The sequence below is a fragment of the Tamandua tetradactyla genome, chromosome 2 (assembly GCF_023851605.1).
Source record: "Tamandua tetradactyla isolate mTamTet1 chromosome 2, mTamTet1.pri, whole genome shotgun sequence".
NCBI classification, from domain to species: Eukaryota; Metazoa; Chordata; class Mammalia; order Pilosa; family Myrmecophagidae; genus Tamandua; species Tamandua tetradactyla.
Genome location: NC_135328.1, coordinates 670,871 through 815,049, shown reverse-complemented (window position 1 = coordinate 815,049; position 144,179 = coordinate 670,871). Strand labels below are relative to the sequence as shown.

Here is a 144,179-nt window from a genome sequence, read left to right as displayed (position 1 = left end):
TCTTGCAGAGCTGGTCTCTTGGTCACAAATTCTCTCAGTGATTTTTCTGTCTGAAAATGTTTTAATCTCTCCCTCATTTTTGAAGAACAGTTTTGCTGGATATAGAATTCTTGGCAGTTTTTCTCTTTTAATAATTTAAATATATCATCCCACTGTCTTCTAGCCTCCTTGGTTTCCACTGAGAGATCTGCACATAGTCTTATTGGGCTTCCCTTGTATGTGATGGATTGCTTTTCTCTTGCTGCTTTCAAGATTCTCTCTTTCGGGCGGGCCGCGGTGGCTCAGCGGGCAAAGTGCTTGCCTGCTATGCCGGAGGACCTCGGTTCGATTCCCGGCCCCAGCCCATGTAACAAAAACGGAGAAACAGAATACAATAAAACAAGAAAATGTTTAAAAATGTTTCCCTTTCTTCCTTCTTTCCTTCCTTCTATCCTTCCTTCCTTCTCTCTGTCTTTCCTTTAAAATAAAAAAAAAATAAAAAAAAAAAAATAAAAAAAAAAGATTCTCTCTTTCTCTTTGACCTCTGACATTCTGATTAGTAAATCTCTTGGAGTACTTCTATTTGCATCTATTCTCTTTGGGGTATGCTGCACTTCTTGGATCTGTAATTTTAAGTCCTTCATAAGAGTTGGGAAATTTTCAGTGATAATTTCCTCCATTAGTTTTTCTCCTTCTTTTCCCTTCTCTTCTCCTTCTGGGACACCCACAACATGTATATTCGTGTGCTTCATATTGTCCTTCAATTCTCTGAGTCCCTGCTCATATTTTTCCATTTTTTTCCCTATAGTTTCTGTTTCTTGTCGGACTTCAGATGTTCTGTCCTCCAGTTTTGAAATCCTATGTTCTGTCTCTCGAAATCTACCCTTGTAGGTTTCCATTGTTTTTTTCATTTCCTCTATCGTGCCTTTCATTCCCATAAGTTCTGTGATTTGTTTTTTCAGACTTTCGATTTCTTCTTTTTGTTCATTCCTTGCCTTCTTTATATCCTCCCTCAGTTCATTGATTTGGTTTTTGATGAGGTTTCCATGTCTGTTCGTATATTCTGAATTAATTGTTTCAGCTCCTGTAGCTCATTTGAATTGTTTGTTTGTTCCTTTGACTGGGCCATATCTTCAATTTTCCTAGTGTGATTTGTTATTTTTTGCTGGCCTCTATGCATTTAATTACCTTAATTAGTTTATTCTAGAGATTGCTTTCACTTCTTTTACCTAGGGTTTTCTTGCTGGATGTATTTGTTGTCTATCTGTTCTTTGACATTCAGTTAAGCTTTATCTGGACCTCTAGCTAGGTTTTGTTTTACAGAGGAGAATTTTTCAGTTCTTGTTTTATTGTTTCTTGCCCTGTTTGTATGGTGCCTTCTGCCCCTCCTCCACACACACACTTAGGAGGGTCTACTTAGGTATATAGACCCCAGCCAGATTTTTCCAGACCAAACCGGCCTCCTCTCAGGAGGAAAGAGTCACCTGCGTTGGTTTTCCCTGCGGGTGAGACCCAGCAGGTTGAAAGACTTTCCTGTGAAGTCTCTGGGCTCTGGTTTTCTTATCCTGCCCAGTATATGGCGCTTGTCTGCCTGCAGGTCCCACCAGCATAAGATGATGTGGCACCTTTAACTTTGACTGGGGGTGTGGTGGAAACAGAGGCGAGGTTGTAGGCTGGTTTTAATGGCTTCAAATTTCCAAGCCCTGGTGTCTGAATTCCTTGAGAGAGGGATTCCACCTGAGTTGGGCTTCACCCCTCTCCTGGGGAAGGCACAGATTCCAGATTCAAATGAGCTTGTTTCTGCCTATGCCTGGGGCAGTTGCAGCCTGAGAAGCCCTGCTGCTGTATCCAAAGGCAGTCAAACCTTTGTAGAAACATAGCCACAAAAACCTGTTTCCATTTTTTTTTTTTTTCTTTTTCTGTCAGCCCTGACCCCTCGGTGCCAGGGCAAAAATGAGCGACCTCCATTGACCAGGTTCACCTGAGCTGTGGGCCTATTTTAAGTAATCAGAGTTTGTTAATTATTTCCACAATTGGCGTTTGGTTGGACTCAGCCCCTACTGTTGGTAAAATCCCTTTCCTTTCCCCTCAGGGAAGCCGCCTGTGGGGGAGGGGCACTGGCCGCCACGGCTTGGGGAACTCATGGTTCTGGGGGGGCTTGTAGCTGGTCCAGCTGGTCCAGACTGGGGTACGCTGTGTGTCCGGTCACTGACGTCGCACCAGGAACTGTTCTGTACTGTTTCTGGTTATTTAGTAGTTGTTCTGGAGGATGAAATAAAATGTGCCCTAGAAGTCATGACGCTATTTTTTAAGAGGAGTTTTGAGAATGTACTTACAGTGCTAGCTTATTTTATTGGTAAACTTGTATTAATTTAGGGAGAACATACCTAACAAAAATACAAATAAAAATTGTATTTGTAATTTGAAATTGATTTGAAAAGTCATCATAAAAACAGGAATAAGACTAGACTTTGTGCTGCTTTTTTTTTTTTTTCATGCATCAGGAATCAAACCCAGGTCTCCGGCATGGCAGGCAAGAATTCTGCCACTGAGCCACTGTTGCACTGCCCTGCTACTGCAACTTTTGCAGCTGAATTTGTTTTTAAAAAATTTCTTCTATTGGAGTTTAAAAAAATCTCTTTTTATAATATTCCAAAATTATGAGCTATCTCAAAAGCATATTGACTATTAACCTCTAAAAAATATGCTACAATTGTTTAATTAAACAAAAGTTATTTAATTTTTGTTAAGCAAAAATCTAGGAAAACTTTTCCATAGCTTTCTAGGACATTACTTTTACTTTTTGAAATTCAGCAATTAGGTCTTATTCAATTACTCTTATCCCAAGGTTATTTATAATTTAAGAATAGATTTGTTTACTACAGTTACCATTGCAAAGATAATATTAAGAACAAAAATAACTTTAGTTGGGGAATTCTTTCAAAATACACATGGCCTATTCCACAGCGTTTGTCCTGGGCCTACCACTGCTAATCTCCAGGCTCAGGAGAAAGAATTCTAAAGCAAGCCCCCACCTCGCCCATCTGTCTGCAGCGCACCCTTCCCTGCAGCTGCTTTAGCTGGTTCCTTCCTGTTCGGCCAAGCTTTAAAAGGCCCGGAGGACACGTGACAGAAGAAATGGGACCTTGTCTTTGAACTTGGTTTTAAAAGTTTTAAATGAGGGTGGTGGGATTTGAGAGTTTCTATGCCCTTCTTTTAATTGTTTCCAATTATTAGGTCTATTTCATTTAAAGCTGTGACCCAGACAATTGGAAAAGGTCTTTGCCTTTCTCTGAGGCAGCCATCTGGCAGCCTTCTGCTGCCTTGGGGAAATTCCAGGGGTGGTTTCTTTCTCATGTCCAGGTTTATTTAGAGTAATTACAGTCTAAGGCTTTGAGCCCTGCTCTCCAGAGGGCTTTTCTCTCTGGGACTCCAGAAACACCAAGTTACGATGGATGGAGAAGGTGGCAAAGAGAGTCTCAGGTATAGCACACAGGCCAGCGAACTGCATGCCTCAGGGGGCTCCTCCAGTCAGGCCCCCCAAATCAGCATCAGCTGCTACTCACTTAACCCTTGAATCTGTATGAGGCAAGGGGCTTATCCTCAATGCCCTGTGGGGGAGGGGAGCCATGGTCAAACGAGTGGGCTGAGGTTATGTCCTGTGGCCAGAGGAGAGGAGGACAGAACAGAGGGCAAAGTCCTTACCTGTAGGGGTGCAGTCCCTCTGCGACCAGAAAGCAGGATGCTGGAGAGCCTCCAGGAACTCTCAGAGAGGTTGAGCCCTCAACCGGGGGCTGTGAGGGTACTTGACTCAGTGGCGGGAAAGAATTCAAGGACTAGTCAGTGTATACAGCCCCCCCAAAAGGTTAATGCACAGTGAAAGTACACATTCGAAGGGAGTGGGCACGGGCCTCTCCAGGGGAGAAGAAGCACCACCAAGGGCAGTTCTTGCATTATGAGGACTCGAGGGTCCCCCTTTTGGTTATGCTAATGAGGACGGACAAGTTGCACCTTTCATTGGTTCTTTTTGGGCCAAAAGGAACTTCTTGTTATGGGTCATAAGGTCACTTACCCCCCCCCCCCCCCGTTCCCTATGTACTTGCCCGAGGGATGGGACCCTGGCCTGTTCTATACCATCTTCACCCACCTCGGGGCCACTGGCTTGTTGGGTTGCGGATGTGAAATCCCTGCCATTTGAAGTGTTTTTCCCTCTATCAGTAAACTGCCATTTATTTCTCACTGCTTTCAAGATTTTCCTTTATCTTATGGTTTTGGAAGTGTTATTATTATGTGTCTTGGCACAAATTCCTTTCAGTTTATCCTGTTTCTGTTAGCTCAGTTATTTAAGCTGTAGATTTGTTCTTTTAGCCAACTTTGGGAAAGCTTCAGGCACTATTTCTTTTTATAGTTTTCAGCCCACACTTTTCTGGGGCTCCACTGGTATTAATGGTAGGCCTCTTGATATTGCCGCATGCCCTGAGGGCCTGTTTATCCTTTGCCCAGCCATTCTCCATTTAGGTTTGTGCCTTTTCTATTTTTGTCTTTGAGTTCACTAATTCCTTCCACTTCATCTCCAGTCTACCAGTTGACCCATCACATGAGTTTTTATTTCAGTCATGTTTCTCAGTTCAATGACTTCTCTATGGTTCCTTTTAATATGCTCTCTCTCTCTACTGAGATTTTCAATTTTCATTTGTTTTAGGAGAATTCATAATTATCTAATGAAGCATTTTTTTTAACTTTTTTATTAATTAAAAAAAATTAACAAACAAAACATTAAGATATCATTCCATTCTACATATACAATCAGTAATTCTTAATATCATCACATAGTTGCATATTCATCATTTCTTAGAACGTTTGCATCGATTTAGAAAAAGAAATAAAAAGACAACAGAAAAAGAAATAAAACAATAATAGAGGAAAAAAGATTATACATACCATACCCCTTACCCCTCACTTTCATTTACCACTAGCATTTCAAATTAAATTTATTTTAACATTTGTTCCCCCTATTATTTATTTTTATTCCATATGTTCTACTCTTCTGTTGATATAGTAGCTAAAAGGAGCATAAGACACAAGGTTTTCACATTCACAGAGTCTCATTGTGAAAGCTATATCATTGTTCAATCATCATCAAGAAACATGGCTACTGGAACACAGCTCTACATTTTCAGGCAGTTCCCTCCAGCCTCTCCGCTACATCTTGAACAACAAGGTGATGTCTACTTAATACATAAGAATAACCTACAGGATAACCTCTCGACTCAGTTTGGAATCTCTCAGCCATTGACATTTAGTCTCATTTCACTCTCCCCTCTTTGGTCGAAAAGGTTCTCTCAATCCCTTGATGTTAATTCTCAGCTCATTCTAGGGTTTTTCTCAGTACCTTGATGTTGAGTCTCAGCTCATTCCAGGATCTCTGTCCCATGTTGCCAGGAAGGTCGACACCCCTGGGAGTCATGTCCCATGCAGAGAGGGGGAGGGTGGTGAGATTGCTCGTCATGTTGGCTGGAGAGAGAGGCCACATTGAGCAACAAAAGAAGCTCTCTTGGGGGTGACTCTTAGGCCTAAATTTTAAGTAGGCTTGACCTATCCTTTGTGGGGTTAAGTTTCAAATGAACAAACCCCAAGACTGGGGGCTCAGCCTATAGCTTTGGTTGTGCACACTGCTTGTGAGAATATCAAGAATTCAAGTTGGGGAAGTTGAATTTCTCCCCACTCTCACCATTCCTGGAAGGGGGCTTGCAAATACTTTTCCAGTCACTGATCAAATCACTCTGGGATTCATCGGGGCATCACTCTGGACAAACCAACAAAATCTCATGTCCTACCTGAGATTCCAAGTACTTATGACATTCAATCAAACTATCTACATGAGTTATATTAGTAACTGCTCTAGTCAAAATATAAATTTTGTAGCAAATAAACATTTTTTGCTCTAGTCTCACACATAAGGTGACATTTTAAAGTATTAATTATCATCTATTTTCAGCACCCTGCAATAATGTAATGAAGCATTTTTATAGTTATTGTTTTGAAAACCTTTTCATTGAATTCCAATGTCTTATTCATCCCATCACCTATTGTTTTTTTTTCTCAATCAGGTGGTGATTATCCTGGTTCTTGGTATGATGAGCATTTTAAAATTACATCCTGCGTATTTTAGAAAATATGCTGTGAGATTCTAGAGCCCATATAATACTCTTTGTTAGCAGTAGTCACTCTGCTGTGATGTAGCACACAGGTGTAGTGGCCATGTTCAAGAATGAGTTCAATTAAGGTCGTGAACGGAGTTCCCTAACATGTGCCTGCAAACGGGTTGTGTTAGGACAAGGAACAGCAAACAGTTCTTGGAACTCTTATCTCGATTTGAAACTTTTTCTTGTGATGCCAAATCAGTTAAACATTAAGATATTAAAAATAATAGCAAGGAACACACTGTTTTGTTCTTAGAGAAAACAGTAGCTAAGAACGCATGTTTAGCTTATATTTCACTAGCAATCACTTTCCCTTTGTTCTTTCATGCAATAAAAGTTATGCAGAGCAAGCTGCTGCTGCTGCTTGCCTTAATGAGCTTCAGCCCTCTGCTTCACACAGCATTCAGTCTGCCGTCTCTTTCTTTTCGTTTGAGCTCGATACAACACACAGGTCTGGGTGGGAGTGGATTTTTAGCTCCCTGGATTTTTAGCTTACCATCCTGGGAAGGTGGAGTGCTGACTCCTACTCCATCTCCATAGAAGGGTTGGAAGTTCAGCTCCATCTCTGGTTCTGCTGATGACTTCCCAGCAAGTGCACAGCACTGATTCCCTCCCTCTCATTGCCTCCAGAGAGTGTGTACACAGTTTCCCACTGGCACCCGCTGACACTGGGAAAGGGGGAAGTGGAGTCTGTCGAATTTTGACATCCACCACCTTGTTCGGTCTCATTGCTCTTAGATGGAGGATCAGCGCCCTTGTGGGTCCCACTGATACCATCTGTTTTAGTTTGCTAAAGCTGCCAGAATGCAATATACCAGAAATAGAATGACTTTTATAAAGGGGATTTATTAAGATACAAGTTTGCAGTTCAATGGCCACAAAAGTATCTGAACTAAGGCATCCAGAGAAAGATACCTTAACTCCAAAGAAAGGCCAGATGGCATCTGTGGCTAGAATCTGCTGGTCCTTTTTTAGCTTCTCTGGGGCAGACTCTGGATTTCTTCTCTTAGCTTTCCTTGGCTCTCTCCAGGTTCCAGCTTTTTAGTACTGTGAATCTGTGATGGTTTGGTTCTGGTGTCAACCTGGCCAAGTAATGATGCCCACTTGTCTGGTCCTGACCATTGCTGCAGGTATATTTTGTAGCTGGTTGAGAAACAGGAAGGCTGGTGTATTAAATCATCAGTCAGTTGAATGCAGCTGTGACTGATTGCATCTGTGATCAACGAAGGCATGTCTTCCACCAATGAGGTAATCCAATCAGTTGAAGACTTTTAATCAAGAAGAGAGAATTTTTTCACTGCTTCTTCAGCCAATGAACCTCACCTGTGGAGTTTATCCAGACCCTTCATTGGAGGCACCAGCTTCACAGCCTGCCCTGCAGATTTTGGACTGTTCTATTCCCACAGTTGTGTGAGACACTGTTCTAGTTTGCTAGCTGCCAGAATGCAATATATCAGGAATGGAATGGCTTTTTAAAAGGGGAATATAATAAGTTGCTAGTTTACAGTTCTAAGGCTGAGAAAATGTCCCAATAAAAACAAGTCTGTAGAAATGTCCAATCAAATGCATCCAGGGAAAGATACCTTCGTTCCTGGAAGGCCGATGAAGTTCAGGGTTTCTCTCTCAAGTAAGAAGGCACATGGTGAACACAGTTACAGTTTCTCTCTTAGCTGGAAAGGCACATGGTGAGCGCAGCATCATCTGCCAGCTTCCTCTCCTGGCTTCCTGTTTCGTGAAGCTCCCTGGGAGGTGTTTTCATTCATCATCTCCAAAGCGCTGGCTGATGGACTCTGCTTCGAGGTGCTGCAGCATTCTCTGCTCTCTCTGAATCTCCTTCATTCTCTAAAATGTTTCCTCTTTTATAGGACTTCAGAAACTAATCAAGACCCATTCAAATGGGTGGAGACATGTCTCTACCTAATCCAGTTTAACAACCACTCTTGATTAAATCATATCTCCAGGGAGATGATCTAATTACAGTTTCAAAGGTACAATACTGAATAGGGATTAGAAGAAATGGCTGCCTTTACAAAATGGGATTAGAATTAAAACATGGCTTTACTAGGTTACATATATCATTTCAAACCAGCACAGACACCTTTATAAATCTTATATTTACAGATATCTGTACAGGGTTCTGTTTCTCTAGAGAACCCTGACAAATACTGTTTGGCACCAAGAGTGTTTTTTGAGAAACAGAATCTTAAAAATGGGTTTTTACAATTGCTTTTCTACTTTGATTAGACGAAGAGGCACTAATGACTCTGACAGTCCATGGGGGTGAGTTGGCAAGAGACATACTCAAAATATCACCATTAGATTCTGCTAATTATATACTTATATGAGACAAGGCTCTAGGTGAGGATGTTTTTGACATCTTTATGGAGTTTTGTGGAAGTAAGGGGTGTCATGATGTTGGCTGGTTGTTGTTAGATACACTGGATAGAGTAACAAGGGAGAAGAGGAGCTGAAGGCTTCCAATATGAAACTTCAGCACCATACGAATGATGTAAAAGTTTCCATGTGTGCCCTTAAAGAAATCTTATTTCTTGTAGTCGCGGACTTGAGATCACCAAAAACGAAACACAAAGCCTTGTTGTGCGAGTAGCAGATTTACAACATAAACTAAAATCTCAAACTTTCAGGGTGTGCTTTGATTGGAAAAGAATCGATCCTGAAACCTGGGCTGGTAATATATGGCTTGATAATAATGGCGATGGGAGGTGGGATTGGTGCAATCTGCTGAGACTTTGCAAGATATATTTGTAATGGACAGCCCTGAGGAAACAGCTTCCCAGCCTCCAGTCTCTTTAGAAGAGTCTGCCATCCAACCGCCACATAACAAAATTAACCCTTCATTGACTGCAGACTCTGTAACCACCTCCCCTGGGGAAACAGCTGTCACTCCTCTCTCTGCAAAGAGTAATCCTGTTTCACCAGATGAAACTGCGGTGGAACACCCTGAGGAATTGGCTTGAAAGACACTTCTTCTTTTTTTTTTTTTTTAACATGGGCAGGCACCGGGAATCTAACCCAGGTCCTCGGGCATGGCAGGCAAGCATTCTTACCTGCTGAGCCACCGTGGCCTGCCCGAAAGACACTTCTATTTCTTTTCATGACCCACCCCAACCACCCCTCTTTTCTTCAAAACATATCACTAGACTAAAGTCCCAACAGGCCCCCAAAATTCAGGCAGAAAGTGAGACCTGTGATGAGGTATGCAATGCTCCAAACGAACTGCATGAGTTTTCCGGTCTATATAGACAGAAATCAGGGGAATATGTGTGGGAATGGATATTAAGGCGTGGGATAATGGTAGAAGGAATATAAAGTTAGATCAATCTGAATTTATTGATTTGGGCCCACTCACCAGAGATTCTGCATTCAATGTTTGTTTGGATGCTTGGCTGAAACATGCATCAAAAGGTGGCCAACAATAGTTGAGGTCAAAATGCCAGAATTGCCCTGGTATAATGTAGATGAGGGTGTGGTTTGGCCCAACTGCTAAACTATCGGGGACCCTCTACTCCTCAGCTTCTCACTGCTTGCTAGACGACACTGCCGCACGCAGAAAAGGGGCTCGAGCCGGGGGTCTGGGTCCAAGGGGTGTGCGCAGGAGACCTCGCTGCGGGTCTAAAGGACTGGAGGCCGAGTCAATTAAGGCATGAAGTGAGGTAGCTTTATTGTTGGTAGACGCTTATGCCAGGTCCACCAGTAGCTAAAGACCACGAGGCTCGGTGAGCCCTGGATTACATACAGTTTGAGGAGAGGCGGAGTTAGGGCGTGGCCTCCAGGGGAAGGTAGCCAATCACACAGGGAGGACGGATGAGTGACTGTGACCATAGAGATGCTGTTCCTGAGTGTACTTGTAGCAGTGAATGCTGGGCAGGTGGAGGAATAAGGAGAAGACCAATGGGGTTAAAGAGACAAGGCTGCATCATCACTAGTCGCCGGTGAGGCTTGTAATTCAGAGGTCTAGAAGAACCGGATGTGCCAAAATGGCGAGGGAGGGAGAGAAAGAGACTAAGCCACCAGGCCAAGAATAAAATTATGCCACATGAGGGGATCCAGAGGCTTAGAGAGATGGAAATTTATCATGGATAGACCTTCTCACACACCTAGGAATGTCCAGAGGACACATCTTTCACCAGAACCTTGAGAAATTAATTCATGAGATTAGCTCCATCATCCCTGAAGAGCTCTGCAGTTGCCCTTTTCTGTAGTTCAGATATTACTGTGGAACTGCTGTCACTGAGCTGGAATCCTTAAACACAGTGGGGATGATTGGATCCCAAGTTGGTAGAAGCCATGTGCAGCTGTTAATCACTATAGATAAGGTGGGCATGGCCACCATAATAGAAAGCAGACTCAGAGCAGCAGTCAAAATAATCTGACTCATGGGACTTTTGGTGTTGGCTAATAAATCATGGGGTACCTAGAAGTGAAATAGATGTGCAGTCTACTAAATTCTTGTTTGAGCTGTATAAGCAAAAGAGTTCTTGGTCAAGTGAACAGAAGTCTAACTTAAGTTACAAAAGCAGACTCATGGCCCCTTAATCAATTCCCAGACTTGAGACAGTTTATAGACCGAGAGCCCACATCCCCATTCAACTCTCCTATTTGGCCTGTGCAAAATATAGATGGGTCTTGGAGGATGATAGTGGATTATCATAAACTTAACCAGGTGGTAATTCCAATAGCAGATGCTTTCCAGATGTGATATCATTGCTTGAGCAAATCAGCACATTACCTGATACTTGGTATGCAGCTATCGATCTGACAAATGCTTTTTTTTCTACAACAGTTGTCATTAAGGACCACCAGAAACAGTTTGCTTTCAGCTGTCAAGGCCAGCAGTATACCTTCACTGTCCTGCCTCAGGGGTATGTCAACTCTCCAGCCCTATGTCACAATCTTGCCATCAGGGACCTTGATCGTTTCTCCCTCTCACAAGACATCACACTGGTCCATTATATTGACAATACCATGCTGATTGGACCTAGTGAGCAAGAAGTAGCAACTACTCTAGATTTATTGGTAAGGGATGTGTGTGTGTCAGTAAATGGGAGTAAATGGGAGTAAATCCAACAAAAATACAGGGGCCTTCCACCTTGGTGAAATTTCTAGGTGCTCAGTAGTATGGGGAATGTTGAGATATCACTTCTAAGGTGGAGGATAAGCTGTTGCATCTGGTCCCTCCTATGACCAGAAAAGAGGCACAATGCCTAGTTGCCCTCTGGATTTTGGAGACAACATATTCCTTATTTGGGTGTGCTACTCCAGCCCATTTACCAACTGATCAGAAAAGCTGCTAATTTTGTTGGGTACCAGAACAAGAGAAGACTTTGTGACATGTCCAGCCTTCTGTGCAAGCTGCTCTGCTACTTGGACCATATGATCCAGCAGATCCAATGGTGCTGAAAGTGTCAGTGGCAAATAGAGATGCTGTTTGGAGCCTTTGGCAGGCCCCTATGGGAGAATCACAATGCAGACCCTTAGGATTTTGGGATAAAGCCTCACCATCCACTGCAGATAGCTACTTTCCTTTTGAGAAGCAACTTTTAGCCTGCTACAGGGACTTAGTAGACACTGAAGACTTAACCATGGGCCACAAGTTACCATGAGACCTGAGTTGCCTATCATGAGCTGGGTGTTGTCTGACCCACATAAGCCATAAAGTTGGGCATGTGTGGCGATCCTCCATCATGATATGAAATGGTGTATTAGAGGTAGGGCTCGCTTAGGTCCTGAAGGCACAAGGTAGGTACATGAGGAAGTGGCCCAAATGCCTATGGCCCCACTCCTGCCACATTACCTTCTCTTCCCCAGACCAGACCTATGGCCTCTTACGAGTTCCTTGCCATCAGTTGACTAAGGAAGAGAAAACTCAGAACTGGTTTGCAAGTGGCTCTGCATGATATGCAGGGACCAGCTAAAAGTGGACAGCTGCAGCACTACAACCCCTTTCTGGGATGGCCCTGAAGGACTGGTAAGGGGGAATACTCCCAGTGAGCAGAAGTTTGAGCAGTGGTTGTTCATTTTGCTTGGAAGGAGACTTGACCAGAGGCTCATTTTGTATACTGATGCATGGGCTGTTGCTAATCATTTGGCTGTATGGTCAGGGACTTGGAAGGAGAATGATTGGAAAATTGGTGACAAAGAGGTCTGGGGAAGAGGTATGTGCATAGACCTTTCTGAGTGGGCTAAAAGCATGAACGTATTTGTGTCCCATGTGAATGTGCACCAGAGGGTGACTTCAGCAGAGGAAGGTTTAAATAATCAAATGATAGATGATCTATCCTGTGAGTACAAGTCATTCTCTTTCCTCAGCCACTCCTAAGTGGGCATGGTGGTAGGAAATGGCACATGTTCATGAAATCCTCCAGTCTTACCATGCTCCCCACCATCCAGAGGTAGCTGGGTTGATAGAAAGGTGGAATGCTCTTTGTAGACCCAATTACAGTGCCAGCTAGGTGACACCACCTTGCAGGGCTGGGGCAGTGTTCTCCAGGAGGCTGCATATACTCTGAATCAGCATCCATCCCATGGTGCTTTTCTCCCAAATCCATGAACCAAGGGGTGGTTCCTGGTTCACGGTTCCAGGAACCAAGGGGTGGAAATGGGAGTGGCAGCACTCAGTACAACCCCTCGTGATCCACTAGTAAAATTTTTGCTTCCTGTCCCTGAAACCTTAAGCTCTGCTGGTCTATGGGTCTTACTTCCAAAAGGGGGAGTGTTCCTACTAGGAGAAACAACAATGATTCCAGTAGACTGGAAGTCAAAACTACCACCTGGACACTTTGGGCTTCTCATGCCACTGAATCACAGGCACAAAAGGGGATTACTGTTCTGTCTGGGGTGATTGTTCCTGACTATCAAGAGGAAATAGGACTGCAACTACACAATGCAGGTAAAGAAGAGTTTTCCTCAAATAAAGGAGTTCCCTTAGGGCATCTCTTAGTGCTACCATCCCCTGTGATTAAAGTAAATGGAAAACTGCAACAACCCAATCCAGGCAGGACTACCAATGGCTCTGAAACTTCAGGAATGAAGGTTTGGGTTACCCCACCAGGCAAAGAACCACGGCCAGCTGAAGTGCTTGCTGAGGGTAAAGGGAACATGGAATGGGGAGTGGAAGAAGGCAGTGATAAATATGAACTACGACCACATGATCAGTTACAGAAATGAAGACTGTGATGGTATGAATATTTAATCCCTGTTTTGTTATGAGTATGTTTACATTTGTGCATAAGCAAATATCTTCTTTTCCTTTTATCATATGACATAAGTTATATTGTTCATGTTACAGAATTTAATTCATAGGATATGACATTTAAGAGTGAATGTTACTGTTCTAGTTTGTTAGCTGCTGGAATGCAATACACCAGAAATGGAATGGCTTTTTAAAAGGGGAATTTAATAAGGTGCTAGTTTACAGTTCTAAGGCCAAGAAAATGTCCCAATGAAAATAAGTCTATAGAAATGTCCAACCTAAGGCATCCAGGGAAAGATACCTAGGTTCAACAAGGTAGATGAAGTTCAGGGTTTCTCTCTCAAGAAGGCACATGGCGAATACAGTCAGAGTTTCTCTCTCATTGGGAAAGGCACATGGTGAACATGGTCAGGGTTCCTCTCTCATCTGGAAGGGCACATGGCGAACACAGCATCATTGCTAGCTTCTTCTCCTGGCTTCCTATTGCATGAAGCTCCCCAGGAGGCATTTTCCTTCTTCATCTCCAAAGGTTACTGGCTATTGGACTCTGCTTCTCATGGCTATGTCTTCTGCTCTGCTCTCTTGTATTTCCTAGTCTCCAAAATGTTCCCTCTTTTATTAGGACTCTAGTAAACCAATCAAGACCCACCCAAATAGGTGGAGACATGTCATCACCTAATCCAGTTTAACAACCACTCGACTAAATCACATCATCCAGGGAAATGATCTGATTATAGTTTCAAACATACAGTGTTGAATAGGGATTATTCTACCTTTATGAAATGGGATTTTGATTAAAACATGACTTTTCTAGGGTCCATACATCCTTTCAAACCAGCGGTTACCTAAGGACTTCCCCCTTATTCTGGAGAGATGCACCCTATTCCAATTGAATGCAGGACAGTTGAGTATTGTTAGGTGAAACATATACCTATTACTGTGTTCTATTTGGAAATTAAGATATGTATAGCTGCCAAGTTGACAAGGTGTGGACTGTGATGGCTAGCTTCTGGTGCCAACTTGGCCAAATGATTATGCTCAGCTGTCTGGCCCAGCAAGCACTGGACTGACCATTGCTGCAGGGATATTTTATGGTGGGTTGATTACATCATCAGTCAGTTGATTGCATCTGTGACTGATTACATCTGAGATCAACTAAAGCATGCCTCCCAAAATGAAATAATCCAATCACGTGAAGGCTTTTAAGGAAGAAGAGAGTCTCTTTCACTGCTTCTTCAGCCAGTAGGCCTCTCCTTTTGAGTTTGTTCAGACCCTTCATTGGAGCCGCCAGCTTCGGGCTCTTGCATTTTCATGGTTGTGTGTGACGTCTTTAAAAATCTCATATTGACAAATCTCTCCGGTTCGTTCTGTTTCTCTAGAGGACCCAGACTAACACAGTTGGGAAATTGTCTTCAATTATATTTTCTACTAACTTTCTCAGACCTTTACTCTTCTCTTCTTCTGGGACACCAATGATTCTTATACTTTTGTGCCTCTTGTTCATCATTTCCCTAAAATCTAGTTTCATTTTTTCCATTTTTCTTGCTGTTAGTTCTCTTGTGTGTTCTAGTTCAGGTGTTCTGCCTTATAGCTCACTTATTCTTCATTTTGCTCCTTTGAATCTGCTGTTGTGTGTCTCTAGTATATTTCTGATTTGTTCTACTGTAGCTTTCATCTCTGTTGGAGCTGCCAGTTTTCTATTTATTCTTTCAATAGAAAGAATATGTTCTCCTAGTGTCTTCCTGATATCCTTTATTTCTTTATAAATATTCTTGAGTTCTATATTGTGTGTCCCCATCGGAGTTTTGATTTTGTTGTTTGGCTGGGCCATTTCTGTTTGTTCTTCATGTGCTTTGTGGTTTTCTGTTGTATTCAGGGCATTTGATTATTTTAGTAAGGTTGTTTTACAAGTTGGCTTCCTTCACTCAACTAAAGTTTTGTATTTACTTGGTTTTGCATTGAAGGTTTCCCTTTGCATTTGGTTTGTCAGTAATTCCCCAGCAAATCAGGCCCGGATCTCATGTAGGGGTACAGTTCTGCCGAGGGTCTAGTCGAGGCTGGGGTGCATGGCTACTTCAGTGGCAGGACACCCACCCGGAGTGCAGAAGACCTGGCTCAATTCCAGGCCCATGCACTCCACCGAATAATAAAATCATATTAATGGTAATAATGTAATAAAATACAGTAAAATTATGGGAAAAAATCACAACTCAACAGTAGTAGGTCCCAAACTCAGTAGGAGACACCCCAGGATATATTATGAATGACAGAGTGGCGCCCACAGAAGTGATAGAAAATTATTTAAAAAAACACATAAAGAAGAAACATAAATATATAAAAATAAAAATAATACTGCTAATAAAAATATATATGGGAAATATGTTTAAAAAAGCAGAAAAAGGGAATAAAAAACCCTAGACAATAGGGAGTTAGCCAGCCTGCAGTACTGCTTCCCGGCAGCAGGTGGCACCCCCGAGCACCTCCTCCCTCAGGCCCGGTCCACAGTGGTGGTTGGGGAACCAGTGTGTGTGGTCAGGGTGCTGCTCCCGGTTTGTGGCTGCAGGGCGCTGGTCCTGGCACAGGATGGGGAGTGGACAGCTGCGCCCTTGGGGAGTAGCCCTCCCACAGCACCCGGCACCCAGCGAATCCACCACACGCTGCGCCCAGTGGCTGGCCCAGCTCCAGGCTCCGGGCAGGTGCCACCAGGCATGCAGCCACCCAGGGAGGTTCCCGGCCAGGGGCTCTGTGTGCTCTCGTCCGGCTGTTCTGGGGCAGGCTGGGGCGAGGGAGGCCAGTGCCGTGTGAGCCGCACTCCTGCGGGCTGCCCTCCCCCAGTGGGGGTCAGGCGAGCGGCCCACCCTGCCCTCCCCACCCCAGCCCCCCTGCTGCACTCCTTCCCGGGCATCACCTCCCCAACATCACCTCCCGCCGCATCACCTTCCCAACATCACCTCCCCCCACATCACCTCCCCAACATCACCTCCCCCCGCATCACCTCCCCAACATCACCTCCCACCACATCACCTCCCCCCGCATCACCTCCCCCCGCATCACCTCCCCAACATCACCTCCCCAACATCACCTCCCCCCGCCTCACCTCCCCAACATCACCTCCCCCCGCATCACCTCCCCAACATCACCTCCCACCACATCACCTCCCCCTGCATCACCTCCCCCCGCATCACCTCCCCAACATCACCTCCCCAACATCACCTCCCCCCACATCACCTCCCCAACATCACCTCCCCCCATTACCTCCCCCCACATCACCTCCCCAACATCACCTCCCCCCGCATCACCTCCCCAACATCACCTCCCCAACATCACCTCCCACCACATCACCTCCCCCTGCATCACCTCCCCAACATCACCTCCCACCACATCACCTCCCCCACATCACCTCCCCCCGCATCACCTCCCCAACATCACCTCCCCCCCGCATCACCTCCCCCCACATCACCTCCCCAACATCACCTCCCACCGCATCACCTTCCCAACATCACCTCCCCCCGCATCACCTCCCCAACATCACCTCCCCCTGCATCACCTCCCCAACATCACCTCCCCAACATCACCTCCCCCCGCATCACCTCCCCAACATCACCTCCCTCCGCATCACCTCCCCCTGCATCACCTCCCCAACATCACCTCCCACCACATCACCTCCCCCCGCATCACCTCCCACCACATCACCTCCCCAGCATCACCCCAGCGTTACTCAGCCCCTCCTCCTTGTCCTCTCTCACTATCCTCTAGCTCGGCCCATGAAGCAGGGGCGAACTCAGTCCAACCCACTCTGCCATCTTCCTGAAAGCCCCTCCCTCCCCTCCCTCAAACTTTCGAGCAAATATTTTTTAAAAGTTGGGGAAGAAGAGCAGGAAATGGCAGTTCTGGTTTTCCTGGTTGTATAGTATTAGAATGCATCCACATTTACCTTTCGATGTTAGCTAGGTAAACCCAACTCAGGGTTGACTGAATGCCAAAAGCCCCTCCAATGACCTGTTTTGACTGTAATAGTGCTAGATTCTAATAAATAAACCATAAGGAAGACACTGTAATAAAACTTTAAAAAGATAGCTAACTTCCTTTTTTCTAATAGAATATAGTGTTTGTGCACTTTATGGCTGTAAACTTATGGTTGTTTTCTCCAAATCTCGCCCTAACACACTTTTCTAGCTTAATCCAATCCTCACTTAAAATTTTTTTTTAAATCAGGAATTTGAAATTAGTAGGGAGAGATTTAATGATACATTTTCAGCAATATTTTGAAGAAAGAATGAGACATTTTTCAAAGCAGCTTTCTGTCCTGTTTCCCTCCTTAGCAGAATTTCTATCTTCAGCAATATAAATGAAGCTCCCAGTTTAGGAAGTTTTTAGTTATTCCAGTGTAGCACACTGTGTGCCATCATGTGTTTGAAAAGATACCAATTTACAATTTAGTTTAGCTAACATTTATCGAGGAAAGCAGATCTGACATCCTTCCTATTGTCTCCCTCTGGCTTTCTCCCAGAAGCTATTAGGGTAAGCACATCCAAGGTATTCTAAAGCTGCATTGTGAATTTCCCTGGATGCATATACTAAATGGCCTGAAAATGGAAATCAGTGCCTCCTTTGAACACTCCCTCAGTTTTGTGCTAATATCTATCTTCTTAAATTCAGAACTTTTTTTTATGACTCAGCCTGTATTAATTAGGGTTTTCTAGAGAAACAGAATCAACAGGGAACACTTGCAAATATAAAATTTATAAAGGTGTCTCACATGACCATGGAAACACAGAGTCCAAAATCTGCAGGGCAGGTTGTGAAGCCAACGATTCCAATGGAGAGTCTGGATGAACTCCACAGGAGAGGTTCACCAGCTGAAACAAGGAGAGCCTGTCTCTTCTGAATCCTCCTTAAAAGGGCTTCCAGTGATTAGATTATGCATCACTCATTGCAGAAGACACTCCCCTTAGCTGATTACAAATGGAATCAGCTGTGGATGCAGCTGACATGATCATGATTTAATTCCATGAAATGTCCTCATTGCAGCAGACAGACCAGCACTTGCCCAACCAGACACACGGGCACCACCACCTGGCCAGGTTGACACATGAACCTGACCATGACACAGCCCATGCCCACATTAAAGTGTATATACAAAGTACAAAAGTACCCCCAGATTCACGCTATTTTAAAGTAGTTACGGGTTATTCAATTATCTTTCAATAGGAGAAAATTGGGGCACAAATCCTAAAGCTGTTTTTTTAAAAGTGTGATTGCCTAAAACTGAAATCCAATGGCTGACATAAAATTTGTTCAACCACACTGTTTAAATAGTTGTCTCTGCTGGACAGAATTATAAACCTGGAACAGCAACCAGGGAGGATGCAGGTGAGTGGCCCAGGCACGTTGTCTTCTGGCCTGCATTTTACTGCAGCTGCCTACATGGCAATCACTTTGCCAGAACACAAAAATGAGCCTGTGGCTTAGCAACCTAAAATGTGAGAGTGCTCAGGATGGAAGGACAGTGCCACAGCACGGGTTCAGAACTGCAGTAGAGCCTGGAAAATGAAGTCAGGGTTTGAAAGAAGTCAAAGTCTTAAGGCTTCTAATGTAGCCTCTCTAATTTCAAGGCTCAGACGGCTTGAAATCTTTGTTTCTAGTCTTTTTGTGGCCCAAATCGTAAACAGATCCCACTACCAGCAGGACAGCGCTGTCATCTGTAGGGCGAGCCCTAGTTCAGAGCTTCCCTTCCCGCCCTTCTCTTCCAGGAGGTACAGGTGGTAGATAATGCATTTAAGTGGGTTCGTTGCTTTCATCGTTCTGTATAGATGACTCACTTAAGTGCGGGTAGTTTGGCTCCACCCTTTCTCATGCATGACTCAGGTGGGGGGTTTTGGCTCCAGATGGGTTGGCTGCTGCCATGTGTTTCCTATAAGTGGGTAGCCCCTGGGCAGGGTGTCTGTGGGGACAGGGGTCTTCATGCTTGATTGTCCTCATCCAAAAGCTTTTCTCTCTTCTCAAGTTTCTGTCCTAGCCTGCCTCAACTTCTCCCTCAGAGAGTTCTCACTCCTTAATATTAAGGTGTGGTGAGGAATGAGGGTCTTTCTTCTGTATCTGCTTCTGGCTTGTCAGGAGCTGTAGGCCCTGTCGAATGGGGCATAGAACTTTCTGGCTATCTTACTTAATTTGAGAGAGGAGGAGCCCAGAGGGGTGGTTGGGACAGCTGAAAATCTTCACATCAGCACAAGAAGTATTTTTAAGTTAAGGTATGTACATTTTTTGACATAATTCTATTTTGCACTTAGACAATAGTATCATTAAAGGTAACTTTTGTATGCACTAGGAAATGAAAAAATTCGTGTAACTCACTATTGTGCTAGTCACTTCATTGTGGTGGTATGGAACCAAATTCACAATATCTCTGAGGTATGCTTGTACTAATAAAAAATATTAGAACAACTCTCATAAATAGGATGATGAACTAAAGAAAAGCATGGACAGATATCTAAAGGAAAACAATGAATAAACAAAATGTGAATTTCAACAATGAGATAGTAATTATAAACAACCAAATGCAAATTTTGGAACTCAAAATACTTTAACTGAAGTGAAAAATTCAATAGATGAGTTCAGGATTGGATTGAAAGTAGCAGTAGAAAGGATCAATGAAAATCCTAAAAAAAAAGAAAAGAAATTGCCCAGATTGAGGAATAGAAAGAAAAAAATGATAAAAAAAAAAATAGAACCTGAAGAACCTATAGAAGACTATCAAGTATTCCAATAAACACATCCTAGTAGACCACCAGGGGAAAAAAGAAACAAAGGGTGTGTTAGTTTGAAACTGTTATAAACTCCAGGAAAGCTCTGTTATTTCCTGGACTTAATCCAATCTTGTGGGGCCATACCTATTGCTTGGGGGTGGAACCTCTTGATTAAGTAGTTTTCATGGAGGTATGACACACCTACTTGAAGGTGTGATCTTCTGATTAGGTGGAGATGTGACTCCACCCATTCAAAGTGAGTTTTGATTACTTTACTGGGATCCTTTAAAAGGGGAGACAACTTGGATAAACAGTTGCTTCAGAAGTAACATAAATGCAGACATTTGGAGCTGCTTGAAGTGCTGACAGAGCAGACACCTAGACATGGACATTTGGAGATGAAGAACCCAGCAGACATCACCATGTGACATCCCATGGGATGCTAAGTATACCAGAAGTCAGAAGGACCCACAGAGGCTGAGAGAGCCGTTTGAAACCAGAAGCCAGGAGAGGATGCAGATGCCAGCCATGTGCCTTCTCATGTGACAGACGTCAGCCTTTCTTGAGTCAACGTATTTTTCTCTGGATGCCTTAATTTGAACATTCTTTTTTGGCCTTAGGACTATAAACTTGTAATTTAATAAATACTCTTTATAAAAGCAAACCAATTTCTGGTATATTGCATTCTGGCAGCATTAACATACTAAAACAAAGGGCCAGAAAAATGTTTGAAGAAATAATAGCAGACAGCTTCCCAAATCTGATAAAATATATGAATATATAAATCCAAGATACTAGGCGGATGCCAAGCAGATGAACTGAAACAGATCTAAACTGGGAACACATTATGAGTCCAATGCCAAGGACAAATATGGAATCTTAAAAAGAGCAAGAGAGAAGCAACACATTGCATTTAAGGGATCCTTAATAAGATTAACATCTGATTTCTCAATTGAAACCATGGAAGCCAGAAGCAGTGGGAAGACACACTTAAAGTGCTGGAAAAAAAAAACAACCTGTTACTCTGGCAATAATATACCCAGGAATGGTGGCCTTCAAAAATGAGGTAGGAATTAAGACACTTCCAGACAATCAAAACTGAGAGAGTTCATTACCAATAGACCTGCTTTAGAGAAAATGCTAAATGCAGTCCCCCATTTTGAAAGAAAGGGCCATCAGACGGTATCTTGATGGTGGATGCAGGAATAAAGATCTCCATTGTAGGTAAAAACATGGGCAAATGTAAAAGCCAGTATTACTTGATTGATCATTTTTAATGCTGTATTTCACTTTTTATAGGCTGAAAATTCAAATGCATAAAAAACAAGCATAAATCTTTGTTCTTGGGTGCACAATGTATAAAGATGTAATATGTGGCAACAAAATGCAAGGGAAAGATGGAAGGATATCGGTACAGTGTATGGATAGGTTACTGCAGTCAAGTTGGAATAAACACAAACTAAACTGTAGATTTGTTATGGTAAGTGTAATCCCCATGATAACCACAAAGAAATATCTAAAGAACCCATACAAAAGGGAAGGATAAGTGATTCAAAATGACTCATTACAGAGGATCATCTAAAGAGGAAAGGAGAGACAAAAAGGTATAAGATATAAAAAAAACAATTAGCAAAGTGGCAGAAGTAAGTGTTGCTTTAACAGTAATTCCTTTTTTATAAATGGATTAAACTCTCCAATCAAAAAGCAAAGGTTGGCAGAATGGATAAAGAAATATGATCCAACTATGATGTTCATAAGAAATGCATCTTTGTTCCAAAGACACAAATAGTGAAATAATGGAAAAATATCTCATGTAAATAATAATCAAAAGTGAGGGGGGGGGGGCTGCAGTGCAATGGTGGCTCAGCAGGCAGTATTTGCACCTGCCATGCTGAAGACCTGGGTTCGATTCCTGGTGCCTGCCCAATTAAAAAAAAATGAGTGTGGGTGCTATATCAATATCAGACATAGACTTTAAAAGACTGTTTCAAGAGGCAAGGAAGGACATTAAATATAACAATAAAAGGGTTAATTCAATAAGATTTAATAACTATAAGCATATATGCACCTGCCATCAAAGCATTAAAATATATGAAGCAAACACTGACAGCACTGAAGGGAGAAAGAAATGGTTCTATAATAATAGTTGGAAATTTCAATACACCACTTTCCACACTAGATAGAATATCTAAACCAAAGATCAATAAGAAAATAGAGGATCTGAACACCACTGTGAACCAACCGTATCTAAACAAAATGTACAGAACACACCACCCACCAACAGGGGAATACACATTCTTTTCCAGTGTGCACAGATCAAACTATAAGATAGACCATATGCTAAGGCACAGGAAAAGTCTCAATAAATTAAAAATATTGGAATGACAAAAATTAACCTCTCTGAAACAATAGAATGAAGCTAGAGATCAATAACTGGAATATTTTCACAAATATGTGGAAATTACATCGCACACTTTTAAACAACGATTAGGTAAAAGAAGAAATTACAAGGGAAATTAGAAAATACTTAGAGGCAAATGACAATATATACCAAAACTTATAGGATGCAGTGCAGGCAGTGCAGAGAGGGAAACTTATAGCTGAGAATGCCTATTTTGAAAAAGAAGAAATGTCTCAAATTAATAGTCTAACTTTACATCTTAGGGAACCAGAAAAACAAGAGCAAAGTCAATCCAAAGTTAGCAGGACACAGGAAATAATTAAGATTAGAGCAGAGATAAATGAAGTAGAGACTAGGGAAACAATTGAGGGTAAACAAAACAAAGTTGGTTCTTTAGAAAAGAAAACAATAAAATTGATAAACTTTTAGTTAGACTGATAAACATAGAAAAATTCTAAAAAACTAAAACCAGAGAGGAATAAGGTGATGTCACTACTGACGTCAGAAATGAAAAGGATTATGAGACTTTTTGAAAAATTGTATGGCAACAAACCAGATATTCTAGAAAAATGGAAATTTTCCTAGAAGTATATCAATTACCAAAAAATGACTTGAGAAGATATAGAAAACATCAGCCAAACTATGATTAAGCTATGATCAAAACATTCCATAGAAGAAAAGTTCAGGACCAGATGGCTCTCCTTGTGAATTCTGCCAAATATTTAAAGAAAAATTAATGCCAATTCTTACCAAACTCTTTCAAATAGTTAAAGAGGAGGGAATACTTCATAATTCATTTTCTGAGGCCAATATTACTCTGATTCCAAATCCTGGTAAAGACATCACAAGAAAAGAATATTACAGACCAATTTCTCTTATGAATATTGATGCAAAAATCCTTAATACAATACTAGCAAACACTCCCAGAGTCTCTTTTGTTGCTCAGATGTAGTCCCTCTCTCTAAGCCAACTTAACAGGTGAACTCGTTGCCCTCCCCCGTATGTGGGACCTGACTTCCAGGGGTGTAAGTCTCCCTGGCAACATGGGACCTGACTCCTGGGGATGAGCTGGGACCCAACATCATGGGAGTGAGAAAGCCTTCCTGACAAAAAAGGGGTAGAGATGAGTGGGACAAAATGAAGTCTCCATGACTGAGAGATTTCAAAGTCAAAAGGTTGTCCTGGAGGTTATTCATACTCATTATATAAATATCCCTTTTAGTTTATGGTGTATTGGTATGGTTAGACAGAAGTACCTGAAACTGCTGAACTGTGTTCCAGTAACCTTGATTCTTGAAGACGACTGTATAACTAGTAGCTTTTACAATGTGACTGTGTGATTGTGAAAACCTTGTGTCTGATGCTTCTTTTACCCAGAGTACAGACAGATGAGTAAATAAAAATAAGGATAAAAACATAAGTAAAGGGGGAGATAAAAGGTAAAAATTGGGTAGAATGAAATACTGTGGGTCAATAAGAGGGAGGGATATATGGAATAGGATGCAAGAATTCTTTTTTTTCTTTGTATTTCTTTTTCTGGAGCAATGCAAATGTTCTAAAAATTATCATGGTGAAGAATACACAATTATGTGATGATATTGTGAGCCACTGATTGTATAATATGATTGGGCTTTATGTGTGTGGATATTTCTCAATAAAATGTATTTTTACATACTGGCAACTGAACCTAACAGCATATTGAAAAGATTATGCACCATGACCAAGTAGTATCCACCCTAATAATGCGGGATGGTTCAACACACAAAAGCCAATCAGTGGAAAATACTACAGAAATAAAATGAAGGGGGAAAACACACGATAATCTCAATAGATGCAGAAAAGGCCTTTGAAAAACTCCAGCACCCTTTCTTTTTTTAATTTTTTTTAATCTTTAAATTTTTTAAAAACACAACATACAAACATGAACATTCTTACCATATGATCATTCCATTCTTGGTATATAATCAATAACTCACAATATCATCACATCATTGTGTATTCATCACCATGAGCATTTCTTAGGATATTTGCATCAATTCAGAAATAGAAATAAAAAGAAAAGAAAAACTCATACATACCATGCCCTTACCCCACCCTCTCATTGATTGCTTGTATTTCCATCTACACAATATAGTTTAGCCTTTGTTTCCCCTATTTATTTTCTGTACCACTTATCATTCCCTTTCATTGATTACTAGCATTTCAATCTACTAAAATTATTTTAGCATTTGTTCCCCCTATTATTTATTTCTTTTTAATCCCTATGTTTTACTCATCTGTCCATATCGTAGATAAAAGAAGCATCAGATACAATCACACAGTCACATTGTAGAAGCTATATCACTATACAATCATCTTCAAGAAACATGGCTACTGGAACACAGCTCTACATTTTCAGGCACTTCCCTCTAGCCTCTCCAATATATCTTAACTAAAAAGGTGATATCTATATAATGTGTAAGAATAACCTCCAGGATATCTCAACTCTGTTTGAAATCTCTCAGCCATTGACACTTCATTTTGTCTCATTTCTCTCTTCCCCCTTTTGATCAAGAAGGTTTTCTCAATCCCTTGATGTTGAGTCCCAGCTCATTCTAGGATTTCTGTCCCACGTTGCCAGAAAGGTCCACACTCCTGGGAGTCATGTCCCATGTAGAGAGGGGGGAGGGCAGTGAGTTTACTTGTCATGTTGGCTGAGAGAGAGGTCACATCTGAGCAACAAAAGAGGTTCCTTGCGGGTGACTCTTAAGCCTAATTTTAAGTAGGCTTAGCATATCCTTTGTGGGGATAAGTTTCATATGAACAAACCCCAAGATTGGGGGCCCAGCCTATTGCTTTGGTTGTCCCCACTGCTTGTGAGAATATCAGGAATTCTCCACATGGGGAAGTTGAATTTTCCCCCTTTCTCATCATTCCCCCAAGAGGACTTTGCAAATACTTTTTTACTCATTGTTCAAATCACTCTGGGATTTACCGGGGCATCACTCTGGACAAACCTACAAAATCTCATGCCCTACTCAAGTTTCCATGGTGTTCCAAAGACTAAAGGTACTTATGGTGTTCAATTAAACTGTCCACATAAGTTTTATTAGGAAATAAACTAGTCAAATTATAAATTTTGTACCATATAAATATTTTTTTGCTTTAGTCTTACACATAAGTTAAAGTATTAAAATATGAATTACCATCTGTTTTCAACACACTGCAATATTGACATACCTTTGTTCTTCCTCATGCAAGAATTTTTTTTAATTTATACATTTAGTCACTATCATTGTACACCCTAGGCATGCCTAGATTATACCATCTCAGTCTCTATTGTCTATCTTTCCTTCTGATTTCATTTGTCCAGCACCCTTTCTTGATAAAAATTCTCAGAAAGTAGGAAGACAAGGGAATTTTCTCAACTTGGTAAAAGCCATTTATGAAAAACACACAGCTAATATGTTCAATGGGGAAAGCCTTCCCCTAATTTCAGGAGTTAGACAAAGGTGCCAACTTTTATCACTGCTATTCAATATTATACTGGAACTTCTTGTCAGAGCAATTAGGCAAGAATAAGAATTAAAATGTAACCAAATTGGAAAGGATGAAGTAAATTATCTCTATTTGCAGACAACTTGATTTTACATATAGATAGTCCAAAGGAATCCAGAAGAAAACTATTATGGCTAATAAGTGAATTTAGCAAAGCAGCAGGGTACAAGATGACTATGTATTAAACAATTGTTTTCCTAATGCTAGCCGTGAACAATCTGAAGAGGAAATTAATAATCATTCATAATAGCATCTAAAAAAGAAAATATCTAGGAATAAATTTAACTAAGGATACAGAAGCCTTTCTACTGAAAACTATAAATCAATGCTGAAAATAATTAAAGGAGTCATAAATAAGAGCCATGACATCCCATGCTCATGGTTTAGAAGAGCTATCAGTGTTAATATGTCACTATCACCTAGGGTAATATGTAAATTCAATGCAATCTCTATTAAATTCCATCAGTCATTTTTCAGAAATAATAAAACCAGTCATTAAATTTATATGGAACTGAAAGGGTCCCTGAATAGCCATAACAATCATGGAAAAGAACAGGGTTGGAGGACTGTCACTACCCAATTTCAAATTGGAATACAAAGGGACAGGAATTAAAAGAGTATGGTTCCCCACCACCACCCCACTATGTGGGACATGACATTCAGCGGTGAAAGTCTTCCTGGTGATGTGGAAAATGACTCCCAGGGATGAATCTGGCCCTGGAACTGTGGGATCAACAATGCCATCCTGACCAAAAGGGGGAAAAGAAGTGTTACTAATAAAGTATCAGTGGCAGAGAGCATTCAAATAGAGTCGAGAGGCTGCTCTGGAGGTCACTCTAATGCAAGCTTCAGTTAGACTGAATGGAATGGAATGGAACCATTCCAGCCAATCCTAAAGAACACCTAGGGCAATGTATAAGATTCCACAAGGATTCCATCTATTAGAGCAACTTTCCAGAAACCTACAACCTCCAGATGGGTCCCTGGACCATATAAGTCCTGATGCCTAGAGGGTCCAGCCTCTCCAGAACATCAACCAGTTCCACTCCTTACCCCATATTAGTGACAGACACTTCCAGCATGAAGAAGTTAGAATGACCATAGGCCAAATACCCCTAAAGAGAGGGATGGAAAGATCAAAGGTGATGGTGGACTTATACAGAGAAGACTGGTTTTAACAAATGAAAATGAATACCAAATCATTAAATTGATATCTCTTTTGGTCTCCAGTATTTTAGAGGAGCTAGAAGTAAAAATCTAAAATTGTGGAGTTGTAGCGCATGTCAAATTGAAATATATTCTACAATGAATTGTGGTGCTGTGCTTTGAAATTTATTGGGTTTTGTATATATGTTATTTTTCACAAAGAAAGAAAGGAAAAAAGTCCACTATCATGAAAAAAATATTTAAGCCTTCTAACCTCCTATATTCTGGAGTGGCTAGAAGGAAAAATCTGAGAGGATTGTATGGTAGCCCATGACAAACTCTGGGATCTGTCCTGTAACTACTTGTTGAAGAGTTCTTTGAAAACTATTGCTTTTTTATTTCTTTGCTTTGTGTATATGTTATACCATACAATAAAAAAGTTAAAAAAAAAAGAGCATGGTATGGGTACAAAGACAGATAAATTTATCAGTGGAGCAGAATTGAAAGGCAGAAATAGACCTGCACCTCTGTGCCCATTTGATTTCGATGAGGGCACTAAGTACTTGCAGTGAAAAGCACTAAGTGCACTTAGTGAAAGCACTAAGTACTTTCAATAAATGGGAAAACTGGATATTCACATGAAGAAGAAAGGAGTTATCCCTACTTTACAGCTATATTAAAAGATCAACTCAAATAGATTAAGCATCTAAATGTAAGAAATAAAATGATAAAATACTTATGATAATATAGGGACAAATCTTCATGACCTGGGATTCAGCAATCGATTCTTAAATACGACACCATAAGCATGAGCAACAAAAGAAACCATTGGTAAATTCGACTTTGTTAAAATTAAAAACTTCTTCTCCACCAGCGCTCCCACCGCCATCTAGCCCTCCTCTTCCTCTTTCTCCGCCGGCGGCGCTCCCGCCGCCATCCAGCCCTCCTCTTCCTCTTTCTCCGCTGGCGCTCCCACCGCCATTTAGCCCTCCTCTTCCCCCTTCTCCGCCAGCGCTCCCACCGCCATCCAGCCCTCCTCTTCCTCTTTCTCCGCTGGCACTCCTGCTGCCATCTAGCCCTCCTCTTCCCCCCTTCTCCGCCAGCACTCCCACCACCATCTAGCCCTCCTCTTCCTCTTTCTCCGCCGGCGCTCCCGACGCCATCAGCACTCCCGCCCCCATCCAGCCCTCCTCTTCCTCTTTCTCTGCCAGCGCTCCTGCCGCCATCTAGCCCTCCTCTTCCTCTTTCTCCGCTGGCGGCGCTCCTGCTGCCATCTAGCCCTCCTCCTCCTCTTTCTCTGCCAGTGGCACTCCCGCCACCATCTTGCCCTTCTCTTTCCCCTTCTGCTCCGGTGGCACTCCATTCGCCATCTTATCCTTCCCTTTCTCCTCCTACTCCAGTGGCTCTCCAACCACCACGGTGCCCTCTTCCGCCTTCACCGGCTCCTGCGCCACCGTCCTCGACAGCCTTGCCACCCTCACCTTTCCTCCTCCAGAACAGCTCCTAGGGGAGTAGAAACGATACAGAACAGCTCCCAGAGCCACGACAGAGATCAAAAAGACAGTGTAACCCATCCTGGAATGGCTGACTGTCTGGGAGAACCAGCTCTGGTGAGATCGCCAAGGGGCGTGGGCTTCCCTGGGCGGGGCGGCAAGCGGCTGGAGCCCCTCCCTTCCTGCTTCCCGGGCCAGCTGGCAGAATTGGGCAGGCAGTTCCCTCAAGCCGCGGCGGCTGGTGCCCACACCACGCGCGGCCCCCCGGACCAACTGAGAGAATTGGATCGGAAATCCCCAGGCCATGGAGAACGGTGACCAGGGGGGTCCCTTCCAAACACGTGACTCCCCGGTCCAGCTGGGAATGGTGCACTCTCCTGGGCCACGGCGGCTGGCACCCTCCCACCACGCTTGGTGCCCCAGGCTGACTAGGAAATTCAGACGGGCGCTCTCCCAGGCTGCGGCGGCCGGCGACCCTCCCCGCATTCGGACCCCCGGGCCGGCTGGCACTCTTCCAAGCCGCTTCGGCTGGTGAACCCCCCCCCATGGCGAGAGTTTTCCAAAGTTAAAGGACCCACAGCACCTTTTACTGCTGGGACCCGCAGACAAACATGTGCCACGAGCGCCACCTACTGGGCAGGATAAGAAAAACAGAACCCAGAGATTTCACAGAAAAATCTTTCAACCTGTTGGGTCCAACACCCAGGGAAATCTGACTAAATGCCCAGATGCCAGCAGAAGATAACAGATCACGCTCAGAAAATTGAAAATATGGCCCAGTCAAAGGAACAAACCAATAGTTCAAATGAGATACAGGAGCTGAGACAACTAATGCTGAATATACGAACAGAAATGGAAAACCTCTTCAAAAACCGAATCGATAAATTGAGGGAGGACATGAAGAAGACATGGGCTGAACAAAAAGAAGAAATAGAGAAACTGAAAAAACAAATCACAGAACTTATGGGAGTGAAGGACAAAGTAGAAAAGATGGAAAAAACAATGGATACCTACAATGGTAGATTTAAAGAGACAGAAGCTAGAATTAGTGAATTGGAGGATGGAACATCTGAATTCCAAAAAGAAACAGAAACTATAGGGAAAACAATGGGAAAATTTGAACAAGGGATCAGGGAACTGAATGACAATATGAAGTGCACAGATATACGTGTTGTGGGTGTTCCAGAGGGAGAAGAGAAGGGAAAAGGAGGAGGAAAACTAATGGAAGAAATTATCACTGAAAATTTCCCAACTCTTATGAAAGACCTAAAATTACAGATCCAAGAAGTGCAGTGCACCCCAAAGAGATTAGACCCAAATAGGCATTCTCCAAGACACTTATTAGTTAGAATGTCAGAGGTCAAAGAGAAAGAGAGGATCTTGAAAGCAGCAAGAGAAAAACAATCCATCACATACAAAGGAAACCCAATAAGACTATGTGTAGATTTCTCAGCAGAAACCATGGAAGCTAGAAGGCAGTGGGATGATATATTTAAATTACTAAAAGAGAAAAACTGCCAACCAAGACTTCTATATCCAGCAAAATTGTCCTTCAGAAATGAGGGAGAAATTAAAACATTCTCAGACAAAAAGTCACTGAGAGAATTTGTGACCAAGAGACCAGCTCTGCAAGAAATACTAAAGGGAGCACTAGAGTCAGAACCGAAAAGACAGAAGAGAGAGGTATGGAGAAGAGTGTAGAAAGAAGGAAGTCAGATATGATATATATAATACAAAAGACAAAATTTTAGAGGAAAATATTATCCAAACAGTAATAACACTAAAAGTTAATGGACTGAATTCCCCAATCAAAAGACATAGACTGGCAGAATGGATTAAAAAACAGGATCCTTCTATATGCTGTCTACAGGAAACACATCTTAGACCCAAAGATAAACACAGGTTGAAAGTGAAAGGTTGGGAAAAGATATTTCATGCAAATAACAACCAGAAAAGAGCAGGAGTGGCTATACTAATATCCAACAAATTAGACTTCAAATGTAAAACAGTTAAAAGAGACAAAGAAGGACACTATATACTAATAAAAGGAACAATTAAGCAAGAAGACATAACAATCATAAATATTTATGCACCGAACCAGAATGCCCCAAAATACATGAGGAATACACTGCAAACACTGAAAAGGGAAATAGACACATATACCATAATAGTTGGAGACTTCAATTCACCACTCTCATCAATGGACAGAACATCTAGACAGAGGATCAATAAAGAAATAGAGAATCTGAATATTACTATAAATGAGCTAGACTTAACAGACATTTATAGGACATTACATCCCACAACAGCAGGATACACCTTTTTCTCAAGTGCTCATGGATCATTCTCAAAGATAGACCATATGCTGGGTCACAAAGCAAGTCTTAACAAATTTAAAAAGATTGAAATCATACACAACACTTTCTCGGATCATAAAGGAATGAAGTTGGAAATCAATAATAGACGGAGTGCCAGAAAATTCACAAATACATTGAGGCTCAACAACACACTCTTAAACAACCAGTGGGTCAAAGAAGAAATTGCAAGAGAAATTAGTAAATACCTAGAGGCGAATGAAAATGAAAACACAACATATGAAAACTTATGGGATGCAGCAAAGGCAGTGCTAAGAGGGAAATTTATTGCCCTAAATGCCTTTATCAGAAAAGAAGAAAAGGCAAAAATGCAGGAATTAACTGTCCACTTGGAAGAACTGGAGAAAGAACAGCAAACTAACCCCAAAGCAAGCAAAAGGAAAGAAATAACAAAGATTAGAGCAGAAATAAATGAAATTGAAAAACATGAAAACAATAGAGAAAATCAATAAGACCGGAAGTTGGTTCTATGAGAAAATCAATAAGATTGATGGGCCCTTAGCAAGATTGACAAAAAGAAGAAGAGAGAGGATGCAAATAAATAAGATCAGAAATGGAAGAGGAGACATAACTACTGACCTCACAGAAATAAAGAAGGTAATAACAGGATGCTATGAACAACTTTACGCTAATAAATACAACAATTTAGATGAAATGGACGGGTTCCTGGAAAGACATGAACAACCAACTTTGACTCAAGAAGAAACAGATGACCTCAACAAACCAATCACAAGTAAAGAAATTGAATTAGTCATTCAAAAGCTTCCTAAAAAGAAAAGTCCAGGACCAGACGGCTTCACATGTGAATTCTATCAAACATTCCAGAAAGAATTAGTACCAACTCTCCTCAAACTCTTCAAAAAAATCGAAGTGGTGGGAAACTACCTAATTCATTCTATGAAGCCAACATCACCCTCATACCAAAACCAGGCAAAGATATTACAAAAAAAGAAAACTACAGACCAATCTCTCTAATGAATATAGATGCAAAAATCCTCAATAAAATTCTAGCAAATCGTATCCAACAACACATTAAAAGATTTATACATCATGACCAAGTAGGATTCATCCCAGGTATGCAAGGATGGTTCAACATAAGAAAATCAATTAATGTAATACACCATATCAACAAGTCAAAGCAGAAAAATCACATGATCATCTCAATTGATGCAGAGAAGGCATTTGACAAGATTCAACATCCTTTCCTGTTGAAAACACTTCAAAAGGTAGGAATACAAGGGAACTTCCTTAAAATGATAGAGGGAATATATGAAAAACCCACAGCTAATATCATCCTCAATGGGGAAAAATTGAAAACTTTCCCCCTAAGATCAGGAACAAGACAAGGATGTCCATTTTCACCACTATTATTCAACATTGTGTTGGAGGTTCTAGCCGGAGCAATTAGACAAGAAAAAGAAATACAAGGCATCAAAATTGGAAAGGAAGAAGTAAAACTATCACTGTTTGCAGACGATATGATACTATATGTCGAAAACCCGGAAAAATCCACAACAAACCTACTAGAGCTAATAAATGAGTACAGCAAAGTAGCAGGTTACAAGATCAACATTCAAAAATCTGTAGCATTTCTATACACTAGCAATGAACAAGCTGAGGGGGAAACCAAGAAACGAATCCCATTTACAATTGCAACTAAAAGAATAAAATACCTAGGAATAAATTTAACTAAAGAGACAAAAACCTATATAAAGAAAACTACAAAAACTGTTAAAAGAAATCACAGAAGACCTAAATAGATGGAAGGACATACCGCGTTCATGGATTGGAAGACTAAATATAGTTAAGATGTCAATCCTACCTAAATTGATTTACAGATTCAATGCAATACCAATCAAAATCCCAACAACTTATTTTTCAGAAATAGAAAAACCAATAAGCAAATTTATCTGGAAGGGCAGGGTACCCCGAATTGCTAAAAACATCTTGAGGAAAAAAAAAAGAAGCTGAAGGTCTCGCGCTGCCTGACTTTCAGGCATATTATGAAGCCACAGTGGTCAAAACAGCATGGTATTGGCATAAAGATAGATATATCGACCAATGGAATCGAATAGAGTGCTCAGATATAGACCCTCTCATCTATGGACATTTGATCTTTGATAAGGCAGTCAAGCCAACTCACCTGGGACAGAACAGTCTCTTCAATAAATGGTGCCTAGAGAACTGGATATCCATATGCAAAAGAATGAAAGAAGACCCATATCTCACACCCTATACAAAAGTTAACTCAAAATGGATCAACGATCTAAACATTAGGTCTAAGGCCATAGAATAGTTAGAGGAAAATGTAGGGAGATATCTTATGAAACTTACAATTGGAGGCGGTTTTATGGACCTTAAACCTAAAGCAAGAGCACTGAAGAAGGAAATAAATAAATGGGAGCTCCTCAAAATTAAACACTTTTGTGCATCAAAGAACTTCATCAAGAAAGTAGAAAGACAGCCTACACAATGGGAGACAATATTTGGAAATGACATATCAGATAAAGGTCTAGTATCCAGAATTTATAAAGAGATTGTTCAACTCAACAACAAAAAGACAGCCAACCCAATTACAAAATGGGAAAAAGACTTGAACAGACACCTCTCAGAAGAGGAAATACAAATGGCCAAAAGGCACATGAAGAGATGCTCAATTTCCCTGGCCATTAGAGAAATGCAAATCAAAACCACAATGAGATATCATCTCACACCCACCAGAATGGCCATTATCAACAAAACAGAAAATGACAAGTGCTGGAGAGGATGCGGAGAAAGAGGCACACTTATCCAGTGTTGGTGGGAATGTCAAATGGTGCAACCACTGTGGAAGGCAGTTTGGCGGTTCCTCAAAAAGCTGAATATAGAGTTGCCATATGACCCAGCAATACCATTGCTGGGTATCTACTCAAAGGACTTAAGGGCAAAGACACAAACGGACATTTGCACACCAATGTTTATAGCAGTGTTATTTACAATTGCAAAGAGATGGAAACAGCCAAAATGTCCATCAACAGAAGAGTGGCTAAACAAGCTGTGGTATATACATAGGATGGAATATTATGCAGCTTTAAGACAGGATAAACTTATGAAGCATGTAATAACATGGATGGACCTAGAGAACATTATGCTGAGTGAGTCTAGCCAAAAACTAAAGGACAAATATTGTATGGTCCCACTGATGTGAACCGACATTCGAGAATAAACTTGGAATATGTCATTGGTAACAGAGTCCAGCAGGAGTTAGAAACAGGGTAAGATAATGGGTAATTGGAGCTGAAGGGATACAGACTGTGCAACAGGACTAGATACAAAAACTCAAAAATGGACAGCACAATAATACCTAATTGTAAAGTAATCTTGTTAAAACACTGAATGAAGCTGCATCTGAGCTATAGGTTTTTTTTGTTTTTGTTTGCTTGTTGGTTTGTTTGTTGTTGTTGTTTTTTACTATTACTACTACTTTTATTTCTTTTCTTTATATTAACATTTTATATCTTTTTCTGTTGTGTTGCTAGTTCTTCTAAACCGATGCAAATGTACTAAGAAACAATGATCATGCATCTATGTGATGATGTTAAGAATTACTGAGTGCATATGTAGAAGGTATGATTTCTAAATGTTGTGTTAATTTCTTTTTTTTTTCTTTCCGTTAATAAAAAAATAAAAAAAAACATTCTTTATCTTTTTCTGTTGTGTTGCTAGTTCTTCTAAACTGATGCAAATGTACTAAGAAACGATTATCATGCATCTATGTGATGATGTTAAGAATTACTGATTGCATATGTAGAATGGTATGATTTCTAAATGTTGGGTTAATTTCTTTTTTTCCATTAATTAATAAAAAAATAAATAAAAAAATAAAAAATAAAGCTATTTAAAAACTGAAAAAAAAATTAAAAACTTCTATACTTCAAAGTAAATTACCAAGAAAGTGAAAATACAACCTATCGAATGGAAGAAAATATTTCAAAGCATGTGTTGAATAAGGGCTTAATATACAGAATATTAGAAGAACTTTTACAATGTAACATCAGAAAGACAATTAACCCAATTAAAAATGGGCAAATTGCTCTAAAAAAGATATACAAATGATCAAAAAGCACATGCAAAGATTCCCAACATCAATAATCATTAAGGCAATGCAAAGTAAAACCACAGTGATAAACTACTTACTCACATAGATGGCTATTATATAAAAACTGGATAAAAGAAGTGTTGGAGACAATGCAGAGAAATCGGAACTCTATTGAATTGTTGGTGGGATAGTAAAATGGTGCAGCCCATGTAGGAAGCAATATGGCAGTTCCTCAAAAAGTTAAATATAGAATTACCATTTGATCAGCCATCCCACTTCTAGGTATATACTCAAAGCAAATGAAAACAGGATCACAAACAAATACTTGTATGCCAATTTTATAGCAGCATTATTCACATGAGCCCAAAGCTGAAACAACCCAAATGTCCATTAATAAATGAGTGGATAAACAAAACACGGAATATACACAGAATGGAATATTATTCAGCCAAAAGAATAAATGAAGTTATGAGGCATGCTGCAGCAAGGAAGGACCTTAAAATAAGCAAGTTACATAAAGACAAAATCTGTATGAATCACTTATAAGAGATGACTAGAAATAGCAAATTGTAGAGATTGAAAACAGACTAGTGGTTACTGGGGGAAGGAGATTGGGAGAGGGTGTCTGTAAAAATAAAAAATAATGATTTAAAAATTCTTTAAAAGGAAACTATCCAGATGATTGAACAATGATACAGCTTTCATAATGTAACTCAGTGAATGTGAAAACCTTGTGTCTGATGCTCCTTTTATCTACCATATCAACAGAAGAGTAGAACATATGGGATAAAAATAAATAATAGGGGGAACAAATGTTAAAATAAATTTAGTTTGAAATGCTAGTTGTAAATGAAAGTGAGGGGTAAGGGGTATGGTATGTATAATCTTTTTTTTTCTGTTATCGTTTTGTTTTTATTTGTTTTCTTTTTATTTCTTTTTTCTAAATCGATGCAAATGTTCTAAGAAATGATGAATATGCAACTATGTGATGATATTAAGAATTACTGATTATATATGTAGAATGGAATGATATCTTAATATTTTGTTTGTTGTTAATTTTTTTAATTAATAAAAAAAATTAAAAAAAAAAAGGAAACTATCCAGTCTGAACACAGTGAGAAGGTAAACTGAAAAGCAATGAACAAAGCCTTAGGGATCTGTGAGACTAAAAGAAAAGAGTTAACTGATGTCATTGGAATCCCAGAAGGAGAGGAGAAAGTGTATAGGGCTTAAAAAGCATTCAAAGGCATAAATATATGAAAATTTTCTAGTTTTGTCAAAAGACACAAACCTGCGTATTCAAGAAATTTATGGAACCCCAGGTAAAACCCAAAGAAAATTCTGTCAAGACATATCATAGTCAAATTTCTGAAAATTAGAGATCAAAGAAAAAAATCTTGAAAGTAACAAAAAGAAATGACATATTACCTATAGGGGAAAAGAATTCCAATGCCAGTGGATTTCTCATCAGAAACCATGAAGGCCAGAGAGAAATAGCATGACATTTATCAAGTGCCAAAAGAGCTTAGCAACCCCGAACTTCATGTACAGAGGAACTATCCTTCAGAAAAGAAGGAAGACGAAGACATTCTCAGAGGAAGAAAATTAAGTAAATTTGTTGCCAGCAGACCTATCCTAGAAAGAATGGCTAAAGGAACTTCTCTAATAGAAAGATAAAATTAGTAATCTTGGAACATCAGGAAGGAAGAACGAACAATGGAATGAGAAAAATAGGGAAGAATACAACTGAATTTTCTTTTTCTCTAAAGTTTTCTAAATTATCTTGGACAGATAAAGCACAAATTATCACCCTGTCTGATGTGGTTCTTAATGTTTGTAGAGGAAATGTTAAAGACAATTATAATACAAATGTGGAAATATAAAGGGATGAAAAGAGAAGTTAGGTTCTTACACATCACTTATCCCGGTAAAACATCAACACCAGGAAACTGTGATTTTCTATCTCTATCTATCATCTATCACCTTTCTGTATTTTGAAATTAAAATATCTAGAACTACTGCTAAAAATGCTATGCAAAGAGATATACTAAAAAACCACTACAGGTAATATCAAAAATGGAATTAAAAAAATGTTTATGTAACATACTGGAAGGCTGAAAAAATAAATCAGAGAAGCAGAATTGGGAACTTGAATAGTGATATAACTATTAAGGATACTGAATTTTTAATTAAAAGCCTTCCTCAAAGAAATCTCTAGTTTGAGGTAATTAATTGATGTTTAAGGACAGGAGTACGGGGTTGGCCTCTCCTAAGTGACCTTGGATCATGTGTCTTAGCCTGGACATTTCTATGTGTCTTAGATTGAATTATGTGTCTTAATTCCAGCATAAACTACAACTGAAGCTAGGCAAAAGAGAATAACTCTTACAGTGTGATTCCTGGTTATGTGCTTGGCCAGATGTTGATTGTTATTCAGTAGAATGCTCAGGGGAGAGGCTGATACCCTGTGTGATAAACAGGCCCATTGGACGCACTCATGTAAAAGAAATCTAGTGAATGAATTAGAGAGACAAAAAGCAATCATTAGATATTCTGAAGTCCATACTTCTAAAAGCATATTGCTCACTAGGATCCTTGCGATGATTTGAAGCTTATGTACCCTTGAAAGGATCATATTCTTAAAGCTAATCCATTCTTGTAGTTGTGGATCCATTATAAATGACTTTTAGTGAGTGGGATTTTAACTTAAGTTGAGATGTGACCCACCTCATTCAGTGTGGATCTTATCCTCTTATTAAAGTCAATTATAAGAGGATAAAAGACAGAAGACAAACAAACAAAAAACCCCTACAGATACACAGAGAGAAAACCCAGTGTTTTCTCTGAGAAGCTGAGAGAGGACACACAGAAAATAGAGAGGAAGTCACTGAATCCAGAAGCTGAAAGCAACAAAACCCCAGAGAGAAGGGAGAGACAGCTAATTTCTTTGTCCCTTTGACATATACCTATCAGGGTTTTGTGAGCATTTCCTAATTTTCTTGCACTGAAAAATGCTCCATGCTTATCGTGGCAGTTTGAAGCTGTTATGTACCCTCAAAAAGACATCTCTATCCAGACCCAATCTTGTGGGGGAAGTCATGTTTCTATAATCTTCATTCAATAGTGTAGGGTGGAGAGCCTTTTGACTAGATTATCTCCATGAAGATGTGGCATGCCAAATTGTGCGTGTGACGTTTTGATTAGATGGAGGTGTGACTCCACTCATTCAATTTGGGTCTTGATTAGTTTACTGGAGTCCTTTAAAAGGGGAAACATTTTGGAAAAAGCTTCAGAGCCCACACAGCCAGAGACCTTTGAAGGTGCAGAAGGAAAAGTCCCCAGGGAAGCCTTACGAAATGGGAAGCCAGGACAGTAAGCTAGCAGATGTCACCACACGCCTTCCCAGCTGACAGAGGCGTTCCAGACGGCATCAGCCCTTCTTTAATGAAGGATGGCATTAGCCTTTCTTGAATGTTGATGCCTTAATTTGGACATTTTCATGGCCTTAGAACTTTAGACTTGCAATTTATTAAATTCTCTTTTTAAAAGCTGTTCCATTTTGGGTATACTGCATTCCAGCAGCTTAACAACCCGTTTTAGCTTACAAGCTGCCAGAATGCAATATACCAGAAGTGGAACAGCTTTGTAAAAGGAAATTTAATAAGTTGCAAGTTTATGGTCATAAGCCTATAAAAGTGTTCAAACTAAAGAAGCCAGGGAAATAGACCTTAATTCAAGGAACACCTTGCTATTGGGATATCATTTCTTTTAGATCTCTCAACAGATAGTTAGGAAATACGTGTGTGTGTGTGTGTGTGTGTGTGTGTGTGTGTGTGTACCATCCCATGTGTGTACACACATATCTTTAATTATACACATATGTATATTTGTCCATCTGTGTCTATATTAAAATAAACATGAGCTTGTATTGATGTGACTAATTCTGATCTTGGCTGCAGCCTTCCCCCATCCCAGGCATATCTGAAACTTTTTCATCCAACAGGATGAAAAAACTGGTGAAATCTGAAGTAGATGGATGGATTACATACATGCTAATTTCATAGTTGTGGTATTATATTATAATTTTGCAAGATGTTACCTTTGGGGAAAAATAAATGAAGGGTACACAATATCTGTGTACCCTTTTACTTATTTTTTCAATCCCAATATACATGGACAGAATTGCTAACCCATACTCTTGTAGGAAACAACTTTATCATCTAGAGGCCTGTGCTTATGTCTGCTCCTTCTGTCTTTGGTTTCACAGCCTCCATTTATTTCCAGAGATATTAAGGTCAGCGCACTTTCCCTTCACCCACTTCGGTCAGATAAAGTTGTCCTAGTATCAATTCTTGAAAAGGCCATTCTCCATTGGATTGCCTTTGTAATTATATTCAAGAAATCAACTAGTGGCCAGATACATTGTATAAGATTTCCTAATTTGTAGTTTGTTTAAAAATTTCATACATGTTATTTTTTGATGAAGAGGCACTTTTTCCTTTAAAAGATTGCTGTAATATGAGTATGTATTTTTAATTGTTTTATTTTGAGATAGTTTATTCACATGCAGTTATAAGAAATAATAGACAGATATTGTGTACCCTTCATTTATTTTTCCCCAAAGGTAACATCTTGCAAAATTATAATATAATACCACAATTATGAAATTAGCATGTATGTAATCCATCCATCTACTTCAGATTTCACCAGTTTTATATGTACTCACTTGTGTGTGTTTTACTCAATGTAATTTTATTGCATGTGTATCCTTGTACACTCCTTGCCCACACTACAATCAAGATATAGAACAGTTCCATCATCACAAGAGTCCCTTTTAAAACTATTTAAAAAGCCTTTCCTCTTACTGCTATTCCTGACCTCTGGCACCCACTGATCTGTTCTACATATCTATGATTTTTGTCATTTTAAGAGTTTTATATAAATGGAATCATACTATAATTTCTTCAAGACTCATTCAAGTTGGGTATATCATCAGTTCATCCCTTTTTATTGCAAACGAGCATTACATTATATGGGTATAGAAGCTAATCACTCCCTTGTTGAAGGGCATTTGGGTTGTTTCCAGTTTTGATCTATAACAAATAAAACTTCTATGAATATTCACGTACAGTTATGTGAACATAATTTTTCATTTCTCTTGGAAAAATGCCCAAGAATGCAATTTCTGGGTTCCATGGTAATTGTGTGTTTAGTTTTTAAAGAAGCTGCCAAGATATTTTCCAGTGAACTGTAGCATTTTACATTTCCACCAGCAATGTATGAAGGATCCTGTTTCTCTGTATCCTTGCCAGCCATTTGGTATTGTCTTAATTTGTTATTTCAATCATTCTTTTTTTTTCATGGATCATTCTCAAAGATAGACCATATGCTGGGTTCAATCATCCTGATAGGAGTGTAATTGTTTCATATTGTGGTATTGATTTGCATTTTGCTAGTGGATAATCCAACATTAAACATATTTTCAGATACTTATTTGCCATATGCATATCTTTCCAGTGACATGTGCATTCATATCTTTTGCTCATTTTCTGATTTCCCATTTTCTAACAGCATTTTGATAGTTTTTTATTATCAAGTTTAGAGAGATATTTATATGTTCTACATACTAATCCTTTGTTGAATATGTGGCTTGAAAATATTTTCTCTCAGCCTGCAGCTTGAGTTTTGTTATCTAATTTCTCAATTATTTTCTTTTATAGACAGTGATTTGGTGTCAAGGCTAAGAACTCTTTGCCTAGCCCTAGATCCTGAGATTTTCCCTCTCTATATATATTTAAAAGTTTGTAGTTTGGGGGGAAAACCAAATCAATAGGCTGAGCCCTTGATCTTGGGGTTCATCCCTATGAAACTATCCCTGCAAAGGATAGGATAAGCCTACTTAAAATTAGGCCTAAGAGTCACCCCCAGAGAAGCTCTTTTGTTGCTCAGATTGGCCTCTCTATAAGCCGGCATGGCAAGTGAACTCACTGCCTTCCCCTCCCTACATGGGACATGACTCCCAGGGGTGTAAATTTCCCTGGCAACACGGAACAGAAGTTCTAGGATGAGCCAGGACCTGGTATCAAGGGATAGAGAAAACCTTCTCAACCAAAAGGGGAGGACAGAAATGAGACAAAGTGTTAGTGGCTGAGAGATTTCTAATAGAGCTGAGAGGTTATACTGGAGATTATTCTTATGCATTATATAGATATTCCATTTTTAGTTTATGGTATATTGGAGAGGCTGGAGGGTAGTACCTGAACTGTAGAGCTGTGTTCCAGTAGCCATGTTTCTTTGAGATGATTATATAATGACATAGCTTTTACAATGTGACTATGTGATTGTGAAAACCTTGTGTCTGATGCTCCTTTTATCTAGGGTATGGACAGATGAGTAAAAAATATGGATAAGAAATAAACAAATAATGGGCGAACAAAAATTAAAATAAATTGAGAAGATTAAAATACTAGCGGCCAATCAGAGGGGTATAGTGTATGGTATGTATGAGTTTTTCTTTTTTATTTATTTTGCTGGAGTAATGCAAATGTTAAAAAAAATGATCATGGTGATGAATAGACAACTATGTGATGATATTGTGAGCCATTGATTGTACACCATGTATGGAATGTTTGTATGCCAAGAGTGTTTGTATATTTGTTTTTACAATAAAATATTTTTAAAAGTTAATAGCTTTATATATTATATTTAGTCTGTGATCCATTTTGAGTTAATTTCTGTATAGGGTGTAAGGTTTATGTTGAGGTTATTTCTTCTGGATTATCAAGTAGCACTGGTCTCATTGTTGAACTACTTTTGAATTTTTATCAAAAATCTGTTGGGCATATTTGTGTAGACTATTTCTGGATTCTCTATTCTGTTGATCTATGTGTCTATCCTAACGCCATACTATACTGTCTTATATTTTATATAACATCTATTTGTCTGTCTATCTATCTATATCTATCTATCTATCTATCTATCTATCTATCTATCTATCTATCTATCTATCTATCTATCTATCTATCTATCTGTTTTAGTTTGTAAAAGCTGCCAGAATGCAATATACCAGAAGGAGAATAGCTTTTAAAAGGGGAATTTATTGAGTCATAAGTTTACAGTTCTGAGGCCATGAAAATGTCCAAATTAAAGCAAGGCTATAAAAATGTCCAACCCAACACATTCAGGGAAAGATACCTTGGCTCAAGAAAGCTGATGATGTTCAGGGTTTCCCTCACAGCTGGGAAGGCACATGGCAGTGTCTGCTAGCTTTTTCCCCCGCCTTCCTCAAGGGTTTCTCTGAGGCATTTTCTTTATGCATCTCCAAAGGTCTCTGTCTGGCTGTGTGGGCTCTGTGTGTTCTAAAGTTTTTTCCAAAATGGTTCCCTTTTAAAGGACTTCAGTAGGCAACCCCAGCTTGAAGACACATCTCCATGGAAATCATCTAATCAAAAGTTACCACCCACAAATGGGTGGATCACATCTCCATGGAAACAATATAAAAGGTCCCATCCAGCAATATTAAATGAAGATTAAAAGGACATGCTTTTCTGGGGTATCTAATAGCTCAAATCAGCACACTATCTATATTTCTACTGAGAGAGAGTGTAAATGTACACACACATATACAAATATATGGTGATTATACAATAAGACAATATTGGGTAAAGTTATTCATCCCATTTTTTCTTCTCTTTCAAGATTGTTTTAACTATTCTATAACTTGTGCCTTTCAATATAAAATTTAGCATACACTTGTCTTTACAAAAACTGTGCTGGAACTAATAGGAGTTGTATTAAATATTAAATATGTAGATCAATTTGGGGAGAATTGACATCTTTTTTATGTTGAGTCTTTTGACCTATGAACATTGTATGTTTCTCTTTTTATTTAGGTCTTTGATTTTGTTCATCAAGATTTTGACATTTTCAGCATAGTGTCCTGTACACATTTTACTATACAAAAGTATTTCATTTTCTTTGGAGCAATTGTAACTGGTATTGTGTTTGTTTCCTTTTTCTTATTAGAGAAGTTATAGTTATATGGAAAAAATCATGCATAAATGCAAAGATCCGTACACCACCTTATTATTAGCACCTTGCATTCATATGATACATTTGTTACAGTTCATGAAAGAACATTTTAATAATTGTAATATTAACTATAGTCTATCATTTACAGTAGGGTTCACTGTGTTGTACTGTCCTATTTTTTTGTTCTACTGACATATATACAACTAAACTTTTAAACACATTCATATATATTAACAGTGCTGCTACTTATGTTCACAGTGTTGTGCTACCATCCATTACCAAAACTTCTGCATCAACTCAGAGAAACTCTGCAATGTGAGCGTTAGTTCTCCATTCTGTACCCCCACCTCAGCCCTTAGTAACCAGTATTCTAGTTTTTGACTCTATTAATTTGCTTATTCTATTTATTTCATATCAGTGAGATCATACCATATTTGTCCTTTTGTGTTCGCCTTATTTCACTCAACACAACATCTTTAAGGTTCATTCATGTTGTCAATATATCAGAACTTCACTCCATTTTATGACTTTATGGCTGAATAATATTCCACTATATGTATATACCACATTTAGTTTATTCATTCATTAGCTGATGGGTACTTTGCTTGCTTCCATCTTTTGGCAACTGTGAATACTGCCACTATGAACACTGGTGCAAGTACCTATTCAAGTCCCTGCTCTCAGTTCTTTGGTGCGTGTATCTAGGAGTGGGATTGCCAGGCATTATGGCAATACTATATTTAACTTTCTGAGGAACCACCAAACCATCTTCCATAATGGCTGCACTATTTTACATTCCTGCCAAATTTGTAGAGACATTTCTCCAAAGTAGACAAATTGACATCACTGACTATTAAGGAAATGCACATCAAATTACAATTACATGCCATTTAAATATCACTAGAATGGCTATTATTTAAAAAAACAAACTTACAGGTGTTAGAGAGGATGTGGAAAAATAGGAACACTCATTCATTGTTGGCAGGAATGTAAAATCATTGGTTATCTTTACTGGAGGTCTTTATATCTTCATGCTGCTTTGATCCACTGTCTAATGTCCTTTCCTTTCAATCTGAAGAATTCCCTTAACATTGCTTGTAGGGCATTCTAGTGTTAATGTACATCAGATTGTGTTTAACTGGGAATGTCTTAATTTCTCCCTCATATTTGATAGAAACTCTTTGAGTTTACCCTATTTTCATTTCCTCGGGCTTTCTGAATGCCCATATTTGTGTCTCTTGTTAAATTTGGGAAGTTTTCTACTGAATGAAGCTGAATGTGAGAATGATAGAGGGAGGAGGCCTGGGGGCACAAATGAAATCAGAAGGAATGACAGACAATAAAGACTGAGATGGTATAATCTAGGAATGCCTAGAGTGTATAATGATAGTGACTAAATGTACAAATTAAAAAAATGTTTTTGCATGAGGAAGAACAAAGAAATGTCATTACTGCAGGGTATTGAAAATAGATGGTAATTAGTATTTAAAAAGTTTAACTTATGTGTGAGACTAAAGCAAAAAATGTTTATTTGGTACAAAGTTTATATTTTGACTAGTGCATTTCCTAATATAACTTATGTAGACAGCTTAATTGAACACCATAAGTACATGGAACCTTGAGTAGGGCGTGAGATTTTGTTGGTTTGTCCAGAGTGATGCCCCGATAAATCCCAGAGTGATTTGAACAGTGAATAAAAAGGTACTTGCAAAGTCCCCTTCGGGGAATGGTGAGAATTCTTGATATTCTCACAAGCAGTGTGGACAACCAAAGCTATAGGCTTAGCCCCCAATCTGGGGGTTTGTTTATATGAAACTCAACCCCACAAAGGATAGGTCAAGCCTACTTAAAATTAGGCCTAAGAGTCACCCCCAAGAGAACCTCTTTTGTTGCTCAGATGTGACCTCTCTCTCCAGCCAATGCAACAAGCAAACTCACTGTCCTCCCCTCATCTACATGGGACATGACTCCCAGGGGTGTGGACCTTCCTGGCAATGTGGGACAGAAATCCTAGAATGAGCTGAGACTCAGCATCAAGGGATTGAGAAAACCTTCTCCACCAAAAGGGGGAAGAGCGAAATGAGACAAAATGAAGTATCAATGGCTGAGAGATTCCAAACAGAGTCAAGAGGTTATTCTAGAGGTTATTCTTATGCATTAAATAGATATCACCTTGTTAGTCGAGATATAATGGAAAGGCTGGAGGGAACTGCCTGAAAATGTACAGCTGTGTTCCAGTAGCCATGTTTCTTGAAGATGATTGTATAATGATATAGCTTTCACAATGTCACAATGTGACTGTGAAAATCCTGTGTCTGATGCTCCTTTTATCTACCTTATCAACAGATGAGTAAAACATATGGAATAAAAATAAATAATAGGGGGAACAAATGTTAAAATAAATTTAGATTAAATGCTAGTGATCAATGAAAAGGAAGAGTAAGGTGTATGGTATGTATGAATTTTTTTCTGTTGTCTTTTTTTTTTTTTTTTTTTTTTAAAGAGAGAGGGAGGAAGGGAAGGAAAGACAGAGAAGGAAGGAAGGATGGAAGGAAGAAAGGGAAACATCTTTAAACATTTTCTTGTTTTATTATGTTTGTTTGTTTGTTTTTTTACATGGGCTGGGGCCGGGAATTGAACCGAGGTCCTCCGGCACGGCAGGCAAGCACTTTGCCCGCTGAGCCACCGCGGCCCGCCCTTCTGTTGTCTTTTTATTTCTTTTTCTGAATTGATGCAAATGTGCTAAGACATGATCATGATGATGAATATGCAACTATGTGATGATATTGTGAATTATTGCTATACATGTAGAACAGAATGACCAAAAGTTAAGAATGCTTGCATTTGTTGGTTGTTATATTTTTTAAAAAAATTAAAAATTAATAAAAAAGAAGAAAAAAATAAAATAAAATAAACAGGTGAAATTAATTTAAAAAAATTTGGGAAGTTTTCTGCCATTATTTCTTTGAATATTTCTCCTGCCTCTTCCTTTTTTCTTCTGGTGCCCCCATGATGTGCATATTGATGCACCTGAGGGTGTCCTACAGGTCTCCTAGGCTCTGTTCATACCTTTTTAGTCTTTTTTCCTTTCTGCTGCTTAGCTGAAATCATTTCAGTTGTCTAGTCTTTGAGTTCACTTATTTTCTTCTGCTACCTCCAATCTGCTCTTGGAAACATCTAGGGAATTTCTCATTTCAGTTATTGTGTTCTTCAACTCTAGTATTTCTCTGGAGAGATTTCCATAGTGTTCATTTGTTGTTTTCCTCATATCCTTTAGTTCTTTCTCTGTATTTTCCTTTATCTCTTTGAGAATACTGAGGATCATTTTTTTAAAAGTCTTTGTCTGGTAAGTGCAAATCTGGTCCTCTTTGTTGATGGTTTCTGGATTTTTATCTTGTTCCTGTTTTTGGTTTGTCTTGTAATTTTTGTTACGCATTGTTCCTTTTTAATATTTTAAGGTATTAACTCTGGGATTTAGTTCCTGAACTCTATGTTCCTTAAGTTTTAGTCTAGCTAGTGATATGGCAGAGATTTTCTCGAATGTCAGGAGGTGATCAAAACAAGCAAAGCAAGGCAAAAAGTATCTTTCACGGTGTGAAATTGGGTGTGCTTTGACTGTTGGCCTCCTTCTGAGCTTAGCCCTCCTAGCGTGGAGATCAGACTGGGACAGATGGAAGTGTGAGGTCCTCACTGTCTTATCCGAGGCCGGACGGAGCTGGAGCAGTGGGGTCTGATTCTTTTTCTGGGCTTGTACTTGCGAGAGGCCTTAAGAATTCCGTTTACAATTCACAGGAGTTTGAGTGAACTCGCCCTCTACTCCCTTTCAAACAGACTTCCTTCTGCTCCTGAGTGCTCTCTTAAGTGTCTTCCTGTAGGTACTCCTTTTCCCCAGAAACAACTTAATTGTTTCTCACACGGCCCCAGCACTCTGCAAACCACTTCTCTGCCTCCAGGACAAAATCTGGGAGAGCGAGCCCAAGACATATTCACAGACTCTATCTCTCAGGTATCCCTTATAGATTGGCACTGAGACAGGCACCCCAGTGTGCACATAGGGACCACTCTGTCATTTCAGTGCCAGGTACCTACAATGGGACTAAGTTGTCTCCACCTTGTGTTGCAGAGGAGGTGGGGGTGGGGCCAGCATGGACACGATGGCGTTTGAAGCTGCTTTCTTGATTCAGTACCTGTCTGGTTAATGCAAAACTGTTTTTCACAGTTTTGAGGAAAATTACTGCCTTGAAGATTCCTCTGCTAACTTTTCCTGAGGAGGGTTGAGACAATGATTGTGTTATGCATCCAGAAAAGGCCACGTTCTTTTACTCCATTCCCATGGGTACAGATATGTTACATGTATGACATTTTGGTTAGGTTATTTCAATTTAGATGGGCCTTAATCAAGTTGGGCCTTAATCCTTGTACTGGAGCTCTTTAAGAGAGATGAAATAAAGAGAAGCACACAGCAGGAAACCCTGGGATAGCTAAAAGAGAACCACAGGAGTTCAGAGAGGAAGCCACTGAAGCCAGAAAGCAATAAAGCCTGAGTGTAAAGGGCCAGCAGATGCTGGCTCTGTGCCTTCCCATGTGACAGAGGTGTCCTGGGAGCCAGCAGCCTTTCTTCAGGGAAAGTAACATCAGGTTGATGCCTTAATTTGGACATTTTTATGGCCACCTTAGAACTGTAAATTTGTAAGCTAATAAAACCCCACTGTAAAAGCCAACCCATTTCTGGCATATTGCATTCTGGCAGCTTTAGCCAGCTGAAACAATGACCATCCTCAGAGCCTGGTCTTGGTAGTATGAAGTAGATGGTCAGAGGCGGCCCTGGACTTGGGAGGATTAGGGCTTTATGACCCAGCCTGGCACCACCGAGCTGTGCCAGGAGCCTGAATTCAGTCCCCAGTGCTGCCTGCCACAGGGCAGTGAAGGGGGTGGCGAGAGCTGCTTCAGGAAGATGAGACTCGGTGGGATTCATTGCAGTTTACCGGCCTCTTTCTCATGCTTCTCCTTGGATGCTGCACAGTTTTCCACTAGACGCCGCAGTTTCAAAGTAGTGGATTCAGACAGTTCTTGCCAGTTTAACAGTTGCTTTGGTGGAGGGTCTGATTCCTGGGATTTCCTGTTCTGCCATCTTCCTATAATCCTCCCTGGTCTTGTGTTTTTAATTCAGCCTCCAACATGTTCATGGTTAGTATATAGAGATGTAATTTTTGTGTGTGTGTTTTGCTTTTGTGTTCTGCAACCTTGCTGATTCCTTAGCACATACCTTGGGACTTTCTCCACACATAATCATGTAATCTGTGAATAAATACAATTTTACTTCATTCCAGCCAAATACAACCCTGTACTGGTTTGAAAGGATTATGTACCCTAGAAAAGCCATGTCTTAATCCTGATCCAATTCTGTGGGGGCAACCCATTTCTTTTAATCCCTACCCAGCATGGTATGTTGGAAACCTGATTGGATTATCTCCAACAGAGCTGTGGCTCACCCAATTGTGGGTATTAACTGTTGATTAGAGGGAGATGTGATGCCACCCCTTCAGATGGGTCTTGATTTGTGTACTGGAATCCTTTAAAGGAGGAAGCAGTTTGAAAGAGCCAGAAGAGGATAACAACACAGCCATGAAAACCACAAGAGCCCACGTAGCCAGAGACCTTTGGAGATGAAGAAGGAAAACACCCCTGGAATAGCTTCATGAAACAAGAATCCTGGAGAAAAAGCTAGCAGGTATTGCCATGTTTGCCATGTGCCTTTCCAGTTAAGAGAGAGACCCTGAATTTCATCAGCTTTCTTCAACCAAGTTACCTTTACCTGGATGGCTTAGGTTAGACATTTCTATAGCCTTGCTTTAATTGGGACATTTTTTACAGCTTTAAAACTGTTAGGTGCAACTTAATAAATTCTTCTTTTAAAAAACCATTCTGTTTCTGGTATATCACATTCTGGCAGCTAGCAAACTGGAAAAAAAACCCAGGACCAAAGAACATGCCAGAGAGATTACCCGTGAGTTTGATTAGGGGCTTATGACAGGAGGAAGATCTTCCCCAGTGGTGGCCAGTGGGGAGATGAAAGTCTGCACTCCACCCAAAGCCAAGAGAGGAAAAGAGACAGAGCATGCCCAGGGAAAGGCTTGTAAAGTTTAATAGTCTCATTAGATCTGGTTACTGTTCTAGTTTGCTAGATGCAACACACCAAAGATGGATTGGCTTTTAATAAAAGGGGATTTATTTCATTAGTTCTTCAGAGGAAAGGCAGCTAACTTTCAACTGAGGTTCCTTCTTATGTGGGAAGACTCAGGGTGATCTCTGCTGGCCTTCTCTCCAGGCCTCTGGGTTCCAACAACTTTCCCCAGGGTGATTTCTTTCTGCATCTCCAAAGGCCTGGGTTGAGCTGCGAGTGCTGAGATGAGGTATACTGAGCTGTTTGGGCTGTGTTACGTTGAGCTCTCTCATTTAAGCACCAGCCAATTAAATCAAACATCATTCATTGCAGCAGGCGCGCCTCCTAGCCGACTGCAGATGTAATCAGCAACAGATGATGTTCACATGCCATTGCCTCATGTCCACAGCAACAGAACTAGGTACCTTCACCTGGCCAAGTTGACAACTGAATCTAACTACCACAGTTACAATGGAGGTTCAGCAGACTTTCTGGAAGACAAATCAGCAAACTCACCAGGAATGAGGCAGGAACAAAGAAATTCAGGTGAAAGTTTTATCATAGGAAGAAACAGAGCCACCCAGGCAGCATTTCAAGAGAGAGATAAATGGCTGCCTTGAGGTGGCAGGGGATAGGGTTTTAAGGCTTATGGTTAGGGAGTTGGGGGGCAAGGGTTAGGCAGATCTCTATTGGCTAGTTTTTCAGAAACAGGGCTGTTAGGAGTTGGCAGCTTTTCATTGGTAAAGTTTAAAATTTAAGTGCTGCGTTAGGCATGCAGGGTTGTGAATGCCAGAGGGCAGATAGTGAGTAAGGGGAGTTTACACAAGAATGCATCTGCTGGAGGGTGGAGGCTGAGTAATGGGAGGTTATCACAAGAGGGCAGCCCATGGAGGGTGAAGGAGATACCAGGCTGGCATGGGTTGGAGTGAGAGAGGCTTCCTGAAATATTTGTTCAGGGGTAGGTTACATCCTGGGGGGAAGGAGTCCTGTCCTCCAGGCCTGACATTCTGGTCTTTTTGGTAATAGGGGGAATGGGGCAATGGTTTATTTTCTGTAATTGCTTCCAGTTGAAATGGGGCATAGTTTTCCTAAGGGGAAAAATTTGGAGGATGACCAGAAGTGCTGTTGGACAGGAGGAAAAGTTGTTTCTGCTCTTCTGTACTGGGAGACATCATTCATGTACTCTTAAGTTACTGACTGGACAACTTGGGTGTATGAACTGTGAAAGGAGCTGTAAGAGACAAGGGCCAAAGAGAAGAACCAATAATAACAACAGTAATGGTGTTATAAGGGATACAAGAAATGATTTTAGTGGTGAAGTGAAATAGGAGAGAAATGAAGGTAGCCATGATTGGTCCCCATAATTAGCATCCCAGACTTTTTGAATAATTTCTATGTTTTCTTTTTAAAATTTAATATTTTCTTCTACCTGCCCAGTTTTATTAACTTAGAAACAACAGGTTTCATTTATGATTGCACAGGTGCCTCCTTGCAAGCACGGTGAGAACATCTAATGCTCTCCTGTTTTGTAGAACAACTGAAACTAGACTATTTATCTCCTGTTGTTGATTATTAATAGCTCATACAGTTGCATTCCAGGGTAGTTGTAATGTGAGAGAGATATTTAAAATTGACTGTTCTAAGAGTGGAATTCCTACTAAGTAAAACAGACTGTGGTAGATGGTGTGTCCTATGCCAGGTTTTTCTAGAATAGGATTACCAGGAGCATGAAACCCAATTCTGGATCTTCTAAGAACTGCCTTTTTTCCTGTTTTTGAGGTTGAAGTTTGGTTGCAAGAAAGGAACCTAGATCAGTTATTTGTCTGGAAGAGGCCATTTCTTGGGGTTTTAAGATAGTGGCATCAGGAGTGATGGGTACTGTAGTACAGGTTCCTTTCTATACCTGAGGAAGCACTAAGTATGCAGTGGCCTCACATAAGAAATAAAAACCAATTCCTGCAACTGTTAGGGCTGTTGAAGTTCCAGAGGGAATGTGTTAGTTAGATTCAGTTGTCAACTTGGCCAGGTGAGCATACCTAGTCTTGTTGCTGCGGACATAAGCCAATGGTGCCTGAACCTCATCTGTTGCCAATTACATCTGCAGTCAGCTAGGAGGCGTGTTTGCTGCAATGAGTGACGTTTGACTTAATTGGCTGGTGCTTAAATGGGAGATTGCAATGTAGCACTGCTAAGCAGCTCGGCATTCCTCATCTCAGCACTCGCAGCTCAGCCCAGGCCTTTGGAGGTGCAGAAAGAAGTCACCCTGGGGAAAGTTGTTGGAACCCAGGGGCCTGGAGAGAAGGCCAGCAGAGGCCATCCTGTGCCTTCCCATGTAGGAGGGAACCTCAGTGGAAAGTTAGCTGCCTTTCCTCTGAAGAACGAACAAAATAAATCCCCTTTTATTAAAAGCCAATCCGTCTCTGGTGTGTTGCATTCCAGCAGCTAGCAAACTAGAACAGATTTGGTACCGGAGAGTGGGGTGCTGCTGCGTTTTGCAAATGCCAGATGTTTGAACGGTGTTTTGGATGGCTTAAGGGGAAGACTTTGGAGGAACTGTGAAGAGATTGATGATGAAGTCCTGGAGTGTTTGAAGAGACTGTTGGTGTAAATGGAACTACTACCAATCTTGGCAAAGGAGGACACAAAAGGGAAAAATTGGTGTTTGCAGAGTAAGAACCATGGAACCTCGGGTCTGAAGCCAAGAAACCTCGGCCAGGAGAGTGGACCCACCCATATACATGGAGAGGGTGAGTTTACCCTGAAGGGCGAGGATGAGTCTCCCCTCTCATTGCAGTGGAATAGTTGTGCAGCCTCGGGCCTTGGAAAAGGCATAGCACACTCCTTGGGGGACTGGGAGAGCCTGGCTGCCACCATGTGGAGGGGTTGAGCATGTGCCCCAGAAATGGCAGAGAGCCCAGGGGTGGCCCTGATGCCTGGAGAGAGTAGAGCCCAGAGGTGGTCTCCTCGATGTTCCCCGAGATTGATTTGGAAAGAGGCCAGCCACTGCATAGGCCCTTGGAAGGGGTGGGATTGCCACTTTCTACAGCCGAAGGATAAATGACTTTCAGACTTTGAAATCCAATGGTGTTTGCCTGCAGGTTTTCCTTCCAGCTTCTCCCTATGGATTCTGTGTTTATCCTCCTTTGCATATTGGCATCAGATAATTTGTTTTGAGATTCACAGGCCCACAGCAAGAAGAGAAGTTTCTGCACCTATTTAAAGTGATGCTTGAAGTTGCCAAGTTGACAAGGGGTGGACATGTGTTAGTTAGATTCAGTTGTCAACTGGCCAGGTGAGCATACCTAGTCTTGTTGCTGCGGACATAAGCCAATGGTGCGTGAACCTCATCTGTTGCCAATTACATCTGCAGTCAGCTAGGAGGCGTGTTTGCTGCAATGAGTGACGTTTGACTTAATTGGCTGGTGCTTAAATTGGAGATTGCAATGTAGCACTGCTAAGCAGCTCGGCATTCCTCATCTCAGCACTCGCAGCTCAGCCCAGGCCTTTGGAGGTGCAGAAAGAAGTCACCCCGGGGAAAGTTGTTGGAACCCAGGGGCCTGGAGAGAAGGCCAGCAGAGGCCATCCTGTGCCTTCCCACGTAGGAAAGAACCTCAGTGGAAAGTTAGCTGCCTTTCCTCTGAAGAACGAACAAAATAAATCCCCTTTTATTAAAAGCCAATCCATCTCTGGTGTGTTGCATTCCGGCAGCTAGCAAACTAGAACAGGGAATAATGTATAAATTCTAGTGGGTAGAAAAGTTGAATGATTGGGTTCCATCATACACTACATTTAGGCATAGGAGAGGGTAGTGAGGGTTGGAGAGATCAAAGGTTAGTTTTGTTTGACAAAGGATGTTTCAAAAAAGGAAAGTAAAGAGATTTTTTGGATCTGTCTTAGGTTTTGATTTTATTAAATCATATACATGTCCTAACTGGGTTCTCAGACTAAGCAGTTTGGTTTGTTTATAAGAGCTGTTAAAACATAGAATTTCTTCGCTATGTTCTTACTAAAAATGTGCATTGGAAGGGTTTTGTCAATGCCTGCCTCATCCCAAACAAGGGTCGAGTTGAGATGCTTTCTTGTTGTATGTCGATTTGAATGCCATTGTAAGGTGGTTGTATTAAAGACTAAAGTATAATTGCATAATGTTGGTGGCATATGTCCTAACTCAGCTGCATAGTGTCGTGAAGAGAGGTGTTTGAAACAAAGGAAGGGCTTGCCCATTGGGATTGTTGTTATGCCAATAGAGTCTAAGTGTTTTATGGGCTGAAAGTTTTCCATTTTATTTATGGTTTGATGAAGAATAGATATATTTTCACTTCCTGGCATATTTGAGGGGAGTTTTGTAGCCCATCAGACACTAAAGCTTGTGTATTGTGGATGGACTCATAAGAGAGTTTCAGGGCTTGAGGGGAAGGCAAACAGGGTAGGGTGTCAGTGTGGGTGGATTCAGGGCATACCCAATGCTTAGAATGATTGGCTGCAGTTGCCATTGTCTGATGGTTACTGTAAGAGGATGGAGAGGAGTTGTTTGGGTGTTTAATGTGAAGAAGAGTGAGACAGTAAGAGGAGAAGCTGGTGGGAATATGAGGAGTTAGTGCCATGGTTTAGGTAGAGGTAGAGGGTAAAATAAGGACCAGATTTGCTGCCACAGGAAGTCCTGGAAGGCTCCTTAAAGGAATTTGTCTAGCAAGAATGTTAAGAATTGTTTTAAGGGCTCTGGAAGATGAGGAAGTAGAGAGATGATTTCAGTGAGGAAATGGAAGAGTGAAGTTTGGTTAAAATGTCACGGCCTACGAATGGGGAGGGACAGGTAGGAATTATGAAGAATTGCTGGGAGAATGTGAGATTTCTATTGAGCATATGATTGGTTCAGTAATTAGAGGGGAAGAGAGGATGTCAACCCCCCACAATAGAGATTGAGGAAGTTGATAAAGTTCCTGAATGTTCAAGGGGAACCGAATATGTGGCCCATATATCAATTATAAAGGAGATCAGCTTACCCCCAACCTTGATAATGACCCTTGGTTTGGACTTACTGATGGAGATGTGGGGCCATTTCAGACCAGGGACCCATCAGTGTTCTGTCATCAATCTGAGGAGGTCTGGAAAGGAAGATCAGTTCTGAGTCCTTAGGGTGTGCTGGAGGAACTCTCCTGGACACAGGATTTTTAGGATGGCTGGCTTCCAATAACTGCTATGGTGACACATTGGGTACAGTCCTGGTGTGGGCCTAGAATCTCTGTCAGGACAGTATGATTTCCAATGACTGTCATGATGACACACTGGGCAGGGTCCTGCTGGGGGCTTAGGATAGCAGAAGGGGGGTAGGTTTCTGAGACTTGAACCTGAGGGCAGCAGCTAGGAGGGAGGCTTTGGCTTGATATCATTTGTGTTTTTCTAGTTTGGCTTCCTTCTCTTCATTGTGAAAGGTCTTAAAGGCTGTTTCAATCAAATTGGTATACCAGAAGAAGAAAAAGAAAATGAGAACAGAGAAGACGTAATATTTGTGCAAAGTGTCAAAAATAAATGACTGAGACCAAACTATAAAATCAGGAATCTCTGAGACCACCAAGCAGAAAAATTACTAGAAAATGTCAACTAGGCATTTTATTTTAAATCTCCAGAAAAATAAAGCCCACAGATGATCTTGAAATAAAGCAGAGAGTGAAAAAGGAAAAGTGTACTTTAACTATTCCTTCAGCTCCCACTTCTTCCCAGAGGAGTAAGAGGGGAGCCGGCATCCTTGCAGAGTTAAGAAGTGGGGGATGAGGCTCTGCTTTTGTGTTCATGGGGGGGGGGGCAGTGACAAGGAATGGGGGAGTCCTCCTGAGCAGATATGAGGGGAGAAAGGTGGGGAGAAAGCAGAGTTGAAGATGGGGAGGAAGAAGTGGGGGTATGGAAGTATGTAAGGAGGTATGGAAGGAGTAGCTGCAGAAGCACAATCTGATGGATCAAAGTTGACATTTTCAAAGGACTTAGGGGAGGGAGAGAGGAAGAGGAAGATTTTTGAGAGGGTAAGAGAAGAATTTAGTAAGAGGAACAGATTGGCAAAGACAGAAAGCTTGAACGTAAGGAATTTCAGTCTACCTGTCACTGTGCTGGATGAGCTTTTTGGGTTTGATGTCTCCCTCTGGATGCAGAGTCTTAAAGTTATGGAGGAAACAACTTAAAGGTGTATTTTTGGGGGGAGGGGATGGCAAAATTGAGTTACCCATTTAGGTGGCATGGGCAAGACTAAGGAGTTTTAGGGTGGCTCTTGTAACTGGATGTCTCCAGAGCTAAGGGGTTTACCTGTGAGGATGCAGGGATCCAACCTGCATGGTCCTTGGGATGGTGAAGACCACTCTTAAAAATCTGATTAGAACGGGATGTGATGGTGGGCAATGGTAGGGTTATCAGTATCCCATATTACAGGGTTTACTGCTGGAAGGAGTTGGGATAAGCTACTTGTTTAGGGATGGTCTGGGGCTATGAGAGCTAGGAGGAGGAAGAAGCTGGCTGGCGGCTGGGTGTGTGATGGGAGCATGTTGGTGGTGGCCTGTAGGAGGGTGGTAAGAATATCTCTACCAAGTAGGTGTGTAGGGCACTGTGCTGTCATTACAAAGGGGTGCATGAAGAGGTGGCCCTCGAATTGGCAAGCTAGGGGTGGGGTGCACCTCGGCGTGAAGGGGGTTCCTTCTACCCCCATGACCTGAATGGCAGATACATTAGTCTGGCCAGAATAAGCATTAAGAGTTGAATATGTGGCCCCTGTGTCCAAAATGAAGGTAACAGGCTCAGCTTTGATGAGAAGAGTTGCCTGAGGCTCCTGGTTGTCGATGGTGATTGGGGCTGGTGGAGGCCACAGGCCCATCCGCCCTTTTTGAGGAGGTCAGCAGTAGCTGCAGCTTGGGAGGATGTCTGCAAACCTGGAGGGGTTTGGGGACAGCCCATTTTCTAGTGACCTGCTTGACCACAGAGTGGGCAAGCCCTCATGGGTGGTTTGGGATTGGGGTATGGCTTTGCCCAGTGTCCCACAGAGTTACAGCTGAAGCAGGGGCCCGGGGGGAGATGGGTGCCCTGTCTAGCTAAGAGTTTTGCTTGCTGGTTGCCTGAAAGGGCCCTAGCTATCATTTGAAGATTACCTTTCTTTTCATCTTTTATAGTTTCTGCCTGTTTTTTAAAAATCTTAAAGGTGGCAGCCATCAGATTGTGTTGTGAGGCGAGGGGACCCTCTTCAAACTATGTTTGTGCTTTTCATCTGAGGTGGTCTGGGGAATGAAACAGGAATTTAGCCAAAGGTGCTCCTCAGGGCTTTCTGGGGTAAGACGTGTTTGCGAGCAGAGCTTCAGTGAGCCTGGCCATAAATTGGACTGAGTTTTCATTGGGTCCCTGAAAGACTTCTGTAAGTTTATCAAAACTAATCACTTTTAGGGAGGCTTTCTCAAGCCCTGCAAGGATGCAGGTTTGGAAGTGATAGTGTTTTTGTATGTCAGGGTGATTAATTTGATATTGCCAATTAGAGTCCACTCAGGGTACTGCCTGTCCCCTAGGGGGTTTGATGATGTGTGTTGTGTGCAGAGTGTCTGCATGCTGTTTATACCACCTGCCAAACTCTTTCCCTTTCCTCTGGAAGTGAAGTGGAGGTAAGAATCATGTGGCGGTCTTGCCAGGTAAGATTATAAGATTGTAAAAGGAATGTAAATTCTTTAATGTATTAAGCAGGAAAATGGACCCAGTTTTCTCTCTATTTGGGACATATCTCCTTAAGAGAATGGAACATGTACATGGACTATGCCTTCAGCTCTGACTACTTTGCACAGCGGAAGGAGGGGTTGGGGAGGGTTAGATGGTAAATGACCACAGTGTATTGGGGAATGGGTTTCAGAGGGAGTCCGAGAAGGTGGCGATTGAGAGTGGGTTTCAGAGGGAGTCAGAGGGGGAGGAGTTTGAGAGTCTGGAATGAGAGGAAGTTAGTTGTCCTGTCGAATTAAATGTCTGTTAGAAGGGGAGCTTGATTGGCAGGGTCAAAATCATCAGACTGACTAGGGTAAGGGGAAGGATGCTGTTCTGGTGGGGCCGAGGGGAGGTAAAGGCTACTAGGATATGATAGGTTGAGCAAGAGGAACAAAAAGACAGATGAGAATGGAGAGAAAATAAGGCCTGAACATATGGAACTTCACTCCATTTTCCAGTCTGATAAATTAAATTGTCAAGCTCATGGAGTATTTTATAATTAAAAGTCCTGTTCTCTGGCCACTGTGAATTTATTGTCTATATTGTGGCCAGGCAGTAATGCAGTAGAAGATGAGACATTTAGGTCCAATTTGGTCTCAGTAGCCTAAGGTTTTGTATTGTTTAACTAGGCACCCCAGGGAGTGGCCATTGAGGGGAGGGAGTACCCCATGCCCATGCTGCCAACATAAGAGAGGAAAAAGTTTTCCTTAGAGTTGGGTGTTTCCCAACTTAGAAGGAACCAAGCAAAGGTCTTCTTTTGAGCTGGGCATCCCCGAGCTTAGGTATATCAGAATAGTCTCTCAGAGAGAAGCCAGTGTCCCACATTCAGTCTAGAGACTAGGTGCACCCTTGTCCAGAGGGATTGCCAGAGCAGCATCAGAGTTTAGTACTGGGGCTTCTGAGAACAGATGAGAGTCTGATGAGTGGAATACAGACCAGATGGTGACGGGGTAGGCAGGGTGGACTTATGGTTTGGCTCTCATGGGCTGGGGTGGATGAAGTTCCCTTTATGGGCAAAACAGCCATCATCAGAGGTGGAGTTTGCAAGTGTCTTGGGAGGGGTACTCAGGGTCTCTGTTTCTGACTGGACCCCCAGGATTGGGGAGTAAGCCCAGGATGAGCAGTGGCTGCCTGTTGCTCCCTGGGTTGCCAGGTGGAGTACCTCATGGACTTCCAGGAGGGGCTCAGAGGGGTCACACCCAGGACCCACTGTCTGGGGTCTGGGAGTAAGGCTGGGAAGGGCAGCTGCTGCCTGCTGCTTCTCAGGTTGCAAAGCCAGGGAGTTGGGGTTCACCTCACTCTGGGTCCCGGGCTTCAGCACCAGATGAAAGGCAAATTCAGCAAACTCACCAGGAATGAGTCAGGAACAAAGACATTCAGCAAAGGTTTTATTTCAGGAGGAAACAGAGCCACCCAGGCAGTGTTTCGAGAGAAAGATTAACGGCTGGGGATAGGGTTTTTAAGGCTCACAGTTAGGGAGTTGGGGGGCAAAGGTTAGGCAGGTCTCTACTGGCTAGTTTTTAGAAACAAGGGGCTAAGTTAGGAGTTGGCAGCTTTCCATTGGTAAAGTTTAAAGTTTAAGCACTGCTTTAGGCATTCAGGGTTGTAAATGCTGGAGGGCAGATAGTGAGAAAGGGGAGTTTACACAAGAATGCGTCTCCACAAGGGTGGAGGCTGGGCAGTGGGAGGTTATCACAAGAGGGCAGCCGATGTAGGGCAGTGAAGGAGATGCCAGACTGGCATGGATAGGGGTGAGAGAGGCTTCCTGAAATATTTGCCAGGGGTAGATTACATCCTGGGGGAAGAAGTCCTGCCCTTCAGGCCTAACACTCTCATGAGGTTTGGGTATGGGGAGGCATTTACATTCTTTGAGCTTTAACATCTATCATGGTCATGTAGGCAGCTATGTGACTTGTTCTCAAAATGGAGGAGGGGGTGGGGCCCAGACCCTTGGTCTTTACAATCCACCCCCACACAGCAGGTTATGTTGACTATAGGACACACATTGCATTCATTAATAGTAAGTTCCCTACACAGAGGTAACAACACTACACAGTGATGCCCTTATTACCAAGAAAGGAATTAAACCATTCCACTGATAATTTACAAAATCTGTGATTTCAGTTGTTTTAGTTTGTTAGTGCTGCAAAAAAGCAATATACCAGAAATGGAACAGCTTTTAAAAAGGGAATTTATTAAGTCACAAGTTCATAGTTCTAAGGCCATGAAAATGTCCAAATTAAGGCACCAACAAGAGGTTACTTTCACTCAAGAAAGGCTGATGTCATCTGGAACACCTCTGCCAGCTGGGAAGTCACCTGACTGACATCTGCTGGTCCCTTGTTCATGGGCTCCATTGCTTTCAACCTCTGTTTCCTGTGGGGATTCTTCACTTGACTTCCCTTGGGCTGAGTTTCACCTCTTGGCTTCCCTTGGTTCTCCCCAGGTTCTGATTTTGCTTAACATCTCTTGGGAAGGCACATGACAACATCTTCTGGGATCGGCATCTTGACAGGACTCTGACTGTGTTAGCTTTGAGGCTTTTTCCAAAATTGTCCCCTCTTAAAGGCCTCCAGTAAGTGACCCACCTTGAATGACTGGATATACATCTCCATAGAAAGCACTTAATCAAAAGATCCCACCCATAATTGGGTGAGTCACATCTCCATGGAAACAACTTAATTAAAGAGATCCCGCTCAACAATATTGAATGAGGACTAAAGAACATGGCTTTTCTGGGAGTACACAACAGTTTCAAACAGGCACATCAGTCTTAAGTTAGAAGATTCTCTTCCAGACCTTTCCAATGTGCTGAATTCTGCCAGGTCAGCAGGGTATTTTACACAGTCCAAGGCAGGCCAGTGGCACCTGACACTGGCAGTTCAGTGTACACAGCACTGAGATCTTATTGTGCATGAAGATTACTGTATAAGCCTATTGCAGAAAGATATTTGCTACAGTGCTAAGAGCAAAAAGAGTGCAAGTTACATTTCCATTAGAAGATAGATACCACACTTTCCCCCCTGCAATTACAGGGAGCTTTCTGGAGTCAAATCCACAGTTAGCCTGGGCATAAGTATCCACAGAACCATACATACTGTACCTTGGGGTATATGAGGATCCTGGGGTGTTTATATATACCTTTTGGCATTTTATGTATAAACCATAGTCTAATACTTAAATTTTGGGTGATCCAATATCCCAGGGACCTAGGACTCCCAACCAACATGGCTGCATTGGCCAGGACAATGACAAATAGACCTTATTTTCCCCAATTTCTAATGCCATGGCACAGGCAAGGGCAAGTTGTTTTCATTACCTCATTGCTGTAGCATTGGTAATCATTTTACCTGAATTCATAGCTCGTGCATGGGCCCTGCCATTACCAGTTCAGCAAGGGTGAGAGCAGCTGCTTGGAGCCAGGAATTGAAGCTGGCAAGGGTCAAATATAACCAGCATATCCACTGCTGCAGAGCTCGCTTATTGCCCTTTAATTGCTCTTTTAAAAGCCCGTTCATCCTTTCAATGAACCCCACTGCTGTGGGGTTGTAAAGCAAATGAAATGTCCATAAATCATGTTCAGTAGCCAAGGCTTCAGTTAGTTGTCCAGAAGACAGGGTCTCCCATCACTATCCACATGTGTGGGGACCCCAAAGCATGCACTGAGCTTTTCTAAGCTATGCATTGTAGCTCTTTGGTTGGCTTTCCCTACTGGGAAGGCCAGCAACAGTTCAGTGGCCATATCTGCAGCTGTAAAAGTATATTTTGCACCTCTGGATAAGAGAAGGGGCCTCAAATAATTTACCTGCCACCTGGTGACTGGACCCTGCTCATGGTCAATGTGACTGGGTTGATGAGGAAGCACCTTTGGGTGTCATAGCACACAGGAGGGGCAGACATCCATGACTTCTTTCAGTTGCCTGGTGATGGGCACCTGGAATTGCTATACCAGTCTCCACAATCTGGTACTGGTGGTGTCTTGTTTTTCTATGCAACCATTTGGCAGCCTTGTGCAATGTTGGCTTTAGGTTACAAATTTTTGCTAAGGCATCTGGTTTAATATTGCCAGATAAAGAATTAGTGTTATGAGACAAGACATAAAATATGGTTACCCTTTGTTTGTGACAGGCAGTCCGGATAACTTACCAAATTTCTTTTCCCCTTAAGGGGCAGCAGACAATAGTCCATTGCTCTTGCTTCCATATGGTCATCCACACTGTTATGGCCTGGTAACTTATCCAAATGTCAGCACAAATAGTTAGCGCATCTCCTGGTTGGTGAACGGTGACCATCCATACACCCCTTAATTCAGCCCATTGGCTGCTTTGCATAGTGTCCGTACTAGGTTGCACAGCTACTACTATGCAAGTGGCAGGCTGCCCCCATGCTGATCCATCAGTCTATCAGGCAGCGTTAATATACTGCTACATCTGCCAATGGTGGGCACAGAGACAGCCACCTTGGGAGGATCAGCAGGGAAGGGAAAGCGTTATTCTTCCACATAGGAAATTGGTCTTGGGATATCATGCATTTCTGCAGACAAGGGGCTGTTGTTGCAATGCTGCACTGTAGTAGATATGTACATACCCACCCTTGTATGGGGATGGCTGTTCTTAATTTCACAGGGCATTTCTGACTTAGTCCTTCAGCTTGCAGTAAAGCATTATAGGCAGCACATAGTTGTTTTTCTAAGGGTCAGTTCCTTTCCACAGTTCAGCTCCTTTCCAGAACGGAAACCAAAAGCCAATGGGAACTTGCTTTCCCTGTTGCCTTTGCCACAAAGTCCCACCCCAAACCAATCTGCAAATCAAATCTGTGTCCAACCTCCACAAAGCCTGAGCCAGTGTGATGGCCCAGCTGTGTTTTTTTTCAAAAGAAGCCTTCTGGGACATATCCCATACCCAGAGATAGCTTTTGCTAATCAGAACATATACAGGTTTCAACTTTTGCGCTGAGTGAGGTACAAAACAATCCTAAGAAAGCCCTTATTTGCTTTGGGGTATGCAGCATAGGAAAGCATTGCACCTAATCAATTACTACAAAAGGAATTTTGCCTTTCCTAACCATACAATACCCAAGAATTTGGTAGGACACCCAAGGCGTTGCAATTCTCCTTTCTCAGCTGTTAAGATGAAATGTAATGATCCTGAGACTTCTCAGTTCTGGAAGAGTTGCTGGTTAACAAGACATCGTCAATATAATGAAATCGAGTTAGTTTTCCATTTAGCCAAATCCTTTGCTATGAGCCCATGCAGATGGTCAGGCTGTGTGACTAGCCTCATGGGAGCATGGTAAACATCCTTTTGTCGTTCTTTCCAGGTGAGGGTGAAAACTGGCTGGCTGGCCCTATTTAAGGGAATACTAAAGAATTATTGTTAATTCCTTGTAGTAAAGAGGCAACCTTTGGAAATGCCACATACAAAGGTGCAGCACCTGCTTTGCCCCCCACATATCCTTTTTTTCTCCTTTTCATTATCAGATAAAGAAGCTATAGGATGCCAAGCCTTTGGATCCCAGGCAGGGGAAGTCAGTGCATGCCCTCTCACTCTAGCATACCAGCATGCTAATATTTCTAAATGCTTATCTACAAGGCTAGCTTTCATTCAATGCATCTTCCGAATCTGCTGATTTCTCTGTCTTTCTGAAACAGTCACTGCAATAGCCTCCATGGACTTGTGGATTTCTCTGTCTTCCTCAAACCAGCCTGCCATAGTTGGCCACACAGACACAATGGTCAACTGACTGCAACACTATCAGACAAGTGGGCAACCACTCTCTGCTGCAAGGAAGAAGGGTTGTCCCAGGATTACCCCCCCCAAGAGTCCCCCTTCCTCAGACTCATGCTCTCTATGTTGGCAGCTCTTTGGTTTCCTGGCTAGCATGCCAAATATTCCAACCCAGCACAACCCTGAGACCAAAGAACATGCTGGACAGATAAACTCAGATTACCCATGAGTTTATTTAAGGGCTTACAGGCAGCAGGAAGATCCTCTCCAGTTGGTTGGGAGAAGAAAGTCTGCACTCTGTCCAAAGCCAAGAGAGAAGGAGAGAGAAAGAGAGGCTCACCCAGGACAGGCCTATAAAGTTTTACTGTCCCGTGAGATTTGGTTACAATGGAATTTCAGCAGACTGTCATGAGATTTGGTTATTAGAGGAAGGGGTGTTTTAGATTCTTTGGCCTTTACTGCCTGTCCTGGTCATATAGGCAGCTATGTGACTTGCTCTCAAAATGGTGGAGGGGTGGGGCCAGGATGCAGAGTCCTTACATATTTCTTCCTTTGAAATCAGTAGTATGTTGAATAACAGTCATGAGACCAGACATTCTTGCCTGTATCTGATCTTTGTGGGAAACAATTCAGTTCTCACAATTAAGGATGATGTTAGCTGTAGTGATTTTGTAGATGTTCTTTCTCAAGGTGAGTAATTCCCCCCATTCCTAATTTGCAGAAGATTTTTAAAAATCATATGTGGGTGTTAGATTTTGTCAAATGCTTTTCTGTGTTATTGAGATGATCAAATGATTTTTCTTCTCTGTCCTGATTACATTCCAGATTTGTGTAACTGAAATAAATCCCACTTGGTCATGGTGCATCATTACTTTTATGTTGCTGAATTTGGTTTGTGGAAATTTTGGTGCAGATTTTTGCATCTGATTTCATAGAGATACTGCTCTGCGGTTTTTGGTGCTGTTGTTGGGAGCCTGTTCTGGTCATGTTCTGGTGTCAGGATAATATGGGCCTCACAAATTGAGCTGGGAGCTGTTTACCCTCTTCTATTTTCTGGAAGAGATAGTGTCAAGTTGTTAATTCTTTGTTAAATTCATTTGGCAGAAGTCTCCTGTGAAATCATTTGGGTAGACAGATGCCTTCTTCAAGAGCTTTTAATGACAAATTCAATTTTTTTTTAGTGATTACATGACTCTTCAGGTGTTCTGTTTCACCTTGATTGTGTTATTTTGTAATTCATGGTTTTTTCTGAGGAATTGGTCCATTTATTCCCTAAATTGTGAAATTTATGAGCATAGAGTAATTATCCTTTAATGGCTTCAGGATCAGAAGTTATATCTCCCATCTCATTCACCAATAATCATGTAACCATCAAAAATGATACAGGATGGGCAATGGTGACGCAGTGGCAGAGTTCCACCTGCCATGCCAGAGACCTGGGTTTGATTCCTGGTGCCTGCCCATGCATAAAAGAAAGGTACAATTGGTGATTTGTTTCTTCTCTATTCTTATCATCAATTTTTCTGGCACTTAATCAATTATATTGATTTGTTGAAAATAAGAACCAGATTTTTGTTTCATGGATTTTCTTATAATTTTTCGGTTTTCCAATTGTATTGCTTTCTGCTCTTATCTGTATTGTTTCTTTCTTTCTGCTATCTTTTTGTTGTTGGTGTGGTTTCCTAGGCTGCTTAAAGTAAATTACCATGAAATGATTCAGCTTAAACAACAGGGATTTATTCACTTATGATGAGAATCTGAGGAAATGCCCAAATCAAGGCAACATCAAGGTGATGCTTTCTTTCCAGTGACCAGCTGCAGTAATCCTTGGCTCCTGTGCCAGGTGACAAGGCACATGGCAGCATCTGCTGGTCTCTCCCTTCCTATCATCTTCTGGGTTTCATTTTCTTGCTTCCAAGACTTTCTCTTTCTCTGTCTGAATTTCATTCTCTTATAACGGGCTTCAGTAAGAGGTTTAAGACCCATTCAGATGAAGGCAGTCCCATACCTTAACTGAAAAAGCCTCATTAAAAGACCCTACTTACTATGGGTTTACACATTCAGGAATTGATTAGATTTATGAACCTGTTTTTCTGAGAGTATGGACAGTTTCAAACTACCATACAATTTTGCTCCTCTTTTTCCAGTTGAGATGGAAATTTAGATTATTATTATGAGATTTTTCCTTTGTTCTAATGGAAGTATTTGGTATATAAATTTCTCTGCCAATATTGCTTTAGTTGCATCCCACATATTTTTTTGTGCTTTATTTCTACTTTAAGTTCTATGTATTTTTATGTACTTTGACACTTCTTCTGCAGCTTATGAACTATTTAGATGTGCACTGTTTCATTTTCAACTTTGTATTGATTTACTAAGGCTCCAGAATGAAATATTCTAGAAACAGAATGGTTTTTAAAAAGCAGATTTATTAAGTTGCAAGTTTACAGTTCTAAGGCTATAAAAATGTCCAAACCAAGGCATCCAGATAAAGAAACCTTGGCTCAAGAAAGACTGATGCTGTCTGAAGCACCTCTGTCAGCTGGGAAGCACATGGCTGGTGTCTGCTGGGGTCTGGACACCTCTGTCAACAGGGAAGGCAAATGGAGAAGTCTGCTAGTTTTCTCTCTTAGCTTTCCATTTCATAAGGCTTCCTTGGGAGCATTTTCCTTCTGCATCTCCAAAGGTCTCTGGCTATTTGTGCTCTAAAGATTTTTCAAAAAATGGTTCCCTCTTAAAGGACTCCAGTAAGTGACCCCACATCTAATGGGTGGAGACACATCTCCATGGAAACCACCTAATCAACAGGTCCCACCCCAAATTGGGTGGATCATATGCCATGGAAACAACTTAGTCAAAAGAATCCCACCCAGCAATACTGACTGAGGATTAAAGAACATGGCTTTTCTGGGGTGCACAACAGTTTTAAACCAGTATAAAGTCTTGGAGATTTTCCTTTTATCTTGCTATTATTAATTTGTAATTTGTTACCATTATGGACAGAGAACATTCTGTGCGATTTCAGTTTTGCAAAACTGGTTGACATTTGTTTTGTGGCCCACTGTAGCTGGTGAATGTTCCATGGGTCTTTGAAAAGAATATGTATTTTGTTTTGGTGGATATATTGTTTTCCACATGTCAGTTAGATGGTATTTTTCAGTTCTTCTATATCCTTGATGGTTTTCTGTATTGTAGTTCTATCAATTGTTGAGAGTTTGGTATAGAAGTTCCCAGATATAATACTGGGCTTGTCTGTTTTTCCCTTCAGCTTTATTGGATTTTGTTTCATGTATTTTGAGAGTCTGTTGTTTGGTGCATACGCACTTAAGATTTTATGTCTTCCAATGGATTGATTGTTTTTTTCATTATGTATTGTGTCCCTCTGTCTCTGTAATTTTTATTTCTCTGAAGTCTACTTTATCTGATAACAATGCTACTTCCACTTTTTTGGGTTAATGTTTGCATGGTATATCATTTTCATCATTCTACTTTCAACCTACTTGTGTTTGAAGTGAGTTTCTTTTATAGCGCATATTGTTGGATCAGTTTTTTTTAATACACTCCACCATTCTGTCTTTTAATTGGTGCCTTTTAAGGTATTTAAGAATATCTTAAGATTTAGGTTTGTACTTTAATTATTCATTTTCTATTTGTTTCCTCTATTTTTTATTCCTTTGTTTCTCTGTTTTAACCTTCCTGCTTGTTATTTGAATTTAAAAAATTCATCTAGATTTACTTCTAATGTTTGTAGTGTGGTTTGTATATTTTTTATTGTTCTTTAGCTATTAAAATATATATGTGTAACTTATCACAGTCCATATCATCTAAGTGATGTTTTATCACTTATATTGAAGTGTAGAAAACTTACTTCCATTTAGGTTTCTCTATCTTCCCCATTAAAAAAGTACAATTTTCTTAAATAGTTCCTCTATATACTGCATCAGATGTGCTTTAAGTTCTTACTTCAATATAAAATATTATTTAATTTCACGAGAAGAAGGATACTGTTATTTCTATCCCATTTAAAAATCTTTTTGATATTATTTTTTTCCTTTCTGAGGTTCCAAGCCTCCTTCTGTTAACATTTCCTTTCTGTTTAAGAATTTCCTTTATCATACTTTAAGGTTAGATTTGCTAGGAGCAAATTCTTTTAGTTTTCCTTCATCTGAGAATGGTTTTTATTTCCCCTTCATTACTGAGGATAGTTTGATAGATGGAATTTTTGGTAAACAGTTCTTTTCTCTTATTACTTGAAAATATTACATTTCTTCTTTTTGGCTTGTGTGGTTTCAGATGAGAACTCTGCTGCCATTTGAATTGGTGTCCCCCTATGAGTAATGTAATCCTCAGTTTGCTTTTCACATTGTTTTGTAGTCTTGTGCTTCTAGAAGTTTCATTATGATGTATCATGGCCTGAATTTCCGGGACTTATAATATTTAGAGTTCTTTAAGTCTCTAGACTCTGTAGTTTATGTCTTTTGTCAAATTTGTGAAATTTTCATCCCTTATTTTTTTTTGAATAGTTTTTCAATCAAACTTACTCTGGGGTTTTTAATATATGAATATTGGCTTCTTTGTTGTCTCACAGGCCCCTGACTCTGTTCTCTTTTGTTCAGTCTATTTTCTCTCTGTGGCTCAGATTGGGTAAATTCTATTGATCTGTGTTCTATTTCACCAATTCTATATTCTTTCTTCTCCACTCTGCCAATGAGCCTAGGCAGCCAATTTTTGTTTATTGTATTTTTTCAGTTTTATGATTTTCATTTGGTTCTTTTCTTGTAACTTTTTGTTTCTTTGCTTAGATTTTCCATTTTTTTTTCCAAAAAATTTGTAATTGCTTATTAAAGCATTTTTATAATGGCCACTTTAAAGTCCTGGTCATATGATTCCATCATCTGATTAATTTTTTATTCACATCTGTTGATTGTCTTTTCAAATAAAACTTGTTCTTGGTATGATAAGTGATTTTTCTATTGTATCCTGTATAATTTGGATATTATATTATGAAACTCTGAATTTTATTTAATTGTTTTTTAGGAGGTGAAGTTTAGCATGAATCTGGGCATGGAAGTCCAATTTACAAGTTGGCCCTGCTAACACCACTCTGGCAAAAGTGGAGCATTTAGTGTCATTGTAGATAGGTGGGTGGAAGTTCAGCTTTCCTTACTTTGCCTTCCTGGCACCTTTCGAGCCAACAGGGTCACTGATTTTCACTTACTGGTTGTCTCTGAGCTGAAGTATTAGCTCAGCTCTCCACAGCGCACTGTTCACACCGTGGTGCAGGGCTTTGTTGCTGCAGGGCGGATGAGGAAACTATTCACACTGTGTCCTGTTGACACCAGGGAGGTGAGGGGGACACGTGGAATGACAATTAGCACCCCTCCTGCCACCTTGTCTTGCCTCATTGATCCCAGGCTGGTGGTGCTCACCTCCCCACTGGGCCAGACTGACACCAGGGAGGAGTGAAGGAGAGGACTGTGCTACTTGGAACCATCTTGTCTACCTTTTTGATCCACATGGGAGAGGGTGCTGAACTCGCCGCCGGAGTCTGCTGATGTAGGAAAGGGGGGACTGGAGTGCTCCCCAGCCCGCCTTCACACCACTGTTCAATCTCACTGCTACCAGGTGGGTGTGGAGGGTCCATTCCCTCCTGGGCCTCACCGATTCCCTGTGAGAGTGGAGTGTTCTCTAGACTCCAATTGCACTGCTGCATTTACTCTGGATGCCCGGTGTGGGTTGTGGGTGCAAGGCCTTGCTGAATAGGGTATTGGGGTGGGTGGTGGCAATGACGTTTAGTTTGACTAACTCCACTGTGCCTGTTTGAAGCTGTTATGTACCCTAGAAAAACCATGTCCTTTCTTCTGATCCAATCTTGTAGAGGCACCATATTCCTTTTAATCCTGATTGAACATTGTGTGTGTGGGGGTGGTGGTGGAAACTTTGATCATATTACTTCCATGGAGATGTGATATGCCTGATTGGCCCAATTGTGGGTGTGATCTTGATTAGATGGAGATGTGACCGCCCATTTAAGGTGTGTCTTGATTAGTTTACTGGAGTCTCTTTAAAAGAGGAAATAGTTTGGAAAAAACTCAGAGCTGACAGAGCCAACTGAGCTGACAGAGTGAGAAGATGCATAGACAGGGATGTTTGGAGATGTAGAGCCCAGCAGACATCACCATGTGTCTTCCAATGAGATTCTGAGCAAGCCAGAACCCAGAGTCGTGTCTTGGAGGAGCTAAGTGAAGGCCCACAAATGCTTAGAGAGGAAACCACTGGCATCAGAAGCTGGAAGCAACAGAATTGGGAACAACGATCAGCAGACACCAGCCATATGCTCTCCATGTGACAGACGTCAGCCTTTCTTGAGTCAGGATATCTTTCTCTGGATGCATTAGTTTGGACAATTTTATGGCCTTAGGACTATAAACTTGTAACATAATAAATTCCCTTTTTAAAAGCCACTCTATTTCTGGCATATTGCATTCTGTCAGCATTTAATAAACTAATACACCCACCTTGCACCTTCTCATTAAGTTTTGTTGCTGCCAGGTGGGAGGGAGTTTCAGCTTGCTGTAAGAACCCACTGACTCGCTCTGGTGGGAGAATCTGAGTGGCAGGATAGAAGAACAGCTCAGCCTACGACACCAACCTAGAGCCAGAGAGCAGTTGTCTGCTCTGTGGAGTGGGGTGAGAAGGTAGAGGGTAGCTGTCTGCTTGGCCCTGTGAAACTGGAAGGCACTGTGGTTTTTCTGTTGGCGTTTGGCTGGAATAGGGCAGGTATTGCCCAAAAGGTTTTTATTGTTAGGTCATCCTTTTCTTGGTCCTTTGGCTATGGAGAACAGGCTTTTCTTGTGGTCCATAGATAGCTCTCCTTTCTACCTTTCAGTGTCATCTTATACTTGTTTGTTGTGTTACCTGCAATTGTAAGAGGAGGGACCTGGGAGGAAGGGGGCTTGGCCAGAGTTCAAGAGGCATTTCCAAATGCAAATCTACCTTTTCCTTTTTTGGTCTCTAATTTGGTGTAATGTATACAAAGGCTTTTCACATTCCCAAGATGATTTTCAAAATCACCTACATTTCATTCTATTACTTCTCTTATTTCTCTCTTTATATTTGTTTTGTGAATTTACTTTACTTTTGCCCAATAACCAAGTAACTAATTTCTCAAGCTTTCCAAACTGATAAATCATCTCTCATCTTCTTTCCCTAACTTTTACTCTCCCTCCCTAGCTATCTTATTGACTTTTTTTGTTCCATTCAGCTGACTTGCATCATCGTCACACTGGTTATTATAGTCTTGTATTCACATGTTAATAATAGAGCAAATTTGGTTTTATTTATCACCATTTCCTGGTAAATAGTCATCCAGGTAAATATGAGAACTATTCTGTATTGAGTTGAAAAATATGAATTGCATTAAATTTATAGCCCATTTTGTGGGAGATCTTGAATTTAGTCATCTTTAAAATTTTATTGTATAAAATATGTATAATTCTGCATACAAAATTCACATGTAAATTTGTTACTTTTAAGATTTCTGAAATGTATTTGACATACTTAGCCTCAAAATTTAACGTAAAATTAAATTGGCCAATTAATGCATTTGAACATGGTCTACCAGCAGTAAATGGTAATAAATCAATCAGCATAAGGTATGACTATTAAACAAGAAAACAACCTTAACTCAATACTGGTTACTATTTTTAAAAATTTCTAATGGTTTGATAAGGGAAAATGATATATGGTCCTTTTAATTCCTAGAGAGACCAGCTATGCTTTCTCATGTCTCCTAGAACTTTTAAAAAGTAATTTTCTATTCATTTCCTTTGCCCACTTTCCTATTGGATTGTTTAGTGCATTTATTTAGGAGAATTTTTATATGCTAGGCACATATACGCTTTATATTATATTTGATTGCAGTTTTTGCTGTTCGAATGTTGATCATTGTTTATATATGTATTGTGTTTTTATACATTTTTCCAGATATTGCAACTTTAACATTATTCTGAAAGTGTTAGTTAACACATTTAGACAAAAAATGTACTATAAATATTTTAAAAGTGGAGGGAAATCTATCATTATTTGTAGATAATGTAATCTCTTAGTTGAAAAACGGAAGAAAATCACCTAAAATTTATTGGAAATACTAAGGTCAGTGACCTGGAATGATGCAAAATAAATGTTCAAAGTCAGTGGTCTTTACAAAAAAATTATAACCAATTGGAATATAAAATGGAATTAAAGACTGTTCTAGTTTGCTAGCTGCTAGAATGCAATATACTAGAAACAGAATGGCTTTTAAATAGGAGAATTTAATCAGATGCTAGTTTACAGCTGCAAGGCTGAGAAAATGTCCCAATTAAAACAAGTCTATAGAAATGTCCAATCTAAGGCATCCAGGGAAAGATACCTTGGTTCAAGAAGGCTGATGAAGTTCAGGGTTTCTCTCTCAAGTGAGAAGGCGCGTGGCGAACATAGTCAGGGCTCCTCTCTCATCTGGAAAGGCACATGGCAAACATGACATCATCTGCTAGCTTCTTCTCTTGGCTTCCTGTTTTGTGAAGCTCCCCAGGAGGCATTTGCCTTCTTCATCTCCAACGGTCGCTGGCTGGTGGACTCTGCTTCTCATGGCTATGTCGTTCTGCTCTGCTCTCTCTGAATCGCTCATTCTTCAAAATGTTTCCTCTTTTATAGGACTCCAGTAAACTAATCAAGAACCACTTGAATGGGTGGAGACATGTCATCACCTAATTCAGCTTAACAACACTCTCAATTATATCACATCTCCAGGGAGGTGATCTAATTACAGTTTCAAACATACAGTGCTGAATAGGGATTAGAAGAAACAGCTGCCTTTACAAAATGGGATTAGGATTAAAACATGGCTTTTCTAGGGTACATACATCATTTCAAACCAGCACAAAGACCCATTCACTAAAGAAACAATAACAAAATAAAATAAACTAACTATGAGTTAATAAGAAATAAGCATGTGCTAGATGAAGAGAATAATAAACCCAATAAAAGACATTAAAAAGGCCTGAATAAATGATGAGATATGTTGTTCTCATATGATGTTACAGAATATTGTTTAATTTCCAATTACTTAGGGATTTTCCAGAAATCTTTCTGTTGTTGATAAATAGTTAAATTCTATTATAGTTGGAGAACATACTTTATACAATTTCAATTCTTTTAAATTTGTTGAAATTGTTTTGTGGCCAGGAATATAGTGACCCTCTTTAACCCTGGTGACATTCCTTGTGTGAAGTCAGCCTTATCTATCCCCTCCAGATTTAAAAAAAAAAATGACTTCCTGCATCATTTTCCATCCTTTTACTTATAATTTTTATTTTATTTTGTCTTACATTAACAGCAGGTTTCTTAAGACAATCCATAAATGGGTTCTCTTTAACCTAATTTCATAATCTTTGCCTTTTAATTGATATGTTTAGAGCATTTATGTTTAATATGATTCTTGATATGGTATGGATTTAAATCTACCATCTTACTATTTGTCTTCTTTGGACCATTTGTTCTTCATTTTCTTTTCCTTTGTTCTTTCAAATTGAGTAGACGTCTTGTTATTTTAGTGGTTTCTTTTAAATTGAGTTACTTTTGTCCTTTTAGTGAATATTTTGCTATACAATTGTTCTCTACAAATGTTATAACCCTTACAATACTTTGTTATTACCTTTAAACAATTTATTATTTTTTAGAGAAATTTGAATAGAAAAATAGCCTTTATTTACTTATTCTTTCTGGTGCTTTTCATTCCTTTGTGGATCCCTATTTCCATCTGGCATCCTTTCCTTCTAATTGAAAGACACAGACACACATATATATGCAGGTCTGCTGAGGATGAATTCTTTCAGATTCTGTATTTCATATTTTTATTTTTGCCTTCATTGGGAAATTAATACTAGGTTGACATATTGTTTCCTTTCAATGCTTTAAAGATGTAGGTCTTTTTGGCTTGCATTTTTCCAATGAAAAATGTGCTGTCATCCTTTTGTTTTTCTGCACATTATATGGCTTTTCTCTTCTCTTTTAAAAATTTTACAGAAAACTTCAAAATGTTATTTAAAAATATTTTATAGCTAATTTTAAACAATTGTACCTTGGTGGAGTTTTCTGCATGATTCTTGTGTTTGGGTTTCATCGAGCTGCTTGTATCTGTGCATTCATAATTTTCCTCAAATAATTTTCATCAATAAAAATGTTTTCTTCTTATCTCTTCCCCTATACTTGGCTACTCCAGTTCCCCACATATTAGTCCACTTGAATTGTCTCACAGTTCACTGATGCTATCTTTATTTTATTTTTTTTTAGTATATTTTCTGTTTTACCTTGTATAATTTCTCTTGCTGTCTTGAGTTCACTAATCTTTTCTTCTGAAATGTCTAGTCTGCAGTAATACATCCATAGTATTTTTTACCTCATACATTGTAGTTTTCATCTCTATAACTTTAATTTGAGTATTTAAAAAAATATCTTCTATGTCTTTTCTTCCATGCTCAGTCTTTCCTGTAGCTTCTTGGAGTGTATTTATATCCTTATGATTCTATGTCTAATTTCTGAGTCAGTTTCTATGTTTGACTTTTCTCCTCATTCTGCCTCTTTGTATGCTGACACTTTTAAATTGGAATCCAGACATTGTGTGTTTTGCCTTCTTGGGTTCTGGATAACTTTGTAATCCTCTAACTATTCTTGCCATTTTCCCCTGGAACACAGTTAAATTACTTGGGAACAGTATGATCCTTTCAAGACTTGGCTTTGAGCTCACTTAGGTGAGACCAGAGATGATTTAGGGCTAATTTTGCTGCACTATTGAGGCATAACTTTCTGGAGTACTGTGCTGGTTTGAAAGGATTTAAGTACCCTAGAAAGGCCAAGTTTTAATCCTAATAATTTTGTGGGAGCAATGGTTTCTTCTAATCCCCATTCAGTACTATAGTTTAGAAACGTGATTGGGCTATCTCCATGGAGATGTGACTCAGTCAATTGTGGGTATTAAACTTGATCGGATGGAGACATGTCTCCACCCATTCTATATGGGTCTTGATTAGTTTACTGGAATCCTATAAAAGTATTTTGGAGAAAGCTTCAGAACACCGCAGAACCACTAAGCAGAGAGTCCATCAGTCAGTGATTTTTTGGAGATGAAGAGGGAAAATGCCTCCCAGAGAAGCTTCATGAAACAAGAGGTCTGGAGAGAAAGCCAGCAGATACCACCATGGTCGCCATGTGCCTTTCCAGATGAAAGGGAAATGCTGAACCTCATTGGCCTTCTTAAACCAAGGTATCTTTCCCTGGATCCCTTAGACTGGATATTTCTATAGACTTGCCTTAACTGGGACATTTCCACAGCCTAAAAACTGCTAACTTGTAACTTATTAAATTCCCCCTTTTCAAAGCCATTCTATTTCTGGTATTTTGCAGCCCAGCAGCTAGCAAACTAGAACAAGCATGCCATGTGAATTGCGAAGTTTTACAGTTCTGTTCCTAATTCCATGTCAGCTCAAAGTATGTTCTTTTTCATCCTTTCCAGTGGTTCTTGTCCTGGTCTTGGGGTGCTTCCTCACTTGCCCATGCTGGTCGATACTCAACCGAATACTGGAAGTAGACCCTCTGCAAGCTCTCTGGAGTTCACTCTGTACAGCTCCCTCTTCTTCAGTACCTTTCCTGTGAACTTGGCCTCCCCTGATTCCCAGTCCCATCTCTTCATCAGGGAGACCTTTTAAAAGATTCCAGTAAACTAATTAAGACCCTCCTGGAATGGGTCACATCTCCATCTAATCACAAAGTCACTCCCACAACTTGACGTGCCACATCTCTGTGGAGATAATCGAATGAAAACTTTCCAACTTACGGTATTGAATCAGGATGAAAAAAAATGGCTGGGGATGCAAGGGTGGTTCACTGGTAGACGAATTCTTCCTGCCATGCGTGGGGCCAGGTTCAATTTCCGGCCCATGCACTTCCAAAACCAACAAACAAATCAACCAAACAAAAAAAAAAATTCAACATATGGTGCTACGATAAGGGGATACTCACATGGAAAAAGAATGAAATGCGAACCCCACAACACAGCATACAGAAAAATAAAATAAGATAAGATAAAATAAAAATTGGCTTCCCCCATTAGACTGAATCAAGACGAAAACATGGCTTTTCTGGGGTACATAATTCTTTCAAACCTGCACAAGTAGTAATGAGTTCCCACAGTTCGCTAGTCTGCATAGCGGTCATGCTGTGCCTGGTAGTAACCTTCATGGCCCTTCAGAAACTCCGTAAATGTGTGACCAAGAATACCACAGAACCAAGGAACATGTTCATGCATTGAGGACTGCGGCCGAATTACACAGGTGGTCCCGAGACAGCGGCCCTGGGCTCCACCAGGCAATGAACTGCTCCAAGGAGAGTGGGCCTCCTTTCTTTTTTGTTTTCCTGCCTATCTTCTAACACTATAAAGTTACCACAATTACTTCAGTTCAGGGGACACAGATTTTGGGCCCCTAGGCCATCTGCTCTCCTACTACGCGTCTAGTAATAAACTCTGTTTGCATCCCTGGGGTCTCAGGAGTTGGTCACTGAGTGCATCAGACAAAGAATCTGCTGCCTTTGTCCTGCAACATTACCAGACTCTTTGGCCCAGTGCGCTCGATGGCCAATTCCCGAGACAGTAGGGTTTCAAAGAGAGAAAGAGCCTATTACTTGGCGTGTAGTAGGACAGCAGATGGTCTAGCGGCTCAAATCTGTGTCCCCTGAACTGAAGTAATTCTGACGGTTTTATTAGAGAAACGACTGGCGAGTTTAGGGTGATGAGCACAGTGCCCGCAGATGACGTCATCAGAGGTGATGCCATCACTGCGCTTGCGCAGACTCATCACGTGCTCTGTCACAGAACGTGTGAGGTCACGGGGGTGAGGTCGAGGGGCCCCTTAGGTGAAAGCCTGGGCTACTGCGCATGTGGGGGCCCTCCTGGGTTAATGCAGTCTCATTATCAAGACAAGTTTGGCCTCTGGGACGGTGAGCTCTGGGCTGACCCAGGGCCCGTCATGAATAAACACTGGGGCTGGCTTTAGCAATCACAAGACCCTAAAGTAATAAAACTTGACCACTGAGTATAACTGGTTAGTCACAAGGCTTTACAATCACAGGGGCAGGGATCTAGGCAATACAACCATGGTCGGGGTCAGGGGTCAGGGGTCAGGGCAGCCGGCTTACAATTCGGAAGTTTCAGGTTCCTCCATCTACTCCAGCACACCCGGAAGGCCCAGGGAGAACCTGGGCTCCCGCCTCAGAACCATCCCTTCAACCCCGACTTCTGCATCTGTTATCTGAAACCTGCTCCAGATACTTCTTGCCTTCTAAGTCGCTCCAGCAGAGGGTAAACCTTTGCCGCCTACTCCATCTTGGCCAGAAGCAAAAACGTTACCTCGGTCACTAGGGACGGCACTTCTGTCCAATTCTAAGTCTGTGTGTCACTCTGCACAGACTCCGGGCTACTCTGTTATCCAATTCACAGTTCACTAACACAGCGAAATCATTTAAAAATTACAGCTTTAATTTTTTCCCATATAGTTTTCCCTCATCTTTCCACTTTCGGTTCTTTGTTCTTCTCTGAACTTCAGAACCTGTTACTTAAAAAAGCCATCTGTCCCTTTGGCATGTTTAGAAGTTCACTCTTCCACACGAAGAAACGGGAGACTCTGCGGACGGGACGGTCCAGGCGGCTCACAGTCAGGTAGCTGATGCCCTCTTCAAAAAATGAACTCTAGTACTATTGCGAGGCCCGCACACCTGAGGACAGAGAGGTCCAGTGTCCACTCGGACCGCCCCCTCCTGCTTCCCCGCCCGCCTCTCCAGCGCCCACGAGGATCCAAGGCTCCGGTCCACCGCGCCGGAGGGGCCCCGGGCGCCAGTAGCTCCTCCTCCCGCGGAGGCGTTTGGGTAGGGCACTGTCGTCCTCCTCCCGCGGAGGCGTCTGGGTAGGGTACTGTCGTCCCTCCTCCTCCCGCGGAGGCGTCTGGGTACTGTGGTCCCTCCTCCCGCGGAAGCGTCTGGGCACTGTCGTCCCTCCTCCTCCCGCGGAGGCGTCTGGGTACTGTCGTCCCTCCTCCCGCGGAAGCGTCTGGGCACTGTCGTCCCTCCTCCTCCCGCGGAGGCGTCTGAGTACTGTCGTCCCTCCTCCCGCGGAGGTGTCTGAGTACTGTCGTCCCTCCTCCCGCGGAAGCGTCGGGGTACTGTCGTTCCTCCTGCGGAAGCGTCTGGGCACTGTCGTCCCTCCTCCTCCCGTGGAGGCGTCTGGACACTGTAGTCCCTCCTCCCGTGGAGATGTCTGGGTACTGTAGTCCCTCCCCCTCCCAAGGGCGTCTGGGCGCTGTAGTCCTTCCTCCTCCCGGGGGCGTCTGGGTACTGTGGTCCCTCCTCCAGTGGAGCCCCCTTGGTAGGCAGTGCCGCCCCGCCCCCGCGGCCTGCCCATGGTGGCCGCCCACCTGGCCGTGGTCAGCGGCCCGTTCCCCGGGCTCTGGCGCGCCCAGGCCCGCGGAAGGAAGGTCGGGAAAAGCGGCGGGTGGGCACACGCAGCGCTCACGGTTCTTTCCGGAAGTGGCCGGGGCTCGTGGGGCGAGCCGGGTGGGGTCTGCGGCCCGGGCCGAGGGGCTCCCGTCCTGCTCCGGAGCGGCCGGCCGTAGCCGGGGCCCTGGGGCCGCAGACCTCGTGCTCCTCCGCCAGGGCGGTACGCGCCCCTCGTCCGCCGCGGCCTGGCCTGGCCCGCGTTTCTCCTGGCGGCCCACGGCGGGAGGGGCGGGGGCGGGGGCTGGGCGGGCGTCACAGCCGCGGGGTGGGAGGTTCGGGGAAGACGGCGGCGCGGCCCGTCTCGGATGGGGCCGTTTGCGGAGCCGCGTCCCTGAGGGCTGCCTGCTGAGGCCCCTGCGGGGATGGCGGCGCCGGTCTGCAGAGCCCTCGGGCCCGAGCACGGGGCAGGAAGACCGACCGCGCCTGGGGCTGTTGGTGACGAGATCCTAAGGCTGCAGAACCGGCCGACGGCCGCGGTCCCCTCCCCTTAGAAGTGGAGGACGCGGGAGACACGAGGGAGGCGTGTGTGGGGCGGGGGCGGCGACCGTGGCGTGGAGTCCACACGCGGGCGGGACGGGGCCCCGAGGCCCGCACGCAACGCTCCCCGCGGCCCGTCCCGTCCGCGTTCTCCGGGGACCGCCCCCACCCCCGTCCGCGTCCTCCGGGGACCGCCCCCCCCTCGCCCTCGTTCTCCGGCGACCGCCCCCACCCCCGTCCGCGTCCTCCGGGGACCGCCCCCCCTCGCCCTCGTTCTCCGGGGACCGCCCCCCCTCGCCCTCGTTCTCTGGCGACCGCCCCCACCCCTCTCCCCGCCCCGTCCTCGTGCCCCCCCGCCCGGCGGCACAGTCCGTGAGTGACGTGAGGACCGAGCGCTGGGCTTTCCTCCTGCACAGGAAAGTTCTAGAGCGGACGGTGGGAGCTCAGGTGGGCGCAGGGTCGGGCGTGTTTCCCTGGCGAGTGCCCTGGATGGCGCGACGGCCAGCGGACCGGGGTGGGGGTGGGGGGCTTGCTGCCCGGTGTCCACCAGGAAGCGGCTACCCCAGTGAGCCATCAAAGGAGGCCTGTGTGCCTGATGCGGCCACCTCCTCACCACCCTTCTCGGTTGATTTCTAAACTGGGCAGTTTCTTGGATATCTTACAGATTTTTTTAACAGGTCACAGAACTATTTATAATGCCAGTCAGACTTTATTGGGAGGTACCTCGTGGCTCGGCATGTTGTGTGTCCTGTTGAACATGCACTTGAAAGAATCTATATTGTGCAGTTGCTGTGCGTTCTGACAACATCAGGTGAGTTGGCTGTGCCAGTTTGAAAGTATTCTGTACCCCAGAAAAGCAATGTTTTAATACTGATGCAATCTTGTGGAAGCCACTGTTTCTTTTAATCCTGTTTCAGTATTGTATGTGGAAGCATTAGATTAGATTATTTCCGTGGAGATGTGGCTCACCCAGTTGTGGGTGTGACCTTTGATTAGGTAGGAGATGTGACTACACCCCTTCCAGGTGGGTCTTCATTAGTTTACTGCAAGCATTTTGGAGAGAGTCAGAAATGACAAAGAGTTGAAGGAACAACAGAACCTAGAGAAATGGCAGAAATGGCAGAGCTGACGCAGATGCTGACACTTGGAGAACAGAGACATGGGTGTTTGGAGATGCTTGGAGCCTAGCAGATGCCGTGAGATGTTAAGCAACTCAGACCTGGAGAGAACCAAGGGGAGCGAAGACATGAAAGCCAGCTCTGGAGAAGCAAAGTGAGGAACCCCCACAGGAACAGAGGCTGAAAGCACAGAGCCCAGGAGCAAGGGACCAGCAGATGCCAGCCACGTGCCTCCCCAGCTGCCAGAGGGGCTCCTGACTCATCAGTCTTTCTTGAGTGAAGGTACCCTCTTGTCGGTGCCTTAGTTTCTACAATTTTATAGGCTTAGAACTGTAAACATGTAACTTATTACATCTACTTTTTTAAGAGCCAGTCTAGTTCTGGTGTATTGTGTTCTGGCAGCTTGCAAACTAGCACACTGGCTGATTATTACATTCAGATCTTTCATCTCCCTATTGATTTTTCTTTTTCTTTTTTGTCTAGTTATTTTATAAATTGGGGTGACTGGATGTTGATGACATCAGTTTGGAATGTGGAATTATTTCTCTTTTAAATTGTCAGTTTTTGCCTCATGTATTTTGAAACACTGTTCTAAGGTGCAACACACATTAAGTTTGTTGTATCTTTCTGATGAATTGACCCTTTTATTATTTTGAAGCATCACTTTTTATGTCTGGTAATAGTCTTTGTGTTGAAATCTACTTAATCTGATACTAGTATAGCCATCCTAGCCTTCCTATGTCTACTGTTAGCATAGCATATCCTTTCCCGTCCACTTCCTTTCAAGTTAACTAAGTCTTTACATTTTGAGTGTGTTTCTGGTAGACAGCATATAGTCAGGTTTGCTTTTTTTTTTATCCATTCTGATAATCTGTGCCTTTCAATTGGAGTGTTTGTTTCCTGTAGTTATTGATACGATGAGCTTTAGGGCTCTCCGTGTACGATACGTATTTTATTTGCCTCCTGTTGCTTATTCCTCTGTTCCTGTCTTCTGTGAGTCAATTGAATGGTTTGCAGAATTCCATTTTAATTTTATTCTATTGGCATTTTGGCTATACCGCTTTGCATTTTAACTAGCTTTTTAGTTTCTCCTTTAGAGATTACAATATACATCCTTAACTTTTCACAGTGTATTAGAATTAATATTATACCTCTTAAGGTAAAATGTAAGGATCTTGCACGTGGACATGCTTTTAGCCCCTTGCCTATGTTTATGCTATAAATGTCACAGTTATTGTATCTATGTATATTGTCCATCACATATCATGATTCTAATGTTTTTGCTATAATTAGTCACATATTATAACACATCAGGTAGAAAAAAGAGATTGTCTTTTTGTGTAGGGACCTATTTACCATTTCTGGTGATCTCCAGACATCACAGAAGCTCATAGTTCCGTTTGGCATGATTTTCCTTCAGCCGGAAGAAACCCCTGTAGTGCAGATCTGCTGGCAGTGAATTCTTGTAGTTTCTTATCTGAAAATATCCTTTGCCTGCTTTTTAAAAATCACCTTTCAGAGGCATTCAGTTTTTAAGTATGCAATTTGATGAGTTTTGACAAATGTAATCTGCTTTCTACCACTATAGTTTTGTCTTTCCTAGAATTCCAAATCAATGGAATTAATATATCATATAAATAAATACATACATATATAAATACACCATATGCCATGTATTCATTTCTGCCTTCTTTTGTGCAACATGCTTTTGAGATTCATTCATGTTGCTCCATCAGTTCTATATTAATTGATAACTAATAAACCTATTTTATTATTTTATATATAAAAAGAATATTTCCTTTGTGTGCGTGTGTGTGTGTGTGTGTGTGTTCCATTGTGTGAGTTCACCACCATTTGTTTATCCATTCTCCTTTTTCTGTATATTGGGTTGCTTTTGCTTGTTGGCTATATGAGTAAAGCCACTATGAACATTCATGTATAACTATTTTTGTGGACTTCTGGCATGTGGATTTCTTTTTTCATTTCTCTTAAGATTTAGGACTTGCTGGTATGGACTGAGAAACTACAGACTGAGCTGCAAGGCAACAAAAGCATTTATTTGGGGCCTTAGAATTGCAATTCGGGAACAGCCCAAACTGGGTCCTGTCTTGGGGTTTCCAAGCAAGAATTTTTAAAGAAAAAAAGAGGTGATTACATAAATTGTTTGGAAAGACTTGTGATTGGTAGATACTTGGAGCTTTCCAAATGCCCTTCAAGTTTGAGAGTTTACAGATTTCTTTATCTCTTGGTTGGCTCGTGGTGTCCAGATGTCTTAGATGACTTTTGGGGTCGCACACCTTGGCAGTGTGTGGTATGTGGCTGAGATGTGCAGAGTCACTTGCTGGGGGGCCTCCTGACTCCATTTGACTCTGCCATAGTAGCTCTGGTTTGTTTTATATCTTTTCTCACTGGATCACAGGGTAGGTAGGTGTATGTTTAACAGTACAAGCAACTGCCATTCAGGCTTCAAAAATGGCTGCACCGCTTTGCACTCCTGCCAGCAGTGTATGAGAATTCTGTTGCACCACACCCTTCCCAGCAATGGTATTGTCAGTCTTTCAGCCATCCTAGTTGATGCACAGTGTATTAAAACAATGATGAATGTAACTGTTTTCCTTTATTTATTGAGCTATGATCAAAGTACAATAAGTTGGTCATATTTGAAGTATACAGTTTGGTTAGTTTTGACATAAGGATACACCTGTAGAAATTGCACTGTAATCGAGATAGCACCCATTTCTGTCACCACTTCCAGGAGTTTTTTGCATGCCTGTTTGTCATCTGCCCTCCTCTTCACCTGTCCTCAGGCAATCACTGACCTCCTTTCTATCACTCTAGATTGTTTTGCCTTTTCTAGAGTTGTATGGAAATAGAGTCATACAGGAGGTACTCGGTCCTACTTGGCCTCTTTCACTTAGCAGGATGATTTTGGGATTCATATTGTTGTGTCTTTCAGCAGGTTTGTTCCTTTCCATTGCTGAGTTTTATTCCTTGGTAGGGTTATCAGTTGGTTTATTTACCTGTTGATAGGCATTTGGGATATTTCTTATTTTGGGCTGTTATAAAGTGCTGTGAACATCTACATACAAATCTTTTTAGGGATGTAGACTTCTGATTTCCCTTGGATAAATCCTTGGAAATGAAATTGCTGGGTCCTATGGTAGTTCTGTTCACCTTTTTTTTTTTAATTAAAAAAATTTTATTTACTTAGAAGCATTCATAATTGTCAACCAAACAGCTGCTGCTTTTTTGTTTTTTTTGGAGTTACAGAGTGGTATTCAGTTAACATAATGCCAATTATTTGGATAAGGTGTATCAGAGACAACTGAAGATGAAAAAACCCATATGTTTTAGTTTGTTAAAGCTGCCAGAATGCAATTATACCAGAAATGGAATGGCTTTTAAAAAGGAAATTTATGAGGTGAGTTTACAGTTCTAAGGCTATTAAAATACCCAACTTAAGTATCCAGAGAAAGACCCCTTGATTCAAGAAAGGCCAATGGGTCCAGAACACTTTTGTCATCTGGGAAGGCATGTGGTGACATTTGCTAGCTCTCTCCTTGTTTCTGATTTCAAACAGCTCCCCCAGGGACGTTTTCCTTCTGCATCTCCAATGGTCTCTGGCTGTATGGGCTCTGGTGGCTCTAAAGCTTTTTCCAAAATGGTTTCCTCTTAAAGAGCCCCAGTAAGCATCCCACCTTGAATGTGTGGAGACACATTTCCATGGAAATCATCTAATCAAAACTTACCACCCATATTTCAATATTTTTCTTTTGAAGGAAGGAGTTATATGCAGGGGTTAAATGCTTTATAGACAAGAAGAAAAATTGCTAGAACCACTTACTCATCATCATTTTCATCTTCATATTCCTCCTCCTTTTTCTTGCTTTTCTCAGCCTTGATGTCTCTTTTTTTTTTTTGCCTCATCAGGCTTTCCTTTAGCCTGTATGCAGCAATGTACTTTTTGTATTTCTCCTTCAGCTCAGCAGCTTATTCCTTGTCGCTCCCAGTTTCTGGAACATTGCCAATTCTAGTTTGCTAGCTGCCAGAATGCAATATACCAGAAACAGAATGGCTTTTAAAAAGGGGAATTTATTAAGTTACTAGTTTATAGTTCTAAAGCAAGTCTATAAAAATGTCCAAATTAAGGCACCAATAAGATGTTACCTTCACTCAAGAAACGCATGAAGTTCAGGGTTTCTCTCAACTGGAAAGGCACATGGTGAACGTGGCAACATCTACTAGCTTTCTCTCCAGGCTTCTTGTTTCATGAAGCTCCCCCAGGGACATTTTCCTTCTTCATCTCCAAAGGTCTCTGGCTTCATGGGCTCTTATGGTTCTTGTGGCTCTGTTGCTGTCTCCAAAATGCTTCCTCTTTTTTAAATTCCAGTAAACTAATCAAGACCCACCTGGAATGAGTATACTCATATCTCCATCTAATCAAAAGTTAATACCCACAATTGGGCATGCCACATCTCCATGGAGATGATATAATCAAAAGATTCCAACCTATATTATTGAATAGGGATTAAAAGGAAGATTGGATCAGAATTAAAACATGGGTTTTCTAGGTTACATAATCCTTTCAAACCCACACATCAATGGATAGTCCAGGGTGTTCACCTTTGATTTTTGGTGATACTTAAAACAAAATGAGAAAAAGGCTGAAGGAGGCCTTTTGGGTGCTTTGGGATCCTTGAATTTCATTTTTGTTTTCCCTTTAGGAGGGATGTAGGTTTTCATTTCTCTTTTGTAATGGGCCTTGTCCACTTGCCCATGTCTTCATATTTTCTTTCTCTTTAGCAGACATGGTCTCCCACCTCTCTGGGCATTTCAGAATGTTGATTGAAGCGTTGGATGCTTCTTTTTGTGCTCCTTCCTGAAGAATGCACAAAGAAGACATGATGACATTTTGCCTCTCGACTTCTTAGGGTCTCCTTTGCCCATGTCTCGTTATTTTTCTCTGCGAGGCCCAGAGTGGCCAGCGCTTGCCCTGGCACTGCCTTTGTGGAGCTCCGTGTACTGTGGTGGCTGTCTGTGTTTAACTTTTTAAGAGACTGTGAAACTTTTTCCAAAGTAGTTTTGTGCCATTACATCCCTAGGAGCAGCATGTGAGATTTCCAGTTGTTTCACATCCTCACCAAAACTTGTAGTTAGTCTTGTCAATCTAATGGGTGTAGAGTGGTGCCTCATTTAATTTGTATTTCCTAATTACTAATGTTTTGCCCATCATTTTATGTGCTTACTCCCATTCTTGTGCCTTTTGTGAATAGCTATTCAAATATTTCCCCCTTCTTTTAAATGTGTATATATGTGTCCTTTGTCACATAAATGTGCTGTAAATGATATTTCTCAGTCTGTAGTTGGCCCGTTCCTTTCTTTATTGATTTCTTTTGATAATATACATTTAAAAGATTTTCTTGAAGTTTAGTTTATCCATGCTGGCTTCTATGGCTAGTGCCTTTGTGTTATTTAAGAAATGTTTGCCTATCCCTGGATTGCAGAGATATTCTTCTTTTTTATTTCCCATAGAAGCTTTATAGTATTAGCTTTACATTTAGGTCTGTGATCAATTTTGTGTTAATTTTTTATATTTTATGAGATAAAGATTGAGTTTTATCTTTCTCCTATAAGGATATCCAATTATTCTGTTACCCTTTATTAAAAAAAAAGGCTTTCCTTTCTTAATTGAATTACCTTCTTAGTTATCCATTGCTGTTGAACAAATTATACCGAAACTTTAGTTAGGTGTAAAACAACAAACATTGTTATCTCACACAGTGTCTGAGTGTCTGTGGTCTGAAAGTGGTTTTGGCTTAGAGTCTTGCGTGAGGTTAGGGTCCAGCTGTTGACTCAAGCTACACTCATCTGAAGGTTTGATCTAGGTAAGAGGAGAAAAGGGATTTTTGTTTTGGGGAATCAGCAGATCTTGAGGGGATGAGTAGATGAAAGGAGAGGGGGCAGAGAGGAGTCACTGGTCTGATCCCTCAGCTGCAGGTGTCCATATTCCAGCAGATCCCAGGTCAGCTTTGGTGGGAGCAGTCTGGGAGCTCCTAGGGACAGGGCCTTGTCAACCACCATGCTTCCTCTCAAGCCCTGAGTGCCACGACTTCCCCCATATGAGAGCTAAAAGCCACGGTGTGTGCATGTGTGCCTGTGTGTATGTGTGTGAGCACACATGCATGGTTTTGGAGACAGACAGAAAAAAATGGGGCCTCCTTATTTCAGACAAATGGGTGCTGCTTTCCTTCCTCTCATGGAAATACAATTAAAAAACAACTCTTTTTTTTTAATAATGATGTAAAGAAAGGAAAACAATTGTTTTCTATTAAAATCCACAAAATACTCTGAGAGGCCTTGCCCATCTGGCCTCTGATTGGACCCAGCCGAGCCCAAGATGAAGAGCAGATGGGTCTGTCTGTTCCAGCCAGTAGAGGAAGATTCTGGGTTTCCTCACTAAGCCACTATTTACTTCCTCTTGGGTCTCCTGGGACAGGGTTTTGGAATCAGGTTCCCCAGCTCCATCCCAGAAGGAGCAAGACCAGAGTGCACTGATGACTCTTTCAGAAGCGTTTTCCCAGGAAGAGAAGGGTGGGAACTGGGACAGGTGGCTCCAGGACATCTGTGGACCTTTGGTCTTTACTTCATGGGGAGATATGTGAGTCTTTGGGGAAAGAACTGGGTCCTCATGGTGCTAGGTCACAGATCTCAATCTCCAGTGGCTGCAGAGGCCAGAAAAGTCCTGGTCCAGAAACTTGACCCACACTGGGGCCGAGAACTGAGGAACTCCAGTGAAATCGAGACAGTGCTTGCCCGTTCTTGTTCTACCCTTTGGGCTCCCCTCAAGTTATGTGAGTGACCCCAGTTCTTTGTCCTTCTCTTAAAACCTCTGCAGTGGAGGCTCTTGGAGGTCCACCTGGATTCCATCACCTGGGCACTTGTTTCTGGCTGCTGTTCTTGTCCGTGTTAATGGTCACATCTGCCTCCTTCCCAGGGACATGCCCTGAACTGGACAGGCATGGTCTAACTCAGGAGGTCATACAGTCCTGGAGCAGCTGGCAGCCAGTGACAAACAGGAGATGCCAAAGGCCAGCCCTCTTGCCTCCAGGGTGACCAACTTGGTGGTTGATTCATATTCACTTTTAGAACTGACTGAAATTGCTGTCCCATTGAAACCACATCCTCACTGAGCTTTCTTCCCCTGCCTTATCCTGTTTCCCACCATCCAGAGTGTTCTCTCAATAAATCAGTTTTATAAGTATCCCCATCAAAGTTTTACTTCTGGTGACCCTCACCTATAGCAGTTGGTACAGGAAGTGGTCTTGGGAAACGGAAGAGTTCAAGAGGTGGTTCAGCCAGATGGCTGGGAGGTCCCCATCTTGAGTGTGAGATGGGGAATTGTGTCCCCAGTATGCTTTAGGAAAGTGATTGCTAATTAGGAAGTGCAAGCTGAGTCAGTGTGATCACTAACATTAGAGATGTACATGGGAGAGAGTAACTCTAAGCCCATGGGATTGGTGGCTATTGCTAAATGCTTGTCCTGTACAAAAAATGTTGAACCCAGACCTACAAACCAGTGATTTAAAGCTAAGTGTGAGGATCAGAGAGTCTACTCATATGGCTTTTAGATTGTTTCATAGCCAAATACCTTGTTTTCTGTTAGAATCCTTGAGGTAGTTAGGTTCAGGTGTTAACTTGGCCAAGTGATGGTGGGACCGCTGTTCTGTTGCTGTGGACTTGAATCATCAGCATATGAATTTTACCTATGACTGATTACATCTGTGGTTGTCTAAGGGCAACCCTCTAAGGGCATTGCCTCCTGCAATGAGTGAGGCTTAAAAGGAGAAGTCAGAAGAGAGAGAAACAGCTTAGCAGAACATAGCTCAGAGCTCAGAGCTGACTCAGACCCAGACGTTTGGAGCTGCAGGAAGGAACTGCCTCGGGGAAAGCTGTTTGGGCTGAGAAGCCAGGAGAGAAGCCCAGCAGACATCACCGTGTGCCTTCCCAAATTAGTAAACTTTTAACTAAATAAATCCCCTTTATAAAAGCCAATCTATCTCAGGTGTATTGCATTCTGGCAGCTTTAGTAAATTAAAACAGATTTTGGTACCAGAGGAGTTAGGTGCTGCTGTGTTTACAAATACCAAACATATTGAAATGGCTTTTTAAATAAAGGGAGGATTCTGGAACAGTTGTGAGGAACTTGATAAAGCCTAGATTACTTTGAAGAGACTGTTGGTGGAATTATGGACTCTAAAGATACTTCTTTTAAAGATTGGTAGGAGGGTAGCCCTTGTTGTGAAGTAGCATAAAGTTTGGCAAAATTGATTCCTGCAACTGGATGGAAGGGAGAATTTAAATGTGATGATCTGGAATACTTGGCTGAGGAAATGTCCGAGCTAAATGTGGAGGATGCAGCCTGGTTTCTCCTTGCAGCTTACAGTAAAATGTAACAAGAAAGGGGTAGGCTCAGGACTGAACTTTTGGGTGCCAAGAAACCAGAAATTGATGGACTGGAAAATTCTGGGTTTCCAGAAAGTGATACCCCAGAGAATAGTGCCCCACATGGAGATTTAACCAAACATGGAACCAGTCAGCCATCACAGGACAAGCGAGGATTGGAGTTATGCAGAAAGAATTGGTGGGAGGTCCTATTGTCTGAGGGCCTCAATCCTTGTATACTGCATACCAAGTCAGCAGATTTTTGTGAAACCTGTATTAACAAAACCACTGCTAATCTGGACTAAAAGCGACATAAAAGGGACAGATTGAAGGAAGGATGGCCTTGGAGGCTGGCTGAACATGGAAGTTAGGGTCTAAAACCAAGAAACCTTGGGTCATGTGAGTGAATCCACCTGTATATGTGGAGGGGGTGTGTTTGCCCCAGAGGCAGAGGGTGGGCCTTCTGCCTGGATTTTCAGGAAGAGTTCTGGTGCCCTAGGCCTTCAAGAGGGTGGAGCACATTCCCCAGGGGTTGGGGGAAGCCTGGCTGCCAACTCATTGTTCTGAAGGGGTTGAACATGTACTCTGGAGATGTCAGAGAATCTGGGTGCTACCTAAATGCTTGAGGAGGGTGGGGTCAAAAAAAGGGTCTCCCCAGTGTTCTCCAAAGTCACAACCCTCATCCCAGCGTTTGGAGAGAGAGGGTGGCTGCCTAGGCCCTTGGAAAGAGTGGGACTGCTGCTCTCTACTGCCCCAGGATGAATGACTGTCAGATTTTGAAATCTATGGAGTTTGCCCTGCAGGTTTTCAGAACTGTTTACATCCAGTTATCCCTGTTTTCCTTCCGGTTTCTCCCTATGGCAATGGGATTGTTTATCCTAGGACTATTCCTTCTTTGTATATTGGATGCAGATAATTTGCTCTAAGTTCACAGGTCCACAGCCAGAGCAGAATTTTGTCTTGAGTCAGACCATGCCTGTAATTTAACTTTGATGAGATTTTTTACTATTTTTGAGTTGTACCATATTTGTATTATTACCAAAATGATTTAAGGCTTTTGTGATTTTGTGGTGAAATGAATATATTTTGTACATGGAAAGATTTAATGAATTTATGCAGGACAGATGAGCATTGCTAGGCAAAAAATATGTCTGTTATTTTCTATTTGGAGATTGTGAAAAATATGTCTGTTGTGTTCTATTTAGAGATTAAGTATGATTTAAGGTGATGTATATAGTTGACAAGTTGACAAGGGGTGGGCTTGTAATATCATCACTTGGCCAGGTGATGATACCCAATCCTGTTGCTTGTGGACTGAAATCACCAGCATGAGGATTTCATCTATGACTGATTATGTCACTGGTCGGCTAATGGAGTGCCTTCTGCAATGAGTGAGTCTTAAAAGGAGAACTCAGAGAGAAACAGCTCAGCTCAGTTCAGCTCCAAGGAACTCAGCACAGTCCAGCCCAATGCAACTCAGAGCCAGCTCAGACCAGACCTTTGGAGATGCGGAAAGGAACCACCCCAGAGAAGGTCATTTGAACTCAGAAGCTCTGAGAAAAGCCCAGCAAACCTTGCCATGTGCCTTCCCAATTTAGCAAATTTGTAACTAAATAAATCCCTTTATAAAAAAGCCAATCCATCTCAGTTATATTGCATTCTGATAGCCTTAGCAAACTATTACAACCCCAGTCTCTCTTACGGGGGGAGACCACACAGTGTATGTGGTCTCTGCAGAAGCATGAGGATGCATTTTTCTCCCTCTCTAGGGTCTCAAAAGTCTTGAGATTTTGCATTTATTGCTGGCCTCCGTGATCTACCCACGCTCTTGTCCTTTAACTGAATGGCCATTGCCTTGGGGTGATTAGAAACAATAGTCCTGGGTGCTCACTTAAGAAAAGCTGAGCACCCCTGTCTTATTCTCTGCCAATATGGTTTGCCACCTTTCTTTGTCAGCTTTACCATATGAGGCTACAGAAGGAGTGTAGGGTGGGTTCAGAGAGCATGAAATTTGCAATCAGACAGCAAGGACTCAAATCCTAGCTTACTGTGTGACTTTAGGGTAAAGACATTTAACCTCTGGGCCTTCGTTTGCAAATTTGTAAGTGGCAGTATATTACCCATCTCTAGGACTATTGTAAGGATTAATTGTGTTAAATGTAAAGTGTGTAGAGGACCTCTGGGAAGATGGCAGAATAGGAACAGCAGAGCTTACTCCTCCACCATGGAATAACTAGAGAAAAAACAAAAAACAATAAGAAATTGTATTAGTTACAGGGCTCAGGTAACCAGAGAAGGACCACTGCATTATATAGGGAGAACCTGGGTGAAAAAGTAGAGAATTTTATGACTGGGAAGTTTTGGTAGTTGTCATCAATTGTGACCACACCTGGGTCCCACCTCTATGTGCCAGCCAGCTCAGGTAGTCGAGGGGTAGCACACTTGCATCTCTGCAGCCAGCTAGGGAAGCCAATCCTCTCAGTCTTGTAGACCAGAGTTCCCATGTGAGAAGCCTGGGGCCAGAAGACATGTTTTATCCATAAACAGAGACCTTGCTTGGTGCCCACTAACTAGGCCCCCCATCCCTGAGGCAGGCAGCTGCAGGTGCCTGTTTTTGGGACAGACTGGGAGACCCTCTCCTTTGGAGGAGAGGGGGATGTAAACCAGTGCTGATCTGATAATTGGCCAGCAAGAGAGTGGCTGGGTCCTCCTGCCTCCATCCTTTCTCCACAGAGGCCCAGAGTACCCACTGCATACATGAGCAGAGGGCAAGGGAAGGAGCTGCTTCGCAACACCAGAATCCTTCCCCCTCCCCTGAAGACTGTGAGTGCACCCCAGCCTGGGTCTTGCTGGCCGGTGAAAAGGAGGGCACTTTGGGCTGGTTGCAAGCTGGAGATGTAGAAACTCTCTGTCCTGCAGTCCAAAGTTTTTCCACACAGGAGTTTGGGAATCACCAGACCCATCGTGCCCACAAGCAGTGCCTCAGTCAATGTGCGCAGTGCCCAGCTCCCACCCCTGGAGCCCACAGCTTCCAGTATGCATGGAAGCTTGTGGCCTTGACTGGATTGTTGCCTGGCTGGGTCCCTGCCCAATGGGCTGCTGCAGTTATGGAGAGGTGCGGTTGTGGGGAAAAGGTGGCTCAGAAGCACCATCTGTTGAGAAGACTGGGAAAGTGCAGTCTGGCAAGCTGCTTTTCTGCCCAGCCTCTAACAGCTTTCAAAAAAATTGCTTCCCCTGCATTAGGCCTATGCTTTTGTTTGGCTGTGAATTCTGACAAGCTAAATGCCAAAGGAATAGCCATCAATAAAAACCCAAGCAACACAAAATATTTGACGAGTGAGGGAAATCAACAAGGGAAACCAACTTTCAAAATGACCTTATTAAGATAATCAAATGACAAGAAACCAGCAAAAAAATCACAAAACACATGAAGAAGCAAGAAGATATGGCCAAGCCAAATGACTAAATTAAAAAACTGGAGGAGACACAATTTGGTACAACTCATCAAAGATGTGCAACCAAATTTAAATAACTTCAATGAGTTGGCTAAAGAGATAAAGGATATAGTAAAGACTCTAGAAGAGCATAAAGAAGAATTTGAAAGAATAAACAGAAAAATAATGGGTCTTACAGAAATGAAAGATTTAGTTGATAAAATTAAAAATATATTAGAGACACATCAGCAGATTTGAAGAGGCAGAAGAAAGAATAAGTGAACTAAAGGATAGAGCAACTGAATTTGAACACTCAGAAGAACAAATGATGAAAAGGATGGAAAAATTTGAATTGGATATCAGGGAAATGATTGACAACACGAAGCACACAAATATAAGAATTATTGGTATCTCAGAAGGAGAAGAGAAGAGTAAAGGGCTGTGAAGAATATTTGAGGAGATAGTTGGCAAAAACTTCACAATCCTTATAAAAATGCATAAATTTCAAATTAAAAAAGCCCAGTGAACTCCAAATAGAATCAATCCAAATAGACCCGCTCCAAGACACATACTAATTGGACTATCAAATACTGAAGAGGAGAGAGTCCTGAAAGCAGTGAGAGAAAAGTGATTTACACATCAGTGTAAGCCAAATAAGACTAAGTGCTTACAACTCATCAGGCACAAGGAGGTGAGAAGATTTGACAAATAAAACCCAAAGAATATGATGGTTGAATCAATAACTGCCTTTACAGTAATGACTTCAGATGTTAATGAATTAAACTCCCCAATTAAAAGACACAGATTGGGAAAATGGATTAAAAAATATGATACAGTTTTTTTTTTTCTGTTTACAAGAGACTCATCTTAGATGCAAAGATAAAAATAGGTTGAAAGTCAGAGGATGGAAGATGTTCTACTCAAGAAGTAACCATAAGAAAGCTGGAGTCACTATACTAACATCAGATAAAGTGGTCAGAGTAGTGTCTCACAGATATGAGATTCAGGCATTTGGTGGGGAATTACTGACAAACCAAGTGCAAAAGGAGACCTTCAATGCAAAACCAAGTAAATACAAAACTTTACATGGGTGAAGAAACCAACTTGGAAGATAACTTTATTAAGATAATCAAATGTCCCAAACACAACAGAAAATCACAGAGCATGTGAAGATCCAAGTAGAAGTGCTCAGCCAGATGACCAAATCAAAACACCAGAGGGGGCAAAGAATATAGAACAACTACTCAAGGGTATTTATAAAGAAATAAAGGATATCAGGATACCTCCCTGACTGACTCTGAAGCCCCCAGCACCTCTGGGGACCCTGGAAGCATGCCTGGCTGTCTGTTATGGAGGACCACACCCCTGGGTGGTGGGAGCAGTTGCCCAACCAGTCACTGTGAACGGGTGCCCTGTCAAGCACAGTGAGCAGCACGTCCACCAGGCGTTGGGTGCTGCGATCAGCTTTCACTTCATGCCTCCATCTTCCCAGCCAGCTGGGTCCACGATGGACCTGAAGCTAGATTGACGAAGAAAGAGAGAGGATGTAAATAAAATCAGAAATGAGTGGGGTGTGTTGCCATGGATTCTGAAGAAATTTTAAAAATCATGAGAAAATACCATGTACAACTATATGCCAAAAAACTAGACAACTTAGATGAAATGGGCACATTTCTAGACACACATGCATTACCTATACTGACTTGGAAAGAAATAGAAGATCTGAAGAAACCCATCATGAGTAAAGAGACTGTCATTCATCAAGACCTTCCCACAAAGACAAGCCCAGAGCCAGATGTCTTCACAGGGGAATTTTATCAAACATTCCAACACGAACTAACACCAATTCTGCTCAAACTCTTCCAAAAAATTAATGAAAAAGGAATGCTACCTAACTCATTTTATGAGGCTAACATCATTCTAATACCAAAACTGAATAAAGATGCTACAAGAAAGGAAAATTACAGGCCAGTCCTCTTAATGAACATAGATGCAAAAATTCTCAACAAAAACTAGCAAATTGAATCTAAGGACACATTAAAAAATTTATACACCACAACCAAGTGGGGTTTATACCAGGAGTGCAAGGGTGGCTCAACACAAGAATATCAATCAGTGTAATACAGCACATTAACAAATTGAAAGGGAAAAATCACATGATCATATCGATTGATGCTGAAAAAGGATTCAGCATAACCCAGCACCCTTTCCTGATTAAAACACTTCAGAAGGTAGGAATTGAAGGAAACTTCCTCAATATCATAACAGGCATATATGAAAAGCCCATAAGCACCACACTTAATTGTGAGAGATTGAAAGCATTTCCCCTAAGACTGTGAAAACCCAGCCTCCCTGTCATGGCACCGTATGTTTTAATGAGGAAGTTAGTGGACTCATGACGTAACATTATTTACCAAGCGTATGGTGATTGTAGAAATGTGAAGGTGAATAAAAACACAGGGTTCAGGATCAGGAGACGGGTCTATTTCTCACTTGTCATCTCATTCTGTTGCCTTAAATAGGTCTCCCCATTCTATAGGCAGTTTACTTAAGTAATTTAGAAAGTGTTCCCAAGTTTTGTGATTCTATCCATGTCATTTTCTATTAAACACTATTTATTTACTTATAAATATATTAGCTTTCACTGGAAGTGTTTGTTTTTGCACAGGGTTGGCACCAGGAATTGAACCTGGGACTCCAGCATGGTGACCCTCTGAGCCACCTCTGCCTGCTGAGCCACCTTGGCCCGCCCACTTCTACTCAAATTTTAAGAATTAAAATTGAAATTCTATGAGAGATTATATGTCCATAGGCCAGCAATTGACCACTGATCACTACTCTAAACTTTCCCATTTCTGGTGGACAGCCTAGAATATGTCTTCCTGGGCTGAAAGCACATGAATGCTGTTGAGTGTTTTGTTGCCTGATAATATAAATTTGTGTCTATTGAAATGCACAAAGCTACACATAAGAAGAACACTGGCAGGCACCCGAATTCTGTGAAAATACTTCCTGAACCTGTAAAATGTCAAACTGTGCCTGCACTACTTTCCTACCAAATGTGGGCTGATCCATATTTCATTTCTTTCTGGTTTACCCTTCCAGTTTGAAATTGAATTACTGTCTTTCCAATGTTGCTCTTTCACTCCGTCCTTAGACATGTATTCTGGAAACAGACTTTCCTGGTAGAAGGAACTCCACCTTTGGAAAACTACCTTCATAGACCTGGCTGATTTTAAAGCTAAGTCTGTAGACTGCCCTTTCTCCATTCCATAGGACTCTAGGTCCTGGGGAACTCATAGATGCAGGAATTCTAAAGAAACCCACCACTCCAGCTGTTTAAGTAGAAGCTAGATGACCATTTAATGGGTCACCCTCATATCCATTGAATGGATTTCAATCTTTTTTGAGTTTGGACAGATTTGCGGTCTGCAGTACCGCTTGTGGGTTTATGGGCTTTACCTCGCTCTGCCGTGCTGAGCTCAGTTTTCAGGGGAACCAAGGGGCGCGCGCTGGACGACGAGTGCCTCGCTGCGGGTCTAAAGGACTGGAGACCGAGCCAATTAAGGCATAAGGCAAGGTAGCTTTATTGTGGGTACAAGCTTATGCCATGGTTATCAGCAGCTGAAGACCCCGAGGCTCGGTGAGCCTCAGGTTATATACAGTTTGAGGAGAGGTGGAGTTAGGGCATGGACTCCAGGGGAGGGTAGCCAATCACACAAGCTAAGAAGCAGTTACTAGGCTTAGGACAGGAGTTAGGTTGGGGGACAGGGTTGAGGTTTTGTGGTTGGCTAGGGAAGTGGGCGGTCTACGACAAGGGGGGGAGAGGACTACAAGCGAGAAGAGTAGGGAGTGATATTTGAAAATTTTTAAGGACCGCTAGGCTCCAATCCCAAATAATATGCCACACAGATTAACCTTGTAAGTATATGCTCCTTCTCTGATCTGACTCTATGTTTCATTCCAGAGATGAGACAAATTGAAGACTATTTCATAGATGAAAATTTATATTCCTTATAGTTCTTTGGCTAGTTTAAAGCCTACTTAAGCTTTCTTTGGCAATTACTATCACAAATATCACCATGGCCAGCACTATAAATGTTTCATCAAACTAAGTTTCATTATGTGGTCTCAGTGTTGTGAGCTGTTTTTCTATCATGAATATGTTGCTCAGAATGATCACATTCTCTTGAGTCAATCTAGGAGTTATTGTTCCCGTTCCGTAGGTTATTGTGACACTAAATTTAAATGGCTTAAGGGAATGCATTTTAACTTATGCATATAATTCAGTAAGTGAAACCATTTTCATCTTCCTAATATTAGTTTAATTCCACACTCAGAACAGTAACAACTGCCTTGAGGAAGTCCTGGGCACGTTGTCTGGTGTGAAGTCTCTTTGTTATAGCTGCCATTGAACACATGCCTGAATGCAATACACGCAACTTATGGTCAACATAATGGATGGCTTGACAAAAAAATAATATTATAGTGAAAAAATTTTAAATAACCATAGTTATCTTCCTAAAGCGACTTCTTACAATACGAAATATCCAGAAACTCCATACTAAGCTCATTTGTCAAAATCACAATTAGCAAATCACAGTGTCATTTAGTTAATTTGTTAGTTTTTACTCAGTTTTTCCTCTTGGGATTTGTCTTCAGATAGACTTAAGGATGGATTTGAAAATTAAAGATGATTTAAGTAATAATTGGATGGTTAGCAAGTTCTTCAAATAGTGGTGAAATACCCCTGAGGTCTCATTAGCCACAATGAGTAAATTTCACTTCAAAGAGGACGTGTGGCAGCACTTTGAAGGCTCAAGAGAAAACATTATCCACTGGTGCATTTATAAATCAGCAGAGAGACTTACTGCAGCTGAGCTAGTTGGCATTTGAAATTCTGCAACTTGACTCCTTTCTGAGTTAATTAACAGCTTCCTGGGGCCCTGGCATGGAGCTGTATCAAAAAAGTTCATATGTGAGGTTTTTTTCAGGAAATCATATGACTTTAGAGAAAGACCAGATTTCAATGGGCCTTAAAAATAATAAAAACATACCCTGCCCACTGTGGTCCCACCAATCTGGGGTTTAAATCTCTTCAGCACATAAAGCATCAAGGAAAATAGAATCACCATAAACTTGACCAATTTACAAGTAAAATTCCAGGTTATTTTCTCCCTTATTGATAATATATTTAACTTAGGATCATGTTATACATTCAAATTTGCATCCATATATTTCCTACAATATTACAAGATAAGAATTTTCGTGCAGTATAACACAATATTTGAAAACATCTCTGTTAAAAGCTACATACTGTTGGGAGACTTACACTGTATTTTTAATTAATTATTTTCCCAGTGGTCACTGCATTTTCTAACTCTCTACAATTATTAACTTTATCAAACATATTTATAAATTATAATTTTCCCTTTTAAAAACATTTTCCTTTAGAGCCCATTCCTAGAGTGAATATTATTGACTCAAAGAAAAAAAGACAGTTATTTCTATTTCTATATTAAACATTATATAATATATTATGAATATATTAATTTAATATATAATAATATCAGATATTTGGAGAATCAACTAGTATAAGAGGAATGCAAAGAAACAGCAGCATTTTGTTTTCACATGTGCATAGGATTTTCATCTTAGCTTATTAAAAATAAAACTTTTATCTCTTTCTTTTTGGAACGGAAATGCGTATGTTTTATATAGTAAATTTAATTTGTTTTAAAAAATGTTTCTCTTTTTTTTTTTTACTTCAGGGAATTTATGTCTCCAAATTGGGATGATTCTCCATTTAATAAATAATGTGACCCCCTTTAACCAATGATGGATGTGATGAGAGGATGGGAAGAGAAAGCATGAGAATGCATAGAGCAGAACCTTAAAAGACTTAGGAAGATCACTCATCTCATGGATGTTTGAAAGGTTGCTGTTTGGCAATAAATACTGGGAGTGGAGAGGGATTACTAAAGACATTAAACAAGGACTTTTTTGTGACTTTACTCAGACACATAAATTAACATACATAGTGAGAGTCCAGTAAATGTTTCTTGGATTAGTGAACATATAAGTAATAGATTTTATAAATGTGTATGCTTGCATGTATGTGTGTGTATGTATATATATAGTATATGTGTGCTGGCAATTGTACAACAAGGTGAGGATACTGTTAGATATGGTGTTTATTTTGGACGTTATCCATGATGCCCAGTAGATGGAGGGAGTCGAAGGTACAATAACTGAGAAGCAGAATGGTGAACTGTGATATGCTATGTGATGGAATATGGTGCAGCTACAAAAAGGAAGGATGTCTGCCGGCACTCAGATGAACTGAATGAAACTTGGGGTCTGTGTATTGTGCAAAACATGCAAGAAACAAAAGAACAAATATGGTAAGGTCTCTTTCAGAAAACACTTATAAGAAAATTGGAGCCTAGATTGTAAGCCCTTAGAGAAGCCAAACTTAGTTTGAAGTTGTAAATGCATTTCTATATTATGAGACATTGAGCTGTCTGTGCATCAGCTGGTGTTTCCCTGGAACCTTGAGCAGCTCTGTGACACCTAAGACCCAGAGATGGAGGGCTGCAGCCCTGAAAGTGAGCATAGCTCTATACAATAATAGTTAAAGTAACTGAAAAAGAGATCAGTTCTCAATTAGAGTTAAGAATGAAATGAATGTGGCTGTGAATAAGGTAAATCAGAATACAAGGTAAAATATGATAGTGTGTGTACTCTAGACTTTCACCTATTATATGAGACCAAAGGCAGAGAGGTTTGTTATGCCTAGAAACTAAATTTTCTGTAACACATAATCTAAATCAACCTATCTGGACAGCTCATTTAAACAACCCAAACTCCTGGGGTCCAGAATGGGAACAAGGCCTTGTAATTCTCTATAGCTTAATGTAATACCAAGGATACATCTCAGACTATGGTGGGTTGATAATTAAAATGTTTTGGTAGAATAAGTACATGGAATCTTGAATAGTTTGTGTAGGTTAGTGTGATGCCCCATTATATCCCAGAGTAACTTGGGCAAAGAATAAAAAATTATTTGCTAAGTCCCTTGGGGGACTGGGGAGAAAGAGGAAAAGTTCATTCTCCCCACCTGGGGAATTCTTGATATCTTGCAAGCAGTGGAGAAAACAAAATCAATAGGCCCAGCTCTTGATCTTGGGGCTCACGCCTATGAAATTTGTTCCTGCAAAGGAGAAGCTAAGCCTACTTACAATTATGCCTAAGAGTCATCCCAGAGAACCTCTTTTGTTGCTCAGATGTGGCCTCTCTCTAAGCCAACTCAGCAGGTGAACTCACTGCCCTTCCCACTAAATGGAACATGACTCCAAGGGGTGTAAATCTCCCTGGCAGCATGGGACAGGACTCTCGGGATGAGGCAGGACGCAGCATCATGGGATTGAGAAAGCCTTCTTGACCGAAAAGGGAAGAGAGAAATGTGACAAAGTAAAGTTTTAGTGGCTGGGAGATTTCAAAGAGAGTCAAGAGGTTATCCTGGAGGTTATTATGCATTCTATAAGTATCCCTTTTTAGTTTATGGTGTATTGCAGTAGCTAGAGGGAAGTACCTGAAACTGTTGAACTGTGTTCCAGTAGCCTTGATTCTTGAAGAAGACTGTATATCTATATAGATTTTACAATGTGACTGTGTGATTGCGGAATCCTTGTGTCTGATGCTTCTTTTATCCAGGGTATGGACAGATTTGGATAGACTGAAATGCAGGTGGTCAATGAGAGGTTGGGTTAAGGGGTATGGGGTGTATGAGTTTTTTTCTTTTTACTTCTTTTTCTGGAGTGATGGAAATGTTCTAAAATGATTATGGGGAAGAATGAACAACTGTTTGATGATACTGTGAACCACTGATTATACACCTTGTATGGATAAGTGTGTGAAGATTTCTCAATAAAAATATTAAAAAAAAACTATTGGTTGAGTCCCTTGAAAGTTTGAAGGAAAAAATATGGGAATATTAAAGTTCCCCATCTGGGAAATCCCTAGTACCCTCTCAACCACTGGAAACTCACAAGAAAATAGGCCAAGCTCTTGAGTTTGAGGCTTGCCCTGATGAAATGTATTTCTGTGGTGCAGATGCTTAGACTCTCTGTAATGAGGCCTAAGAGCTGCTTCCAGGAAGCCTCTTGTTGCTCAGATGTGGCCTCTCTCTATAAGCCCAACACTGCAAGGAAAATCATTACCTTCCCACCTACATGGGACATGACATCTAGGGGTAACAGTCTCCTTGACAATGTGGGGAGTGACTCCCAGGGATGAGTCTGGCCCTGGCACCGGGGTGGGAGGGGGTGTTGACAATGCCTTCCAGATCAAACTGAGGAAAAGATGTGTAATAAAATAAGGCATCAATAGCTATGAGAGGTCACATAGAGACAAGAGGCTAATCTGGAGGCTGCTCTTATGCAATCTTCAGCTTGATGGTGCTACTTGCCATGGCTTGCTAAACCCCAACCAACATCATTCCTGTTGACTCTTAAGAATACCTAGGGCTTGAACTGAGCCTCTAGAAAGATTTCATGCCCTAAGTTTGTTTTCCTAGAACATATAATTCCTAGAGGGTTCCTAAGTCAGATAAATCCTAAAACCCAGAGGGACCAGCCTCTCCAAGATTATCAATTAATCACATCCCCTTATCCTTTAGTGTGGACACCCCTTCTCAACATGAAAAAGTCAGACTGGGTATTGCCTCAAGATCCCTATAGAGTGGGAGAAGGATCAGAGGAGAAGGAGGAGGTATAACAGAGAAAACAGAATTTAACAAATGTGTATGACTGCTGAATCACTATATTGCTATTCCTTCTAGCCCTCAGTGTTTTGAAGCAGCTAGAAGGAAAATCTGAAATAGTGGACTGGTAGTTCAATACAGTCTCTGAAATCTCTTCTGTAACTACTGTTGAAGTGTACTTTGAAAATTACTTCTTTTTTCTATCTTTGCTTTGTATATGTATATATATTAATAAAAACATTATAAAGATTTAAAAAATGAAGGGGAAATAAAAGATGTTCTCAGATAGAAAAATGGAGAGAATTTGTCACTAGCAAATTTGTCCTACAGGAAATGCTAATGGAATCCTATAGGCTGAAATTAGAGAGCTTTGAACTGTAACTTGTATCCTCAGAAAGAAGCAGAAACAACAAGGAAATCATAAGATTATTATTAGATAATCATTCAGAATGGTATAAAATTATTAAATAATTAGGGATAGATCTGATAAATATTTGAAAGATGTGTACATTAAAAATTATAAACAAAAATTAAAAATTGCTGAAAGAAATTAATGGAGACCTAAAAAGACCTGGAGTAACAAGTGAAAGTAGAACAAACTAACCCCAAAGCAAGTAGAAGGAAAGAACTAAGAAAGATTAAAGCAGCAACAAATGAAACAGAGGATAATAAAAATAACAGAATCAACAAAATCAATTGTTGTTCCTTTGAAAATGTCAATAAAATTGACAAACATTTAGCTAGTTGATAAAGAAAAAAGGAGAGTATGCAAATAACTAACATCAGAAATGAAAGGGAAGTATTACTACCAATCCTACAAAAGTAAAAAGGACTATAAAAATATACTATGAGCAACTCTACACCAACAAATTAGAGAACACAGGTGAAATAAACAACTTTCTAGAAACACATAAGCTACTTACACTGACTCAAGAGACAGATGAGCTCAACAAACCAATAACTAGTAAAGATATTGAACATTAATCAAAAACCTTCCTACAAATGAAACATATTTTCCCTGAATGTTTTCACTGGTGACTTTTACAAAGCAAGAAGAATTAACGCCCATCCTCCTGAAACTCTTCCAAGAATTTGAAGAAGAAGGAACACTTCCTAACTCATTCTGTGAAGCCAGCATCACCCTAATACAAACTCAGATAAAGATACCACAAGAAAAGAAAGTTACAGACTAACATCCCTTATGAATAATAAGAAAAAATAGATAAATGGGATTTTTTTTCAAAGTTGAGAACTTTTATGCATCAAAGGACTTCACCATCGAAGTCAAAAGACAGCTTATAGAATGGGACAAAATATTTGGATACTATGTTCTGATAAGGGTTTAAAACCCAAAATATATTTTTCAAAAGTCCTATAACTGAACAACAAAAAGACAAATAACCCTAATAAAAAATGAGCAAAAATCTTGAATTTTCCAAAGAATATGTGCAAATGGCCAGAAAGGACATGAAAAGATTACTAACATCATCGGTCATTAGGAAAATCCTGCAGACCAAATTCATAATGAGTTACTATTTCACACCTGCTTGAGGGCAACTATTCAGAAAAAAATGGAAAGAACAAGTAGTGGAGAGGATGTGGAGAAATAGAAACACTCCTTTATTATTGGTGCGAATGTGAAATGGTGTGGCTGCTGTGGAAAACCATTTGGCAGCTCCTCAGAAAGTTAAGTGTAGAATTATCATGACTCAGCAATCCCACTTGTAAGTATATACCCCAAAGAACTGAAAGCAGGGACACTGATTTCATGGTGGCACTATTCACAATTGCCAAAGGATGGAAGCAACCCAGGTGTCTATCAACAGATGAAAGGATAAATAAAATGTTGGATATACATACAATGGAATATTATTCAGCCATAAACAAGAATAAAAATATTATTCACATGATGCATGTGAAAACATGGATGAACCTTGAAGACATCATGTTGAGTAAAGTAAGACAACTATAACAGGATGTATTATATAATCTCACCGATACAAAATAATTAGAATAAACAGATTCCTGGAGTCATAATCTAGAATATAGTTACTTAGGGGACAGGGTGGGGCAGAGAATGAAGAGTTGATACTTTAATTGGTACAGAGTTTCTTGTTTGAGGTGATGGAAAAGTTTTAGTAATGGATGGTGATGATAGTAGCACAACAATGTGAAACAACACAACTAAATTGTATATTTGAAAGTGGTTAAAATGGGAAATTTTATGCTGTATATATGTTACCAGACTGAAAATTAAAAAATTCATACAACACAAATAGTGAGAGCAAATGTAAACTATGGACTATAGTTAATAGTATAATTATAATATAGTTTCATCAGTTGTAACAAAATTACTGCACTGATGCAAAATGTTAATAGAGAAAACTGAGTGTTTGAGGTGGGGAGCAATATGGCAACTTTTTGTATTTTCTGTTTGATTTTTAAATTCTCTCTTATTGAATAAAAAATTCAACTTATTGAATAAAAAATTAAAATGAAAGCTAAAGACAACTTACAGAATCCTAGAAATGTCTGCAAATCATATAAGTGACAAGGATCAAGAATAACAATAACAAAATAACTGAATAGCTGATATGCATCAAGAATATATAATGACCTCTTACAACTCAACCACAAATTCATCAACAACCCAAATGAAAAATGGGCAAAGGGCTTGGATGGGCATTTCTGAAAAGAAGATATATGCATTGGCCACAAACCCATGAAAAGCTGTTTGATATCGTTAGTCACTAGGGAAACGCAGGTCAAACCACCATGAGCTACCTCCTAAAAGACTTGGAGGATTGTTGTGCTTTGGGTACGTGAGGGTGTGAACAGTGTAGCTGTTGCTCACGTCTACCCTTTGGTGGAGCTGACCCCAGCTGGCTCAGTCGACCGCTGAGGCATGTACTCACCTGAATGTCGGGAAAGATGTTTCATTCTAAGGGCTACCGGAAATCTACAAGTCTACAGAAAATGTATTTTAAACTACATTTCATGCCCACTCCATTGCAGTTTTGAGATATGGAGCAAATAGTCTAATTTTCTCCTAACAGCATTTGCCTTTAGACTTTGCAGGGCTCATCTGGAGTTTCACAGTGGTGTGAGCTGACGCTTGGCTCTGGGGTCCGCTGTGGGCTCTGCCCTGGGGTCCACTGTGGGATCCGCTGTAGGGTCCACTCTGGGATTTGCTCTGGCGTCTGCTATGGGATCCACTCTGGGGTCTGCTCTGGGCCGTCAGGGGTGATGGAGGGAAGGGCTGTGCACTGCGGCCCCACACGTCAGGGCTGCTTCTGAAAGTCCCCCTCGAGGCACGGGGCTAGCGCCCACAGGGGACACCGCCACGGGCACAGCCCACGCCAGGCCCACCTTCCAGTCTTGAGAGAGACAGAGAACACAGGCGCAATAAAGGCAAGGCTTTTCATGCACTCCAGGAGCACACAGCTTCGTGCACAATCCACGGATCAGGCACCCCTTCTGCAGCCTGAAGGGAGCCATAGGGCAGTGCAGGGAGGGGGCTCATGGGGGCGGGCGGGGGGACTGGCCGGCGCTGTTTCCACCTTGCACAGGGGGGTGTCCCGGGGGCTGGGAAGGCCCCAGCCATTCTGATGAACTCTCTCTCCCCACTGGACCTCAGCCAGTGTTGGTCATCTGCACTTTTGGAGGGTAGGGGACATTTTCTCGGACAGTCCCTGCGGGTCAGTTGCTTTGTCTTCCAGAAAAGACCTTCTCAGAAAGAGGTCTTCTCCCAGCCATGCCCAACGCAGCGGCCATTTTATTGTAATTAACACGAGGAAAATGCAAGGATCCAGGAGAGGCAGGGCAGGGACAGTTAGCGAAGGCCTCTCAGAAGAGTCTGCAGGAGCCGCCCAGATGGTGAGAGCAGAGCTGCAGGGCAGAAGGGAGGTGCCGTGGCCCAGCTGGCCAGCCTGAGCGTGGACAGGGCGGGAGGGGTGGGAGTTTATCCTGCAAGGGGTGGGTTCTCCCGGGGGGGGACAGGGAGGCAGCCCAGGACCCTGTGAGAGCAGTGACCTTGGATCCTGCCCCACTGTGGAGCAGGCAGGAAGGCTCCCTGGAGGCGGCGACCCCTGAGCTCACGGAGGGTCAGGGAGGGCAGAACAGGGATGGTCGGGTGGGGTGAGCTCATGCTGGGGTCTCCCGAGTGCACAGGGCTGGTCAGCGGAGCCAGGCCAGCATGGGGTGCTTGGGGACCACAGCTGAGGCTCGGTCTGTTCCCTGCAGTGGGAGCCACCGAGGGAGAAAGCTGCAGTAAGGTGGGTGGGGGCTCTCCCACAGGAATTGTGCTTGGGGTGTTTACCCCCGCCCTGCTCTCTCCCCCAGCTGTCCCTTCTCTGCACGCTGACCCCTGGCAGGCGTGCCTGGTCAGAGCACAGCCCCCAAGGCCCCGGCTGGGCTCTGCCCTCTGTCCTGCCTTCCCTCCCACCCTGCCCACTGAAGCGCCCCAGATGCGGCTGTCTGCCACACAGCCAAGGGTCCAGACCCAGTTGCCTAAGGACTAGCAGGACATCACTGACTGCTCGGGGGGTCACTGGCCCCGAGGAGGGCTGGGAATGAGTGGGAGCCACTCCACGGTCAAGAACGCAGCTGCCCCCTGACCTCGCGCCCCTGGGTGCTCCTTCCCACCTGGTCTGCCCCAGCCCACTGACTATACCATGCACCCTGTCCAGACACACGAGCCCCACAGTGTGGGCAGACTCAGGACCCACAATCCCTAAATGCACAACCACGTGGACACCAACACATCTGACCCCCACTGGAAGAGTCCTAGCACCCTGAAACCATGACTTCCAGGAGGGCCAACACCCACAGCCACACTCGGCATGTCCCCACATGCTCACAGGTGCTTCCCTGTGCATCCCACCACCGTTGGGCCCACACCTGCATGTCACACCACCGAAAATACACACACACACACACACACACACACACACACACACACACAGCCAGAATCCAAATAAACAGAATCCTAAATCCTCCAAAAGGCACCCAAACTTGATCTTCATCGAAATACACATATACAATAAACCTTAAGTAAATATGCTACACCCCAAAGCACACACAAATAACTACTACAGCTCCTGTCCACACACACATACAAATTGATTAAAAACACAAAACATTTATAGTCCCTGAGTGAATACACAGCCCCACAACCTCAGAAACTCACAGCCCATGACTCCACAGCCCCAGGAAGCCTGGGCGTTCCCACACACTCCCAAATACACTAAACCTCCCAGACCCCTCCAAAAGCATATTCTGCACACACACAAAGAAACCTCAAGCCGTAATAAACACACACAAACTATTCCTCCATTTCCCAAACACACACACACAACCCAGCAGAGCCCCCAGGCACCCCAGCTTCTTCCACACACCCTAGATAAACACAAATCTCCTCCCAAGACCCCAAATATGCACACTCACAAAAACCCCAATCCTCTTACAGTCTGATACTCTGTCTCACACAGTTAAGTTCTTCTACCTCTACGATCACTTGGGAAGTTGCTAAAATTTCTCTATCTTTAGACCCCTGGAAATGAGGCCTGGATTCTGCTTTTAATGTATTCTCCTGGGTCATTCTATACACAGTGGCATTAATCTCAAAGGGAAATCAGAGATTCTAAAAGAAATCTGTGGTAGTTAGATTCAGGTGTCAACTTGACCAGGTGAAGGTACCTAGTTCTGTTGCTGTGGACATGAGCCGATGGCATGTGAACCTCATCTGTTCCTGATTACATCTGCAGTCGGCTAGGAGGCGTGCCTACTGCAATGAATGATGTTTGAGTTAATTGGCTGGTGCTTAAATGAGAGAGCTCAGCGTAGCACAGTCCAAGCAGCTCGGCATTCCTCATCTCAGCACTCGCAGCTCAGCTCAGGCCTTTGGAGATGCAGAAAGGAAGCACCCTGGGGAAAGTTGTTGGAATCCAGAGGCCTGGAGAGGAGGCCAGCAAAGATCACCCTGTGCCTTCCCATGTAAGAAAGAACCTCAGTTGTAAGTAGCTGCCTTTCCTCTGAAGAACTAACGAAATCCCCTTTTATTAAATGCCAATCTGTCTCTGATGGGTAGCATTCTGGTAGCTAGCAAACTAGAACAAAATCCTTTCTATAGTTTGGCCTTTCAGAAATGAAGGGAGAGAGGGAGAATACATATGATGGGGGGCAGGCATTGTGTGTAGGGTTTGGACAGCGGAAAGAGGAGATGCATGTAGAGTGTTTTTGAAGGGATGATTTTAGCCCAGTGCTTCAACCTGTGGCCTGTTGGAAGCCCACCATGACCCTGGAGGAGGGGAAGCAAAGGGCTGTGCAGGAATGGCTGGACACAAGTGATTCTGACCAGGTGATCTACTATGAGATGGCAGCAAATTAAGTCCCAGGGTCCTGGTTATTTTGAGGTGCTGGGCTGTGGGATGTGATGGAGAAGAATGAGGCAGGCTGTTGTCAGGCAGTGTTGGTGGTCATTAAAGGGGATATTTGGAGCAGGGGGTGTCAACAAGGCAAAGATTCCCAGGTCATTGGAGGCACACTCTCCCGGCAGTACCTTTCTCCTTCATCTTAAGTGCTGGGACTGTCCTCATCTCCATTTCCTAAGATGCTCAGCCCTTCTCTGATACTGGGTCTGCAGATACCCTTATAGTAAAGGTCCTATTGGGAGTTACTCCTATAGATTCCAAGAGGATTGAACTATAAGTTGTACAGATTGTGCAGATGGTGACATGCTATAATAGGCAGATTCTTGCTTGTATTTGTGGCAGGGTAGCTGGATGTTATTGGCATAGAATTTTGGGCACACTTCTCCTCATGAAATAGTGCCCAGAAATTGTTCCCTGTCATCCCATATGAGGTGGGGATGGATGAGGTTGGTCAGGCAAAGATAGTCTGAGACATCCTGTGGATGGGACTTTCAGCCCTTACAGCCAGGCCAATAAGTTAATCCTTTGCTAAAACACAAAGCAATGAGAAACACATAAAAACCAACTTATTGGAAATTGAACCCCTTCTTCAATATTTCTGTCTACATTCTTCCTAAGAACTAATTTGGGGGGCAAGATGGCAGCATAGTGAGTGAGGTTTTGGAATTTATTTCTCCTCTAGGGCAACTAGTAAGTAACCAAGAGCTGTATGGAACAACTGCTGGGAGGACATCAGTGACCAGACACACAGCACACACCAGTCTGGAGCAGGTGGAATGGATGAGATCCCACACAGAACTGTAAGTCTCCCAAGCCACGGAGGCCAGCACCCCTCCCCCACAGGCCTGGCAGGCTGGTTCCCGGAGGAGAAAGGAAATAGATTTCACTAGTAGCAAGCACTTAGATAAACCAATCTGCAGTTAAGTAATTAATTAACAAATTCTGACTAATGAAAGCAGGCCTGAGCACAGAAAACCTGGAGTAAACGCTAAAGGAACCAGGATTTCCCCCCACTGCAGTGAGGGGGTGGGGCTGGCAGGAAAAAAAAAACAATCCAGAGGTTTTTTGAGTTGGACAGTACAAAATACTGGAAAAGGGCTGGACCCCAAGATAAGGGGCACACAGAGCCTGGGAACACATAGAGCTATGTACCAATTCAAGCTCTTGATTTACAAACCCAGGGACTGGGGTGAGGGGGGCCCTCCTCTGAGAGTTTCAAGCACTCTCAGGCTCCAGCTGTGCCCCAGGCAAAAGGAAAACAAAGGCATGTCTGAGAGACAAAGTAACTAGTCAGGTGAAAGGGGTTAATTCCCTAAAGGGTATATCTTCTCCAAGAAAATTGGGGTGCAGCCCAACTTGAGTAGAGGCCATCCTTCAGGGAATTCAGGCTCTAGGGACTGTAAAACAGAACTAAGCAAAGCCCAGCTACTACCTCAACCTCTGTCTCAACCAAACCACTGGCAGGGAGAGGCTGCTGTCATTAAAGACATCACTCACTTTATGCTGGTGGGGAACTGTGGCTAATAAGCACAACATGCTGCGCAGGATAGGAAAAGCACAGAGTCCAGAGGCTTCATAAGAAAGTCTGACAACCTGGTGGGTCTCACCCTGAGGAAAAACTGATGCTGGCTACTCTGTCCTCCTAAGACATGGGTTTGTCTGGTCTGGGAAAATCTAACTGTCATTGATAATATTTGGGGATACCATCCTCAAAAAAAGGAAAAGCTCAATATAGGCACAGCAAGAAATAGTAAAACAAGAACTGAAAAATTCTGATCAGCTAAACAAACTTCTAGAGGCTTAGAATAAGTTGAACTGAATGCTAAAGAACAGATAGAGAACAAAGCCATCCAACAACAACAACAAAAAACCCTAGGTAAAAGAGAAAGCAACCTCCCAAATAAACAAAGTAAGGAAATCAAATGTCTAGATACCAGCAAAAAGTAATGTGTACTAGGAAAATTGAAGATATGGCCAAAAGGAGCAAACCAACATTTCAAAAGAGATGCAGGAGTTGAAAAACTAATTCAGGATGTTTAAACAGACGTGCAAAATCTCATCAAAAATCAAATCAATGAGTTGAGGGAGGATATAAAGAAGTTATTGGGCAAACATAAAGAAGAACTCAAAAGTTTAAAAAAACAAATCACAGACCTTATGACAATGCAAGGCACAAGAGGAGATAAAAAAAAAAAAGAAAAACAATGGAGACTTACAACAATAGATTTGAAAAGGCAGAAGAAAGGATTAGTGAACTAGAGGACAGAACATATGAAATCCAACAAACAAAAGAAAATATAGGGAAAAGAATGGAAAGATATGAGCAGGGTCTCAGGGAATTGAAAGACAACATGAGATACACAATATACATGTTATGGGTGTTCCAGAAGGAGAAGAGAAGGGGAGAGGAGCAGAAAGATTAATGAAGGAAATAATCAGTGAAAATTTCTAGTCTCTAATGAAGGCAAAATTATAGATCCAGGATCTGCAGCATACCCCAAAGAGAAGAGATCCAAATAGACCTACTCCAAGATGCTTACTAATAAGATTGTCAAATGTCAAAGACAGAATTTTGAAAGCAGCAAAAGAAAAGCAATTGTATTAGTTAGGGTTCTCTAGAGAAACAGAATCAACAGGGAACACTTGCAAATATAAAATTTATGAAAGTGTCTCACGTGACCGTAGGAATGCAGAGTCCAAAATCCACAGGGCAGGCTGCGAAGCCGATGACTCCAATGGATGGCCTGGATGAACTCCACAGGAGAGGCTCACCAGCCAAGCAGGAATGAAACCTGTCTCCTCTGAGTCCTCCTTAAAAGGCTTCCCATGATTGGATTTAGCATCACTAATTGCAGAAGACACTCCCCTTTGACTGATTACAAATGGAATCAGCTGTGGATGTAGCTGACGTGATCATGACCTAATCCTATGAAATATCCTCATTGCAACAGGCAGGCCAGCGCTTGCCCAATCAGATGAACAGGTACCACAACTTGGCCAAGTTGACACCTGTCCCTAACCATGACAGCAATCCATTACATACAAGGGAAAAATCTATATACAGCAAAATTGTCCTTCAAAAATGAGGGAAATGGTAGAATGCTTGGCTTCCATGTGGGAGACCCAGGTTTGATTCCTGGACCATGCACCCCCCCAAAAAAAAAAGTTGAGGGAGAGATTAAAATACTTTCAGACAATCACTGAGAGAATTGTGACTAAGAGACTGGCTCTAAAAGAAATATTAAAGGGATCAGTGCAGGCTAATATGAAAGGATAGGAGAGAAAGGCCTGGGGAAGAGTGTAGAAATGAAATTTTCAGTAAAGATAAAAAGAGAAAAAAATTAGATATGGCATATACAATACAAAAGACAAAATGGTAGAAGAAAGTACTCCCTATAAAGTAATAACATTAAATGTTAATGGATTAAACTTCCCAATTAAAAGACATAGACTGGCAGAACAGATGAAAAACCAGACCCATCTTTATGATGTCTACAAGAGACTCTTTTTAAATGCAAGGAAAAAAAATAGGTTGAAGGGGGTGCAAGGGTAGTTCAGTGGTAGAATTCTCGCCTGCCATGCAGGAGACCCAGGTTTGATTCCCAGTCCATGCACCTCCCCAAAAAACAAACAAGCAAAATAAAAATTCAACAAATGGTGCTGCAAAGGAAAATAATGAAATGTGATTCTGCTGTACAGCATACAAAAAAAAAAAGGTTGAATATGGAAGACTGGTAAAAGATATTTCATTCAAAGAACCAGAAGAGAGCAAGGGTAACTATACTAATGTCTGACAAATTAGACTCCAAATGTAAAACAAAAGAGACAAAGAAGGATACTACATATTAATAATAGGAACAATTTGACAAGAAGACCTAACAATCATAAATATTTATGCACCAAGCCAGAGTGCTCCAAAATACATGAGGCAAACATCTGCAACACTGAATGGAGAAGTAGACACCTCTTCAGTTCCCCACTCTCATCAATGGATATAGTATCTAGACAGAGGATCAATAAGGAAAGAGAGGTTTTTGAATAACATGATAACCAAGCTAGACTTAACAGATATTTGCAGAACATTACACCCCACAACAGCAGGATACACAGTTTTTCTCAAGTGCTCATGGTTCATTCTCAATGATGGACCATATGCTTGATCACAAAGCATGTCTGAATAAATTAAAAAAAGATTGAAATTGTATAGAATACCTTCTGGATCATAATGGAATGAAGGTGGAAGTCAATAACAAACAGAGGGCCAGAAATTTCACAAATATATGGAGGCTAAATAACATGGTCTTAAACAACCAGTGGGTCAGGAATAAATTACAAGAGAAATCACTAAATATCCAGAGGCAAATGAAAATGCAAACACAACATGTCAAAATTTATGGGATGCAGCAATGGTGGTGCTGAGAGGGAAATTTAAGTGCCTTAAGTGCCTATATTAAAAAATAAGAAAGATCATAAATTGAGGAACTAACTGTTCACTTGGAAGAATTAGAGAAAGAACTGGAAACAGACCCAAAAGGAAACAGAAGCAAGGAAATAATGAAGATTAGAGAAGAAATAAATGAAATGAGAATATGACAACAATAGGGAAAATCACAAAACCAGAAGTTGGTTCTTTAAGAAAATAAGTAAAATTGATGGACCCTTAACTCGGCTGGCAAAAAAGAGAGAAGATGCAAATAAATAAAATCAGAAATGGAAGAGTAGATATAACCACTGACCCAAGAGAAATGAAGGTGGTAATGAGAGGATACCATGAGCAACCATATACTAATAAACTAGACCACATAGATGAAATGGACAACTTTATAGAAAGGCATGAACAAACAACATTGACTCGAGAGAAACAGACAGCCTTAACAAACCAATCACAAAAGATTGAATCAGTCATAAAGACTGATTTTTCCCAAAAAAGGGAAGTCCAAGACCAGATGGATTCCCTATGAATTCTACCATGTATTCAAGAAAGAATTAGTACCAATCTTGCTCAAACTCTTCAGAAAAACTGAAGAGGATGGAAACCTACCTACCTCATTCTATGAAGTCAACATCACCCTAATAGCAAAACCAGACAAAGATACTAAAAGAAAGGAAAATTATAGACTAATTTCTTTAATGAATATGAATGCAAAAATCCTCAACAAAATACGTGCAAATAGAAACCAGCAGCACATTAAATGAATTATACACCACGAGCAAGTGGGATTTATTCCAGGTATGCAAGCTTGCTTCAACACAGAAAATCAATTGATGTAGTACACCATTTCAATCTGTCAAGGCAGAAAAAACACATGATCATAGTGACTGATGAAGAAAAAGCATTTGATAAAATTCAACATCCTTTCTTGATGCAAATACTTCAAATGATAGAAATAGAAGGGAACTTCCTCAGCATGATAAAAAAAAGTATATTAAAGACCCACAGCTAACATCATCCTCAGTGGGGAAAGGCTGAAAAATTTCCCTCTAAGATCAGGAACAAGACATTGGATGCCCAATGTCACCACTGTTATTCAACACTATGCTGGAAGTTCTAGCAAGAGCAATTAGACAAGAAAGGAAATAAAAGGCATCCAAATTGGAAAGGAAGAAGTAAAACTCTCACTGTTTGCAGATGACATGATTCTATATGTTAAAAATCCAGAAATCTACAGCAAAGCTTCTAGAGCTAATAAATGAGTACAGCAAAGTGACAGGGTACAAGAGCAATACCCTAAATCAGTAGTACTTTCTATACACTAATAGTGAGCAATCTGAAGAGGAAATCAATAAAAAATTCCATTTACAATAGCAGGCAGCAGAAATAAAATATTTAGAAATTAATTTAACTAAGGACACAAAAGACCTATACACTGAAAACTACAAGAAATTGCTAAAAGAAGCAATGCAAGACATAAATACATAGAAGGCATACTGTGTTCATGGATTGGAAGACTAATATTCTTAAGATGTCAGTTCTATCCAAATTGATGTATAGATTCAATGTAATACCAATTAAAATCACAATGACTTACTTTGCAGAAATAGAAAAGCCAATAACCAAATTTATTTGGATGGGCAAGGTGCCTGGAAAAGCTAAAAATATCTTGAGAAAGGAAAATAATGTGGTAGGTCTCACATTACTTGATGTTAAAGCCTATTACAAAGCTACATTGCTTAAAACAGTGTGATACTGGCATAAAGATAGATATACTGACCAATGGAATCAAATTGAGAATTCAAAAATAGATCCTCTCATATATGGACAATTGAACTTTGATAAGGGAATCAAGCTAGCCCTCCTGGGACAAAGCAGCCTCTTTAATATATGGTATTTAGAGAACTGGATATCCATATGCAAAAGAATGAAAGGGGATCCATATCTCATACCCTATACAAAATTTAACTCAAAATGGATCAAATATCTAAACATTAAAATTAAGACTGTAAAACTTTTAGAAGAAAATGTAGGGAAATATCTTATAACTCTGTGATAGGAGGTGGCTTCCTAGACACTACATCCAAAGCATGAGCAATGAATAAAGAGATAGATAAATGGAACATCCTCAAAATTAAACATTTCTGTGCATGAAATAACTTTGTCAGAAAGGAAAGAGGCAGTATGCAATGGGTGACAATATTTGGAAACCACATATCAGATAAGGGTTCAAAATCCAGACTATATAAAGAGTTTCTACAACTCAAGAACAAAAAGACAAACAACCCAATTAATAAATGGGCAAAAGACATGAACAGATACTTCTCTGAAGAAGAACTAAAAATGGCTAAAAGGTATATGAAAAAATGCTCAACTTCACTGGCTATTAGGAAAATGCAAATAAAAGCCACAATGAGATATCATCTTACACTGACTATAATGGCCATTATCAAAAAGCAGAAAATGACAAGTGCTGGAGAGGATGTGGAAAAAGAGGCACACTTACCACTGTTGGTGGAATGTAAAATGGTATATGTGCTCTGGAAGGCAGTTTGGTGGTTCCTCAAGAATCTAAGTGCAGAATTGCCATATGATCCAACAATCCATTGCTAGGTACATATTCAGAGGAACTTACAGCAAGGGCAGAAATAGACATTTGCACACTGATGATTATAGCAGCATTATATATGATTGCCAAGAGATGAAACAGCCCAAATGTTCATCAACAGATGTGTGGCTAAACAAGCTGTGTTATATTCATACAATTGAATATTACACAGCTGTAAGATAGAATAAAGTCATGAAAAATGTAACAATGTAGATAGACCTTGAGGACATTATGCTGAGTGAAATTAGCCAGAAACAAAAGGACAAATACTGCATGATCTCCCTAATATGAACTAATATTAGTGAGTGAACTTTGAGATTAGAAGTTAAGAACAGTTATCAGGAGACAGAAAGAGGGTAGAGATTGGGCATCTGGTGCTGAAGCGGTACCACAAATTGATGAAAACATTCAGAAATGGATAGCATAATATTATCTGATGGTAGCACAATATTATAAGCACACTGAGTGAAGCTGGATGTGAGTATAGTTGAAGGAGAAGGGCTGGGGACGTATGACACCAGAAGGAAAAATAGACCAAAAAGACTGAGACGATATAGCTTAGGAATGCCTGGAGTGGAGAACGATGGTGATTAAAATGTACAAATATGAAAAAAATTTTTTTCACTTGGGAATATCAGCATTGCAAGGTGTTGAAAATGAATAGTATACAGGAAAAAGTACAATCAATGCAAGCTAGCATCTCTGGTGAACAGTAACATTGTCATATGCTTCCACTGAATGTAAGGCAGTAGGCCAAAACTAAATGTCAGCAAGTGGGGAATATTGGGGAGGGGTTTGGATTATGTGCATAAGAAAAGAGAATGTCTTCATATAGATTATGGTGGCAAAGGCATGGCTTTTTACTTAGGTTGGATTGTATGATGCACAGATCACTGTTTAAAAGTGAACAGAGAGAAACAGTGCTAGAGAAAATGTACAGAAAGAGATGTACCTATTCACTATTGGTAGGGAAGCTGAGGGGTGCAGCCCTTCCAGAAGGCAGTGTGATGGTTCCAGAGGAAGCTAGGGGTGGGGTTGCCATATAATCCTGCAACCCTGTTGCTAGGTATATATCTGGAGGAACTGAGAGCAGGGACAAGAATAGACATTTACACGCTGTTATTTATGGTGTCAGTGTTCTCAATAGATGGAGGTGGCCTAAGGGCACAATGACAGAGGGATGGAAAGGAGAACTGCGGTGTATACATTGGACTTCTGAGCTGCTGCAAGAAGGAGTGAAGTTGTGAGGCATGCAATTAGGTGAATGAACCTCAAGAGAAGTATGTTGAATGAAATGGCAGAAATATAAAGACAGATCTTATCATGCCTCACTCATATGGACTAACTATAATATAGAGACTTGGAGAATTGAAGTCGAGAACATGGTGTATCAGGCTGGGGTCTATTGTAAATGGTCCTAGATTGTAAGCTCTTACAGCAATCACATCTATTCCAGAGTTGAACTCTTATTTCTAAACTCTGAGATACTGAGCTATTTCTTTATAACCTGGTTATTCCCTGAAACTCCAGGTTTTTATGTGACACCTGGGACTCTGAGTTAGAGCACTGAAGCTATGAAAGTTAGTATTAGCCCATACAGGAACTGTTAACAAACTTGAAAAAATTATCAGACTTCAACTAGAGGTATGAATGAAACTGATCTGGTTGGGACTAAGGTAAATCAGAATACAGGGTAAAGGATGATGTGGTCCATATTTTAAAACTTCAACTTCTGTGTGAGACCAAAGGGAGAGATATTTATTTGGTGCAAAGTTTATATTCTGGGTAGTGCATTATTTACTTTAACTTGAATGGTCAGTATATTTGAACACTATAATTACATGGAATCTTGAATAGGGCATGAGATCTTGTTGGTTTGTGCAGGTTAGGGTGATGCCCAGTTAGAGTAATTTGGGCAGAGAATAAAAAGTATTTGCAAATATCTCTTGGTAGAGTGGGGAGAAAGGAGGAAATATTAAACTTCCCCATTTGGGGAATTCCTAATATTCTTGCAAGGAGTGGGGACAGTCATTTCAATAGGCTGAGCCCACGATTTTGGAATTCACCCCTATGAAACTTATTCCTGCAAAGAAGAAGTGAAACCTTCTTATAATTATTCCTAAATCACTCCTAGAGAACATCTTTTTTTGCTCAGATGTGGCCTCTCTTTTTAAGGCAACTCATCAGGTGAACTCATTTCCCTTCCATCTACATGGGACATGACTCCCAGGGATGTAAATCTCCCTGGCAATGTGACAGAGGACTCCCAGGATGAGCCAGGACCTGGAATTATGGGCTAGAGAAAGATTTCTTGACCAAAATGGGAAAGAGAGAAATGAAACAAAATAAAATTGCTGAAAGATTTCAAACAGAGTTGAGCAGTTATCCTGGAGGTTATTCTTATGCATTATATAAATATCCCTTTTTAGTTTATGGTGTATTGAAGTGGCTGGAGGGAAGTATTTGAAACTGTTGAGCTGTGTTCCAGTAGCCTTGACTTTTGAAGATGACTGTATCAGTATATAGCTTTTACAGTGTGACTGTGTGATTGTGAAAACCCTGTGGCTAATGCTCCTTTAATCCAGGGTATGGGCAGATGAGTAAAAAAATAAGCACATGGAAAAAATAAACAATAGGAGGTTAACTGGTAAAAAGAAATTGGGTAAATTGAAATACTAGTGGTCATTGTGAGGAAGGGGTAAGGGGTATGGAATATATGAGTTTTTTCTTTTTATTTCTTTTTCTGGAAGGATGCAAGTGTCTAAAACTAATAATGGTGATGAATACACAACTATGCGATGATATTTTGAGCCACTTATTTTATACTAAGTATGGACTGCATGCGTGTGAAAATTTCTCAATGAAATATTTTTTAAAATGAAAAGAAGATCAAAAAGAACTTATTCATCCCTTTCCTTGCTAGGTTTACTGTTCCAAGGCTCTCAGTCCTAGTTCTTAGATCTAAGTGCTGAATCCCTGGTTTGTGTGCAATGAAGAGTGTTCCATATCCTGGCTTCTGCCTGTCAGCTTTTCTCTGTATCTCTTGGCTGGGACAGTCATGCCTTAGAGATGAGGTCCACCATATGTCAAACATGCCTGATTTAATGCACCTATACCAATTTTGTTTAAGCCCACTGGTTCTTAGGTGAGGGAGGGTAGAGTGAGAGAATTCAGAGTAATAGAACCAACCTTGAGAATCTGCAATGCAGCAGATGATTCGTTTTCTTCACATCCTTCTTAATTGATGATGGATTGTTTTGTAGTGAAAGGATCACGTGGTGACCTCATGATGTTCCCAAGAACTGTGGTTGTTCCACTGGCTTGATGCCCCTCTTGAACACCACTTGTCCAGGTCCTTGACAACGCACAGTAGATACTGTTTCCCCTATTGTTGATGCTGATAGCTTGTCCTGGACATCTCAGGGGACCTCGTTTTCTCACAGCTCTGCCTGTACCTTTCTCCCATGCTATGTTCATGGAGTTTGAGATTGAGGAAGAGATCCAGATTGAGCTGTTTCAGAAGATGAATGGTCCTCAGGTCCCCCACCTCCAGGCTCTCCAAAGCTTCATCCCCAGTCCCTCCAGGAACTGTGGAAAGCCAGGATCTAGGTTTGGCTCAACACACTCTAACAGAAGACAATGGCCAATGGGGGCAGAGGGAGGGCATTAAGACTCACATCTGGTATTTTCCTTTGAAGAGAGGGCTTTTGTGTTTCAAACAGAAAAGCCCAATAAAACCTTGGGTTCTCAGCTGCCATTTGTCATAAACTAGATCAACTTCATCAATTATCATAACTACCCTCTCACATGGACTGTCAAATAGGGATGCATTTATATAACAGGCCTAAAAAGGAGGGGATGGGTGAAGGAATAACTTCAAATATCAGAGTTTCCCCCTTCCCTTGCTAGGGGACTGTTCTAGTTTGCTAGCTGCTGGAATGCAACACACCAGAGACGGATTGGCTTTTAATAAAAAGAGATTTATTTTGTTGGTTCTTCAGAGGAAAGGCAGCTAACTTTCCACTGCAGTTCTTTCTTACGTGGAAGGCACAGGATGGTCTCTGCTGGTCTTCTCTCCAGGCCCCTGGGCTCCAACAACTTTCCCCGGGGTGACTTCTTTCTGCATCTCCAAAGGCCTGGGCCGAGCTGCGAGTGCTGAGATGAGGAATGCTGAGCTGCTAGGCTGTGCTACGTTGCGCTCTCTCATTTAAGCACCAGCCAATTAAGTCAAACGTCACTCATTGCAGCAGACACGCCTCCTAGCTGACTGCAGATGTAATTGGCAACAGATGAGGTTCACGTACCATTGACTTATGTCCGCAGCAACAAGATTAGGTATGCTCACCTGGCCAAGTTGACAACTGAATCTAACTAACACAGGGACTATAAGTTCCTCCATATCATAAATCTTCTCCTATAAGAGTTATTGTGGCTTCAGTTTTTCCTGACCCACATGGAAGCATTTCTTGTCCCTAAAATATTGCTCTAAACAATATATATGGTTGGAAAATAGAAACTGGAGATCCAGGACAGTTTCTCTTCCTGATTTTCATCCCTACCTTTAGTGTCCATTCCAAAGAAGGCAAGCCTCAAGACACAGTTTCACAGACACCAGAAGATACTGAAGACAAATGCACCCAAGTAGGTACCACCTACTTTTCAGAAGCTCTGAAAGAGTATACTGGCATCATGGATGGGCAGGTGGGGTCTTTGCACTCAGCCTCTGTGGAGGCAGATGGAAAATTGGAAGAGGAAGATCAAAAGCAGCAGCAAGAAGAGGATGGAATCTATGCAGACCCAGATCTCCTGAGATACACTGACAAGCTGTGTGCGAAGGAAGACTGTTAACAAGTTGAGGTCAGTCTGTAGATGTGGTGTCTAGCAGATTAGAGTGTTTATGTGCTGTCAGCAAACTATGACCTGTGCTTCTGCTCCAGTCTGAATAGACTTAAGTCTATTCCTTATCTCCTGAGCTGTGTGGAGTGCATATATATGTGTGTGTTTTTTATTTTGATTTGTGAGTTTATGTGTGACTGTGTAGGTGTGTAGTTGGTGTAACTGATGGTTAAAAAAAACACAGATTGCAAATTGTGAGGTGGTATCAAGGCTTGTCCTCTTGCCCTCCAAACTGATAGGTTGCTCCTTATCCAGGATGCTCATTTCTTCTTACTGCTTTTTCCAGGTGGAAGCTGTCATTCACCCTCAATTCCTAGAACAATTGCTTTCCCCAGGGCCACATATATATTTGTTGTCCATAACTGATCAGCTGAAACAGGAGGAAGAACTTACTCCCACCCGTGTAAACCAAGATTTGGAGGCAATATCACAATATAATCCAGTGGTATTTTCCAGCCCTCTGTTGACTTGGGTGGCATGTATTCTGGAGAAAAGTAGTGCAGGTCTGGGGTGCAGTTGGAGAATGAGTAGGTAGCAGACTATGGAGAGGTGTGGAGGAGGAGGGGTGGTGAATGAAAGTTTTGGAATAATGCACAGAAAGATAGGCATAATGAGTTGTAGTAGCTGCATTTGAAATTTACCAGCCTTCTGCCCAAGTACAATCATCCCCCCATCACTCAGCCACCTCATCTGAGAAACTTCTACTAAGTTAGTAGTTGTCTATTTTCCTCCCTCACAGCTGGTTGAGAAATGTTTCTGGTCCTTGAAAGATGGAGAAGGTGTGGAAGCAACCCCAAGTTATGATGTACCCAGATTGGATTCAGTTACTCCTACAACATGGTCTACCATTTGTTCACGGATCAGAAATGACCATGGCCTCTATCTAAAGGATAATATTTTTATTGATGCTGCACATTGGGATGGCAGAGCACGCAGCAGCCTGGCCCTGGCTAAAGACCTTGCTGTCTCTCAAAGCAGCGAAGAGTATCCCAATATCATAACTAAGGAAATCACTTTCCTATGCAAGACCAAAGAAGCAGTTCACTACATTGGGAAGCAGGAATGAGGAAGTTCTCCAAGAAACCTGTACTCCAAGTGCATATCCTGACCAGCAGATGGCTCCAATGGAGAGGAAGATGAGGAGCTCCAAAGCTTTGTCTTCCTCTTGGCTCCACAAATTCCTTACTGTCTTGTGATTTTTTCAAGGGTTCCTTCCCCGCATCAGGCCATCTCACCTCTGGAATTCAGGGATATTGGTATCATCCCAGCCTCTGTATATTGAAGAAAGAGGTCACAATCAAATTACTCATCCTGCTGCCAAGTCTCTAAGACAGCTTTCATTGAGGGTCCATCCCTAGGGTCTGATTTCAGGGCCTCAGTCCTCTCAGCCTCAATAAAGAAGATATGATCCTGTCTTATCTCCTAGAAATAAGTGCTATTTTTAGAGAGCAGGAAGTGCTGGGACCAAACTTTTCATATGCCAACCCCTTAATGTTGGTGTGTAAGTGTAAATTTTCCCCTTGTACATTAAATATAAAATAAGTGTATGTAAAATATAAATAGTTTGCTTTGTAGGTAAATGCTCTCTGTGTGGCAATACTCTATGCATTTGTCATTGATACTTGGTGGAATGTGGGACTGGGAAGAAGGAAGGATGGTCCCAGACTCTATGAATCTACAGGTGACTGGCCTAGTTCTGCTCTCTACCTTTAGTCTGACTTCCTTCAGAGGGCTCCTTGGAAAAGACTAACTTTTATGCTTTCCCTGGTAGCTGACAAGTCCCCAGTCATCCCTTTGCTCACCCTCTCCTCACATGCACTGGCTCATTTGTGGTTGGTCATTGGTGGGCATCCCAGCAGTATTTGTATCTCTTAACATTTACTGATAGAAAGTTGTTCTTCTACCTTTCAGATTTCTGGACCACTACTTACTTTTCTCTGACCCTAGAGACAGACGCTCTCCTTAGCTCTCTTGTGTTGTGCTGCATGAGTGGGGCACACATCAGGACTTCAGTGATCCTCAGTACACCCAGGCCAATTGCTGAATGGGTGGTTTGGACAGAGATGAAGAAGTGTGGCCTCATGGGAATTCAGCTCTGTGCATTCCTGCCTCAATATAGGAGATGGCAACATTAAGACACAGAATAGTTATATTTAACTGTTGTCAGCTATTTCATAATGATAATGAGGACAGACAATAGGGTATTGGGTGAAAGTAGACCCATCAAAAAGTGTTTATATGCAACATGACCTAGGCAGGGAGAATGTGAATTTCCTTTGTGTATTTCTGTGTAGGAACAAGTCTTGTCCAACTAAATGGGGATGGATCATTTCCAGAGGCCAGGTAGAATGACATCAGGAAACTTTGGGATTCTCCAATGATCATCCTACAACTGCTATTCCCTCTCTTTCCCAATTAATGACTGAAACTCTTATTTTGAATACATGTAGGGGTTTATATTCATGTCTGATATTGTTTCTTTCCAACAATAGTAAAACTAAAATTCTAAAAGGGCCAAACATGAACCTTCATGGGTTGAAGTGTACTGCAGGCCTTGGGCTGACCCACATGTGCAGGGTGGATGTGAGCCGAGGAGAAAGGAGGAAAAGGGCTGAGATGCTCAGTTTCCACCCTTCTTGGGCTTTTGCACAGGCCCATGGTCAGAGTGGTGAGGTTGCCTGTAGATGGGACTTTTGTTGACTGGGATTTCATTTTGTGTGCTATGGTGAGTTTAATGACCACTGCATGGAGATGTTCTGGACTTGACCTCAACAGGGAAGTGTCAATTGAGGAAACAAGGAAAAGAGCTGAGATGAAGGAGACTCAGCTGCTCCTTTGACTGCAGTATCTTGTCCTTAACCTTATCTCTGGTAACTCCTCAAATTCAAATGTCTGTGGTCCACCTCTCCACCTGCAATCTACTAACCCTAACTGTCAGACACTGAAATTCCCTGTATGGGAAAGCCTTGTCACTCCTCCTTGTTCCTGTACAACCAGTAGTTTCTTCTCTGAGTTCTAAGCTCTGTTTGTTCCCTCACTGCAAGCGTAGTTTCAGATAAGCTGGGACTCCCAGAGTGTATCACCTTGTACAGCTCAGTATGCAAATCTGTGGTTGCAGAGTGGTGTCCCCTCAAAAGAGGCAAGGTGGTGATAAAGTCATCCTTGTAGCAATGTTGGCTCACAGCCATGCTTGCTCCAAGTAAAGAGCTTTTGATAGAAAGAAACATGTCAGGATCCTCTCCTCTCATCATCCCCTCATAATATCAACATTTCTATAACGTAGTTTATCCTCTGCCACTTACAATCTCCTTCGCTAGTGGTCAGCATCCAGGACCTGACTGTTCTCTTTGGTTCTTTGAGGCATTAGAATTTTATACTTGGCTATCCTTTTCCCAGCTGTTGCCCTCTCTTTGTTTCTAGCTGGTCTTCAACAAAGAGAAGTGGGCCTCACAGACTTAGCCCTCTTAGACTGTATGGTAAGAGCCGTACACCAACCACCTGGTGTCCAGAAAGTTCATAAACACTTCACCATGCAGACCCTTGGGGTGACCATCCTCATCATGTGTCCCCAACTTGCTTTTTCCTGGTGTCTAGACCAGCACCCACATTGGTCAGTCAATGGTAATATATTGAAAGAATGACAGTATCCTGGCTCTACCTTTCACTGGTTTATGACTCTGTGCAAGTCAGTAACCCTTGTATCTTCTAAAGTCTTCATCAGGAAATGGACATAACACAGTCCAGCTCTGAATGCTACGAATATTAATTTAATCCTGTTTGCAAACTAGTTAAGCCCTGTCATTTTCTGTCTTCTCAGTCAGGAATGGAAAAGATCATCACTGTTGTATCCTGGGCCTTCAGGTGTTGCCATTGTGTCCTCACAGAACTGGTTGTCATCTGCCTCTCCCATTCTTGCTTTGGTTGAATGACTGACCAAAGTAGGCAGCTTCTGACCCTACCCCATCTCTCTGCCATGCCTGACCCTAAAATCTATCCCTGATATCCCTGAACCTGCAGAGTGGGAACTGTCTAAAGGACCACCACTGCATGAATTTCCTTCCTGACCATCATCTGACAGCCATGTGGCAAAGGGCACCAGAAGTGGTGTGTTGTCTGGGTTCCCAGGCCTGTAACAGGCATTCACTTAGCACAATAAGAGTTCTTTCTTCTGGGTCAGGTTTTCCATTTTTTGTCTGGAAACACATAGAAAATCAGGACTTGTGATTTGAAGGGTTGAATATTTTCTTAAGACAGTCAGCAATTGAAGACATCATTGCAGAAGAAGTCCAATTTGCTGTTTTACAAATTCACACACAACCCACCCACACACTTTCACACCCCGATCCCCGTTGCCATACTGTACTCCTCATTATATACTAAACACTGTCCTCCCAGAGTTTATATTTCAATACATGCAACCTTTGATGTGCTGTTCAGTCAGCAATTGTTTATTCCAGAAAATTCATTTTTTCCATTTTTCCTTTTAGTGTTTTCTACCGTACCATCCCATAGAGCAAGTTGCAGGAGAAATCAATTTACTGTGCTGCAATTCTACCTATAGATAGTTGGATGTCATTTATGGCCAAAATAGTCCAATAGGAAGTGAAAATGAAAGAGCAGTTTAATATTTCCCTTGTACCAAATACTTCAATCTTAGAAAAATGTCAGTTATAAAACTTTTGAATTACAGTGTAGAAGATACAGATGTGAAAATTATTAAAAGGCAATGGAAAAAAAAGATAATGGAAAGAGAATGTGTGCAAATTGACAATGTCAATATATCATATCTTGTTCTATAGGTTAAGGGAAATAATGATACTTATATATACCAAATGCTTAATAAATGCTGTATACTTCCTAATTCTTCAGTGTTAGGAAGCTGGGCATAGAGAAGTCAAAGTGACTGTCCCAAGATTATAAAATAAAAATTAGGACAGCCAGGCTTGGCTCAAGGCATACTTAGTTCTGGAGCCTTCATGCTTAACCACTCTGTAGGAAAACCTGTCCAGGAAATGACAGCATCCTATGGGATCTCCAGCTGACAATTATAAGCAAGACCTGGCAACACTAATGAAAATGCAACACCTTTGCCAGTGGCCAGGATGGAATCCCCCCATGCACCTGTCCTTTTATGGGTGACCTTTTATTAATTCTTTATAATTACCTGATGTGTAAGAGCTAATGACGCTGTGTGGAACAGCGCTGAGAGTTGACTGAGTGTTTGTGCTGCAGGTGGCTTGATCAGGCTGTCTCCTCTGAATTGTGAAGTAGCTGAGAGATGGATCCTCCTGTACAAAGCCTGGTTATTTGTAGGTGGTTGGCCAATCACTGGGCTTAAGTCTTAAGGCTCATCACAGAGGAAGAATCTGTTTCAGGAGTCTGGATGTCAGGTCCAGAAAATGGGGCTTTCCCTACTTTCCCACAACCTCATAAAGCAAATTGCTGGCGATTCTGCATTGGGAAGAATGGAACTTGGAAAATCCTCACTTGGGGGCTCCCTGTGACCTGACAGATGCCTCACTTCAGGCAGATTGTCAAGTGTCACCATCACCCTAACATCTCCTTTGAGCACCTGGAGGATACATGATAAGGCACTTTACTGAATTCTAAGACCTTAAGTCTCCAATAACACCATTTTATTAAAATATATTGATTAAAATTGAGGGCTATGGTGGCTCAGCAGGCAGAATTCTCTCCTGCCATCCCAGAGACGTGGGTTCAGTTCCCGGTGCCTGCCAAAACAAAACACACGCACACGCACACACACACACACATACACACATATTATCAGTGGCTGAGAGAGTTCAAATAGAGTCTAGAGGCTACTCTGGAGGTTGCTCTTACACAAGCTTCAGGTAGACCTTGCTACCTATCATAACCTGCCAACCCCCAACCAGGACCATTCCAGCCAATCCTAAAGAACACCTGTATATATATGTATACATACATATGTACATATACATATATGTATGTATATATTAAAATTGAGCTTTGAGGGCTCTCATTTTCTTCTCAAGGGCTAATTCCGTCATCCATTCCATAATCATTCCTTGTAATTTTTTTGACTTATTTCATTCCAAATATCATGCTTCTGGTCTATTTGCATAAATTTAGTAGGGATTTAAAAAATTCTGTATAAGCATAGAGACAAATCCCAAAGATGAAGATCATAATATTCCTAATGAACTTATATAAACATAGGAATTGAGCACCACAGATCCAACCACTTACAATCTTTTACCATGGAACTGACCAAATGTGTGTCCTTCTTCCTCATGTGCAGAAGAGTCTCTAAAGTGTAGATGTCACAAACCAAAATATGACATTAGGATGATACCAGTGTCATCTGGGCCAATGGGGGTGGACCAGATCATCATACTCCATCTCTGCTCTTTTTTCTAAAATCCTCAAATAGGGCTTCTGAATTGAGGCAAAATCAGGTTAGCAGGAGATCAGAAGACATCCTGCCATGAAACCCAATGTTTATTTTTGTCTGCTGTATATATACTTAATTTTATTATTGAATACTATTAATAGTCATGAAATATTATGAAATAGAAATATAGAATAGAATACAATATACTAAATACCTTAATTAGTATAATATTTATATTTTGCCACATTGCCTACAGGTCTTTTTAAAAATAGCATCCTTATTAATATATTCACATATAATTCTATTTACCCATTTAAAGTGCATATTTTGGTGTTTTTTAACATACAGAGTTGTGCCACCATGAGCACTACCATTTATAGAACATTATCACTCACAAAGAAACCCCATGCCCATTAGCAATCATACCCCATTTCATCCCAGTCTTGCAAAATTCACTGCTCATACCCCAGCCCAGCCATTGGTAGCCACTAATCTGCTTTCTGTTCTATCAGTTTGCCTATTCTTAACATTTCATATGAGTGGAGTGATGCAATATGTGGTCTTTTCTGGGGGTGGGGGCGATGGTGAGGTATCATGGCCCCTTCTCTCCACAGGTCCCCACCTCCCCACAGCTCGAGAGTGAGAAGGGAGAATTCTCCTGCTGTGTACAGAAATCAGGACAGCAAAACACAGTGAAGGGCTTAGGGATTGTCTTCTCTCTCCCCCACCCACCTGTGGTGTCTGGATTGTACAGGGAAGGGGCACATGAGACTCCAGAGCCTGAAAGCTGGGGTTGAATCAGCTCTTCCTCCTCCTGCCCACATGGCCATTGGAAAGTTTTTCTCCTCTCCAGAATTCAGTTTCCCTCTCTCTGCTGTGGGAGCCCATGCAAAATGTTTAACATCTACAACCTGTTCATACTATGGATGGGCGATTAAGTTCAATAAAGTGGGTGGGCCTCATCTAATTAGTTGAAGGACTTAAGAACAAAATCTGAGGCTTCCTAGAAAAGGAGAAATTCTGTCTCAATACTGCAACATCCACACTTGTTTGAGTTTCTAATCTGTGTACCTCCTCTAAGGTTCTAAGACTGGCAAGTCCCAACTGTTGAGTGAGCCAATTCCTTTAAATTTAATGTATTTATTTGTTTATTTAATTTACTTTTTAAAAACTTTTTAATTGTATAGTATAACATATATACAAAGTAAAGAAATAAAAAGCAATAGTTTTCAAAGCACTCTTTAACAAGTGGTTACAGGACAGATCCCAGAGTTTGTCATGGGTTACCATTTGATCCTCTCAGATTTTTCCTTCTAGCTTCTCCAGAATATAGGAGGCTAGAGGGCTTAAATATATTCTTATCATCACAATAAACTTTTTTCCCTTCTTTTCCTTGTGAACAATAACACATATACCAAAACCCTATAAATTTCAAAGCACAGCACCACAATTAGTTGTAGAACGTATTTCAGACTTTGACTTGGGTTACAATTTCATAATTGTAGGTTTTTACTTCTAGCTGCTCTAAAATACTGTAGACTAAAAGGGATATCAATTTAATAATTCAGCATTCATATTCCTTTGTTTAGTTCTATTTTCTATGTATAATTCCACCATTCCCTTTGATCTTTCCATATCTCTCTATGGAGTTGTTTGGGCTATGGCAATTTTAAATCTTTCATATTGGAAGGGTCTGTCACTAATACAGGGTAGGGGATGGAACTATCTGATGTTCTGGAGAGGCTGGGCCCTCTAGGTTTCAGGGCTTATCCAGACCAGGGACCCGTCTGGAGGGTATAGGTTTCTGGAAAGTTACTCTAGTGCCTGGAACCCTTGTGGAATCTTATATATTGCCTCAGGTGTTCTTTAGGATTGGCTGGAATGGTCCTGGTTGAGGGTTGGCAGGTTATGATAGGTAGCAAGGTCTACCTGAAGCTTGTGTAAGAGCAACCTCCAGAGTAGCCTCTCGACTCTATTTGAACTCTCTTAGCCACTGATAATTTATTAATTACACTTCTTTTCCCCCTTTTGGTCAGGATGTAATTGTTGGTCCCATGGTGCCAGGTTTGGATCCATCCCTGGGAGTCATCTCCCACATCACCAGGGAGACTTTCACCCCTGGATGTCATGTCCCACGTAGGGGGGAGGGCAATTATTTCACTTGCAGAGTTGGACTTAGAGAGACTGAGGCCACATCTGAGCAACAACAGAGGTCCTCCAGAAGTAACTTTTAGGCATGCCTATAGGTAGTCTAAGCTTATTTGCTACCTACATAAGCTTCACAAGAGTAAGCCTCTTGATCGAGGGCATGGCCTATTGATTTGGGTATCCCTAAAGTTTGATACAGTATCAGGAGATGCCCTGATGGTAAGGTTTAATAGTTCCATATTCTTTTTCCCCCTCCCTCAGGGGACTTTGCCAATACTCGTTGATTATCTGCTTAATATACTCTAGGGTGCATCCAGGCATTACATTAAGCTATATAGGTTTAAAGGCTTTTTTTCTTATTCTTGGTTCTCTGTGTTTCAGTTGTTCAAAGGAACTAAACAGACAGGTTGAGTTGGTTTATGCATTACAGAAAATTTAGGTTCCAGACAAAATAGGGCAGGCCACAGTGACTCAGCAGGCAGAATGCTCACCTGCCATGCCAGAGGACCTGGGTTCGATTCCCTGTGCCTGTCCATGTTAAAAAAAAAAAACTCAGACAAAATAAACCTTTCTTCCTTTGGTCTGAAAGAGCATGTGTGGTACTAAAATATAGAAATATAAAATTTCTTCCTTACCCCTAAGTTCTGAATTACTTTAACCCTAACATGTTCATCTTCATTCTTATCTCCAAGTATCAGGTTATATATACAAAACAGCCCCTCAAAATCCAGAAATAATAATCACCACTCCAGACTTAATGTGTCGGCTCTAAAAGCTTACAGTTTAGGCTCCTGTTTTCTTGTAAACATTTTCTAAAGGTGATCATACCATTCTTATTCTTTTGTTTCTGGTTTATTCTGTCTCACCAAATGTCCCACATGTTCATGCACATCATTGCATGCCTCACGACTTTTTTCCTTTTTTGTAGTAGCACAACCTTCATTTATAAATATACACCATCTCAGTCAGTGCATCCTTTGGCCACCTGCATTCATTGGGCATCATGTATAGGGTCCAAATTTCACAGTCCATCAACATTCTCAATTTTAGATAATTTCATTGTTCCCAGGAGACAGAGAACCATAAACACACCCTTGCCAAACAAAAAATCTGAACCTCTTCTTAACTCTTGCTGCTCACTCCATTATTTACCTCTGCTGTTGCTGTGGTAGTGCTGATGGTTTCCTTTTGAACATAGGTCATGGCATGCAATTGCAGCTTTCCCCCTGTACCCTGGACTTAAACACTCTTTGTATAAGAACCATATCTTTGAAGTAATTCTTTGGAGAGCTAATTCATATTTCTAGTGTGAATCAGTGGGACATGTAGGTCTATAGAACCCCTTTCAATTTTGTTCATCTTCAATATAGTAATATTATTTCTAGACCCACCAGAGAACCACCTTCACTCCTATCTATTCCCTTACACTGGAGTTCAACCTCATTAGCTAATGGTTCACCCATCTCTAGCTTCTATGTATCTCTAAGTCCCCTATATACTGTATTATAAGCCTCTGATTATACCTTTATGCTGTTCATAAAAGTGGAATCATACAGCATCTATCCTTTTGTGTCTGGCTAACTTCACTCAGCATTATGTCTTCACATCCATCTTGTCATATGTTTCAGGATGTCATTTCATCTTACTGCTGCATAGTATTCCGTAATATGTATTTGCCACATTTTGTTGATCCATTTGTCTGTTGATGGGCATTTGGTTTGTATCCATCTTCTGGTGATTGCAAATAATACTGCTATGAACATCAGTGTGCAAATGTCTGTTTGTGTCGTTGCTTTCAGCTCTTCTGTGTTTATACCAAGTATACCAAGTATAAAAAATAGGTAGTGCTATTGCTGGGTCACAGGGCAACTCGATATTTAGTTTCCTAAGGAACCACCAAACAGTTTTCCATAGTGGCTGCACCACAGTACATTCCCATCAGCAGTGCATAAGCGTCCCAGTTTCCCCACATCCTCTCCAACATTTATAGTTTCCTGTTTCTTAAATAGCAGCCATTCTTACAGGTGTGAGGTGGTATCTCATTGCAGTCTTGATCCTCATTTCCCTTATAGCCAGTGAAAATGAGCATCTCTTCATGTGCTTTTGAGCCATCTGTGTTTGCTCTTCAGAAAAATGCCTATTCATATCTTCAGCCCATTTTATAATTGGCTGTTTGTTCTTTTGTTGTTGAGTTATATGATTTCTTTGTATATACAGGAAATCAAACCTTTATCCCATATGTGATTTCCAAATATTTTCTCCCATTGAGCTGGCTGCCTCTTCACCTTTGTGACAGTCTTTTGAGGTGCAGAAGCATTTGATTTTGAGGAGTTCCTATTTATCAATTTTTTTTTGTTGTTGTTGCTCATGTTTGGGTATAAAATTTAGGAAGCTACCTCCTGTGTTTGTATTTTTATTTGCCTCAAGATATTTACTGATTTCTATTGTAAATTCTTCCTTTACCTACTGATTGATTAAGAATGTGTTTATCCTCCATATATTTGTGAGTTTTCTGGTCCTCTGCCTGTTGTTGATTTCCAACTTCATTCCATTATGATCCAACAAAGTGTTTATTGTGATATCAGTCTTTTTAAATTTATTAAGACTTTCTTTGTGACCCAGCAAATGGTCTATCCTTGAGAATGATCCATGAGCACTTGAGAAAAACATCTATCCTGCTGTTGTGGGGTGTGATGTTCTTTAAATATCTAAAGTCTAGTTCCTTTATCATGTTATTCAAAATCTGTTTCCTTATTGATCCTCTGTTTAGATGTTCTATGCATTGATGAGCGCAGAGAACTGAAGTCTCCAACTGTTATGGTAGAGGTGTCTACTTTTTCCTTTCATGTTGTCAGTGTTTGCAAATGTATTTGGGAGCACTCTGGCTTGAGACGTAAATATTTATAAAGTTTTATCATCTTATTGTATTCTTCCTTTTATTAATATACAGTGCCCTTCTTTGTCTCTTTTTATTGTTTTACATTTGGAGTCTAATTTGCTGGATAGTAGTATAGCTGCCCTTACTCTTTTCTGATTGCTTTTTGCATGAAATATCCTTTTCTATCCTTTTGCTTGCAATCTATTTTTGTCCTTAGGTCTAAAAATGAGTCTCCTCTAGATAGCATATAGATGGGTCCTATTTTAAAATCTGTTCAGCCAATCTATGCCTTTTGATTGGGGGGTTTAATCCATTAACATTTTAAATGTTATTACTGTAAAGGCAATAATTTCTTCTATCATTTTGTCTTTTGGATTTTATATGTCATATCTAATTTTTTTCTCTTTTTATCTTTACTGATAGTCTTCATCAGTAGCTTCTTTTCTACACTCTTCTCCAGACCTCTATCTCTCCTGCCTTTTCCTATCTGCTTGTAGTGTTCCCTTTAGTATTTCTTTCCACACTGATCTCTTATTCACAAATTCTTTCAGTGATTGTTTGTCTGAAAGTGTTTTAATCTCCCCTTCATTTAAACAGATAATCTTGTTGGGTATAGAATTCTGGGTGGTAGTATTTTTGCTTTCAGAATCATAAGTCCCACTACCTTCTCACATCCATGTTTTTTGCTGAGACATCCATACATAATCTTATTGAACTTCCCTTGTATGTGATGGTTGATTTTCTCTTGCTGCTTTCAAAATTCTTCATCATTGACACTTGACAATCTGATTGTAAGTGTCTTGGAATATGTCTAATTGGATCTATTCTGTTTGGGGTACACTGCATTTCTTGGATCTGTAATTTTATGTCTCTTATAAGAGTGATTATTTCCTCCATCAGACTTTCTCCTTCTCTTTTCTCACTCCTTTTGGGACATGCACAGCATGTGGAATCATGTACTTCATGTTGTCATTCAATTCCCTGAGGCCCTACTCACAGTTTTCCATTCTTTTCCCAATATTTTATTTTTTTGTGTGTCAGATTTAAGATGTCCAGTGTTCTAGTTCATGAATCCTTTCTTCTGCCTTTATCAGATCTGTTGTTGCAGGTTTCCACTGTTTTCTTCTTCTCTTCTATTATGCCTTTCATTCCCATAAGTTCTGTGATTTGTTTCTTTAAACTTTTGAGTCCTTCTTTTTTGGTCCAGTATCTTCCCTACATACTTCCTGAACTCATTGACTTTATGTTTGATAAGACTTTTCATGTCTGTTCAAATATCCTGTGTTAGTTGTTTCAACTCCTGTATCTCCTTTGAAGTGTTAGTTTGTTCCTTTGATTGGGACATATCTTCAATTTTCCTAGTATGGCTCATTAATTTTTACTGGTATGTAAGCATTTGATTTCCTTAGTTAGTTTATTTTGGAGGTTGTTTTCACTCTTTTACCTATGTTTTTCTTGCTGGGTGGCTTTTTTCTCTATCTGTTCTTTGACATTCAGTTCAACTTATTTAGACCACTAGCATAGGTTCTGTTTAACTGATCAGAATTTTTCTATTATTTTCTGTTCCCTGCCCTGGCTACATGGTGAGCCATTTTTCTTTTGAGGATGGTCTCTTCAGATATTACAGACCCCAGTCAGATTTTCCCAGACAATGCAGGCCCATGTCTCAGGACAAAGAATAGCCAGCATCAGTTTTTCCTTAGGGTGAGACTCAGGAGATTGCCAGACTTTCCTTATGAAGCCTCCAGGTCCTGTGCTTTTCCTACCCTGCCCAGAAGGAGGCATTGTCTGCCGTGGCTTCCCCCAGCCCAAGTGGCACAGTGTTTTTAATTGCAGTAGACTCTCCCTGCCAGGGGCATGGTTGAGACAGAGGTGAGGTGGTAGGATGGCTTTACTTGCTTCTGTTTTCCCATCTCTGGGGCCTGAATTCCTTGAAGGAGGGATTCTACTTGAGATGCGACCCATCCCCTTTTTCTTGGGGAAGAAACACTCTTTAGGGAATTAACTTCTTTCACCTGACTAGTTACTTTCCTCTCTCAGACAAGCTTAATTCTGCCATTGCCTGGGGGTAGTGCTGGGACCTGAGAGTGCTTCCAATTCTATCTAATGAGCTGTTTAAGGAGTAAAGATAAAGTAAAAAAGTCTTTTCAGTGCTGGGCCCCCTCTTCTCGTGTTTGTCAATCAAGAGCTTGAGTTGGCACATGGCCATATGCATCTTCAGGCTCTATGTGCCCCTTTTCTTGTGGTCCAGCCCTTTTCCAGTATTTTGTGGTGCCCAAGTCAGAAAGCCTCTATTTTCCCTCAGGCCCACCCTCTCTTTGCTGGGAGTTCCTTTAGTGCTTATTCCAGGTTTATGTGTCCTTGGGGCCTGTTTTCAGTCATCAGAATTGATTAATTAGCTCCATAGCTAGAGCTGGGCTGAGCTAGGCCCTTGCTAGCAGTAAAGCCTGTTTCCTTTGCCTTCAGGGAACCAGCCTGCTGTGCCATGGGGGGGGGGGAAGGGGGCACTGGGCTGTACAGCTTGGGGGCTTACAGCTCTGTGTGGGATCTCAGCCGTTCCGCCTGGCCCAGGCTGGTGTACGCTGCATCCGGCCACTCGTGTTTCCCCAGCAGTTGTTCTGTCCTGCTCCTAGCTATTTCATAGCTGCTCTGGAGGACAAACTAAATTCCATACTTCACTATGCTGCTATCTTGCCTCTTTGATCCATTTTGAATTAATTTTTATATGGTGAGAGGTAGGATTCCACATTCATTCTTTAAAATGTAGATTTCCAATTGTCCCAGCACCATTTGTTGAAGAGACTATTCTTTCTCATTGGAATGGACTTGGGACCCTTGCCAAAAATCAAATAGCCATATATGTGTTAATTTAACTCTGTATACTCAATTGTATACCCCTATAGTATAGATTAATCTTCATGCCAGTACTAAACTGTTTTAATTACTGTAGCTTTGTAATAATTTTGAAATTGGGAAGTGTGTGTCTTCCAAATATGTTCTTCTTTTGCAAGATTGTTTTCGCTTCTCAAGGCACTTGCAATTTCATCTGAATTTGAGGGTCACTATGCCAGTTTGAAAGGATTATGTACCTAAAAGAGCCATGTTTTAATCCTGATCCATCATGTGGGGGCAGCTGTTTCTTTTAATCCCTATTCGGTCCATGGAGATGTGATTCAACCAATTGTGAGTATTGACCTTTGATTAGAGGGAAATGTGACTCCACCCATTCCAGGTGGGTCTTGATTAGTTTACTGGAATCCTTTGAAAGAGAAGCATTTTGGAAAAAGCTTGAGAGCCGTGAGAGAGCACAGCCAGAGACCTTTGGGGATGAAGAAGGAAAACATCCCCGGGGAAGCTTCATGAAATAAGAAGCCTGGAGAGAAAGCGAGCAGATGTCGCCATGTTCATGTGCCTTTCCAGCTGAGAGAGGAACCCTGAAATTCATCAGCTTTTCTTGAGTGAAGGTAACCTCTTGTTGGTGCCTTTATTTGGATAGTTTTATAGATTTGCTTTAATTTGGATATTTTCACAGCTTTAGAACTGTAAACTTGCAACTTAATAAATACCCCTTTTAAAAAATTGTTCTGTTTCTGGTATATCACCTTCCAGCAGCTAGAACAGTCACCCTTTCTGTTTCTGCAAAAAAGGGTACTGGAACTTTGATGGAGAGTACATTGGATTTGTAGATTGCTTTAGGTCATGCTGACGTTTTAACAATGCTAAATCTTCAAATCCAAGAACACAGGATGTCTTTCCATTTACTTGGGTCTTTATTTCAGCAATGTTTTATGGTTTTCAGTTTCAGTTCATTGAGTTCCTTGTTTAAATTCCTAAGTATTTTAGTCTTTTAGATCATACTGTAAGTGGAATTGATCTTGATTTTCTTCTCAGATTAACTGTTACTGGTATACAGAAATCCACCTGACCTTTGCATCATTATCTTGTATCCTTTGTATTTGCTGAATTTGTTTACTGGTTCTAGCAACCTCCTTGTGGATTCTTTGGGATTTTCTACATTTAGGATCATGTCATCTGTGAATAGGGATACTTTTATTTCTTCCTTTCTAATTTGAAAGTCTTTTGTTTCCCTTTCTTGTGTGATTGCTCTGACTAGAACTTCCAGTAAAATATTACATAGGGTGGTGCAATGGTGGTTCAGTGGCAGAATTCTTGTCTGCCTTGCCAGAGTCCTGGGTTCGATTCCCGGAGCCTGCCCCTGTAAAATAAATATACTGCATAGCAGTGGTGGAAGTCAACATCCTTGTCTTGTTTCTGAAACTGGGGAGAAAGTTTTCAATCTTCCAACTTTGAATATGATGTTACCCCAGAGGTATCATATATGCTTTTTATGAAGTTGAGGAAGTTTCCTTCTATTCCAAGTTTTCTGAGTGTTTTATTCTAGAAGGTGTGTAAAATTTTGTCAATGCCTTTTTTTTTGCTTCATTTGAAATAATCATATTTTTTTTCTGCTCATTCTGTTAATGTGAGGTGTTACACTAATTGTTTTTCTTATCTAGAGACACCTTCCTTCCTAGGACAAATTCCACCTGATTGTGGTATGTAATCTTTCAATGTGCTTTTGTATTTGGTTTGCTAGTATTTTGCTGAGGATTTTTGTATCAATGTTCATAAGGGATATTAAGTACTATTCCACCATAAGGATGCACCACAGTTTGTTTAGGCGTTTATCAGCTGAATAATATTAGTGTTTTTAGGGTTTCCAACTTTTCACTATTATAAAATAAATTTTCCCTAAATAATCATGCAATACATACATTTGGACAAAAGTCTTCCTTTCTCTAAGATAAAGGCTCTGCCATATGGTGAGTATATTTTTAGTATTTCAAGGAATGTTATGCTATTTTACGCCATACTAATTGATATTTCCACCAGCATTGTGTAAGAAATTTGGTTGTTTCATATCCATGATATTTGGAATTATCACTATTTTTTTAAATTTTTATGGTGGCTGTTCTTATTGGGTATATTGTGATATCTGCCTCGCATGGTGTGATGAGTCGCAATGCTGAACAGCTTTTCCTGTGCTAATGGGCCATCTTTATACCCTCATCATTGCAATGTCTCCTTATATCTTACATCCTTTCCCTAAATAGAAGGTTTAGTTTTTACAGTTGAGCTTTGAGAGTTCTTCATACAGTGTATCAGTCCCTTATAAAATATGTGCTTTGGAAACATTTCTCCCAATCTGTATCTTTCCATTTTATCTTCTTAACGATCTTTCTTAGAAGAAAACTTTTTAATTGTGAAGAAGTCTAGTTATGTAATTTTTTCTTTTATGAATCATACTTTTAGTGTCACATCTAAAAACATTTCACCAAACCCCTGGTACCAAAGATTTTTGTTTATATTCTAAAAATTTCATAGTTTTTGTATTACAATAAAAGCCATTATCCACATTGAATTAATTTTGGTTCCAGTATGAATTTCAGGTCAAGGTTCTTTTTCTCTTTGCTTCTTTTTGTCTTTTTTTGGCCTGTGGCTATTTAATTGCTATAGTACCTTTTGTTGAAAAAAATTATCTTTCTTCCATCAAATTGTGTTTATACCTGTCAAAAATTCATTTGCTATACGTATGCATGTTTATCTGGGTTTTCTATTGTATTCTGTTCCTTTGTTCTGTGTTTCTTCGCCAATGAAATATAGTCTTTGTTCTATAGCTATTTAGTAAGCTTTGAAATGGTGCAGCGTATTTACTCCCACTTTTTTCTTCTTTGTTAAAAATCTTTTAGTTTTTGCAGTTCTTTTTATGGTAGCATGAATTTTATTTATTTGTTTGCTTATTTTTTTTTTTACCTGGGAATCGAATCCAGGTCCCCTGGCATGGCAGGTGAGACCTCTCCCCTGAGCCACTGTCGCACCAGTAGTATGAATTTTAGAAAAAAATAGTTTAACAGGTTTATGCTGGGATTTTCATAGGGATATTGTTCAACCTGTATTTCCCTTTGGGAAGAATTGCCATCTTTTCTGTGTGAGTCTTCCAGTCCATGACCACTATTGCCTATTTATTTAGGTCTTTGATTTCTTTCAAGAGCATTTTGTAGTTTTTTTTTTTTTTTTTTTTTTTTTGGTTTTCAGCATACAACTTTTGTACCAGCTTTGCTAGATTTACTTCTAAATATTTCTTTTTTTTTGAGAGGGATTACAAATGTGATTGTGTTTTAATTTGTTTCCACATATTTGTTGCTAAAATAGGGAAAACAATTTTCCTATATTTTTCTTGTATCCTGCAGCTTGCTGAACTTAACTTATTACTTGGGGGAGATTTTGGGGAGATTTCTTGGAATTTTCTACACAGACCTTCATGTTACCAGCAAAAAGACAGTTTTATTTCCTTTTTTCTAATATACATGGTGTTCATTTTTTTCTTGCCTAAAATTGTGCTGCTTAGAACTTCTAATAGTATATAAATACTGGTTGTAAGAGCTGACTTCCTTGCCTTATATCCAATCTTAGCAGGAAAGCATTCAATATTTCATATTAAATATGAAATTGGTAAAAGGTTTATGATGTTCTTTATCAAGGTTATGAAATTCCCCCTGTATTCCAAATTTTTTGACAGCTTTATAAAAAATGGTTCTGAATTTTGTCAATTGATTTTCTGCATAAATGATATGAGCTTATGTTTTGTCATCATTTACTCTATTACTGTCTTAGATTACATTGAGTAATTTTTTGAATATTGACTGAGCCTTACATTCTCCCTCAACTCCACTTGTCATGTTGCATAATTCTTTAAAAATATTACTGAAATTTACTTTCCAATATTTCGTAAATAATTTTTGCCTCTATACTGATGAGGGACATTTGCCTATAATATTGTTTTCCCTTTTTGTATTGCATATGATCTCTGCCTGGTGCTGGTATCAGAGAAACACTGGATCAACATAACGAAGGAGAATGACTGGGGTCTCCCGTCCCGTGTAGCAGTAGACCGCCGCACGTCAGTCGACCTGTATTGCAAATTCAATACACAACTTTGAAGAGGGTGGTAAGGAAACTAGAAGCCATCCTAAGTAACTTCAGAAGTTGCAAAAATGTAAGGCAAAAGTCTGTACATAATGTCTATACTCTTCTTGGATAATTTTTCTCAAAATAATAGAGATTGTCAGATATGATCCTACTTGCATGAATAGTAAGGTTGAACAAATAACTTAACTGTAGATAATTGGAAGTGTATTTCTCAGTGTCAGAGAAATATCTTGCAGACACCAAGCACAAAAGGCTAGAAACGACTCTGTGACACTGGATTATACTCAGACATTGATTTCAGTGTACTATTATTTTACTTATATGTATGTTTATATGTTTATATGTGAGTGTGTATTATGGGTTTATTTGGAGGAAATATTTATATATGCACATATACATTGTACAGATAAACTCTCAATATTTATAAATGTGTGTACACATGGTACTGTACACGCATACATGTCCTAACTCTGTCTCCTAAGATGGCCTAGAAGCAGAAACACAACAGTGAGAAAAGACATATGCTGAGCCCATGCCTTTCTTTCTAAATACCATTCTCTAGGGAAATGAAGGAAGAGTGTTTGGGCAAATTGCTAATTTTGAGGCATAGAAAATACAAAAAAAAATATCCTTGAATGTCTTGTAGCTGCAGAATGTAAGTAAATACTAAAAATAAGTGGGTGGAGAATGAGAAAATGACCCAGGAACCAACCTGAAGTAGCTGGCAGTAGCACATGGTAGGGGCCCTTTGGTGAATAGACGAGACTGAGTGGTTGAGGCCTGTTGCCAGTCTCGGGCAGAGACTTGTTCATGGAACCTGGGAGTGGGAGGTTCAAATTGGAATCCCTTCTCCCTCCCACCTCCTGTGGGATTTTTTCTGATCTTGAGTTACATTCTCAGCTGTGTGATGAACCTAGTCATCAAACACCATGGCCAGCAACGTCACCGACAAGACACATCCGCTCCATGACATCCTGTGTGTTTTCCAGGAGTCTCAATTCACCGGTCATAAAGAAGACTGATGAGGGAATCTTCTCAAAGTAGGGCAGAACCGAGGGGTGTTCTGTCCATAAGGACTTTAGGCGTGTTCAGTATGTTAACAGGAGAAATGCCCAGGCTGCTGTAGCAGGAGAAGATGGCAGAATCATTGCTGGCCAGGTTTTAGATATTAATCTGGCTGCAGAGCGAAAAGGGAACCAAGGAAAAGCATACGTGGAGCCAGGGAGGGAGGGACAAGGACAGCAAGTGCTGGGCAGCTGGACATCCTGCCAAAATAATCCCGTTGAAACTCACAGTCAAGTCAAAAGAAGAGGCGGACATCTAAGTGGAGATGTCGTCATCATGGATGAGACTAATGTGATGAAGGAGGGAGTGGGGTGTGGCAGAAGATGACTGCTGAGGAGGGGTCCTACCAGGTGATGGGGTAATGAAGATGGGGGGTGACCACCTGGAGCTGATGAAGGATGATGAAAAAGAGGCAGAGGAAGGAGAGGATGAGAGAGACAGTGCCAACGTGAAGATGATTCTTAAGCACATAGTGGAGTTTAGAAATCTTGTCGCATTATTTCTTTACCCAGGCACTTGCCAAAGGTCCAATTTTCCACCAGATTCCTCTCCTCTAGTGTCTTCAGCACATGTTCACTGTTCTCCTCAGCCTGGTCCTTCCTGTGTTCATTAATTCATATTGCCCTGTGCCTAGTCCCATTTCCACTTCCTTCGACTCTCCTAGTAGTTATGTGGTCTTCCCATGTAATTTTTGCTTTTTTTTTTTCGGTGCATGGTCCAGGAATCGAACCTGCATCTTCTGCATGAAAGGTGAGTATGCTACCACAGAACCACCCGTGCACCCTGCTTTTAATTTTGATACTTCTTTGATGACTGAACAATAAAAAGATTTTGGCTTTAAAAAAATAATGGACAGTGTAAAAATTTGAGATAGAAAATAAAGCTGTATAGTATTGTATCCTTGGGTACAAAAAATACATGAGCCCTTACAGATATGAATGAATAAGATGCACAAAACTTCATAACATGAGAATTCCAAATGATATGTAAAACATATCCATACTTAGGAAGTAGGGTTAATTTCCTCTCATGCTTCCTCTTCCTCTTTTACAGCTTCCATGAAAGGAGCAAAGGTGACCCCAGGCTGGTCTAACCAGCAGGATGCACATGCACAGCCCAGGTTCTGGAGCTGCTTTGCCACCTACTGCCTGACTGGAGGTCCCAAGGGCCTGGCCAAGATGCTCCCCTGTGATCCCCATATTATGGAGAAGAGGCTCAGGGAAAGGAAGGCATTTGCCAAGGACCCCTGCTCAGAGGCTATGCCCCTAACTTCCTAGGATGGAGAACCTGGATATGAAGGAGTCTCATCCATCAGTGGTTCCAGACCACTTACAGGAAGATGCCAGAGAACCACAGTCAGGCAGCCTCCTCCTGGGCCTCAGAAACCCAATAGGCTGCCATTATGCAGTTGTCATGGTGTCATCATATTTGTGACTTCATCATCACTCAGGGCAACAAGCAACAAGACTAAAGTCACCTCCACTCACCCCTCTCCCCATGAGCAGCCATCTCTTTTAGGGCAGCTCCCAGGATGCCCTCCTCTTCTCTCTGGACCCCCTTCCCACACAACCCCAAATGCTGTGCCTTTCTCCTCAAAGTATCTCTCCAGTTTTTTTCAACAGTCCCATGGCTGCAGTTCCACCCCAGCCCCTCCCAGGGCTCCCAGCCTCCATCCCAGCTCTTCTTGTCCAAGCCAGCATTGGAACCACAAGGTACCAAGAGACAGCAAGTCCCTTTCAGGAAGACTTTGAGCCTCGGCTAAGGGACTTGGCTGAGGATGAGAACGCCAGGCTGAGGAGTGCAGTGGTCTCACTGAAGGGCCACCTCCTGCTCCCTGTGCTGCGGGTCAGTGTTACTTAATCACCTTACCTGCATGTACCTGTCAGGGTGGGACCCCCAGACAAGGACCAGGTACAATCCCGTGGGGCTAGCACCTCCTAGCCCGGGTCCTGGAGGCCCTTGAGCAGTTTGAAGGCCGCTTGGACTCTTTACACAAAGAAGTAAATGCCCATCTGTGGGGCTAGGGGTCTGGGGCTGAGATGCCCAGATTCTACTGTGGAGAGCAGAGGCAGGTATGCCTCATGGAGCTGGGAGCCTAGGGTCAGTTCAGGGAATTGCGGTGATGATGATGACACACCTCAGCCTCCACTGAGTTCTGCTCAATGCCGGGAGGTGCACTGAGCCTTTCTTAACACAGTCTCAGTTGGAGCAAACTGAGGCTCAGAGCAGTGGGTCACTAGCTTCACTCAATTGCATTATAATTAATTATTCATCGTGTGATGTCAAATCATGATGGAATTTCAAGCACAGATTACCTACAGATGCGAGGGTTGGGTAAAATCTATGTGATAATTGCCTGTATGAAATTATTATATATTTATAATTGTTTGTAAATTGTGTGCTACACATCCATTATATCATGCAAACCTGTTCTAAGCATGTATATATTATAAAACTAATCGAATTATCTGTGTATATGTACGTATACAACATTTCCTTTAGAGGCAGCTAGTTAAATTTAAACTCTGCCTACACAGGACTCCGTGTGTATGTTTGTATTTAGGGAGCAGAGGTCATGTGCTTGGGGGAGTGTTTGGATATTTAGGCTCATGTGTGTTCACCTTATGTTGTTAGGGGTCCACATGTGCATCTGAGCATGTGAGGAATTGTATGCTTGATTTTGGAGGAGTTGTGACTGGTTGTGTTTATCTGGAAATTCAATGCTATTTATGGGAATTTGGGGGCCTATGAAAATTGTAGAAGTTCACAGGGTATGGCTGGTTTTGTGGTGTGTTGGAAATGTGTTTAAATGAATTGATAGTTTGTGGTTTGTATATTAGTGTGTTGGTAGGAGTGTGATTTGTGTGTTCACATATGTAGACTGGTGGTGTCTGTGTGCACATCTGAGGTTAACTGGAGGTCTTAAAGCATTATGAGGGAGGCAGATGGCGAGTGATTTTTTTAAAACTTTTTTTGTTAATTAAAAAAATTAACATACAAAACATTAAGATATCATTCCATTCTACATATACAATCAGTAATTCTTAATATCATCACATAGTTGCATATTCATCATTTCTTAGAACATTTGCATCGATTTAGAAAAAGAAATAAAAAGACAACAGAAAAAGAAATAAAATGATAACAGAAAAAAAAGATTATACATACCATACCCCTTACCCCACGCTTTCATTTACCACTAGCATTTCAAATTAAATTTATTTTAACATTTGTTCCCCCTATTATTTATTTTTATTCCATATGTTCTACACTTCTGTTGATATAGTAGCTAAAAGGAGCATCAGACACAAGGTTTTCACATTCACAGAGTCTCATTGTGAAAGCTATATCATTGTTCAATCATCATCAAGAAACATGGCTACTGGAACACAGCTCTACATTTTCAGGCAGTTCCCTCCAGCCTCTCTACCACATCCTGAACAACAAGGTGATATCTACTCAATGCATAAGAATAACCTCCAGGATAACCTCTGAACTCTGTTTGGACTCTCTCAGCCATTGACACTTAGTCTCATTTCACTCTTCCCCCTTTGGTCAAGAAGGTTCTCTCAATCCCTTGATGCTAATTCTCAGCTCATTCTAGGGTTTTTCTCAGTCCCTTGATGCTGAGTCTCAGCTCATTGCAGGATCTCTGTCCCACGTTGCCAGGAAGGTCCACACCCCTGGGAGTCATGTCCCACACAGAGAGGGGTAGGGTGGTGAGACTGCTCATCGTATTGGCTGGAGAGAGAGGCCACATCTGAGCAACAAAAGAGGCTCTCTTGGGGGTGACTCTTAGGCCTAAATTTTAAGTAGACTTGACCTATCCTTTGTGGGGTTAAGTTTCATATGAACAAACCCCAAGACTAGGGGCTCAGCCTATAGCTTTGGTTGTCCACACTGCTTGTGAGAACATCAAGAATTCAAGTTGGGGAAGTTGAATTTCTCCCCACTCTCACCATTCCCCGAAGGGGGCTTGCAAATACTTTTCCAGTCACTGATCAAATCACTCTGGAATTCATCGGGGCATCACTCTGGACAAACCAACAAAATCTCATGTCCTACCTGAGATTCCAAGTACTTATGACATTCAATTAAACTATTTACATGAGTTATATTAGGAAATGCTCTAGTCAAAATATAAATTTTGTAACAAATAAACATTTTTTGCTTTAGTCTCACACATAAGGTGACATTTTAAAGTATTAATTATCATCCCTTTTCAGCACCCTGCAATAATGACATTCTTTGTTCTTCCTCATGCAAAAACGTTTTTAAAATTTGTACACTTAGTCACTATTATTATACACTCTAGGCATTCCTAGATTATCCCATCTCAATCTTTATCATCTATCTTTCTTTCTGATTTCATTTATGCCCCAACCCGCCTCCCTCTGTCATTCTCATATGCAGCTTCATTCAGTGTTTTAACATAGTTGTATTACAGTTAAGTAATATTGTGCTGTCCATTTCTGAGTTTTTATATTCAGTCCTGTTGCACAATCTGTATCCCTTCAGCTCCAATTACCCAATATCTTACCCTATTTCGATCTCCTGATGGTCTCTGTTACCAAGGAATTAATTGTTTCAGCTCCTGTATATCATTTGAATTGTTTGTTTGTTCCTTTGACTGGGCCATATCTTCAATTTTCCTAGTGTGATTTGTTATTTTTTGCTGGCCTCTAGGCATTTAATTACCTTAATTAGTTTATTCTGGAGATTGCTTTCACTTCTTTTATTTAGGGTTTTCTTGCTGGATGAATTTGTTGTCTATCTGTTCTTTGACATTCTGTTCAGCTTTATCTGGACCTTTAGCTTAAGTTTTGTTTAACAGAGGAGAATTTTTCAGTTCTTGTTTTCTTGTTTCTTGCCCTGCTTGTGTGGTGCCTTCCCCCCACACACACTTAGGAGGGTCTACTTAGATATTATAGACCCAAGCTAGATTTTCCCAGACCAAACTGGCCTCCTATCAGGAGGAAAGAGTCACCTGCATCGGTTTTCCCTGAGGGTGAGACCCAGCAGGTTGAAAGACTTTCCTGTGAAGTCTCTGGACTCTTTTTTTCTTATCCTGCCCTGTGTGTGGCACTTGTCTGACTGCAGGTCCCACCAGCATAAGATGATGCAGTACCTTTAACTTTGGCAGACTCTCCCTGCTGGGGGTGTGGTGGAGACAGAGGAGAGGTTGTAGGCTGGTTTTAATGGCTTCAAATTACCAAGCCCTGGTGTCTGAATCCCTTGATGGAGGGATTCCACCTGGGTGGGGCTTCACCCCTCCCCTGGGGAAGGCACAGGCTCCAGACAAGCCCCCAAAACAGCTCACTTCTGCCTATGCCTGGGGCAGTTGCAGCCTGAAAAGTCCTGCCGCTGTATCCAGAGGCAGTCAAGCCTTTGTAGATACACAGCCACAAAAACCTCTGTTTCCTTCTTTTTTTCCCCCCTTTTTCTGTCAGTCCTGTCCCCTTGGTGCTGCGGTAAAAATGAGCAACCTCCACTTTGATCAGTCTCACCTAAGCTGGGGGCCTATTTTTAGTAGTCAGAATTTGCTAATTAGTTCCACAATTGGTGTTTGATTGTACCCAGTCCCTGCTGCTGGTAAAGTCCTTTCCTTTCCCCTCTGGGAAGTGGCTTGTGGGGGAGGGGCGCTGGCAGCCACAGCTTTGGGAACTCATGGTTCTGGGGGGTGCTCGCAGCTGGTCCAGCTGGTCCAGACTGGGGTACGCTGTGTGTCTGGTCGCTGACGTGGCCCCAGGAGCTGTTCTGTACTGTTTCTGGTTATTTAGTAGTTGTTCTGGAGCACGAACTAAAATGCGCACGTTGTTAAGCTGCCATCTTGACCCGGAAGTCAGTAAGTGATATTATTTGAAGAGTTTGAGGTGTAGAGTTGGGGTTATGCATTTGTAATTTGAGGATTTTGGAGTGTTTTGCATTCACGAGGTTTTGCCCTCATGAATATTGGGGATTTGTGCGTGCTTAACTGAGGGTTTGGAAGCGATGTCTGTCTGTGCATACAGGCCATATTAGGGAATGTGCTAGATTATATTAATTTGGTTGTAGGGTTCATGTTTTTTTAGTTTTGGAAATGTGTATTTGGGGACTCATTTGAGTATATTCAGAGCACATTGTATGGCAATGCCTATTTCCTTTAATGTTTTTCAGAAGTTGTGTATACATATTTTAGTACTTAAGGGTAGCTGTATGAGTTTTATTTAGTTGGCAGAATGTTGTATATGTTCAGATGAAAGGATTGTGTGGTGTGGGGTTTGTATGATTCTGAATTCTGGAAGACCGATAAAAGAGTCATTTGTGTGTGAGTGTTTGGAAAGTGGAATTATGTATGTGTGGTAGTGCAGGGTTGGATATGTATTGTTGTATATGGGGTGGTATTTGTATATATGTAGTGTGGTGGGTAATGGAATATATTTGAGGCATATGAAAGTTGCGCATGAATTGAATTTATGTGTTTATTTAGGGTGCATAGGAGTTGGATGTGTATTTTGTAGGACTACGTATTTGAATAGTTTAGTAGGAAGTCTGGTATGCAATCTGGGATATGAGTATTTGCGTATCTAATGGAAGTTTGGGTTGTGAGTTTATACAAGGATGTGAGATAATTGTATTTATATGTAGTGGAAGGATGTGAATGACTTTGTAGGAGTATAGCAGATGTGGGACTTTGTGAGTGTGTAATTTGGGACTTGGAAGAGATTTCATGGGTTCTCTTACA

General features: G+C 41.2%; 1 long non-coding RNA gene across 2 annotated transcripts; it reads left to right on the top strand.

Annotated features, from left to right (window-relative positions):
* The first annotated feature begins 78,231 nt into the window (after nt 1-78,231).
* On the top strand, nt 78,232-139,928 carry LOC143665088 (uncharacterized). 2 transcript variants are annotated; one of them, XR_013166766.1, is made up of 5 exons: nt 78,232-78,320; nt 78,551-78,684; nt 106,745-106,862; nt 136,289-136,457; nt 138,509-139,928. It is a non-coding gene; the product is annotated as an uncharacterized LOC143665088 (long non-coding RNA). The 2 variants fall into 2 exon arrangements; XR_013166772.1 differs by lacking the exons at nt 136,289-136,457; nt 138,509-139,928 and adding an exon at nt 118,738-121,462.
* The last annotated feature ends 4,251 nt before the right edge of the window (nt 139,929-144,179 follow it).